Source organism: Symphalangus syndactylus, chromosome 1 (assembly GCF_028878055.3).
Source record: "Symphalangus syndactylus isolate Jambi chromosome 1, NHGRI_mSymSyn1-v2.1_pri, whole genome shotgun sequence".
In the NCBI taxonomy this organism is placed as follows: domain Eukaryota; kingdom Metazoa; phylum Chordata; class Mammalia; order Primates; family Hylobatidae; genus Symphalangus; species Symphalangus syndactylus.
Window position 1 is genome coordinate 94,630,623 of NC_072423.2, and position 116,003 is coordinate 94,746,625.

General features: G+C 53.5%; 10 protein-coding genes across 31 annotated transcripts; 5 read left to right on the plus strand and 5 right to left on the minus strand.

Annotated features, from left to right (window-relative positions):
- Positions 1–4,661: 4,661 nt before the first annotated feature.
- On the plus strand, positions 4,662–23,642 carry SNX32 (sorting nexin 32). 3 transcript variants are annotated; one of them, XM_055259583.2, is made up of 13 exons: positions 4,662–5,144; positions 18,845–18,949; positions 19,290–19,400; positions 19,520–19,641; positions 19,800–19,923; positions 20,120–20,224; positions 20,424–20,529; positions 20,693–20,768; positions 21,005–21,044; positions 21,828–21,914; positions 21,993–22,152; positions 22,236–22,321; positions 22,680–23,090. In XM_055259583.2, the coding sequence occupies exons 1-13, from the start codon at positions 5,109–5,111 to the stop codon at positions 22,731–22,733; spliced, it is 1,212 nt and encodes a 403-aa protein (XP_055115558.1). In that variant the 5' UTR covers positions 4,662–5,108; the 3' UTR covers positions 22,734–23,090. The 3 variants fall into 3 exon arrangements, with proteins under 3 accessions (XP_055115558.1, XP_055115608.1, XP_055115692.1); XM_055259633.2 differs by lacking the exon at positions 22,680–23,090 and adding an exon at positions 23,125–23,642 and having other exon boundaries at positions 4,793–5,144; XM_055259717.2 differs by having other exon boundaries at positions 4,793–5,144; positions 19,314–19,400.
- A 512-nt stretch (positions 23,643–24,154) lies between these two features.
- Positions 24,155–29,707, minus strand: CFL1 (cofilin 1). 5 transcript variants are annotated; one of them, XM_055259896.2, is made up of 4 exons: positions 29,490–29,707; positions 25,294–25,601; positions 25,013–25,089; positions 24,155–24,807 (listed from the first exon to the last, which is right to left on the minus strand). In XM_055259896.2, exons 1-4 carry the CDS (start codon positions 29,514–29,516, stop codon positions 24,695–24,697), a joined length of 525 nt encoding a protein of 174 aa, XP_055115871.1. In that variant the 5' UTR covers positions 29,517–29,707; the 3' UTR covers positions 24,155–24,694. The 5 variants fall into 5 exon arrangements, with proteins under 5 accessions (XP_055115871.1, XP_063499329.1, XP_055116014.1 ...); XM_063643259.1 differs by lacking the exon at positions 29,490–29,707 and adding an exon at positions 29,328–29,447; XM_055260039.2 differs by lacking the exon at positions 29,490–29,707 and adding an exon at positions 28,586–28,649.
- Positions 29,708–29,752: 45 nt separating this feature from the next.
- On the plus strand, positions 29,753–35,769 carry MUS81 (MUS81 structure-specific endonuclease subunit). Of its 6 annotated transcripts, none has more exons than XM_055259151.2 (16): positions 29,753–30,219; positions 30,304–30,433; positions 30,681–30,766; positions 31,275–31,373; positions 31,539–31,607; positions 31,769–31,854; positions 32,392–32,532; positions 32,737–32,829; positions 32,927–33,048; positions 33,131–33,228; positions 33,829–33,945; positions 34,048–34,143; positions 34,345–34,473; positions 34,548–34,651; positions 35,141–35,224; positions 35,316–35,769. In XM_055259151.2, the coding sequence occupies exons 1-16, from the start codon at positions 30,085–30,087 to the stop codon at positions 35,380–35,382; spliced, it is 1,656 nt and encodes a 551-aa protein (XP_055115126.1). In that variant the 5' UTR covers positions 29,753–30,084; the 3' UTR covers positions 35,383–35,769. The 6 variants fall into 6 exon arrangements, 5 of the variants coding, with proteins under 5 accessions (XP_055115126.1, XP_055115043.1, XP_063499165.1 ...); XM_055259068.2 differs by having other exon boundaries at positions 29,790–30,219; positions 33,128–33,228; XM_063643095.1 differs by lacking the exon at positions 34,345–34,473 and having other exon boundaries at positions 29,790–30,219; positions 33,128–33,228; positions 34,491–34,651.
- Positions 35,770–35,776: 7 nt separating this feature from the next.
- On the minus strand, positions 35,777–42,935 carry EFEMP2 (EGF containing fibulin extracellular matrix protein 2). Of its 3 annotated transcripts, XR_008653502.2 has the most exons (12): positions 41,998–42,182; positions 41,560–41,677; positions 41,285–41,333; positions 40,475–40,681; positions 39,857–39,979; positions 39,445–39,561; positions 39,183–39,302; positions 37,836–37,955; positions 37,621–37,747; positions 37,186–37,381; positions 36,125–36,394; positions 35,777–36,027 (listed from the first exon to the last, which is right to left on the minus strand). XR_008653502.2 is itself a non-coding variant. In XM_055259458.2 (11 exons), the coding sequence occupies exons 2-11, from the start codon at positions 41,668–41,670 to the stop codon at positions 36,233–36,235; spliced, it is 1,332 nt and encodes a 443-aa protein (XP_055115433.1). In that variant the 5' UTR covers positions 41,671–41,677; positions 42,796–42,935; the 3' UTR covers positions 35,777–36,232. The 3 variants fall into 3 exon arrangements, 2 of the variants coding, with proteins under 2 accessions (XP_055115433.1, XP_055115340.1); XM_055259458.2 differs by lacking the exon at positions 41,998–42,182 and adding an exon at positions 42,796–42,935 and having other exon boundaries at positions 35,777–36,394; XM_055259365.2 differs by having other exon boundaries at positions 35,777–36,394.
- Positions 42,936–48,575: 5,640 nt separating this feature from the next.
- CTSW (cathepsin W) lies at positions 48,576–53,015 on the plus strand. The gene is made up of 10 exons (XM_055260179.2): positions 48,576–49,209; positions 49,470–49,554; positions 50,677–50,790; positions 51,443–51,597; positions 51,698–51,794; positions 51,877–51,957; positions 52,047–52,172; positions 52,341–52,405; positions 52,488–52,697; positions 52,781–53,015. The coding sequence occupies exons 1-10, from the start codon at positions 49,123–49,125 to the stop codon at positions 52,889–52,891; spliced, it is 1,131 nt and encodes a 376-aa protein (XP_055116154.2). The 5' UTR covers positions 48,576–49,122; the 3' UTR covers positions 52,892–53,015.
- Positions 53,016–53,193: 178 nt separating this feature from the next.
- FIBP (FGF1 intracellular binding protein) lies at positions 53,194–57,714 on the minus strand. Of its 2 annotated transcripts, none has more exons than XM_055260358.2 (10): positions 57,552–57,714; positions 57,152–57,350; positions 56,818–56,944; positions 55,594–55,694; positions 54,802–54,935; positions 54,351–54,459; positions 54,208–54,271; positions 53,843–53,929; positions 53,665–53,762; positions 53,194–53,316 (listed from the first exon to the last, which is right to left on the minus strand). In XM_055260358.2, the coding sequence occupies exons 1-10, from the start codon at positions 57,634–57,636 to the stop codon at positions 53,247–53,249; spliced, it is 1,074 nt and encodes a 357-aa protein (XP_055116333.1). In that variant the 5' UTR covers positions 57,637–57,714; the 3' UTR covers positions 53,194–53,246. The 2 variants fall into 2 exon arrangements, with proteins under 2 accessions (XP_055116333.1, XP_055116259.1); XM_055260284.2 differs by having other exon boundaries at positions 54,781–54,935; positions 57,552–57,693.
- Positions 57,715–59,994: 2,280 nt separating this feature from the next.
- CCDC85B (coiled-coil domain containing 85B) lies at positions 59,995–60,845 on the plus strand. The gene has a single exon (XM_055260928.2). It carries the CDS (start codon positions 59,995–59,997, stop codon positions 60,601–60,603), a length of 609 nt encoding a protein of 202 aa, XP_055116903.1. The 3' UTR covers positions 60,604–60,845.
- Positions 60,846–61,358: 513 nt separating this feature from the next.
- On the minus strand, positions 61,359–69,761 carry FOSL1 (FOS like 1, AP-1 transcription factor subunit). 5 transcript variants are annotated; one of them, XM_055260532.2, is made up of 4 exons: positions 69,457–69,761; positions 66,023–66,220; positions 63,238–63,345; positions 61,359–62,515 (listed from the first exon to the last, which is right to left on the minus strand). In XM_055260532.2, the coding sequence occupies exons 1-4, from the start codon at positions 69,553–69,555 to the stop codon at positions 62,105–62,107; spliced, it is 816 nt and encodes a 271-aa protein (XP_055116507.1). In that variant the 5' UTR covers positions 69,556–69,761; the 3' UTR covers positions 61,359–62,104. The 5 variants fall into 5 exon arrangements, with proteins under 5 accessions (XP_055116507.1, XP_055116771.1, XP_055116663.1 ...); XM_055260796.2 differs by having other exon boundaries at positions 63,238–63,340; positions 69,457–69,737; XM_055260688.2 differs by lacking the exon at positions 66,023–66,220 and having other exon boundaries at positions 69,457–69,737.
- A 17,529-nt stretch (positions 69,762–87,290) lies between these two features.
- C1H11orf68 (chromosome 1 C11orf68 homolog) lies at positions 87,291–89,696 on the minus strand. Of its 4 annotated transcripts, none has more exons than XM_055261133.2 (3): positions 89,372–89,696; positions 88,769–88,834; positions 87,291–88,676 (listed from the first exon to the last, which is right to left on the minus strand). In XM_055261133.2, the coding sequence occupies exons 1-3, from the start codon at positions 89,491–89,493 to the stop codon at positions 87,920–87,922; spliced, it is 945 nt and encodes a 314-aa protein (XP_055117108.1). In that variant the 5' UTR covers positions 89,494–89,696; the 3' UTR covers positions 87,291–87,919. The 4 variants fall into 4 exon arrangements, with proteins under 4 accessions (XP_055117108.1, XP_055117026.1, XP_055117286.1 ...); XM_055261051.2 differs by having other exon boundaries at positions 87,291–88,679; XM_055261311.2 differs by lacking the exon at positions 88,769–88,834.
- A 112-nt stretch (positions 89,697–89,808) lies between these two features.
- DRAP1 (DR1 associated protein 1) lies at positions 89,809–92,009 on the plus strand. The gene is made up of 7 exons (XM_055261433.2): positions 89,809–89,996; positions 90,233–90,305; positions 90,401–90,494; positions 90,795–90,914; positions 91,021–91,114; positions 91,336–91,424; positions 91,783–92,009. Exons 1-7 carry the CDS (start codon positions 89,955–89,957, stop codon positions 91,886–91,888), a joined length of 618 nt encoding a protein of 205 aa, XP_055117408.1. The 5' UTR covers positions 89,809–89,954; the 3' UTR covers positions 91,889–92,009.
- The last annotated feature ends 23,994 nt before the right edge of the window (positions 92,010–116,003 follow it).

Below are 116,003 nucleotides of genomic sequence, written 5' to 3' on the forward strand. Positions count from 1 at the left end.
CTGCCCGGCCACCCATCGTCTGGGAAGTGAGGAGCGCCTCTGCCCGGCCACCCACCGTCTGGGAAGTGAGGAGTGCCTCTGCCCGGCCGCCCCGTCCGGGAAGAAGTGAGGAGCGCCTCTGCCCGGCCGCCCCGTCCGGGAAGAAGTGAGGAGCGCCTCTGCCCGGCCGCCCCGTCCGGGAAGAAGTGAGGAGCGCCTCTGCCCGGCCGCCCCGTCCGGGAAGAAGTGAGGAGCGCCTCTGCCCGGCCGCCCCGTCCGGGAAGAAGTGAGGAGCGCCTCTGCCCGGCCGCCCCGTCCGGGAAGAAGTGAGGAGCGCCTCTGCCCGGCCGCCCCGTCCGGGAAGAGGGGAGGAGCGCCTCTGCCCGGCCGCCCCGTCCGGGAAGAAGTGAGGAGCGCCTCTGCCCGACCACCCATCGTCTGGGAAGTGAGGAGCGCCTCTGCCCGGCCACCTATCGTCTGGGAAGAAGTGAGGAGCGTCTCTGCCTGGCCGCCCCGTCTGGGAAGAAGTGAGGAGCGTCTCTGCCTGGCCGCCCCGTCTGGGAAGTGAGGAGCCCCTCTGCCCGGCCGCCCCGTGTCTGGGTAGAAGTGAGGAGCTCCTCTGCCTGGCCGCTCCGTCTGGGAGGTCTACCACGGAGGCCAGAAGCAATGTGGGGGCTGGACGTGGTGGCTCACGCCTGTGGTCCCGGCACTCTGGGGGGCGAGGCGGGTTGATCACTTTGGGCTAGGAGTTCGAGACCGGTCTGGCCAACTTGGCGAAACATGAAGAATACAACAGACAAACCAACCAACCAACTCAATGACAACAAAACAGGTCTACCCTGGAGTCATACTCTAATTTTTTCTATTTTCCTCCCTTTCTGATCCTTTATCCCACTTTCTTTTTCTTCCTCTTCCTTCTCCCTCTTCTTTGTCAAATAGAGGATTGAGTTATTATCACTGATCCATATAAAGTCCCTCTCTCATTTATTTTAACTCCCACCCCCATTTCTATTCCCCGACTTCCCATGTGCAACCTTCCTAATATGTTTGATACGCATCTTTTTGTTTGTATGTATTTTTAGAAAATGTTTATTGTTTTTGTATGCAAAAAAAATCAATAAAAAAAAATATATAAAAAAAAAAAAAAAAAAAAAAAAAAAAGAAGCATGGCCGGGCACGGTGGCTCACACCTGTAATCCCAGCACTTTGGGAGGCCGAGACGGGTGGATCACCTGAGGTCAGGAGTTCAAAACCAGCCTGACCAACATGGCGAAACCCCATTTCTACTAAAAATACAAAAAATTAGCCGGGTGTGGTGACGCATGCCTGTAATCCCAGCTCATGCAGTGAGCACAGGAGGCTGAGGCAGGAGAATTGCTTGAACCGGGGAGGTGGAGGTTGCAGTGAGCCAGGATCACACCATTACACTCCAGCCTGGGAGACAGAGTGAGACTCCAGACTCCCTCTCAAAAAAAAAAAAAGCGATCAATGAACAAGAGAGTTAAAATGTAAAATTTCAATAGGAAGGATAGAAAGATACAGTTAATAAAGTTGAAAGTGGATCTTATGAAAATAGAGATGAGATTGGTGGTTACTGGAGGCCAGGAAAGGTGGAGGAAATAAAGACATGTTAATGAGTAGAAATGTACAGTTAGATGGAAGAAATGGGACCCAATGTTCTATAGATCAGTAAGGTGACTGTAGTTAACAATAATCTATTGTACATTTCAAAATCGCTAGAAGAGAATGATTCGAATGTTCCTGGCATAAAGAAAAGATAAATATTTAAGATGATAGATATCCCAATTGCCCTGATTTGATCTTTACACATTATATGAATGTATCAAAATAGTACATGTACCCCCAAAATATGTACCTCTATTATACATCAATTGTTTTAAAGTTAATGAAATTGCCCAGAGAGTAGAATAAAAAGAGACGGACACAAGGAGAAAAAAGATAACAGCTATAATTCAGGGTCCAACATCCTCTAGTAAAGCCAGAGAAAATGGGGTGAGGATGCAGGTTGAGTTAGGGAGTGGTAGCAAACAGGTAATTTACATAGAAAAGAAAAACACTAGCTATAGAATTAAAAGAAAAGAACAAAAAGACTTACACATAGCAATACTTGGAAGTTAGAAGATAGTGAGGGAATTAGCCAGGCATGGTGGTACATCTCTGTAATCCCAGCTACTTGGGAGGCTGAGACAGGAGAATCGCTTGAGCCTGGGAGACGGAGGTTGCAGTGAGCCTAGATCGCGCCACTGCACTCCAGCCTGGGCAACAGAGCAAGACTGTCTCAAAAAAAAAAAAAAAAAAAAAAAAGAAAGAAAAGAAGAGAAAAGAAAAGAAAAATAATGAAGGACATACCAACAAACACAATCACCATTACGGCATGTGGCTTCTTATGTTTTTTCTCACTTCTTTCCTATCTCCTCTCCGGCTTTTGTCACTTGGGAGCTCTTCATTCTTCAGGCTCCTCTTTCAGAAATTTTGCCCACTTCAGTCTGCACCTTCTTCCACAACCCTCAAAATCTACCCTTTATCCTGCTGCAATTCTCCATCTCATACACCCCATCACGTGTCAGACTAAATCCTTCTAGCCCATCCTCCATCCTTTTCTCAAACATTTCCCCATGAGCTCCCAGTCACAGCTTTTCTCCCAATATCCAAGTGTCCTCTGTCAACACGTTACCAACTCTTCTCTTTCTCCTCCATATGTTCCCACTTCCCTCTGAATCAGACACTCCTCTTTGCTTCCTTTGATCCTGGCCTCCGCCTTCAGCCCCAGCAGCTCTTCTTCCTCACTTCCACTCTCTTATTTTAGGCTCAGACTCTCTCCTTTCCTTTCTCAACTTTACCCCTTCAGTGTCAATAATGTTCTACCTGGCTCTAATTTCTCTTCTGACTTTCAGTACTTCCCTTGTCTGCCTCTTTCCTTATTTGGTGTCAATCCTTCATCTGCCTCATTCACTGGTACCTTCACCTATAATATCTTTCTTTTCCATAGAAACAGATTCATCAGTGATATCTTTCACTTCACTCAAGACACCCCCCTCAACTCCCACTCCTTTCTCAGTCCCCTGTAGTTCCTCACTCCCTTTGACACTTTCAAAAGGAATTTCCGTCTCATCATCAGTAAATGCCATCACTCTTTGATTGCCAGTAACTTCTACCACTTTTTCAATGTTCTTCTCATTTATGCTCCCCATTCTTGAGCTCTCCAATTTCTCCCCACTGGTCCCCAACTTCTCCTCACTAGATCTCAGCTTCTCCGCACTTGACCCCAGCTTCTCTCCACTCAACCTCAGCTTCTCTCTGCTTGATCTCAGCTTCTCTCCACTGGTTCCCAGTTTCTCTCTGCTTGATCTCAGCTTCTCTCCACTGGTTCCCAGTTTCTCTCTGCTTGATCTCAGCTTCTCTGCACTCAACCTCAGCTTCTTATCACTTGTTCCCAGCTTCTCTCCACTCAACCTCAGCTTCTCTCTACTGGTTCCCAGCTTCTCTCCACTTGATCTCAGCGTCTCTCCACTCAATCTCAGCTTCTCATCACTGGTTCCCAGCTTCTCTCCACTCAACCTCAGCTTCTCTCTGATTGATCCTAGCTTCTCTCCACTCAACCTCAGCTTCTCTCCACTGGTTCCCAGCTTTTCTCCACTTGATCTCAGCATCTCTCCACTCAACCTCAGCTTCTCATCACTGGTTCCCAGCGTCTCTCCACTTGATCTCAGCTTCTCTCCACTAGTTCCCAGCTTCTCTCCACTCCATCTCAGCTTCTCTCTACTTGATCTCAAATTCTCTCCACTTGATCTCAGCTTTCTGCCACTGGACCTCAGCTTCACTCCACTGGACCCCTGCTTCTCTCCCCTGCACACCAGCTTCTCACTAGTAGACCTCCGCTTCTCTACACTTGATCTCATCTTGTCTACACTCGACCTCAACCCCTTCTCATTCTGTCCCAGTTTATATCCACTGGATCTCAAGTCCTCTCCACTGGTCCCTACCTTCTCCCCAGCAGACCTCAACCTCTCTCCAAACCCAGACCCCTTCATAGGCCCGGCTGTCATCCCTGCACTCTTAGATTTAGCCCTTATTTCGTGTTTGACCTCTTGCTTTCCCCAAATCCCCCTTGGGCTGTCTTTCCCCAAATCTGCTGAAGCTTGTGATGCACTTGCTCCACGGTACAGCAGCTTCACATCCATCCTTTCCTGACTCGGGCCTGGCTTGCCTTTCAAGACCGTCTTTTCCACATCTTCCAGTCTCCAGTATCAGACTCCAGCTTCGGTTTTTGAGTGTTTCTAGTCAGGAGCTCCACTCTCTTCCCAAGTACCATGAGCCCGTTCCAAGGTCCCCAGGTTTTCTCTCGCAGCATCGGCACCCCCTTGCAGCCCCGCTCCAGTGACGAACGTTCGCGGACCCCGGCCTCGCTTGGGGCGCCCTGGCCGCGGGACTTGTGGAGCCCCCTAGTCCTCCTAGGCTGCTTACCCCGCCGCTCCCTCCCGTCCAAGGGCAGAAACCTTAACAGACCCCCCTTCTCCACAGACATTGTCCCCTGCCCTCGCCCCTGGTCCACCACCCACATCCGCATCACTGCTTCCCATTCCCCGTCCCCACCCTGCCGCCCTCACCCTCTTCCCCTTCCCCTTCCCCACTGCCTGGTGGGCGCCAGACTGGGCGAGTGCGCACGCGCAGGTCGCACGTGGCTGTTGGAAGGAGGGGCCCGGAACGGCGGCATGGGGTTGTGGCGGGGTCAGTCCGCCGGGGACTGGAGGAAGACGCGGCACGCGGCCTCTGCGACCCTATAAGCTCTGACCCCAGCTCCCACACTGTCGCCTATCACCGGCCTACTCTCCGTGCCGCGTGCCCCTTAAAAGCTGGGGCCTGGGACAGGAACGACAGACATTGCAGCCAATGGCGTCACTCACGGTGCCCTGGTACCCAATCGAAAGGCGCGGCTGAGGGAAACGAGATGGGAACCGCCCCCGACTCCAGGTGACTCCTTGGCCGGGCGGGGGAGAGCGTCCCCGTCAGCTGAGAGCATCCTTACTTGGTCGGTTCCTCGGGCGAGTAAAGGGGACGACCTGCGGGAGCACGCGGGCAGTGGCCAGACGCTGAAGCCCAGGAGAGCGATGGAGACGCATGCGGAGGCTGGGAAGGAGGGCAAGGTAGAAAAAGGATGAAGACCCCCCCTTCAGCCTCTCCTCACTCTATGAAAGCCCGTGATGCCCAATCATGCGGTGGTGTGTGTGTGTCTGTGTGTGTGTGGTCTGCCTCTGTGTGTTTCTGTGTGTGTCTGTGTGTGTATAGTCTGCATGTGTCTGTGTCTCTGTCTGTGTGTGTGTCGATGTGCCTGCATATGTCTGTGTGTGTGTCTGTGTATGTCTGTGTTTGTGTCTGTGTGTGTCTGTGTGTCTCAGTGTGTGTCTGTGTCTTTGTGTGTCTCTGTGTATCTGTGTATGTGTCTGTGTGTCTGCGTGTCTCTGTGTGTGTGTGTATGGCCTATGTGTGTCTGTGTGTGTGCACGTGTGCGTCCGTGTGGGTGTTTGTGCGTGCATGTCTGTGTCTGTCTCTGTGTGTGTCTGTGCATGTCTGTGTGTGTGTGTGTCTGTGTGTGCGTGTCTGTGTATGGTCTGCTTGTGTCTGTGTGTGTCTGTGTGTATGGTCTACATGTGTGCACGTGTGCATCTGTGTGTCTGTGTCTGTGTGTGCATGCATGTGTCTGTGTGTGTCTGCACATGTCTGTGTCTCTGTGTCTGAGCGTGTGTGTGTCTGTCTCTGTGTCTATGGTCTGCGTGCATCTTTATGTCTGTGTGTGTGTGTGTGGGTGGGTGTCTCTGTGTGTGTGTATGGTCTGCGTGTGTCTGTGTCTGTGTGTGTGTCTGTGTATTTCTGCGTCTCTGTGTGTGTTCGCATGTGTCTGTGTGTGTCTGTGTCCGTGTGTCTCTGTGTATCTGTGTGTGTCTCTGTGTATCTGTGTGTGTCTATGTCTGTGTGTCTATGTGTGCGTCTGTGTGTGTCTGTGTGCCTATGTATGATCTGTGTGTGTGTTTCTCTGTGTCTGTGTGTTTGTGTGTGTCTGTGTATCTGTGTTTCTATGTGTGTCTGTGTGTGTGTGTGTCTGTCTCATGTGTCTGCGTGTGTGTGTGTGCCCATGTGTCTCTGTGTGTATGTGTGTGTCTGCGTAAGTGAGAGAAGGGAGACTTGAGCAAGGGAGTGGGGAGCCTCTGTGGCACCTGTGTGTGGACTGATGAGGATGCCAAGGGAGGCAGGGTTTTGCCTTTGTCCTGACAGATAGAAAGGGACCCATCACTGTCACTCTTACCCTCCCCAGGACCAATTCACGCCGGCTTGATGGGGGTAGGTGGGTAGGGGGTGGGAGGTGAGGGCGAGGAGGAGGGCAGGATGTTAGGGACTGAGCAGAGGTTGGCGTCCTCTTCTCCTTTCCCAAGGTGAGAGAATCCTGTTCAGCCCTAATGGCTTCACTTGTGTTCTGAGTTCATATAATCATAAGACCATTTCTTCCTTTTGACTTCCTTCAGCAAAGAGTTGTCGAGCATCCACGTTGTGCCAAGGATGGTTAGTGCATGGAGAGGTGCACCCTTTTGGGAGATGGAGGCATATGCATAGTGGGCCATGGCTGAGGATGAGGATGGAGCAGCTGTGGTCCACCTTTGAGGCCCATCTCCCTCAAGCAGCTACCAAGCAGTGTAGGTCAGAGCAGAGATACTAAGGCATCAGGAAAGAGGCTGGGGACTAGGGGACCTGCTGCACCAGTTAGCCAGACTGCATGTGTTTGGGGTCTGGGGCAAGTGGGAGAGCCTGCCTTGGGAGTGTCAGAGAAGCCAAGAAATGAGGAGCGGGGTTCGAGTGGTTTAGAGGGGCAAGAGGGGCTGAGAGACACAAAGCATGGAACAGAATGGTCTGCTTCAATGTTTATCTATGTTCATCTTCGTGGTTAAAGGAGTTAACATATATAAAATGCTTAGGGCATATATATGAAATGGTTAGAGTGGTGCCTAGCATATTGTAAGGGCCAACATAAGGGTTAGCTATTATATTATTATTATTGTTATATTATTATTGCTGTATGTTCTGAGGATGTGCTGAGCTATTGAACAGATGGATGCATCCCCCAGCCTTTGCAGGAGCCATACTCTCTGAAAGTTCACTACCAATACTTATCCTCTAGGTTAGGTATTGCCTTCTCTAAGATCTTCCTTTAAATATAGAGACATTAAAAGAATATAAGCAAAAATATAATAGAGGAGAAAATGAAATAATATAAAATACTGGCCAGGAGTGGTGGCTCAAGCCTGTAATCACAGCACTCTGGGAGGCCAAAGCAGGCAAATCACTTGAGGTCAGGAATTCAAGACTAGCCTGGCCAACATGGTGAAACCCCATCTCTACTAAAAATACAAAAAATTGGCCAGACATGGTGGTGCGTGCCTGTAATCCCAACTACTTGGGAGACTGAGACAGGAGAATAGTTTGAACCCAGGAGGCAAAGGTTGCAGTGAGTGGAGATCGCACCATTGAACTCTAGCCTGGGCAACAGAGCGAGAATCTGTTTCAGAAATAAATAAATAAACCCAGAGGATTATAAATAATTATACTATAAAGACACATGCACACGTATGTTTGTTGCAGCACTATTTACAATAGCAAAGACTTGGAACCAACCCAAATGCCCATCAATGATAGACTGGATAAAGAAAACATGGCACATATACACCATGGAATATTATGTAGCCATAAAAAAGAATATCATGTCCTTTCCAGGGACATGGATGAAGCTGGAAGCCATAATTCTCAGCAAACTAATACAGGAACAGAAAACCAAACACCACATGTTCTTACTCATAAGTGGGAGTTGAACAATGAGAACACATGGACACAGGGAGGGGAACAACACACACTGCGGCCTGTAGGGGGCTGAGGGGTAAGGGGAGGGACAGCATTAGGACAAATACCTAATGCATGTGGGGCTTAAAACCTAGATGACGGGTTGATAGGTGCAGCAAACCAGCATGGCACATGTGTACCTATGTAACAAACCTGCACATTCTGTACATGTATCCCAGAACTTAAAGTAAAATTTAAAAATTAAAATAAAATAAATAAATAAAAGAAATAATGTAAAATACTATTTAAATAATCCAAAAGAAGAAAGAAAGAATACAGGAATAAAAACAGATGGGACAAAGAGAAAGCAAAAAGCAAGATGACAAGTTGGTAGCCTGCTACATCAGTAATTACAATAATTATGAATGGACTAAATTCTCCAATTTAAAAAAACATTGTCAGATTGTATTTTGGAAGAAAAACAACTAGAGTCTGTTAAAAGAGACATGTTTTAAATATAAGGACACAGAAAGGTTGACATAAATGGGTGGGAGCTGGGCATAGTGATGCACACCTGTGGTCCCAGCTATGTGGGAGGCAGAGGTAGGAGGATTGCTTGAGCTCAGGATTGTTTGAGGTTACAGTGAGCTGTGATTGTGTCACTGCACTCCAACCTGGGACACAGAGTAAGACCTTGTCTTAAAACAAAAACAAACAAAAAAAAAGGGGCCAGGCACAGTGGCTCACAGCTGTAATCCCAGCATTTTGGGAGGTCAAGGCGGGCAGATCACTTGAGGTCAGGAGTTCGAGACCAGCCTGGCCAACAGAGTGGAACCCCATCTCTACTAAAAATACAAAAATTAGCTGGGCATGGTGCCACACACCTGTAATCCGCACTACTCAGGAGGCTGAGGCAGGAGAATGGCTTGAGCCCAGGAGTTGGAGGGTCCAGTGAGCCAAGATCATGCCACTGTACTTCATCCTGGGCAACAAGGCAAGACTCTCTCAAAAAAAAAGAAGAAGAAGAGGAAGTATATTAGAAATAAAGAAGGATGGCTGGGTGCGGTGGCTCACGCCTGTAATATCAGCACTTTGAGAGGCCAAGGTGGGTAGATCACCTGAGGTCAGGAGTTTGAGACCAGCCTGGCCAACGTGGTGAAACCCCATCTCTACTAAAAATACAAAAATTAGCCAGGCGTACTGGCAGGCACCTGTAATCCCAGCTACTCGGGAGGCTGAGGTAGGAGAATCACTTGAACCCGGGAGGTGGAGGTTGCAGTGAGCTGAAATCACACCATTTCACTCCAGCCTGGGTGACGAGAGTGAAACTCTGTCAAAAAAAGAAAGAAAGAAGGAAAGAAAGAAAGAAGGAAGGAAAGAAGGAAGGAAGGAAGGAAGGAAGGAAGGAAGGAAGGAAGGAAGGAAGGAAGGGGAAATAAAGAGGGACATTTTATAATGATGAAAGACTTGATTCCACAGAAAGATAAAACAATCCTAAATTTATATGCACCTAATAATATAGCATAAAAATATGCAAAATAAAAGATGGCAGAACTAAAAGGAATAATAGGCAAACCTACAATTAAATAGTAAGTAATTGTATTTATTTTTTAAGAAATGGGGTCTTTTTATGTTGGCCAAGCTGGTCTCCAACTCCTAAGCTCAAGTGATCCTCCCACCTCAGCCTCCCAAAGTGCTAGAATTATAGGCATGAGTCACCATGCCCATACCAGTTAGAAATTTTAACACAATTATCAACTGTTAGAACAAGCAGACAAAAAAATTAGTAAGGATTTAGAAGATTTAAAGAACATGATTAATCAACTTGATCTAATTGACTTATGTAGAGCTGTATACCCAACAACTGCAGAAAATACATTATTTCAAATGCACATGAAACATTTACCAAAATAAATGATATGTTGAGCTATAATGCAAGTATCAATAAATTTTAAAAGACTGAAATCATATAGATTATATACTCTGACCCAGAATTAATGTGGAATCAAAACAAAAACATAACTAGATTCCAAAATATTGGAAATTAAGCAACATGCCTCTAGATAACTCATAGGCCAAAGAAGAAATTATAATGGAAATTAGAAAATATTTTTAAATTTATGATTATAAAAATATGACATATCAAAACTCATAAGATACACAGTTTTCAGATGCATATTTTAGAAAAGAAGAAAGCTTTGAGTATATGACACTAAAGAAAGTAAGTAATTATTATTATTATTATTTTTGAGAGGGAGTCTCACTTCGTTGCCCAGGCTGGAGGGCAGTGGCATAATCTCAGCTCACTGCAACTTCTGCCTGCCGGGTTTAAGTGATTCTCCTGCCTCAGTCTCCCGAGTAGCTGGGACTACAGCTGTGCGCCACCATGCCCGGCTAATTTTTTTGTATTTTTAGTAGAGACGGTGTTTCACCATGTTGGCCAGGCTGGTCATGAACACCTGACCTCAGGTGATCCACTCGCCTCAGCCTCCCAAAGTGCTGGGATTACAGCATGAGCCACCGCACCTGGCTGGAAAATAAGTAACTAAAAAAAAAATTTTTGTGAACCATGATCACACCACTGCACTCTAGCCTGGGTGACAGAGCGAGACCCTGTCTCCAAAAAAAAAAAAAAAAATTATCAAGCTGAATAAGCAATACATAAAAGGATAATACTTCATGAACAAGGCCTTCTTCCAGGAATGCAAAGTGGTTTAACATTTGCAAATCAATCAATGAAATTCAGCATGTAAACAGATAACAAGAACATCCATATGATTATCTCAATCAAGGGAAAAACGATTGATAAAAATCAACACTCTCATTAAATTAGGCATAGCGGGGAGCTCCATTAAGCTTCATTAAGATACTCTTGATTAAAAAAAGTATCTAAAATCACTTTGGGGTTAAATTTAAATGCAGTCCCTCTGAGATTAGGAACATGTCATCATATCATCACTTCTACATTGTACTGGAGGTCCTGGCAAGTATAAGAAGGCAGTAAAAAGAAATAAAGGTATAAAGGTTGGAAACGAAGAACTAAAACTGTCGTCATTTTAGATTATAGGACTGTATATGTAGGAAATCCAAAAGAACTGGCCAGGAAGGTGGCTCAGGCCTGTAATCTCTGCACTTTCGGAGGCCTAATTTAGGAGATCTCTTGAGCCCAGGAGTTCGAGACCAACCTGGGCAACATAGTGAGACCCTATCTCTACAAAAAAATACAAAAATTAGCCAGGCATGGTGGCAGATGCCTGTAGTCCCAGCTACTCAGGAGGCTGAAGTGGGAGGATCCCTTGAGCCTGGGAGTTCAAGGCTGCCATGAGCCAAGATGGCACTACCACACTCCATCCTGGATGACGGAGCAAGACCCTGTCTCAAAAAAAAAAAAAAAAAAAAAAGAATCTACAAACGATTAAATTAATGAGTTCAGCAAGATATTTTAAAAATTTATTAAAATTAACAAGTAAATTTGTGGGGACACAAGGTAAATTATATAAAAATCTATTACGGTTTTTTTTTTTGTTCTTTTTTTTTTTTTTTTTTTTGAGATGGAGTTTCACTCTTGTCACCCAGGCTGGAGTGCAATGGTGCGATCTCGTTTCACTGCCACCTCTGCCTCCGGGTTCAAGGGATTTTCCTGCCTCAGCCTCCTGAGTAGCTGGGATTACAAGCGCCCCCCACCATGCCTGGCTAATTTTTGTATTTTTAGTAGAGACGGGGTTTTACCATGTTGACCAGGCTGGTCTCAAACTCCTGAGCTCAGGTGATCCACCCGCCTCAGCCTCCCAAAGTGCACGAGCCACCTCGCCTGGACTTTTTTTTTTTTGAGACAGGGTCCTGCACTGTCATCCAGGCTGGAGTGCAGTGGTATGATGGTGTGACCATGGCTCACAGCAGCCTCGACCTTCTGGGCTCAAGCGATCCTCCTGCCTCAGCCTCCCAAGTAGCTGGGACTACATGTGTTTGCCACCACACCTGGCTAATTTTTGTATTTTTTTGTAGACATAGGGTTTCGCCATGTTGCCCTGGTTGGCCTTGAACTCCTTGGCTCAAGTGATTCTCCTGCCTCAGCCTTCCAAAGTGCTGGGTTCACAGGCATGAGCCACCATGCCCAGCCTATTGTGTTTCTATATACAATTAGAAGATGAAACTTTTAAAAATATAATTTAAAAAGCAAAGAAAGGGCGCCTATAATCCCAGCTGCTTAGGAGGCTGAGGCAGGAGAATCGCTTGAACCCAGGAGGCAGAGGTTGCAGTGAGCCGAGACCGCACCATCGCACTCCAGCCTGGGCAACAAGAACAAGAATCTGTCTCAAAAAAATAAATAAATAAAATAAAAATAAAAAGCAAACGAAAAAGAGAATCATCAAATACCTAGGAATAAATCTCACAGAAGACATGCAAGACCTTTACACAGAAAACTACAAAACATTAAAGATGACTTAAATAATTGGAAAGATATTGCATGTTTTTAGATTGGAAGATTAAAAATTATAAATTATAAAATTACGAAGAGATCTAGTCTTCCCAGATCGATCTATATATTTGATATAATCACAATCAAAATCCCAGTACGTTTTTTAGGGGTAGAAATTAACAAGCAGAATATCTGTAGAAATGTAAAGGACCTATAATATCCAAAATTATTTTGAAAAGAAAGAATAAAGTTGGAGGCTTTGCACTATCTGATTTCAAGTCGCACCTGTCAAGTTACAGTAACCAAGACAGTAAGATATTATCGTACGGATAAACATTTAGACCAATGGAACACAGTAGAGAGTCCAAAATTTGTCACTCTTAATAGGTCAATTGATATGTGTACACCAAAGCAATTCAATAGCAAAAGGAAAATCTTTATAACAAACAGTGCTCAAATAGCTGGCCACATGGCACAATGAATCACAACCCATACCTCACACTGCGTATTCAAAATGAATTGAAAATCGCCGGGCGTGGTGGAGCATGCCTGTAATTCCAGCACTTTAGGAAGCCGAGGCTCAGGTGGATCAACTTAGGTCAGGAGTTTGAGACCAGACTGGCCAACATGGTGAAACACCGTCTCTACTAAAAATACAAAAAAATTAGCCGGGCATGGTGGCACGCGCCTGTAATCCCAGCTACTTGGGAGGCTGAGGCAAGAGAATCACGTGAACCCAGGAGGTGGAGGCTGCAGTGAGCCAAGATCGTGCCACTGCACTCCAGCCTGGGTGACAAAGTGAGACTCCATCTCAAAAAAAAAAAAAAAAAAAAAAAAAAAAAGAAACACTTTGGGAGGCCCGAGACCGGCGGATCATGAGGTCAGGAGATCGAGACCATCCTGGCTAACACGGTGAAACCCCGTCTCTACTAAAAATACAAAAAATTAGCTGGGCGTGGTGGCGGGCGCCTGTAGTCCCAGCTACTAGGGAGACTGAGGCAGGAGAATGGCGTGAACCCGGGAGGCAGAGCTTGCAGTGAGCCGAGATCACGCCACTGCACTCCAGCCTGGGCGACAGAGCAAGACTCCGTCTCAAAAAAAAAAAAAAAAAAGAAAGAAAGAAATAAAGAAATTAAAATGAAGAAAATAAATTGAAAATAGATCATAGCCGGGTGGGGTGGCTCACGCCTGTAATCCCAGCACTTTGCGAGGCCAAGGAGGGTGGATCACTTGAGGTCAGGAGTTTGAGACCAGCCTGGCCAAAAGAGTGAAACCCCATCTCTACTAAAAATACAGAAATTAGCCAGGCATTATGGTGGGCGCCTGTAATCGCAGCTACTCAGGAGGCTGAGGCAGAAGAATCACTTGAACCTGGGAAGCGGAGGTTGCAATGAGCCGAGATCATGCCACTGCACACCAGCCTGGGCAACAGAGCAAGACTCTGTCTCAAAAAAAAAAAAAAAAGAAAAAGAAAATGGATTATAGACACAAGTGCAAGAGCTTAAACTGTAACACCTCTAGAAAAATAAATAGAATATCTTCATGACCTTGGGGTAGGCAAAGTTTTCTTCAATAGGACACAAAAACCCTTAACCATAGAAATAAAAGACTGCTATGTTGAGCTTGTAACATTTGAACCATTAAGAATCAAAGGCAAACTACAGACTAGGAAAAGATACTGACAAAACGTATAATCAACAATGGGTTTGTCTCCAGGAACAGAGTTCCTACAAATTACTGAAAAACAGATAATCTGATCTTTCAAAGAGATGGCAGGAAAGAATCAGAGACCTGAATAGGCACTTTACAAAAGAAGATATGCAGATGGCTGATAAATACAGAAAATGCCGCTCAACATCATTCCTCACCAGGTAATACCAGTTACACTCCCCATGCACAATTACCATGCCTCGACTAACAGGGTGAAAGTAAAAAATACTAACAATTCTGAGCTGTCACAGTGGTTTGTGCCCAGACTGATCTATATATTCGATGCAATCACAATCAAAATCCCAGTATGTTTTTCAGGGGTAGAAATTAACAAGCCAAATATGTGTAGAAATGTAAAGGACCTATAATCACCCAAATGATTCTGAAAAAAAAAGAATAAAGGTGGAGGCCTTATACTATCTGATTTCCAGTCTCACCTGTCAGATTACAGTAATCAGTCCAGTGAGATATTATCATAAGGACAAACATAGACCAATGGAACAGAGTAGAGTGTCCAAAGTTTATCATACTTAATAGGTCAATTGAATACGTGTACACAAAAGCAACTCTCAGCTACTCCAGAGGATTGCCTGAGCCCAGTTCAAGGCCAGCCTGGACAATATTAGCGGGACCCCTTTTCTTTTTTTTTTTTTCGAGACGGAGTCTTGCTCTGTCACCCAGCCTGGAGTGCAGTGGCGCAATCTCGGCTCACTGCAAGCTCCGCCTCCCAGGTTCACGCCATTCTCCTGCCTCAGCCTCTCCGAGTAGCTGGGACTACAGGCGCCCGCCACCACGCCCGGCTAATTTTTTGTATTTTTAGTAGAGACAGGGTTTCACCGTGGTCTCAATCTCCTGACTTCGTGATCTGCCCGCCTCGGCCTCCCAAAGTGCTGGGATTACAAGCGTGAGCCACCGCGCCCAGCGACCCCTTTTCTTTAAAAATAAATAAATAAATAAAGAGAGAGAGAGAGAGAGAGAGAGAGAGAGAGATAAAATGACTAACAACTCTGAAGTATTGGCAAGGATGTAGTACAAGTAGAACTTTCATACGCAGTGCTGCTGGGAGTGTGCATTGGTTTTACCTTAGAAAACTGTTTGACAGTATTTACTAAAGTGTTTTAAACATACAATATGTCTTCTCTGTAACTAAGCAATTCTCATGCCCAGCAGAAATGGGGACTTAAGTCAAAGTCCTCAAAAGACAGCTGGGCATGGTGGCTCATACCTGTAATCCTAGCACTTCGGGAGGCCGAAGCGGGTGTATCACTTCAGGTCAGGAGTTCAAAAGCAGCCTGGCCAACATGGTGAAACTCCATCTCTACTAAATTACAAAAATTAGCCAAGCATGGTGGCGGGCACCTGTGACCCCAGCTACTCAGGAGGCTGAGGCAGGAGAATCACTTGAACCTGGGAGGTGGAGGTTGCTGTAAGCTAAGATCACATCACTGCACTCCAGCCTGGGTGACAGAGCGAGACTCTGTCTCAAAAAAAAAAAAAAAAAGTCTTCTAAAGACCTGTGTAAGAATGTTCATGGAAGCCAGACGTGGTGGTGCATACCTGTAATCCCAGCTACTTGGAGGCTGAAGTGGAAGGATGGCTTGAGGCCAGGAGTTCAAACCAGCATGGGCAGCATAACGAGAACACCCCCCTGCTTAAAAAAAAAAAAAAAAAAAAAAGTCCGGGCGCGGTGGCTCACGTCTGTAATTCCAGCACTTTGGGAGGCCAAGGTGGGTGGATCACGAGGTCAGGAGATCGAGACCATCCTGGCTAACACCGTGAAACCCCATCTCTACTAAAAAATACAAAATTAGCTGGGCGTGGTGGTGTATGACTGTAATCCCAGCTACTCGGGAGGCTGAGGCAGGAGAATTGCTTGAACCTGGTAGGCGGACGTTGCGGTGAGCCGAGATCGCGCCACTGCACTCCAGCCTGGGCAACAAGAGCGAAACTCTGTCTCAAAAAAAAAAAAAAAAAAAGAATAGGCCAGAATAATCTATGGTGATAGAAGTCAGAATGGTGGTTAGTTCTGGGGTGGGGGATAATTGATGGGTGTGGGGCAAGAGGGAGTCTTCTGGAGTGTTTAAAAAAATGTTTTTTCCAGGCACAGTGGCTTACGCCTGTAATCCCAGCACTTTGGGAGGCTGAGGCGGGCGGATGACCTGAGGTCAGGAGTTCAAGACCAGCCTGACAAACATGGAGAAACCCCATCTCTACTAAAAATACAAAATTAGCTGGGCATGGTGGCGGGCGCCTGTAATCCCAGCTATCCGGGAGGCTGAGGCAGGAGAATCGCTTGAACCCGGGAGGCAGAGGTTGCAGTGAGCTGAGATTGCACCATTGCACTCCAGCCTGGGCAACAAGGGTGAAACTCCATTTCAAAAAAAAAATTTAGCTTTAGTTTTTTTGTTTTTGTTTTGTTTTTTTTTGTTTTTTTTAGACAGTTTCTCACTCTGTCACCTAGGTTGGAGTGCAGTGGCGAGATCCTGGCTCACTGCAGCCTGCAACTCCCAAGCTCAGTCCTCCCACCTCAGCCCCCGCAAGTAGCTGGAACCACAGGCATGTGCCACCACACCCAGCTAATTTTTAAAGTTTTTTTGTGGAGGTGGGGGTCGAAGGGTGTCTCACCATGTTGCCCAGGCTCGTCTCAAACTCTTGGACTCAAGTAATTCTCCTGCCTCAGCCTCTCTCCCAAAGTGCTGTATTACAGCACTTTTTAAAAAAATTTTTTAAATTAGCTGGGCATGGTGGCACATGCCCGTGGTCCTTGCTACTTGGAAGGCTGAGTCAGGAGGATTGTCTGAGCCCAGGATATGGAGGCTGTGGTGAGCTGTGATGGCACCACCAAACTCCAGCCTGAGTGACAGAGCAAGACCCTGTCTCCAAATAAATAAATAAAATACATATCTATCATGATCTGAGTTGGGTGATGGTTACCCAGCTGTATACATATATACAAATAGTTGGTGCTTTACACTTAAAATTTTTGCACTTTCCTATATATAACTTATACCTTAATTAAAAAAACAAAAAGGGGTCAGGTGCAGTGGCTCACACCTGTAATCCCAGCACCTTGGGAGGCCGGGGCAGGCAGATCACTTGAGCTCACAAGTTCAAGACCAGCCTGGCCAACATGGCAAAACCCCGTCTCTACTAAAAATACAAAAACTAGCTGAGAGTGGTGGCACACGCCTGTAATCCCAGCTACTCAGGAGGCTGAGGCATGAGAATCACTTGAACTCGGGAGGCAGAGTTTGCAGTGAGCTGAGATCACTCCACTGCACTCCAACCTGGGTGACAGAGCAAGACACTATCCAAAAAAAAAAAGCGAGAAACAATGTAGAGATAACCCTGTAAACAGTGGCCAGTGACCTCAGGGTCAATTCCTTCATGCCGGACAGCCAGGAGGAGGGGACAGATGCAGGGATCTCTATCTGGGGAAGAGACATCACTAGACCAGCTGCAGATGGGCCACCATCAAGCAAGGTCTTGCCTGTTTCTGGACCCACATATCACCAAGCCCCATCTCAGGGACCATCTCCAAAGTGTGCCAAAAGCAGAAAGAGGAGAGAGTGAGGAGGCCTCCAGATTGAGAGGGGGGACAGATGCCTGTTGTATACTGGTGAGCAGTGCTGAAAGGTAGAGTGATTCCTAAGCCTCTTCCCTTCCCCCTAATATCACTTGGCACTATGGTGTGGACACAGTAGGTATTCAATAAATGCATGTTGCTTCCGGCCCTTTGGAAGGCTGAGGTGGGAGGATTGCTTGAGCCCAGGAGTTTGAGACCAGCTTGGGCAACATAGCAAGACCCTGTTTCTAAAAAAAAAATAAAAAAAAAAAAGCTTGGCATGGTGGTACATGCCTGTAGTCTCAGCTACCCGGGAGGCTAAGGCAGGAGGATCACTTGAGCCCAGGAGTTGGAGGCTGCAGTGAGCTATGATGGCACCACTGCATTACAGCCTGAGTGACAGAGCGAGACCCTGTCTCAAAAATAAATAAATACATGTTGAATAGCTCAATGCAAGAATGAGCTAGTAGCTTGGTGTCTTGTGGATCTTTTCACTTGAAGAAATACACATGCTTTGCATGTAAGCTGTTGCCTCTTGGCACCAAAAGTAGTAAATGGAATGGTTTTGGCAACCCCCCCAAAAGAGGTGGGAATGTCTCATCCAACTCACTTGAAGCCCTGGTTAAGGGATGCCTGAGGTAGCCAGCTGGGGAAGGGGTGGGCAAGTAACTGAGAAAGTGCATGGGGTTGGGAATTAAGAAACTGGGTTTTGCTGGGCACGGTGGCTCATGCCTGTAATCTCAGCACTTTGGGACGCCAAGGCAGGTGGATCACTTGAGGTCAGGAGTTTGAGACCAGCCTGACCAAACATGGTGAAACGCTGTCTCTACTAAAAATACAAAAGTTAGCCGGGCGTGGTGGCTCATGCCTGTGGTCCCAGCTACCTGGGAGGCTGAGGCAGCAGAATCGCTTGAACCTGGGAGGTGGAGGTTGCAGTGAGCTGAGATCACGCCACTGCACTCCAGCCTGGGCAGTGCAAGACTCCGTCTAAAAAAACAAACAAACAACAACTGGGTTTCAACCTGGCACTGTCGCTTTGCAGTTGCATTACCTTAGACAAGTTACTTCCCCTCTCTGGTTGTCTCAGCTTCAATAGCTGCAAAATGGGAAACTTTCTGCCTGCCTCCAAGGATGGGAGGGTTAAAATATTTTGGCAGTTGGAAAGCTCAGGTCAGTGCCTTATCAGGACCCCTCTCTGGTGACCTGGGGCATTGCTGAAGCAGTGCTGCTGAAGAGGGTTCTGCAGGTGGATCAGAAGGCCTGCAGGGCGAGGAAGGGCAAAGGGGCCATGCTCAGCCAGGCCAGAGACCTCCCCTCCTCCGCAGCCTTCCTGTGCATCGGTGGATCTGCAGGGAGACAGCTCCTTACAGGTGGAGATTTCTGACGCAGTGAGTGAGCGGGACAAGGTGAAATTCACTGTTCAAACCAAGGTGAGGCAGGGCGGGGCACGAGGAAAGGTCCTGGTGGCTGCCCGCAGGAGGCCTCCCCCAGGGGTGGTTAGGAATGTGCCAACACAGCCTGTGGGCACTCTTCTTCCACCTGGCACTTGCCCTCAGCCCCTCCTGGAGAGTGAACCTCTTAGCTCTGCCTAAGGCCCCGAGTCCTAATCATCCCTCTCCACCATTCTAAATGAAATCATGCACACCTGAGCTCTAACTTGGTCCTCCCTGGGATGTGGGATGAGGGGGGCCCAAAAGTGGGTGCCCAGGAGACTTGCCGAGGCAGGGCTTGGGGCAGAGAGAGGACCTCAGTTGGCCTTTCCGCTTCCAGAGCTGCCTCCCTCACTTCACCCAGACCGAGTTCTCAGTGGTGCGGCAGCACGAGGAGTTCATCTGGCTGCATGATGCCTACGTGGAGAACGAGGAGTACGCCGGCCTCATCGTGAGGAGGGGCCGGGCAGGGGCTGGGAGGGACAGGCAGAGCACTTGGGTGAGGACCAAAGGCTGTGACGGCCGTCTCGGCAGTGAGAGGCCTCCCAGCTCCGTCCCTCCTTTGAACAGATCCCCCCAGCCCCTCCGAGGCCAGACTTTGAGGCTTCGAGGGAAAAGCTACAGAAATTGGGCGAGGGGGACAGCTCTGTCACTCGGGAAGAGTTTGCCAAGATGAAGCAGGAGCTGGAAGCGTGAGTGCCCCCTCCTTTCCCTGCCATCCCCAGAGCCCAGATGTCTTCCCCAGCTATCCCGCATGAATGTTTAGTGACCCTGACCTCTGACCCCAGAAAGGGGGCAGGCAGGATCATGGGGGCTGAGGAAGGCCCGTGAGCTGCTGTCACTCTCGCAGGGAGTACCTGGCCATCTTTAAGAAGACAGTTGCGATGCACGAAGTCTTTCTGCAGCGCCTGGCGGCCCACCCCACCCTGCGTCGAGACCACAACTTCTTTGTGTTTTTGGAATATGGACAGGATGTGAGCTGGGCCAAATCCCTGGAGTCACCCCTGGGGCAAGAGTCTACCTTGGGTGGGGAGGCACCCAGGGCTGGCAGGGCTGGAGAAGGGGCCCAAGTGGGCCTAATCCTGTGTCACAGCTCCGTGAGTGGCTTGTGACTCGGGATGGGAGGAGAGAACGCCCACCCCAGCATCATACCCTCCCTGTGTGCCTCAGCTGAGTGTCCGGGGGAAAAACAGGAAGGAGCTCCTCGGAGGGTTTCTGAGGAATATCGTGAAGTCCGCGGATGAAGCCCTCATCACGGGCATGTCAGGGCTCAAGGTAACCCCTGGTGCTCCTCTCTGGATTCAACCCAGCACCTCAAGTCCACGGCACAGATTGAGGCCCAGGCTGGGTGTGGGAAGGAAGCCACTGGTGGGGCCTGGCCTGGGTTGGAAGGAGATTTTGCCAACCCTGGGTGCCTGTGCTGCCAAGCTCCTTGGTGACCCAGTATAAATGGGGTCCTGCCTGGCTCCCTTAGGAGGTGGATGACTTCTTTGAGCATGAGAGGACCTTCCTGTTGGAGTATCACACCCGTATCCGAGATGCCTGCCTGCGGGCCGACCGCGTCATGCGCGCCCACAAGTGTACGCAGGGCCCAAGGGATCCTGGATCCCCCTGCCCCTCTCCCCAGCGGTTCAACTCCTTGGGGGAGAGAAGAGAGCAGGGCATGCCTTGTTGTCTGTGGCCACAAGCACCAGGGCTTGACATGCAGATGTAGGGGCTCTGATGGGGGCTGTTCCCCAACAGGCCTGGCAGACGATTATATCCCTATCTCAGCTGCGCTGAGCAGTCTGGGAACACAGGAAGTCAACCAGCTAAGGACGTGAGGACTCCCCCTACCCCTACCCTCTCCTTATGCCTGTAATACCATGTCTTCCCATGAGGGGTCACTCTGTAGATGTCTACTGTCAACTCTAGGTGGGAGGTGTAGGCTCTCCTGTTGGGGGAGGGTGTTGGGAGGGAAAGGGGAGAAGGAGATTCCCAAGAAGGGGCTGAGACAGAGAGGCTTTGAGCTGTTCCTCAGCCCCCTACCCTAACTCCCTCCCTATTGCTTCCTAGGAGCTTCCTCAAATTGGCAGAGCTCTTTGAACGGCTGAGGGTGAGTACCGCCTTCTGCGCTCAAAGGCTTTACTGGTGAGCTTTGCAAGGAAGATGAGTCCTGGCACAGGGAAGAGCTCCAGGATCATCTTGGGTTCAGTGATAACTTGGGCCCAGTGGCAAGTTGGGCTCACACTCCAGACTAGTTTAACAAGAGGTGGGGTGAAGACAAGGATCCAGCTTTGTGTGTGTTGGGGGGTGCGGGGGCGTGCGCGTGCACGCACATGTGTGGCAGGGGAGGGTTGGGAGGCACAAGGGTGTGCCCAAACCTCTGGCAGGCTGCACCCAGCTGCCAGCACACTGCCTGGGCACACACGTCCCCCACTTTTCCCCAAGAAAGTCACTGGAGTGTTGCCGTCTTCCTAAAATGTCTATTGGACTGCATCTCTTCCCTGCTCAAGGCTCTTCAGAGACCCTGCCCCTTCTGGAAGCTCCTAAAGTCCTGAGCTTCCACTTTCAGCCTCTTGTGCTCCAGCCACTGCCTCCCTTCCCTGCCTTGCCCAAGTGCCTTCCCTGAGCTAAAGGTTCCCTGAACACATAGCCAGGCTTGCACAGCTGCCAAGCCCTTGGCTCCCTCTGTCTGGCTCTTACTCAGTCCCCGAGATCCAGACTAGATCCCACTTCCTCTGTGAAGCCTTCCCTGGCCTGCACCCCTCAACACCAGGCCTGATCTGGAACAGTTACCTAAGGCTTCTGTGCTGGATATTTAGATGAAGAGGTGCCTCCCACCCCTCAGCTGCCCCTCTGACAAGCTCCCTTCCCAGTGCCCACCTTTCTGATGCAGAAGCTGGAGGGCCGGGTGGCTTCCGACGAGGACCTGAAGCTATCAGACATGCTGAGGTATTACATGCGTGACTCACAGGCAGCCAAGGTGAGAGGCAGCCCCAGTGCAGCGCTCAGGCCTGGAGGCCAGGACAGGGCAGCAGTGACCCTGTGCTCATGGTCCTAGGACCTGCTGTACCGGCGGCTGCGGGCACTGGCCGACTACGAGAATGCCAACAAGGCACTGGACAAGGCGCGTACCAGGAATCGGGAGGTGCGGCCCGCCGAGAGCCACCAGCAGCTGTGCTGCCAACGCTTCGAGCGCCTCTCCGACTCTGCCAAGCAAGGTGAGCCCGCAGCCCCCAGCCCCGGCCTGGGGCCACATGCCCTGCCCTGGCCGGGTCCCCATGCCTCTTCCCCTCCTCTCCAGAGCTCATGGACTTCAAGTCCCGCCGGGTCTCCTCTTTTCGAAAGAATCTCATTGAGCTGGCAGAGCTGGAGCTCAAACATGCCAAGGTGAGCCCTCCCACCTCACTGGGCCCTTGTGAGGCCTCCCACCTCCCACCTCCCTCCCTCCCCCTGCCCCAGGCACCAGGGTGTGCGTGCATGTGAGGGTGTGCACGCGTGTATGTGCATATGTGGGTGTGGGTGTGTGCATGCGCATGCGTGTGTGTGGGCATGAGAGAAGCCCCAGCTCAGGCTTGGGGCCATGCTTCCCTGGCTCAGGACCCTTCTCGGTAGGAAGGCCCAATTAACAGCAGCTGTTATTGCAGAGAGCAGGGGTGTGGGGAGCGAGGGAGCATCTATGGTGCAGAAAGAATGGCAGCCTGACTCAGGGAGCAGGGGACTTCAAGGACCTGTTTCTCCTCTGCAGGCCAGCACCCTGATTCTCCGGAACACCCTTGTTGCCCTAAAGGGGGAGCCTTAGAGCAGCCAGAGCTCAGCCAGACCCTGCTCGGGAGTCTCCAGTGACCAGGGTATCCCAGACCCCTCTCCGGCAAGATGTCTCCTTCCCTAGCACAGCGCCACTAGCCACACCCTCACTCTGCCCCACATCCTCTCAGGGAAAGCCCAAGCCCCCTACCACCACCACCACAGTTGCCAGGCCCTGCAAGACAGGGCAGCATGGGCATAATTGGCCACAGTCAGCAGAGCCCCAGGGCCCCTGACACCCCTCCCCAGGAAGCTGAGGAACAGCCTCTACCCTCACCCGTGGCCCTGAAGGAACCATAGCTCACTGGATCCCAGCCTGTTCTCCTTCACAAATAAAAACTCTGGTTTTGTAGCGAGGCCTGTTGTCCTTACTTCCCTTCCCACAGCTCAAAGGTCCACCAGGCACACTTTCTGCTAAGGCAGTATGATCAGATCCTGGAGACACCAAGGGCACCCCTGCAGCATCCTCAGCCCTCTCTCCAATGACAGCAGGCTCCCTGTGGGAAGGCACGACACCCAGAAGTTGGGACCTAGGAACCCCAGAAGTCTTCCAGGTTTGCCCCCATCCCCATAAACCGTAGCACAAAAATGAATCCCAAGTTCTCCACACCTATTTCCTAACCAGAAAAAGGGATCTAGCCCTTCCTCCCAGAACCGCTCACAAGCTCCCAGGAGTTAGGGAGCCAATTGTAACACCAGGAGGCCTTTTCCTCACTTCAGTTGATAAGGGAGATATAGATGCCACATTACTACTCCCAATTCACCTCACCATAGTGCCAGATTTCTTGGATATCTTTGCCTGCTGGGCAGGTGAAAGCCCAAAGTACAGGCTGGAAACAGCCCTTGACAATGCTGGCAAAAGGCTCAGGATACCGGCAACACCCTTTTGGTTAAACACAGGGAGGCGGTGCTCAGGACACCTGGCTGGCCCCACCCTGAATGAACTCCAGCCACATCTAGAGGAGGTCAAAGGCTCAACTTGGCCTGACTCACAGCAGCCACTGAACCTGACCCTCATAAACTTGAGTCAGCCATCCAGGGAAGACAGCAGACCAAACAGAACCTTTAAACTACCTGTGACTTGCCTATCAGCCCACACCTAGGCAGGGACAGAACAGAATATCAGATGGACGTCACTGTCCATCCAGGCAAAGATACAAAGCACCCAGTTCAGGCATAAATCATTTCCGCTGGAAGACCCCTGTAGCCAGCACCCACTCCTTAAACAGCCAGTCCAGTGTTAATCACAGCACCAACAGAATAATGGTGACCATCAGAAAGGCGTCTCAGCCAGTCATTGGAGCCAGATAAGGGTGTGCAGGGGCTGGTTGGGTGTGGGGTACAGAGGAGAGAGCACCATTATCCCAGTGCACCCCCAATCCCAAAGTCTCCTGGGCCCCAACCTTGAAACACACATCCAATTAATGAGCCTTTTTATTATTGTCTTTTTTTTTTAATCGAAGGTCCCTTACTGGTCCTGCTTTCATGAGTAGCAGTGACCATGGGAAAAGGGAGAGGAACCAGCCGGCACAGGGAGGGGTCATCTCCACAACATTCCATTTATACACAGAACTAAACAGACAAGCACAGAGTCACTATTGCGGTTAGAAGTTGGCAGCATGGGAAGGGGGAGGACCAGATGGGGAATGGGGATGTTGTTAAAAAAAAATACAGGCGCTCCCCCACAACCGGGGTGCCTGGGGGGAACTTGGTCTGCTTCAACCCAAGAGGAATCAAAAGATCAAAAGCAGGTTGGGAAGGCCAGAACCGTCAGGGATGGAGGGAGAAGGGAAATCCAGGGGGTGGGAGGTCTGTTTGGCAACTGGGGTGAAGGGATTGCCCTCCCCCTGCTGGGATCCCCCCAGCCCCTCCGGTCTGGCAGGAAGGGGGCATCCTGCAACCCCCGAGGGCAGGTGTGGGGCTGCCAGATGCTCCAGGCAGGGGGCCAGAAGGGGCTCACAAAGGCTTGCCCTCCAGGGAGATGACGGCACTGCCCCCCAGCTTCTCTGCCAGGGTGCAGCGGTCCTTGACCTCCTCGTAGCAGTTTGCTTGCAATTCATGCTTGATCCCTGCAAAGAAGAAAGGGGAGCATCTGTGAGCAGGAAGCACTGGGGTGGGAGTAGTTTCTGTGGCTGGGAAGGAGCCAATCAAAGCAGATGGAAGGAACAAGCAGGCAGTGAAGACAAGGGGGCGGACCCCCTCTGCATGCCATTCACCCTACCCTGCAGCCAAGGCCAGAGCAGAGGAGCACTCAGCACCAATGCTGGCCCTTACCTGTCAGCTTCTTCTTGATGGCGTCCTTGGAGCTGGCATAGATCATTTTGCTCTTAAGGGGCGCAGACTCGGGGGCCCTGGACAGAAACACGCGTCAGGCAACTCGCAGCAACGGCAAAGCCATAGGTGACTTTGAGAAACCCTTGGGCTGGCAGTGAGGAGTCTTTGGTTACAACCCCCTCGCCCTCCAAACCCACACATCTGGGTTGACCAGGAGCCACAGAAATTCACATCATGAGAAAGGGGGCAGGTGACAGGAAGAAGTGCCAGAATGAGCTCACCAGAAGATAAAAACCAGGTCCTCCTTCTTGCTCTCCTTGGTCTCGTAGGTTGCGTCATAGAGGGCGTAGCGGCAGTCCTTATCTGGCAGCATCTTGACAAAGGTGGCGTAGGGGTCGTCGACAGTCTGGCCCACATCGCCCACCAGGATCTCCTTGCCCTCCTCCAGGATGATGTTCTTCTTGTCCTCACTCAGGCAGAAGAGCACCGCCTTCTTGCGCTTCTTCACCTCCTCTGGCGTTGAAGACTTACGCACCTTCATGTCGTTGAACACCTTGATGACACCATCAGAGACAGCCACACCGGAGGCCTAGGAGACATGCCATGTATACCTCATCAAGAAAAGGATTCTAAGGAACTGCCCCTTGTTTTCTCAGAAGATTCCAGTCCACATCCCGAGTGGTCACTAGTGCCCTTCCCAAGGCAAGTCACTAGTTTTCCCACCCAAGCCACTGTCAAAGAACCAGATGGGACACAACCTCAGAATGGCAGCCATGGCCTCTGATCACCTAGTTCAACAACCCCTTCCCTCATTTTACAGGATAGAAATGGAAAACTCGTGAAAAGCAGAGCCCTGACCAAAATGTGAAACCAGAATTAAAAGATCCACTGGCTACTGACTCACTTGCTACTCACAGTACTTGCTCTCAGCCTTTGGATAAAACTGGTGACTTAGAACTTCAGATATGGAGGACCCAAACATCTGAGCCAAGACTCCTCTTCAGAAAGAGCCAAGACCCCACAATGCTAGATGAGACCCCAAGGACACTGAACAGTTACAACAAACCCACCAGACCTGCTTAATACAGTTACTACACAAACGACCCCTGTTCCCTGCTAGGCTCTTTGCCAACCAACACAAGAATCGCAACCCCCAATAAGGACCCTGCCCGACAACTCCCTTCTTCCGGGAATGGTGCTAGGCCCCAAAAGTCGCTGATAAAAATTAACATGCCAAACTCAAGTGCCCAGAGGCCTCAAGGTCTTTAAACTCTTCCTACTCTGCGTCGTGCTTGGGGGTGCCCGAGCCAGGAGAGGGAGGGGCAATCCAAGGTAAATCTGGTCCCCCAAACTCCCCGGAACTGCAGAGGAAGCCGGCCACGTGACTCGGCCTCTTCCGGAGTGGGCGGGGAAAGGAGATCGGCTAGGCCCGGCCCCCTCCCCAATACAGAAACGCGTACCGGAGAGGCAGCAGCATCTCCAGGTCCCTAACCTTGTGGAATCGCCCTAAAACAACAGGTGTTATCAGACCCATCTGCTGCAGGCAGGAGCCTGGGCAAGCTACATAACCTTCGGTTTTCTCAGCCCTCGGGCCGTATACAAGGGGCGGGGTGGTTTCCGGGCGGTGCCCGCCTGGGTCACTTCCCTAAACTCGGCTCCACCCTCAGGCCCATCCGGGAAGGCCTCGCTGGCCCAGGGCTTCGGCATCGGCGGCCGGGCCTGAGCGTGCGCGCACGCGCCGACAGACAGCACCGTTCCAGCCCTTGCCCGATGCACGGGTGAGAACGCAGCTCGTTAGATGCGCTCCCGAACGGGCCGCGGTCTCCGCGATGCCCCCTCCAAGCCTTTCGGTGCAAGGCCCTAATCGCAGGCACCCACGCCCCAACCGGGACCCCGTCTTCCCAGCATCACCCCTCGCCGCGCCAGCACCCGCCGCTCCCGGGCGCAGGCATCCCTGCCACCTGCTCCCGAGACGGACCCGGCTACCAAGGGAGGGTGACGCGCAGACAGGAACAGCCTTGGGTGGGGCGCGCGCGCCGAGACCTCTCGCGCGCTTTTCCCTCGCCGCCCCCGGGCCGGGTTTGGACGCCGCGTGCTCCAGTCGAGAGCGCGCCCCTAAGAAGAAACGCGCGACGCCGGCCGTTCCGCGAGGGGCGCCCCAGCGCGCGCCCCGGACCCCTCCCCCCGCGGCCGGTGTCCGCGCGGGCGCACCAGCAGGTGGGGGAGGGGAGCCCAGGCGGCGCGCGAGCGACGTCCAGAACGGCCCTCCCCGGCGCCCACGGGCGCGCACGCGCATTCCGGCACCGCCTGCCCCTCCGTGCGAGACCCTCATCCCGCCCGGGGCGCTGGGGGAGGGGGTGCGGACGTCGCTTCCCCGTCGCCTCCCGCGCGCAGGCGACCGACCCACAGCCGCCTCCCTCGGGCGCCGTGGCCTGCGGCTCACCATGTTTCCGGAAACGAAAAAGAGAGGGCACCGAGAGCCGCCGAAGACGAGAGCGCCGCAGCCGCTGCCGGGACCCGACTGAACGCGGCCTCTCCCGGCCCCTTCCGTTTAGTAGAAGCCGCACAATGAGGGGTGGGGCGGGCTTCCGGCGCTCCCTCTGCGAGCCGACGGGAAATGGAGTCCGCCGGCTCTGCGCCGCCGCCTCGCTCGCTGGGTAACGGAGTCTTCCCGCCGGCCGGTCCCGAGCTGCAGTGCATGCGGGGAAATGTAGGCCCGGGCTCCGGGCGGCACCGCAGCGCGCAGCGCGAGCCCATTGGTCCAATTTCCCAGGAACCGCTCTGAGCCCGGCGAGGCGGCGCTCAGTAAAGTGACCCGAAAACGATCCCCGACTAAGCGGCTCTTTATCTCGCAGCAAAACGGCTTTCTTAAGACCTGTCTGGTATTATCTGGATCCCTTGGCCTGAAATTTTTGAGTGAGGTTAGGGTTTTGCATTTCTGAATCGAAACAACTATTGATTAGCCTGGAATCCCGACCTAAAGCAAAAAAATCACAAGTATGAAGGCGTCGTCAGTCGGATAAACACTAGTACTCTGCATGTGCAAAGCCACTCTCGTATCCTGAAAAAAGGCCATGTGCAACGTCAGTAAAATAAGAATAGGTGGAAAAGGCACAGGGGAAAGGTACAAGGAAATCTCTGAGAGCTTTGTTCTTGTTTCAAGATGTTTGGCAAAGTCATGAGGCGTTAAAGGGTAAAGACGAGCGTTTGTGCATTCAATTCAAGACTTATTTACGTGCCAATGAGACGAAATAGATATTAAACCAGACTTGAACCCAGCTCTCGAGTTGATAGCCAGGTACATGGTTATTCTAACACCCGAAAAACTGAGACAAGTTCTGTGGTAGTATATGCCTTAAAAAAAAGAAACGAGCGGGGGACTCCGGGATAATTTTGTTGTCCTAGAACAGTGACCACAGCCTCACACTCTGCAGGAAGAGAAGACTGGGTCGCAAACAAGTCAGAGGCAAACCCAGAAAGGGAACTGGGGACCCTGATCCTATAAAGAAATTAAGGGTGTAAACGGGTAAACGGAGAGCGATGCCTGGGAGTGGGGTACCTTGCAGAGCATACCGGGGGTTGTAGTCGGGGACATTCCACAGCACCGCCCCCGCCCGGACTCCCGGCGCTCCAGGTGGAGACAGCAGCTTGACCCCTGCCTCCCGCGAGCGACCCTGCCTGAAGAGGAGGCTAGCGCCCCCTTTTCCGAGCCTTAGGGTTTCCAAGAGCAACGGGGAGAGGGAGGGGGCTTCGCAGTTACCCTGGAGAGGCGCTCCCGCCCGCCCCCAGCTGCGGGATGCCCTAGATGTCCTTATTAGGACAAGAGACTCGAGGGGGCGGGGCCAGCCCGACAGCCGGCTTCAGGCTCCTTATAAGGCCGCGGCGGGCGGGAGGCGGGAGCCGGAGCCCATTGGTCCAATTTAGCCTGGCCGTGGGCTAGGACAGTCCTGAGGGGCGGGCCTGGAGCGCTGGCGCCCACCTCTCCCTTCCTTGCAGGCTGGAGACCTGCGTGTCGCGACTTCCGGCATAGCAGCTAGAGGCCGGTTGCTGCTTCAAACCCTGGCGACCCGCCTGTGTCCAACTCAGCTCTACGTGTCCTTCAGGCTTCTCAGGTTGAAGCCCTTTGTAGGGTTTCCATCTTCAAACTCCCTGAGGGTCTCCCACTTCCGATTAGCCACAAAAATGACGAAGTATTCTCCTCTCTACCTGTGTCTGGGCTTCTTAACCCGCAGCCTGCTCCTCCGCCCCCAAACCCAACCACGTGCCCATCTCAGGCCTCCCCAACTGCCAGGATGCCCATGCAACTCTTACTTACAGTCCTCCTTCCTCTAGGCCTCTGACCCCCGACCTTCCAAGTCCTATTTTGGGCCTTCTCGGCACGTCCCCGACTTCCTCTCCACCACACACTCTTTGCCCTGTCACCCGGGGATGAGGATCACCATTTCCTCCAAGGGTCCTGCAGCTCCTCCTGCCTTACCTTTGTGTCCTCATCCCCGGCACCCATTTCTGGGGGTCCTTCCCACCAATACGTTTGCACCCGTTTGTCTCCTAGCCCCCGCCTCTCCTGGATTCTTTTCAAGACCAGTCTCTATCTCCAGCCTCCTTCAAGCTTGAGGCTGAAGCTGGCAATCTTAAGAGACCTTAGAGCGGCCAAGTTCAGGTTAGTCCGTTAAGAGCCGCCCAGCCAGTCCTCCCCGTCACAGGGGGCGCTGTCCGCCTTCCTCTCGCCTACACAAAGACCCCGCTCTCGAATCTAGGGTGACAGGAAGGAGCCGGTCCAGGCTCCGGGGGCTGGGAATGGGCGCGTCCCAGAGGCTGGCTGGAGTGAGGCCGAGGGGAAAGATCGTTAGAGACAGCGCCCCTGACCAACTACTTAGAGCAGCGCAGGGGTGGGAGGGCGGCCGCAGGCTCTCCTCTCGTTAGTGCCCCGAGTGTTTGGGGCCCCGTGATCTCACCCTCGGCCTCCCTCTTCCCCCGCCCCGCCCCGGGCCGGGTGTTCGAATCCCGACTCCAGAAGTGGTGGCGTCCCAGTCCCGCGGGCGTGGGGCGCCGGTGGACCCGTTCTCGGGCTCATGGCGGCCCCGGTCCGCCTGGGCCGGAAGCGCCCACTGCCTTCCTGTCCCAATCCGCTCTTCGTTCGCTGGCTGACCGAGTGGCGGGACGAGGCGACCCGCAGCGGGCGCCGCACGCGCTTCGTGTTTCAGAAGGTGGGTCCTGGCGTGGCCCGATGGGAAAAGCTGCTGGCCAGGTCAGGCCTGCCCTGACCAGGTACCCTACCCCTGCCCGGCCAGGCGCTGCGTTCCCTCCGACGGTACCCACTGCCGCTGCGCAGCGGGAAGGAAGCTAAGATCCTACAGCACTTCGGAGACGGGCTCTGCCGGATGCTGGACGAGCGCCTGCAGCGGCACCGAACATCGGGCGGTAAGCGCCTCAGAAAGGGGTCGGTGATCCCCTACCTCCTCCAGGTGCAGCCTCCGTACTCAGCTGGGAGCCCTTGGCTTTAAGCTCCCCACTCCTGTCCGAGTTGCCGTTCGGCCTCGGGCTAGTGGCTGGCGCTACGTGAGCCTCCCTCACCGGTCTCACTTAACTATCTGAGCAGGTTGCATCCCAGACCCTCGCAGCTGCCGGATTCGTGGAGTGTGGAGTTAACTCTCTTCTGCTCCCGCAGGTGACCATCCCCTGGGCTCACTATCTGGAGAGAACAGTCCAGCCCCGCAGGGGCGACCTGCGGAAGTCCAGGACTCTTCCATGCCAGTGAGGAAGGGGCAAGGGGAGTGGAAGGCAAAGTGGGAGTGCGGGAGTATGATTTTCTGGCTTGAGGGATTTGGCGAGCCTGAGTTCAAATCTCACCAGTGATGCCTGGCCTTGGGCAAATGACTTACTCTCTTTTCGACTTAGTATTTTAACCTGTGAATAGGAATATCGGTAACAGCCAATAGAATTCCATGATCAAGCTACTTAGGGAGCCCAGCTCAGTTAGTTACGGGGTCACCATTGTTGAGTTTTCCTGTCTAATCACACCTGTCCTGCAGCGCATGGCAGAACTGAGGCCAGACTGGGCAGACACCCCAACCCGCTGGCCCGAAACTGCCTGCTCTCTTATCCCAGATTTGCAGCAGGTCATCCCATCACCTGGCCCATTTTACAGAGAATGAAACTGAGAGACAACTGAGTGACTTACGCAGGGCCACAAAGCCTGCTGGGGACTTATTCAAAGATGACTGACTGGCTTTCACATTCAGAGCTCCTCTGTATTTTTCAGGTTCCCGCCCAGCCCAAAACGGGAGGCTCTGGCAGCTACTGGCCAGCTCAGCACTCAGGAGCCCGAGTGATACTGCTGGTACTCTACCGGGAGCACCTGGTGAGTACTGGGCTACACCGGGAGGCGGAACCATGGCAGTGGGGTGGGAGGTTCCCAGAGGGGCCTGGCCTGGGCAGGGCAGGCAAAGATTATCCCAGCCACCTGAGCGGGATGAGGAGGAACACTGGCACTGAGCCTACCCTGTCTTTTCTACCTTGGTTTCAGAATCCTAATGGCCACCACTTCTTAACCAAGGAGGAGCTGCTGCAGAGGTGTGCTCAGAAGGCCCCCAGGGTGAGCACAGGGATCAGGGAGGACAGGCCCAAGTGGCTCTGGGGCCCACCAAAGACTGCCTTTTCTTGCAATGGGCCCGTGTGTGGCCCGTGGCTGGGGACACAGGGAACGTGGACTTGTGGTACCAGGTGCTCTCTGAGGGTCTCTTTTCTGATCCACAGGTAGCCCCTGGGAGTGCTCGACCCTGGCCAGCCCTCCGCTCCCTCCTCCACAGGAACCTGGTCCTCAGGACACACCAGCCAGCCAGGTGGGGCCAACTGCAGGAGATACAGGAGAGCATGCATGATCTTCTTAGTAGGGCCTGAGACTCACCCAGCAACTCCCAGAGCTGATGCTGTTGAGGTTGGGGGGCGTGGGCCTTTCCTCAGGAGCCCCCACTGTTGGAGTACCTGGAGGGTGTGAAACTGCAGCAGCAGGGGTGGGGAGGGTGCAGTGGTTATTGGAGGAGGAGAAAGCCTTTTCAGAGGAGATAGCATTTGACATGTTTTAGGATTTGGCAGGTAGAGATGCAGGATAAGTATTCCGAGGAGGAGGAAACAGCATTAGTGAAGACAGGAGGAAGGAAATTGTCTGAGACACACTTCTTGCAGACCTGAGAATGGCACTGAGCAGGTCCAAGGAACTGCTCTAAGAGCCAAGAAGACCAGGAGGAGCAGGAGCCACTGGGGTCATTTGTGCAGGGTGCCAAGGGGGTGGTGAGGCCAGCCCAGCTGGGGGCAGGCAGGAGAGCCTGCCAGGAATGAGTGAAGAAGGGAGAGCTGTGTTTATCCCCTCTGTCTCCCAGGTACTCATTGACCCCAGAGGGCCTGGAGCTGGCCCAGAAGTTGGCCGAGTCAGAAGGCCTGAGCTTGCTGAATGTGGGCATCGGGCCCAAGGAGTCTCCTGGGGAGGAGACAGCAGTGCCAGGAGCAGCTTCAGCAGAGCTGTGAGGAGGAGGGTGGAGGAGGGGGGAAAACAGGGAGGAGGGGATGGGAAATGAGGCCAAAACCCCGCCCCAACCCATCACCTGCAGCTGAGCTGTGGCTGCCTCCCTACTGTGGGTGGGTGGTGGGTGTCGGGTGGCGTGGGTGTGGGGCAACTGCTCTGGCACAAGGGGTTCTGGCTTCACATACCGACACCCCCCACTTAGTGCCAGTGAAGCAGGGGTCCAGCAGCCGCCACTGGAGCTGAGGCCTGGAGAGTACAGGGTGCTGTTGTGTGTGGACATTGGCGAGACCCGGGGGTGAGTGAGGTGGGGAGAAACGAAGGAGATGATCGGAGGAGGCTGGGGGGTAGGCACTGCCCTGCCCTGATCTAGGCTTCCCTCCTTGCCACTCCAGGGGCGGGCACAGGCCAGAGCTGCTCCGAGAGCTACAGCGGCTGCACGTGACCCACACGGTGCGCAAGCTGCACGTTGGGGATTTTGTGTGGGTGGCACAGGAGACCAATCCTAGAGACCCAGGTGAAGGGCCGTGGACCCGCTGGTGCCAGGGGCAGGGCCTGGTGGGTAGGGGATCGTAAGCTAACGGCTGGCTTGTCAGCAGCAAGCCCTGGGGAGTTGGTACTGGACCACATTGTGGAGCGCAAGCGGCTGGATGATCTTTGCAGCAGCATCATTGACGGCCGCTTCCGGGAGCAGAAGGTAATTTTGCTGGGTTTGCCAGGCTTCCCTGCCTGCTCTGAAGCCCCCTTTTCAGCCCAGAGCAATCCAGGGGCACTTCTGGCAGCCTCCCTGAGGCAGAGCCCTTTGGAATCCAGCCACACCCACCCTGTGGCTGCTCCAGGATCAGACCCCCACAGGCCCATCCCGGCGCACAGTAGGAAGCCAGGTACCTGCATTCTTGGGCTGAGCTCAGGAGCATATTAAAGACCTCTTGGGTACCCAGCCCCTGCAGTCTTGGACAAACAAGGCTTAAACCTCCAGGAGTGGAAATACAGAGGCTGTACCTTGGTACTTGCTGCTGGGTGGACCCCTAGTCACAGAGGCCATGTACTGTACTGGCCCAGGGGAGGCTTGAAGGATGGGCAGTGTTGAGAGATAGAGGAAGGGCTTTCTAGACAAGAGTGTCAGCATGAGCAAAGCTGCGGAGGCCCCTCTGAGGCAGGTGGAGAGGCTAGGGAGGATGCAGAGGCTAACTGGTGGGAACAGGGTCACAGCACCATTTTGAGTGTGACATCATGGATGCCCAGGCATGTGGTCATCCAGCCAGACCCTCACTGTCCACTCTGTCCACTTCCCTAGTTCCGGCTGAAGCGCTGTGGTCTGGAGCACCGGGTATACCTGGTGGAAGAGCATGGCTCAGTCCACAACCTCAGCCTTCCTGAGAGCACACTGCTGCAGGCTGTCACCAACACTCAGGTGAGCTGGGAGGGCAGGGCCAGGCAGGCAGGGGCCCCTGTGGTCCATGGTTCATGGTCTGGGCCAGGAGCCACCTTCCCTCTCTTGGGTCCTCTTCCCCAGGTCATTGATGGCTTTTTTGTGAAGCGCACAGCAGACATTAAGGAGTCAGCCGCCTACCTGGCCCTCTTGACGCGGGGCCTGCAGAGACTCTACCAGGTGAGCAGAGGCCCCTTTCCCAGTGTCGGGACAGAGCCCACAAGGAATTCACCTTGCCTGGGCCCTGTGCATCCCCAAAAGAAGCAAGGTGGGTGAGATCCCCATTTCTCAGGCTGGCCCCCCAAGGCTGAGGACTGAGCAGGGGCTGGCTGGAGTTGTCCCTTCGAGCTCCAGCCTGGCCTCAGTCCCTTCTTCCCTCAGGGCCACACCCTACGCAGCCGCCCCTGGGGAACCCCTGGGAACCCTGAATCAGGGGCCATGCCCTCTCCAAACCCTCTCTGCTCACTCCTCACCTTCAGTGACTTCAACGCAGGAGCCATCAAGAATAAGGTACTGTCTCTGCCCAGCTTCTCAGACGTGGCCTGGCCCAGACCCCCACTGATCCAGCCCTTCCCCGAACCCAGGCCCAGTCGGTGCGAGAAGTGTTTGCCCGGCAGCTGATGCAGGTGCGCGGAGTGAGTGGGGAGAAGGCAGCAGCCCTGGTGGATCGATACAGCACCCCTGCCAGGTAGGCCCTAAAGGGCCCTTAGGTGTCCTCAGCCCCTGCCCTCCGTGCATGGAATTCACCTTAATCCATGCTTCGTGGAGGGGGCCTGGCCTTCTGTGGGCTCTGCAGACCAGAGATAGACAGATCCCAGGGTGCTCGTGGAGGTCAAGTGGGGAGGAAGCCAGCAGGCCCACACAGTGTCCCAGGCAGTGGAGGCCACAGGAGGGAGGGAGACGTCCCACCTGGTGGAGCAGAGGCTTCCTGGAGAAGGGGGGTGGGCCATTAAGGGGAGTGAGGGTGATGGTTTGGAGCCTTTGCTGGTTTTGCCCCAGAGTTCCCATGGGGAGGGAGGACAGCCAGGCTGGCCTGGGGCCTTGAGTGCCAGACTCAGGAAGTGGGGCAGTGTCCCAACTCTTCTATGCCATGCTGACCCCTCTGCCTGGCCCCTCATGGTGCTGGCCCAGAGTGGGCCACTGTCAGCCTCAGAAACTCAAACCTCTGCCCCCCCAGCCTCCTGGCCGCCTATGATGCCTGTGCCACCCCCAAGGAACAAGAGACACTGCTGAGCACCATCAAGTGTGGGCGTCTACAGAGGTGAGGGCAAGAGACGGAACCTGGAGGGAGTGGCGGGAACTGGGGCTGCCCTAGGCCCAGGGCGTGACCCTCGCTGCCTCTCTTCCTGCAGGAATCTGGGGCCTGCTCTGAGCAGGACCTTATCCCAGCTCTACTGCAGCTACAGCCCCTTGACCTGAGGTTATGCCGTGAAACAGCCCCCAGCCCCCGTCTGTCCCCCAACCCAGGCTAGCCAGCCTTTTAACAACATCTTTTGGGGTACAATTAGAATCTAAGTGTTTGCGGCCATATGTGTCATGTAGAAGATGCCTAGCCCTGGGGATCTTATGAAATATGCAGGAACCAGGGATACCATCTGGTCCAGTGGTTTTTAAACAAAGCTGCTTAGGACCTGGAATTCCCTGGTCAGGGAGATGGAGTCAGTGGGGCATTGCAGCTTTGAATCGATTTTATGTCACCAGTTGGTCCTCATCAAATAAAACTTCCTTAGGAGTGCAAAGGGCTCATTGGGAAAATAAAAATAATAAAAATAAATAAAACTTCCTAAAAGAAAAGCTTGAAAACCACTAACAGTCCAGTTGCCTCGTTTTATAGAAAAACAGGCCCAGGGAGCTACTAGGGCTTATCCAAATGTACAGTTTGAGGCAGAGTTAGGAATGGAACCCAGGGCCTCCTGGCGCTGTCGAGAGTGGAGTTTCTTAGGACCCCACAAGCCAGCCAAGTCCAAATCCCTGGGCCGCCCTCCTCGTTACCTCCTCTCCTCTCGGGGTGACTGAAGCTCATGGTACAAAGCTCCCAGCTCCTGTCAATGGGGCCCCCTGGGCCTGAGCATATAGAGACCCCCATTTAGGTGAACTTGGCCTGCCCCCCCAAGTGCCACCCTGCCCCAGCCTGAGGCTTGCTGCAGTGTGACCCACCCACCTCAGCCACCAGGACTTTCTTTCTCCCTTTATTGCCTTTCTCATTCTGCCCCTCACAACAGGCTCCTCAGCTAGGGTAGCTGCAGGGAGGGTGGCTCCCTCCTGCTCCTCAGAAGGTGTAGGCCCCCACAAAGACGGTGAGCCTCAGTACAGAGCTGGCCCGGTAGCTCATGAGGGAATTCATGGTGACCATCTCCAGGTCCAGCACGTACTCCCGGGGGCCCGTCACTGGCCGGGCGAGGACCAGCATGGCGCTGACGTTGTTGATTTGCTGCAGGGCAGTGGGTGGGGGGACATATATATTGTGTCAGCCTGTGTGCTAGGCCCCTGCCCCCCAGCATCACCTCCCTGCCCCGTGGCCGTGAGGCAGAGGAACAGCCCTGGCCAGGCTGCGACCCCGGGCTCTCATGCAGCTCTTTGACACCCTCGACGTCTCTCCTCCCCCACCCAGGGTCCTGCCCTCAGAAATCTGCTGGGGCTCTTCCCACCCTTTCCAGCTCGTTCTGTCTGACCCAGGCTAACTGATGATTCAAGGCCACATGTGGCTCTTGGGAGTGGTGGGACCTTTGGTGACCCAAAGTGAGCAGACTTCCTTCAGAGCATTCAATTTCAAAATGAAAGAGAAGCGCTGGTACTAGACAAACCCCTTCTCCTGCTGAGACCCATGCATGCCACTGCCAGTCACTGTGAGCAGCTCACTGTGAGCCACCCCGGCCCCCTCCCACCTAACAGATCCACCAGCAAGGAGTGGACTTTCTGACCCCAGGCCTCTGCATACGCCATTTCCTTGGTTTGTGGGTGAAGAAACTGAGATCAGATATGGAAAACCAGTACCGGGACTCAAACTCCCATGTCCGAGTGCTTCGTTAGAATTGCATTTAACCGTCTGCCCTTTGCACCACGGGAGTTTAGAGTACCCCGTCTTCTTACAGAAACCCCCCCTCCCGGGGGCGGGGCTTTGGGGAGGAGTCGGGCATAGCAGCCTGGCCGAGTTCCCCCTTAAGGCGTCCTGGAGTTCAGTTTTAGATTGTGCATGTCAGCTGAGGGTTGCAGAAACCTTACCCTAATGTAAAAGTCCCCCTGCGAGTTTCCAGCACGGATCTGAAAGGCATTGTAGGCACCGGGGTAGACGGAGGTCGCCTGGATCTGGAACACGTCAGCGGGCACACTCCGCTCCGAGGTGATGGTCATGTAGCGGTGCACAATGGATGAAGGCTGCTCTCGACACAGAGGGTTGGAGGCCGGGCAGAGGCAGCGGCTAGAGACCCCGAGGTGGGGGACACGAATGAGCTCCTTGCCCGTCCCCCCAATTTCTCCTGCCCTACAAAGGGAGGGAATCCTAAAAGGACCCTCCCCACCCCTGTGACTGGTTGTCATAAAGGACTGTGATTCCCATCATCCCTCAGGGGCACTCGCTGGTCTGAACAGATGCCAGTCGGCCCCAAAGCCCCCTGGGAGACGTAGTTTCTGTGGGGGCCTGGCATCGAATTGACTCACTTGTCAGAGACCTGGATGTAGGGCTCCACGCAGCGGTTGGTGTCCACGCAGCGGTAGCCCCCATGGAAATTGACACAGGTTTGGGCCTCGGAGCACTGGTGCGCACCGGACTCACACTCGTCAATGTCTGTGCCAGGGGAGAGGGGCTGGAATCGGGGGCGTCAGGCTGCCAGCTCCTGACACCGTCCTGCCCATCCCACCCGGGCAACCTGTACCTTGGCAGAGGCGTGTGGCCAGCAGCTGGTAACCCTGTGGGCAGTGGCAGGAGAAACGGCCTGGCTCGTTGACGCAGCGGTACTGACAGAGGTAGCTGGAGTAGCTACACTCATCAATATCTGAGGAAGCATGGGGTTGGGGACCCCGGGTCAAGGGCATTCCTCACCATTCGGTCCCACAGACGTTTCCCAAGAAGGCCCAGCCCCATGTTAGACTGAATGTAGGAAGACAGGGGGATGAGACAAGCCACAAGCTCAGCCGGGAGATGGAGGGTTCAAAGAAAGCTTGCCCAGGCTGCCCCAGCTCACAGACTTCTCTCTGCCCAGAACTGGAAGAAACACTCAATAAGTTACTGGGAATCTAGACGCTTGGGTGTGAATCCCACCAGCTGATCTAGGGGAATCTTATTTTCCCAATCAGTAAGATGAGTGTGTTAGACTAGATGAGTTTTGTGGGTCTGGCCTGTGCTGTAACGCCCAATTCCTGCAACCCACAGTCAGCCCGAGCACCCAGTGGTCACCTCCAGCTAACTGTGAACTTCACTGGGAGAATATTTCCTTTCTCTTGTTCCCCTCATGCTGCCAGGTGGCAGTGAGTCCTCATCCTGCAGCAAAGCATAACATAGGGGGTACATGCCAGTTTACAGGGTATAAGAAGTCTGGGATCGAGCCCTGGCCCCATCTCATCCTGGCTGTATGAGCTTGGGCAGGCCACTTAACCTCTCTTAGCTGAATAATGAAAGTCACCATTTACCCAGGACTTTGTGATTATTTTTATGTAATCCTCCCAACAAACATGGAGGGAGGTATGAATGTCCTCATTTTGTAGAGGAAGGAGAAAATCATACCTCCTAGGATTCTTGAGAGGAAGGAGGCCAAGTGTGTCAGGGAATACACTACGAGGGCAGGTTCTCATTAAGTGGCAGTTCATTCACTTTAAAGCACTGCAGCTTGAGACTTGCTGGAGCCCATCTATCACACTCTCACCTAATCCTCAAGACAACCCACTTTATAGAAGAAGAAACAGGCTCAGAGAGAAGAGTGACTTGTCCTAGTGCAAAATTCAAATGCAGGTAAATGCAGGTGAGCCTGACACGTGGGACGGGTGGCACCCACATCCTCAGTCTCCCCAGTAGGCTTCAGTAAGGACCTAGCTGCCTCTCTTTGTGCCTCCCCCACTAGCCTGGGAGTGCTCCACAGCCAGCCGGTGTGGAGTACCCAGGCGGCAGCTGAGTGCACAGTGACAGGACGCGGAGGCCTCAAATGGAGAACTGTGTGGCAGGAGGCACGGCATAGCTAGGGCCTGGGGGCCCACGGAGGAGTACGCAGCAGGGATGGAGCTCTCACCACTGCAGGAGAAGCCATCCCGGTGCAGCTCATAGCCCTGGTGGCAGCGACATAGGAAGGTCCCATAGGAGTTGAAGCAGCGCTGCTCGCATGGAGCCCCCATGTCACACTCGTTCACATCTGGGGGTGCCAGGAAACAGGAAGGATGAAAGCGGAGGAGCAGCCCAGAGCCTCCACTCTACCTGGGCTGGTCAAGAAGGGAGCGCTCCCACCTCACACCTCCCTGCCCAGGACCCAGGAGCCTGGCCCGGCCCAGCCTCACCCACACAGGAGCGGTTGTTAGGCCCCAGCTGGAAGCCCGGCTCGCACTGGCAGCGGAAGGAGCCAGGCAGGTTCACGCAGCGGTGCTGGCAGTAGCGGTAGCGGCACTCGTCTATGTCTGGGATAGAGGCAGAAGGAGGGCGGAGGGCAGAGGGCAGAGGGCAGGTGGGCTCGAGCCGCCTGGGACTCAAGGCTTCACCACCCATAATCCTGTGTCTAGGGAGCTGAATTAGGCAGGGTCAGCCAGGACACCTCCTAAACGCACCCCCCTAAAGTCCTCTGTGTCTGATGACAGGAGGGTGAGGTGGCAGGGGCCAGGGGTGAAGCCTGGGTTGAATGGGGGTCAGGTGCTAGGGCAAGTGCCAGACCAGGAGCACAAAGCTGGGACTAGAGAAGCTGCTTCCTGGACTCACCCACACACTCGGGCCCGATCTTGCGGTAACCATCAGGACAGGTGCACTGATAGGAGCCAGGCAAGTTATGGCAGTCCTGGCTGGGGCGACAGTCGTGCAGGGCCTGGGCACACTCGTCCACATCTGCAAGAGACACCACTCAGTCCCTGCCTGGGATCCCGCACACCACCCATGACAGATAGTTCCAACACTTGGATTTGGTTCTCTCAACAGCACACGTAAGAGTTCACCAGCCTGGAGCCAACAGGAAAGGCACCCCTAACCTCTAAAACTGCATGTTGGGGGTTGCATAGGAAATAAGGTCGTGTCCACACACCCCCAGCAACACTGATTCCTGGACTCTCCTTCCTCCAAGGCCTGCGGCTCCCAGGGGACAGACACTGGAAGGCAGAGTTCCTGCAGTGTCTCTGCAGCAACCGAGGGGAGGGGCCGAGAGCTGGCTGGAGCAGTGGCACACAAGCTGGGGCCACCTGTGGCAGGTCCTAAACAACATGAGTGTCTGGATGAGGGTGTGGACGTCACCAGTGGCCCTTTTGAGCCGGGGAGGAACATGAGGTCTGAGTTTAAGACGCCTGGTGAGAGGACTGGAAGCCAGGCACCAGAGCAGTCCCCACTCACCCACACAGCTCTCCTGATCGTCGGGCTCATAGCCTGGTGGGCAGGGGTTGGGGTGTTGAGCGGGAGGCACTGGTGGCGGGGGTCCCTCGCCGTGTAGGTCATTGATGACGGCAGCGGAGCGGGGCAGGCACAAGTAGCCCCCGTAGTGGTTGATGCACTTCATTTCCCCCTTGCAGGCCTCAGGGATGGTCAGACACTCGTTGACATCTGCAGAGAGGGGCCTGCTGGGCACAGCCAGTCTCCTGGGCTGGCCCTGGAGGGAGCGGAGGCAGGAACCCAGCTCGGCCTTCTCTGAGATGTGTGGCCCCAGCAAAGCCTTCCCACTCTGCTCAACAAGCTGTCTGCCTGCTCAGGACCCCTCCCTAGGGTTGGCCAAGGCTGGAGGTGGGGCATCTGTTCCCACTGTTGCCCTCATTCTTGGCCTGCCAGTGGGTCTCCATCCCTCCCCACGGCCCTAGCCCTAGCTCAGCCCAAGAGGAAGGCCTCCTTACCCACCCCTGGGGACACTACCCTCCCAGGTTGTGAAGAGACAAAGAGCTGGGACAGGAGAGTGGTTCAGAGAAGGTGTACAGGATCCAGCTCCTCTGAGGGGTAGGGGCAAGGTTTCCTGGGTTTCTGGGAGAGGGTGAGGCCACCCCTAGCTCAACTGGCCTCCAGAGAGCCAGAGCTGGCCTCCGTATGGCAGAGCTGGGCATAGAACGGGCTGCTGGGCTCCCACGGCAGCTCTTGGAGGTGGGGCTGTCCCTTGGAAAGCAGCTATCAATCCCTTTCCGGGTTCCTGGGGGTGTTTGGTCCCACAGGCACACACACCCCGGCAGTGCTGGCTGTCTGGGTCCCACTCATAGCCATCTGTGCATTCCTGGAAGGGAACCAGAAGTGGCCAGTGGTCACCCTAAGATCTCCTCCAACTGGCCAGGCCAAGACTAGGGCCTGAGCCTGGCCACCCTCCGGCCTGCTCCAAACAATGGCCCCCAGCCCTCCACCAGCCAGGGGAGGAAGACTTCCCCGGCCGCAGCCACCCCGGGGTCCCGGTCTCTTCCTCCCTACCCTTCCCGTCCCAGGCCAGCGGCCCTCACTGTCCCCACCGTGTAGCTGTCGGACTCTTCGGAATCCTGAGGAGAAGCTGACCCCAAGAGCAACAGTAGCAGCGCCCAGAGCAGTAGAGACCCGGGTAGGCAGGAGGCGCAGGGGAGCATCCTGGGGCTGCGAGATGGTGGACACGGGTCAGGGGCCTCTGTCGCGGCACCCCCACTCCCTGTACCGGGAGCCCGAGCCCAGCCCCCGCCACTGCCCGCTCAGGACCGTGCTTCGGCCTCGGGGTCTCCCAGGGCTGGGGGCCGACTCCTCACAGGCCCAGGTCCTAGGCCCGGGTCCCAGGCCCTCCCGCCCTGGCCACCCCGTCCCCGCCCCACACCCCTGCGGTGAAGGCCGAGGAGCGCGGGCCTCTGTGGGCGCTACGCTGCCGCGGACTCGGCCGAGACTCCGGCCCGCGCCCTCCTCCACGGACGGTCACAGCCACTCACTTGGGCCCGCGACGCCCCCGCGGCCCGCGGCTCTGGCGGCTTGGCTGGCTCGGGCAATGCCTGCGGGCAGACGGACGGGCGGACGGCACAGCTCCCTGGACGCGCGGCCCCAGGAAGCGCCCCCCGCCCGCCCGCCCGCCTGCCGCGGCGCGGCCCACCCCAGCGCCTCCGCCCGCCCTTCGGCGGATTCCTGAGCCCGCGCCAGGGGGAGGGACCCCGACCCCCCGCTTCTCCGCCCCCGGCCAGCCACAGGCCCCTACCCGGTCCCCCGCGGCGCCGCCAGGAGCCGCCTCCCGGCGCCTGACCAGGGTCCCCCAGCGCTCGATCCTGGGGCCCTGACCTTGATGCCAGGCCCCCAGACTCACCCGGGGGCCCCTAGACGCTCGTCAAAAATGTCATCCTGCTCACCTAGGTCCTACCTAATCTGCGCCCCCAGAATTTCATCCTGTGCACCCACACCGTAATCCTGGAGCCCCAGATTCTCATTGTGCGCCTCCCGAGATCGTCCTGGGTACCTAGAGCCCACCTAACCCAGTCCTCCAGACCCTCAATCTGCTCCCTGCAAAAATTTATTCTCTGCCCCAGACTGTCATTCTAAAAGATCCTAAAACTTCATCCAGGGTCCCCAGACCCTCGCCCAGGAACGAGAGGTTCCCAGGAGCAGAACTGTCCTTCTCGCTCCCTCCTGCCCTCCACCCCCGGGACCGTCTTCAGCCAGGTGGTCCTTTCACTGCACACGGCCTCCCCCACACCCTCCATCCACAAAGCTACAAGTTTGGGGGTGAGGGCGGCAGTTGCCTTTTGGCACAAAATGAATGGAAGCCCCTGAGAAGGAGGGTAGGGCTGATGTCGGACGTGAGGGATGCCAGAGTCGGGTGCCAACGCGCCTCCTCGACCTCCTCGCACCCGCGCCCCCCGCCTGGTTTCCGCCTCCGCCCCAAGTGGGGGCGTGTCCTTGGGGGCGGAGTATGGGCGGGACTGGCTCCCAGGAAGGGGCGTGGCCTATTTGCCCACGTCTCTGGGCGGGGCCAGGCAGGAAAGCGCTGCGTGTCCGGGGATCCCCCGCCTGGGGCCCGCCCTTCCTTTCCCTTTGCCATCCCTGCTTATCCCCGCAGTCGCCCTCCACGTGACCCCGGGGAAGGAGCCTGCCGAGGAGAGGACGTGCTGGTGGGTCCCGAGGCGAGCGCCTGGGGCTCAGGTGAACTGCGCAGTGCCTGCTCCTCCCCACTCTACCCCCACCATCTCTCCCAGCTGCTGGGGCCAGAAGGTTAAATAATAGCTCTTTAGGGGCCGGGCGCGGTGGCTCACGCCTGTAATCCCAGCACTTTGAGAGGCCGAGGCAGGTGGATCACCTGAGGTCAGGAGTTCGAGACCAGTCTGGACAACATGGTGAAACCCCGTCTATACTAAAAATATAAAAATTAGCCAGGCGTGGTTGCGCGTGCCTGTGTCGCAGCTACTCAGGAGCCTGAGGCAGGAGAATCGCTTGAACTCGGGAGGTGGAGGTTGCAGTGAGCCCAGATCACACTGCTGCACTCCAGCCTGGGTGACAGAGCAAGACTCCATCTTTAAAAATAATAATAATAGGCCCGACGCGGTGGCTCACGCCTGTAACCCCAACACGTTGGGAGGCCGAGGTGGGCAGATCACAAGGTCAGGAGTTCAAGACCAGCCTGGCCAACATGGTGAAACCCCGTCTCTACAAAAACACAAAGAAATTAGCTGGTGTAGTGGCACGTGCCTCTAATCCCAGCTACTTGGGAGGCTGAGGCAGAATAATCTCTTGAACCCGGGAGGCAGAGGTTGCAATGAGCCGAGATCGTGCCATTGCACTCTAGCCTGGGCGACAAAGTGAGACTTCATCTCAAAAATAGTAATAATAATAATACCTCTTTAAAACGAGAAAGACAATAACAAGTGTTGGCAAAGATACGGAGAAACTGGAGCCCTCATGCACTGTTGGTGGAAAATGGCCAGGCAGTTCCTCAAAATGTTATCACATGACCTGACAATTTCACTCCTAGGTATACATACCTAGGATAATTGATAATTGAAAAGATATGTACACACACACAAATCTGTACGCAGCGTTTATAGCTGCACTATATATGAGAGCCAAATGCAGAAACAACACAAAATCCGTCAACTGATGAATAACAAGACGCAGTACATCCACACAGTGGAACATTATTCAGCCATAAAAAGGAATGAAGTACTGATGCATGCCACAATATAGGTGAATTGTTGAAACTACTATGTGAAGTGAAAGAAGCCAGACACAAAAAGTCACATATTCTATTTATTTTTTATTTTTTTTAGATGGAGTTTCGCTCTTGTTGCCCAGGCTGGAGTGCAATGGCATGATCTCAGCTCACCGCAATCTCTGCCTCCCAGGTTCAAGCAATTCTCCTGCCTCAGGCTCCGGAGTAGCTGGGATTACAGGCACCTGCCACCACACCTGGCTAATTTTGTATTTTTAGCAGAGATGGGGTTTCACCATATTGGTCAGGCTGGTCTTGAACTCCTGACCTCAGGTGATCCACCCACCTCGGCCTCCCAAAGTGCTTGGATTACAGGCGTGAGCCACTGCGCCCACGTATTCCATTTATATGAAATAACCAGAATAGGCAAACCCAGAAAAACAGAAAGTAGATTAATGGTTGCCAGATGAAGGTGGGGAATGGGGAGTGTCTGCTAATGGGGTCTGGGTTTTCTTTGGGATAATGAAAATATTCTAAAACTAGATAGTAGTGATGGTCACACAACTATGCAAACATACAAAAACCCACTGAATTGTACACTTCAAAAAAGTGAATTTTCTTTGGGAGGCCAAGGAGGGTGGATCACGAGGTTAGGAGATCAAGACCATCCTGGCTAAGACAGTGAAACCCTATCTCTACTAAAAACATTAGCCTGGCGTGGTGGCGGGCGCCTGTAGTCCCAGCTACTCGGGAGGCTGAGGCTGCAGAACAGCGTGAACCTGGGAGGCGGAGCTTGCAGTGAGCCGAGATCGCACCACTGCACTCCAGCCTGGGCGACAGAGCGAGACTCCGCCTCAAAAAAAAAAAAAATGAATTTTATAGTATGTAATAATACCACAATAGGCCGGGCACGGTGGCTCACGCCTGTAATCCCAGCACTTTAGGAGGCCAAGGTGGGTGGATCACCTAATGTCAGGAATTCCAGACCAGCCTGGCCAACATGACAAAACCCCATCTCTACTAAAAACACAAAAATTAGCCGGCTATGGTGGTGAATGCCTGTAATCCCAGCTACTCAGGAGGCTGAGGCAGGAGAATCACTTGAACTCGAGAGGTGGAGGTTGCAGTAAGCCGAGATCGTGCCACTGCACTCCAGGCTGGGTGACAGAGCAAGACCCTGTCTCAAAAAAAGGAAATATAAAAAAAGGCAGGAAAGAGGTGCTGCTATCACCCCATTTCACAGATAGGCTGAGAGACTTGTCCCAGGTGAAGGATGGGACTTGCACTCATGTCCCGCGGACTTCAAGACTCGCTGGGCTCCTTGCCCCATATTAGAGCATTAAGGACCCGCCCTGCGAACACCCACTCTGTGCCAGCCACAGTGGTGGGTGTTCCACTAAGCATCTTCCACTCAAGCCTCAGCCTAAGAATTGTCATTGCCAATTAGAGATGAAGACATGAGGCCCAGGGGGGATGACTTAGTGCACAGCTGGTGCACAACCTAGACCTGAACCTCCATCTTTGCACTATCCAGCCCGAGTGAGCCTCCCACTTGGAGTTGCCTCCTCAGAATGCCTCCCTCGTCCTCTGCACCCCTAGTGACTTTCCCTGCCTTCGCCTGCTCTGCACTGGGTCCCTTTCAAGGTCCCAGACACCACTGGATCAGTGTCTCCCTCCTACCAAGCAGGGAGCTCCTCTCAGGCAGTGAGGCCCCTGTGCCCATGGCTCAGCCCTTACTGGGTGCCAGCTGGGATCTGCAGTAGGCAGTTGAATGAACAAATGAGTGAGCGGGTGGAGGAAGTTCATTGATTCACTCAACAAACCTTTACTCGGCTGGGTGCGGTGGCTCACGCCTATAATCCCAGCACTTTGGGAGGCCAAGGCAGGTGGATTGCTTGAGGTCAGGAGTTTGAGACCAGCCTGACCAACATGGTGAAACCCTGTTGTATTAAAAATACAAAAAAATTACCCGGGCGTGGTGGTGCACACCTGCAGTCCCAGTTACTTGGGAGGCTGAGGCAGGAGAATCGCAGGAACCTGGGAGGCAGAGGTTGCGGTGAGCCGAGATCGTGACACTGCACTCCAGGCTGGGCGACAGAGTGAGACTCTGTCTCAAAAAAACAGAACAAAACAGTGTTTACTGAGTGGCCACTGTGAAGCAGATGCTGTGGTGCTAGGTACTAGGGACACAGCACTGACCAAAAACAGACAGACCCAAACCTCCTGGCCTTGGGAGCTCTCATTCAGGGGAAGGAAGGAGAGGATCAAAGAGGAAGGCCACTGGGCCACACACCTCCAGTTCCTTTTCCCCGTGGCCTCCCACATCCCCTACCATCACAAGAGGCCCACAGTGGGACTTCCACCTCTGAGGGCTGACATGGAGACTTAACCATCAGTAACACACAGGACAAGACTGGCTGGGGCCCATAACTGGGCTCTAGAACCACAGGGCCAGGCACCACTCTAGGGATGGTCTGTCCATGGCATTTCAATAAAGGCAGCAGCATGCTTTTCAGATAGAGAAGCCCCTTGGTTTATTCTCTGGGCAGGGTGACAAAGTGTGGCCTCACGACTCTGGCAGGAATCCTAATAAAGAAACGCGGTAGGCCGGGCGCAGTGGCTCACACCTGTAATCCCAGCACTTTGGGAGGCCAAGGCAGGCAGATCACGAGGTCAGGAGATCAAGACCATCCTGGCTAACATGGTGAAACCCCGTCTCTTTTTTTTTTTTTTTTTTTTTTTTGAGGCGGAGTCTCGCTCTGTCGCCCAGGCTGGAGTGCAGTAGCGCAATCTTGGCTCACTGCAAGCTCCGCCTCCCGGGTTCACGCCATTCTCCTGCCTCAGCCTCTCCGAGTAGCTGGGACTACAGGCGCCTGCCACCACGCCCGGCTAATTTTTTTGTATTTTTAGTAGAGACGGGGTTTCACCGTGGTCTCGATCTCCTGACCTCGTGATCCGCCCGCCTCGGCCTCCCAAAGTGCTGGGATTACAAGCGTGAGCCACCGCGCCCGGCCGTATAGTCTCTACTAAAAAATACAAAAAATTAACTGGGCGTGGTGGCGGGCGCCTGTAGTCCCAGCTACTCGGGAGGCTGAGGCAGGAGAATGGCATGAACCTGGGAGGCGGAGGTTGCAGTGAGCCGAGATCACACCACTGCACTCCAGCCTGGGTGACAGAGTGAGACTCCGTCTCATAAAAACAAACAAAAAAAGAAATGCGGTAGTGAGCATGTAAGTGAATAAATCCCAGGATTACAGCTGTCCTGTCTCCCACCCCATGGAACCCTAAAAGCCAGTCTTCACATCCTTCTCTGGTCTTGGTCACCAGTTCTCAGCCTGAACTCCTACAGGGGAGGTCCCCAGCCCAAGGACCCACTTAGAACAAAGGCAGCAGTAACGGGTGTTAATGCTGCTGCCCAGCCCTTGACCTCACAAATCAGGCTTTGGCCTCCCTCTGTCTGTGATGCTCACCCTGTTATCCTTCTGGCTCTTCAGCCCCTCATCATCCCTAGGCCGTGGGAGGGATGAGGAATGGGAGGCACTAGCTGCAATTGCTGCTCCCGGACTCTGACTCTGCGCTTTCCTGTTTTGTTTTGTTTTTTGAGATGGAGTTTCACTCTTGTTGCCCAGGCTGGAGTGTAATGGCGCGATCTCGGCTCACTGCAACCTCCACCTCCCAGGTTCAAGTGATTCTTGTGCCTCAGCCTCCCGAGTAACTGGGATTATAGGCGCCCGCCACCATGCCCAGCTACTTTTTTGTATTTTTAGTAGTGACAGGGTTTCACCACGTTGGCCAGGCTGGTCTCAAACTCCTGACCTCAGGTGATCCACCCACCTCGGCCTCCCAAAGTGCTGGGATTACAAGCATGAGCCACTGCGCCTGGCCTCGTTTTGTTTTTTTGACACAGGATCTGCTGGAGTGCAGAGGCATGATCATAGCTCACTGCAGCCTTAATCTTCCAGGCTCAAGCAATCCCGCTGGCCTCAGCCTCCCCAGTAGCTGGGACTACAGGAGAGCACCACCATGCTTGGCTAATTTTTTTTTTTTTTAAGTAGAGATGAAGCCTTGCTCAGTTGCCCAGGTTTGTCTCCAACTCCTGAGCTCAAATGATTCTCCTACTTTGGCCTCCCAAAGTGATGGGATTACAGGCATGAGCCATTATGCCCGGGCTGCTTTCCTGTTTAAAACTCATGATGATCAATTGTTCAGTCAACAAACACCTAGCGAGACTGCCTCATGCCTAGCCCTATCCTGGGCACCGAGGACACAAGCGAACCGAACACTTCTGGTGTGGTTGGAGGCAGACGCCTAATGGGCACAGGTGCAGCTGGGCTGAAGGGGCTGCAAAGCTTCTACCAGAGGTTGGGGAAGCAGGGAAGGCTTCTTGAAAGAGGTCGCCATTGAGCTGACTGAGCTTCATAGGATGAGCAAGAGTGGTTCCCTTGGCCTGGCGCAGTGGCTCACATCTGTTATCGCAGCACTTTGGGAGGCTGAGGCAGGTGGATCACCTGGGGTCAGGAGTTCGAGACCAGCCTGACCAACATGGTGAAACCCTGTCTCTACTGAAAATACAAAAAATTCGCTGGGCATGGTGGTGCATGCCTGTAGTCCCAGCTAGTCAGGAGGCTGAGGCAGGAAAATTGCTCGAACCTGGGAGGCAGAAGTTGCAGTTAGCCGAGATCATGCCACTGAACTCCAACCTGGGTGGAAAAAAAAGAAAGAAAGAAAGAGAAAGGGGTGGGATGGGGAGCAGACAGGCAGAGGACTGAAAGCCTGAAGGCCTGAGCAACTTGTGGGTTCTAGGGGTCCACCCCCAACCCACCAAGCCTGTCTTCCCCTTCGTGGTTTCTCCAGCCCCGCCCTCACACCATGCTCCTCGACCTGCACGGCTTCCTGCCTCCATGCCACTCCAGACTGCACCAGCATGGCACTGACTGCCCACCCCTCCTGCCTCCTGGCTCTGTTGGTGGCAGGCCTAGTCCAAGGCATCAGAGGCTCCTTTAGGGCCCAGGTAAGTGCTCCAAAACCCTTACCTATGCCAGTCCCACACCTGGGGTTACCCCTTCAGAAACAGCTGGCCTGTCATTCTCATTTTTCAGAGGGAATCATTGAGGCTGGAGAGGGGGCTGACATGCCCAAGGGCACATGGGAAGACAGAAAAGGCTAACTGGCTGACCCCTAGCCCAGTCCTTGCACGGCTGGGAGCTAAGGTGGGGCCCCAGCAATGATTCCTCTGCCCACTGCCCCTCTCCACTCTTGGTTCCTTGCCAGGACCTAGGTCCCCAGCCGCTAGAGCTGAAAGAGGCCTTCAAGTTGTTCCAGATCCAGTTCAACCGGAGTTACTTGAGCCCAGAAGGTATCACAGGGCACATACATCTCCAGTCCAAGTCCCCACTTTTTTTTTTTGAGACTGAGTTTCACTCTTGTTGACCAGGCTGAAGTGCAATGGTGTCATCTTGGCTCACTGCAACCTCCACCTCCCGGGTTCAAGCGATACTCCTGCTTCAGCCTCTGAGTAGCTGGGATTACAGGCATGCACCACCACACTTGGCTAACCTTTACAGTTGTAGTAGAGACGGAGTTTTACCATGTTGGCCAGGCTGGTCATGAACTCCTGACCTCAGGTGATCCGCCTGCCTCGGCCTCCCAAAAGGCTGGGATTACAGGTGTAAGCCACGGAGCCCAGCCATCCCGCTTTGTAATTGATGAAGAATTGAAGCTCAGGGTGGGGAACAGGCATGGCCAAGGCCACTCAGCAGGACAGGCCAGGGCTGGGGGTGTGTTCCCTGGTTTCCCAAAGGCATGAGTGGATCCAGGATCATTCTCTGCTATGGATCTGGAGGGCAGTGGCAGGGGGTGGGGTCCTGCCCTAGTCCTATGTGATCCCCCGGGTCCACAGCCACTTCCCTGCGATTCTAGGCAGTGGGCGGGGGGCCAACACCTAGTCATTCGTTTATTCAGCAAATACCCAAGGACATCCATTTTGTCCCCACGTTGGGGACTTCTTCTCTAGCCCATGATCTAACCCCTGCCCCTGCCCTCTCGCTGTGCTGATCTCTCTAGGGGGCTGATCTGTGTGTGCCTTTTAGCCCAGGCTGCCCGTGCCCTGTCATCTCCTCTCCCTGCCATGTTCCAGCTCTCCTCCTGTGGTCAGAGGTGTAAAGGACGTGGCCTGGCAGGAAGCTGGTCTCCAGCCACACATCCTTTCCTTGAGTCACCGCCACCAGACCCCTTGCCTGGCTTCCCACCTAGGGTGGCCAGAGATGGTCCTCTGGCTGCCTCTGGGGAAAACCCAACCCTCGGTGGGCTGGGTAACCACTTCCTGGGCCTGGGTATCTGCAGTGGGGCCTTGTGGGGGCTACAGGAAAGGAGCCAGTGCTCAACTGGGTGGGTGTGGGTGGGAGGGTGCCCAGCCAGCGGCTACTTCCTGCCCCTAAGGGTTTGGGAGTCAGCCTAGGACAACTCCCTCTTGGTCCAGAGCATGCTCGCCGCCTGGACATCTTTGCCCACAACCTGGCCCAGGCTCAGAGGCTGCAGGAAGAGGACTTGAGCACAGCTGAGTTTGGGGTGACTCCATTCAGTGACCTCACAGGTACCATTAACCCTTCTGGCTCGTAGGTGGTGGTTGGGGAAGCGGTCTCCCCAGGGACACTGGCAGCTGGACCCAGCGGACCTTCAATTTTCACTTCCCAGGGAAGGAAATTCATTTCCCTGAGGACCAGGGGCTTGGGTGCTGGTATCAAATCACCCAGTGCAGGGGCAGAATCTCTGCAGTCCTGTGTCCTAGCCCAGCCTAGGGGCCAGTGCAGCAGCTGCAGGGAAGCACCCAGCAGGGAGCCCAGCCTCTCTAGGCTTGGCGCCCTTGCCTTTTTGAGACAGGGTCTTGCTCTGTTGTCCAGGCTGCAGTACAATGGTGCAGTCACAGCTCACTCGGCCTCCACCTCCTAGACTCAAGCAATTCCCCCAACCTCTCAGCCTTCTAAGTAGCTGGGACTACAAGCCCACACAACCACACCCAGCTAATTTTTCTTTTTGTGGAGATGGGGTCTCGGACTTCTGACCTCAAGTGATCCACGCACCTTGGCCTCCCAAAGTGCTGGGATTATAGGCGTGAGCCACCACGCCTGGCCTATCCTTGCCTTTTTGCCCCTCAGGCCATTATGGGACCAACAGCTGGAGTGGGAGAGGCAGAACAGGGAGAAGGGGTCAAAACGGAGACCTCAGTGGTCCTGTCTGCTCCCCAGAGGCGGAGTTTGGCCAGCTCTATGGGTATCGGAGGGCAGCTGGAGGGGTCCCCAGCATGGGCAGAGAAATAAGGTCTGAAGAGCCAGAGGAGTCAGTACCTTTCACCTGTGACTGGCGGAAGGTGGCTGGCGCCATCTCACCCATCAAGGACCAGGTATCTGCCCCTACCCAGCTCGCTCTAATTCAGCTAAGTGGTGGGAGGGAGAGGGGCACGGCCCGAACACCTAGCCCCACCCCACCCTCTCGCCCTCCAGAAAAACTGCAACTGCTGCTGGGCCATGGCAGCGGCAGGCAACATAGAGGCCCTGTGGCGCATCAATTTCCGGGATTTCGTGGACGTCTCCGTGCAGGGTAGGGTTGGGAGAGGGTGCGCGTGTGACAGGGGAGGGAGGCCTAGGGGCCTGGTCACCCACACTGTCCCTTCTTGCACCAGAACTGCTGGACTGTAGCCGCTGTGGGGATGGCTGCCATGGTGGCTTCGTCTGGGACGCGTTCATAACTGTCCTCAACAACAGTGAGTGCACTGCCCCGCCACTCGGGACATCTGCAGGGGGACAGGGTGGGCAGGAGTGGAGCCTCCTCCCTTGTCTTGCTTATCTGCAGGCGGCCTGGCCAGTGAAAAGGACTACCCGTTCCAGGGCAAAGTCAGAGCCCACAGGTGCCACCCCAAGAAGTACCAGAAGGTGGCCTGGATCCAGGACTTTATCATGCTGCAGAACAGCGAGCACAGTGCGGGCAGGGCAGGGACACGGGCGGATGGCAGGGACAGACACCAGGGCAGAGGCAGACACGCTGGGTTACTGGGCTAGAAGACAAGAGGGGGTGGGGGGAGCGAAGGAGCCAGACAGAGACCCACACACCCACATGCCAAGGGTCTGATGATGCTCCCGTCCCCAGGAATTGCCCAGTACCTGGCCACTTATGGCCCCATCACCGTGACCATCAACATGAAGCCCCTTCAGGTGAGATGGGGGAGCTGATGGGGGACGGGCATACAGGGGACTTGGCCCTCACACTCAGCCCCTCGGCCCCCACCCCCTGCAGCTATACCGGAAAGGTGTGATCAAGGCCACATCCACCACCTGTGACCCCCAGCTTGTGGACCACTCTGTCCTGCTGGTGGGTTTTGGCAGCGTCAAGTCAGAGGAGGGGACATGGGCAGAGACAGTCTCATCCCAGTCTCAGCCTCAGCCTCCACACCCCACCCCATACTGGATCCTGAAGAACTCCTGGGGGGCCCAATGGGGAGAGAAGGTGAGTGTGATCTATTGGGGGAAGGGGCAAGGCAGAACAGGCCTCTTCCCACCTTCCTGCCCCTATGTCCCCTAACCTCCTAGGGCTATTTCCGGCTGCACCGAGGGAGCAATACCTGTGGCATCACCAAGTTCCCGCTCACTGCCCGTGTGCAGAAACCGGATATGAAGCCCCGAGTCTCCTGCCCTCCCTGAACCCACCTGGCCCCCTCAGCTCTGTGCTGTTAGGCCAACTGCCTCCTTGCCAGCCCCACCCCCAGGTTTTTGCCCATCCTCCCAATCTCAGTACAGCCTGAATAAACCAAGACAAGACCTCTGGCTTGTGAGCGGACTCTTCTGGTGAATGAGCCGAGCACAGACACCATTCCCTGAGATATGTCCCAGTTCCCAAGGGGCCACTGTACACATCCATCCTTGTACACGGACACCAGGTGCTCAGAGGCAGACACAGGCACATCTGCACGCCCCCCACTTGCTCCCCGGAGCGAGGACCAGTCTCCAAACTCAGAGCAACTTTATTGTCAGTGTGGGCGGAGCGTTGGGAGGGGCCTCAGTCATGATACAGGCGCAGGAGGCAGCCGCGGAGGGTGCCCATGTAGCGGTCCCAGAGGGCCTGGTGTCTGTAAGAACATCAACAGTGACAGCTGAGTTTTCACAACACTCACTGTGGTGGAGGCCCTGCCCTGAGTGCTTTCTACACCTTCATTCATTTCGCCCTTAGAAAATTATTACAATTCTTCTCATGATGAACCCCAGTTTGTATATGAGGAAACTGAGGCATGGAGAGGTTAAGAAACCTGCCCCAAATCACACAGCTTCTAAAAGGGAGAGCCAGAGCTTTGGTCCAGAGACTTTGGTCCCACCCCCAGGGTAGCAGAATGGGGAACCTTGAGTCTGCAGGAGGCGAGGTCCTGGCAGGTGGCAGGCTGGGGCAAGGCCAAGCTGGACAGGAGGACAGGACTGCTCACCGGAAGCCATCGAGGGAGTGGACAGACGCTGAATACTGATTCAGGAAGAACCGCACGTCGCCGAGTGGCCAGTGGTCGGAGCGGCAGGGTTCCACAAACTGCGGGCCCAAGAGAATACTTAGCACTTGTACAGGCCAGGGACAGAGCAGGGTGGGCATCAGAGAGCATGACGGCTCACCTTCTCCACGAGGTCCACGAACAGGTCTCTGACATCTTTATTGTGGGTCAGCTTGGCCGCCACGTTCACCAGCCCCCGGGACAGGTTCTGTGGGGCAGGGATCCTGGGAGTTCTGCTTTCTGCCCCAGAAGTTGGGAGCTGAGCACAGAAGCTGGGGGAGGAGGAGCAGGCGCCTCCCCAGATCCATTCACCTCCCTCCATCAACCAAGTCCCCATTGTTTATGAGCTGCTCCCGTCAGCAGCCACCAGAGGGCGCAGCAGCGCCACCTGCCGGCCAATCCCTGGCAGGGGCAGAGCTGCCCGGTAGGGGTGGCAAACTGGAGGCTGAAGATGCCAAGGGTCAGAGGCTGGATGGGACCACAGACCTTGAAGTTGGCTTCCATCTCAGAGAAGACACCCAGCTTTCCCCGGAGAGCAGTGCACACCAGGCTGCAGAGAGACAGGGTCACATCTATAGCCACCTGGGCCCCTACTGCAGGCCCCGCCCCATGGCCCCCTACAAGGTCACCTCTTGTGCAGGTCCAGAAGGTCCTTGTCAGCCACTAGCACCTTGAGCTCCTTCAAGTCCTGGAGAAATTCCTTGTCTAAGTCCATGTCCATGTCATCCATCTGCGAGTCTGTGAGGCCATGAGGGGGTTGGGGTGGGCGATAAAAACCCCTCCTGTGATAGCCTAAGCCTTTCCTCGCCCACCACCTCATTTCCCCCCTGGGGACAGAAGAGGAAATGGAGTGTCAGAGAGATGAGGTGACATGCCCCGGGCCACGGAGAGGCAATGGGCCCTTTGTCTGCAGACAAGGTGTGTGTGGGGAAAACATTCTATGGGCAGGGGGAGCCTGGGTGGGGGCCGTGAACAGGAGCAGATGCCAGGAACTGGGGGCCTGTGGGAGAAACTACTGGTGGGGAATCAGGTCCTGAGGATGGGAAGGCGTCCAGGCACCTGGGTCAGTGGGGGCCTCACCGACGGCTCCAAGGGTCCAGTTTTGGATCATGAGCTCAGCGCAGAAGGCAAAGTCACCGAAGCTCAGATACTGCAGTTTTTTCTTCCCTGTCTCAAAGCGGTTGTTAGCAAAGAAGACGATGGCTGCATAGTCCCTGCACAGAAGAGAGGAGGGTCCTCTTAGGGCTTGAAATTCCTTCTTAGGAAGCAGCTCCCACCTGCAACCTCAGCTGGGTGTCCGAGTTCTGGCCTCTCTCTGCCTTAAGTCACTGTGTGACGTGTCTCAAGTCACTTCTCTATGCCCCTTGACCATCTGTGCGAAGAGAAGGTTCCAGCCCAAGTTGACTAGTGGATACAGAGGGAGACCATAAGGGTAACAGTTACTATTTTCTGAGCACTTCCTAAGTGCCAGGGCTGTGCCATGGGCTTTACATACGGCACCTCTCAACAGCCCAACTGGAAATCGCTGAACTGTGCTTTGAATCCAGGTCAGTCTGGTCCAAAGTACAGACCAAGCTGGGTGCGGTGGCTCAAGCCTGTAATCCCAGCTACTCGGGAGGCTGAGGCAGGAGAATTGCTTGAACCAGGAGGCAGAGGTTGCAGTGAGCCGAGATTGCACCACTGCATTCCAGCCTGGGCAACGAGAGTGAAACTCTGTCTCATAAAAAAAAAAAAAAAAAAAGTACAGACCAAAAGTGGGATAATCATTCCCCCAGCATACTCAGGAGGTCAGAAGGTTTGGGGTAGGGAAGGTAGACGAGCCTCAGGGCCCAGGAAGTAGTGTGCGGGATGGGGAGGTGGCTAGCTCCTCACCTGGCCAACCGGTCAGAGAGGAGGAAGTGTTGCTGAATATTGTCCACCAGGGAGCCCCGCATTTCCTCTACCACCTTGAAGACCCGCTTAAAGTTGTCAAACTGCAGGGCAGTTAGGGTAGAAGAGAGGACTGGTCAGAGTGTCCACTGTGTCGCTCACCCAATAAACCACTTATTGAACATCTCTCCCTTCCCCATCCACCTATCCAGTCATCAGATGCTGATTCAGCATTTGTTATTCCTTCAACCAACTATCTTGCCTTGGATAAATGTTTACTCAATCTTATTTCTAAATCCAACCCCATTTTAGCACCATGCTCTCCAGATCTTCACAAGTTTGAGTTGGAAGAGACTTTCCTGGCTAAGCCCTAGGAACTAAAAAATAAAAAACAAATGCTAAGCTATAAACAGAAAGCTCACAGAAGATACAAAAGAAAGGCATCAAAGACCCAGAAGGGTTACTTCTTCCTGGCATACCAAAAAGGATTGTGGAGAAAGTGGCATCTCACCTCCTGTCTTGGATTTCAAGGGGTAGATATTGCTAAGAACAGTACCCTCCAGGTAGAAGCAACATGAGTAAAGGAAAGCCTGGGGCTGGAGAAACGTAAGCCTAGAGAGGTCTGCAGGGATGAGATCACAGGACAGTCCATAGGTCAAAGCCAAGGAGTGCAGCTGCTACCCAGGAGGCAGTGGGAGCCAGTGAAAGTTTATCAGGGGTCTGATAAACTTTCAGGTCATTCTGAAAAGTCACTCTGGCCATACAGTACAGGATAGCTTGGAAGGCACAACAGGGAGCCAGGCACGGTGGCTCACGCCTGTAATCTCAGCACTTTGGGAGGCCGAGGCGGATGATCACTTGAGGCCAGGAGTTCAAAACAAACCTGGCCAACATGGTGAAACCCTGTCTCTACTAACAATACAAAAATTAGCCGGGTGTGGGGGCGGGCGTCTGCAATCTCAGCTACTGCAGAGGCTGAGGCACAAGAATCACCTGAACCCAGGAGGCGGAGGTTGCAGTGAGCCGAGGTCGCGCCACTGCACTCCAGCCTGGGCCACAGAGCAAGACTCCAACTCGAAAAAAAAAAAAAAGGAAGGGAAAGGGGAAGGGAGGAGAAGACTAGGTATGAAGCTGCTGCCACAATCAGAGGCTGGAGGTGGGCCAGTGGCCAAAGGGAGGGAGTGAAGTGTAGATGGGATGCTGTGTCTGTGTGGGTGCAGTGCCTACCTGTCTCCGGCAGCTCTTGAGGGTGATGCCTGTTTTGGTGCTGATGTCATCCAGGTCTTTCTTGGTGCCTTTGGACAGCTTCTTGCCCAGCACCTCCCGAACAAAGGCCTCATCAAAGGCATAGTACCTTGTGGAGTCAGAGAACACCATTGACCCTCCATAAAAGACAGGAAAGGGGATCTGGCGGGGCCTGGCAGGGCCTGGGTCTGACCCCTTCTACTCTCAACTTTCTGATGGCTGGGTAAGTCCCATCCCTCCCTGGGCCTGTTTCAGCCGGCAAAATGGGTATACAGTCAGAATGTTTGATGTCTCCACCATCCCACAGAGTGACCACCTCTCGATGAGTAGCGCCTGCCGGGAGGGCGGAATCTGGAAGATGAGCTGGTGCAGTAGCTTGGGCGGCGCGTGCAACAGCCGCTCGAGCATGTGGAAGGTGCGGTAATGGTCCATGGTGTCGCTCTGCAACACCGCTGCCGTGGCGCCCGTCTGCTCCAGGATTCCCGAGCGCACCCGCAGGGCCACCGCGTCGGTCACTGGAAAGTGGAGGCTAGCATCAGGCCCCACCCCGCCGACGCCAGAGGCCCTTAAGGGATTCCACCCCCGACCCCTATAACACCTCTTATTCCCAGGCGCTCGCCCAATTCCCTAAAGGATGCCCAAGTCCTAGCCCCGCCCCCTCTTCCATTCAACACAACCGCTCCACTGACTGGCTTCCCCACACGCCCCTCACGGACCCGAGTAACCATCGAGCCAGAGGCGATACACGTCCTCGTCGATAAGGGTTGTGTTCCCCACGAAGATGTCCAGCTCGCTGGTCATGGCGACGCCCGGGGCCGCAGCGCCCCGAGCAGGAGCAAGCACTGCCCGGGCCTGGCGCGCCGCCTCCGGGCCACTTCCGGGAGTGCCGAGATTCCGCTCCCGGCATCCGGACCCAGCGTATGACCACTTCCGGGACACAGCCAGTCGGGGCGGGGACGGGGCGGGAGCGGCGAGGGAAGAGAGGGGGAGGCCTGCGCGGAGGAGCACCGCTTCTTCCCGCCGGGAGGGGGAGTCTCGGGCTCCTCTGTCCTGTCTGCCCCCCAACCCCGGCCGTCTATAGGAGCACGAAGGGAGTGCCTCCTCTTCGTCTCCTCGGTCCCCGTAACTTCTCCCCTCACTTCCTCCTGGCTTTTCTCCCACCTTCTCTGCCCATTTCGGGACCTCCTGAGTTTGACCTGTATCCTAAACTTAGGGGTTTCACAGGGCTCTATCCTAAATCTCCGCAAAAATGGAGTATGGCCCGACTTCCTCGGGCTCTTGCTGGAGACCCGTTTGTCCATACTGCGCATGGGCACCTCTCCTGGGTTTGGGGCACCTGCTCCCACCTTGGTTTTAACCCCACCCCCAGCCCCCACGAGCTACTGACGTCTCTAATTCTGCCCCTCGGAGCTCTGCCTGGAAGTCCACATCCGCAGGGGCCGCCTATCGGCCAAGTCTGTCCACACTCTTCCCGTAAGCCCCTCAAAAGCTCAACATATTCTAGACAGACCTCTCCCTCTCCCCATTTGTTTCTTTCCTGCGTCCCTATCTCAGTGACAGCCCTAACATCCACTAGTTCTCATACGAGAAACCTGGGCGTTCTTCCAGACTCCTCTCTCCCCACATTCAGTTCGGCTGATTTGCCTCCCGAATATTTCTAGTATCTATTTGTCCTCTCCACCCCCACTGATGCTGCCCCAGCCGTCTTTCTGCTTAGCTCTCCTTGCTCCTTGACACAGTTACTGATCTCCCTGTTTATGTCCCCTCTCCGCAGGGTCCGGCCCACACAGATCAACCCAATTTTTTTAAATACATTTTTTTTTTCCGAGATAGAGTCTCGCTCTGTCGCCCAGGCTGGAGTGCAGTGGCGCGATCTCGGCTCACTGCAACCTCCGCCTCCCGGGTTCAAGCAGTTCTCTGCCTCAACCTCCGGTGTAGCTGAGATTACAGGCTCCTCCCACCACGCCCGGCTAAGTTTTGTATTTTTAGTAGAAACAGGCTTTCACCATCTTGGCCAGTTAAAGGCATATTTTTAAATGTTACTCCCTTGCTTAACATCCTTACAAATGTTACTCCCTTGCTTAACATCCTTAGTGGCCTTTGGAAATGCTCCAACCTGGTACTGGAAGTTCTTAAGAATCTGGCTTTTACCTGCATTTGAAGCCTCGCTCTCTCTTAGCATTTTCTCGACACATCTGCTTTTCAAAAACCATCAAGCTACCCTCATTGTTCCTAAAGCAGCTAGGCTCTTTCGGGCACCAGTGTCTTTCACCATGTTATTCTCTCTCCCTGAAATAGCTCTTTACTTGGCAAAGTCCTGTGGATCTACCAGAGCCTCTTGGATAGCATCTCTTTTGGGAACCCTCTTAAGGACCCTCAGACCATACGCCTCCCGGATTTATTTCTTGCTTAACACAGCGTGTCTTCCCGGACAGACTGCGACCTCCTTGAGGATGGAATCAGTATTTTGGTTAAATTTATTTCTGCATGGGCCTTGCACATAAAAAACGTTTATTGAACAAACGAATCCTGTATGTTCCTCCCCGCCAGACAGGAAACGCTCCCTGGGAGGGAGGGTAGTCTAATTGTGAGCTAGGACGTTTGGACTCAGAGTTCCGAGGAACCAGGAGCGATCCTTAGTGGGGCGAGACTTCCGAATTTGATCAAAGGTGGACTGGAGAGCGGTCCATCTGACTTCTGTGGGGGATGGGCAGGAGTCAGGGGCGGACGCCTGAATTTTGGTTCTCAGAAGAGCCGAGAGGCCTAGGCTCAAGCTTAGGGCGATCCGGTACTTGGAGGTTCGAAGCTCCTAGTTTCGGGTTGAGACCGATGCGGAGGGCAATGACGCGCGAGTTCTTGACATCAAAGATCAGTAACACCCGGAGCAGGTGGGGAAGGGGGGGGCCCCCCCTGAGCTCAGGCCCCGCCCCTTTCCGGGGACGTTTCACGGGATTGGCTGTCCTTTCATAACGTCATGCGGCCCCGCCCCGGCGCGCGCCCCGCCGCGTGCCCAGCCAGGGTAGCTGCTGCAGCCTACGCTGCCTCGGCCACTGCCTGCCGCGCGCGGAGCCGGAGCCCGAGCCTGAGTGGCGCCGGGCCCGACGTGGGGCTCCTGGGCCGTGGCGGCGGGCGGGCGATGCTCCAGCGGCCTGACCAGCCATGGAGGCCGAGGCAGGCGGCCTGGAGGAGCTGACGGACGAGGAGATGGCGGCGCTGGGCAAGGAAGAGCTAGTGCGGCGCCTGCGGCGGGAGGAGGCGGCGCGCCTGGCGGCACTGGTGCAGCGCGGCCGCCTCATGCAGGAGGTGAATCGGCAGCTGCAGGGCCACCTGGGCGAGATCCGCGAGCTCAAGCAGCTCAACCGGCGTCTGCAGGCAGAGAACCGAGAGCTGCGCGACCTCTGCTGCTTCCTGGACTCGGAGCGCCAGCGCGGGCGGCGCGCCGCGCGCCAGTGGCAGCTCTTTGGGACCCAGGCATCCCGGGCCGTGCGCGAGGACCTGGGCGGCTGTTGGCAGAAGCTGGCCGAGCTGGAGGGCCGCCAGGAGGAGCTGCTGCGGGAGAACCTGGCGCTTAAGGAGCTCTGCCTGGCGCTGGGCGAAGAATGGGGCCCCCGCGGCGGCCCCGGCGGCGCAGGGGGCTCAGGAGCCGGGCCAACACCCGAGCTTGCCTTGCCTCCGTGCGGGCCCCGCGACCTAGGCGATGGAAGCTCCAGCACTGGCAGCGTGGGCAGTCCGGATCAGTTGCCCCTGGCCTGTTCCCCCGATGACTGAAGGCACTGCTTCCTCCACGCCGACGCCCGCCCGGATTGCTCCCCGAGCCCCGGGACCGCTGTGGACCTCGGGACTGGACGCCGTCCTGGCTGCGCGGGAGGGGCCGCTGGCATGGACTAAGAAATCCTGACACCAAGAGGGGCCCCTAGCTCTTGCTGGCAGGGCAGCAGGGGGACTGAAGGCTGGAACAGAGGGACTTGCTGGGGGTTGGATTGGGGGTAATAAACCCGGACGGAAGCGGAGCCCACGGCCTGGGCAGCGTCTGTTTGGTACTCGCCGGGGTTGGGGCGAGGGTGGGGTGCTGATACAGGGTACCATTCCCATCCAGAAGGACTGCAGAACTAATGATTCCCCCATTACTTCGAGCCTGGGGTGGGATGCGGGGCAGTGGTATGGTAAACCAGACTTTCCCCATCGGGCGCCGAGACCGGCCGTAATCCAGCCCCTGAAGTGGCTCCAGCTCCCTTCCCGGCTCCTTCCTGTCCAAGACAATGGGGCAGGAAGCAGGTGCTGGGGGCCTAGAACCACTCGGCTGCCTCCTCTGAGGCTGGAAGGGGGCATAACAGCGCCCCCCCCCGTGGCACACGCAGCAGCACTGTGGGCCCCCACGGGGAGAGGAGCGGTAAGCCTCTTCGCTTTTACCCCAGAGGACTGTCTCCCCTCAGTCCTGGAGATGAGGCCGAGCGGATGTAGCCCCACTTGTCAGATAAGACGAAAGTCCAAAAATATCAAAGAATTTGTCCAATGTCATGCAGTGAGTCTGTAGAGCTAAGGCTGGGACCTAAGGCTCCAAATACTCTCCCATTGGCCTCTGGGTCCAGTGAGGCACTCAGGCCACAGCTTCAAGCCTTTTATTCCATTTTGGTAGGTTTGTATAAAAATACTCTCTTTAGGAAAATAAATAGCAGCTGCCCTCGCTGTGGAGGCTTGGATTTCCTGGAGCTGAAGGCTTCTCAAAGCTGAGATCTGCAGACCAGCTCATCACAGAAGCCATGGGCGCCTCCTGAGCTGTGCGATTCAGGAGAGGGCGGCAGAATGGCCTGGTCCAATCACCTGCTGCTGCTGGCAGTGGGGTTGGTGAGTTAGTGTTCTAGGTGGGTAAAGTGGCACCTTCTGTCAGGGGATAGGGGGTTTGGTGGATCACAGGAAGAGGGTGATGGAGAATGTGGCAGTGATCTGGAAGGGGTTAGGGCTCCAGAGGACCTCTAAGGATCTACAAAGTCTCTGGGCTGCCAGGATTCGTCCGGCACAAATGGGAAATATTTTGTCTCTGATTTAGTGCAAATTGTGCTAGAGAGGCCAGCTCTAGAGAAACAGTGGGCAGCTTTGGTGGCCCCAAGCTGGCTCTACTGTGAAGCACAATATGGTCAGTCTCATTAGAGGGATGGAGAAGAAGCTGCGGGAGTTGGATGTGGGATACTGTCCAGGCCAGCTGGACCGGTGGGGAAGGGGAGGAGATGTTGGCTAGGGTGGCATCTGCAGGCAGTAGGGCTCGGGCGCCTCACAAAGCGAGGAGGGTTGGAGAGCCAAGGGGGTCAGAGGATGGGTCTCCGCTGCTGCTGCTACTCTTGCGATGAGCTGAGGCACAGGGCTCAGGAGTGCTGGGGTAGGTGAAGACCAGGCTGGGGGTGAAAGGAGTTAGGGAGGGTGTGGTCATGAGTGTGGGGGTGTGCAGTGCCTCAGGTTCAAGCACAGGCCCTGGGGAAAGGGAGATACAAGGTACAGGGCGGCAGGGGGCTGGTGGGCTGCTGGTGCCGCTGGTACTGCCTGTGTCCGCCTCCTTGGCTCCTTCTGGGATTTTGCAGATGGGTCGGTGGGCTTCCAGCACCAGCTCCAGGCGCTCCTTCTGCTTCTGCAGCTCCTCAATCTCTCGCTGCAGCCCGGATTTCTCATCTTCCAGTTTGTCAGTCTCCTGTAGAAGATCAGGAGAGGAGTCAGGAAGGTGAAGGCTGAATACCCCAGAGCCTCAGACGTTTGGACTCAGGGTTCTGAGGAGCTAGGGTTGGGCGGGGGGAGAGGGGGGTCAGTGGAGAGTCCCCAGCAAGTCTGGACTACAACTCCCGTGAGCCCCTGGGAGAAAATGGGCACAACTCCCATCAGGCCCAGACGTTTTAGGAGACTGCTGGCACCAGGCAGTGGCTCCGGCCTGTAATCCCAGCACTTTGGGAGGCTGAGGTGGGCGGATCACTTGAGACCAGGAGTTTGAGACCAGCCTGGCCAACATGGCGAAACCCCGTGTCTACTAAAAATACAAAAATTAGGTAGGGAGGCAGGCGCCTGTAGCCCCAGGTACTCAGCAGGCTGAGGCATGAGAATTGCTTGAGCCTGGGAGACAGATGTCACAGTGAGCCATGAGCTGAGATCTCGCCACTGCACTCCAGCCTGGGTGACAGAGCGAGACTCTGTCTCAAAAAAAAAAAAAAGGAGATTGCTGGCTGAGCTTCGGCTCTGCTCTGCTGCGAGTGAGACATGCTGCAGCCAATTTCTAATCAATTTTTCCTCATCATTTTCCCAGAAGGACTGCCCCTCGGACAAGGAGCTAGGATGGTGGGAAGGGGGTTACATATACTGGGGCTCTGGGGGCTCTGGGAGACAGGGTCCCTCTGAGCTCGGTGGACCAGGGCTGGTGCTCACCGCCTGCAGGAAGTCGGTCAGTTCCTTCCTCCGGTTCCTGCACTTGGCCGCAGCCAGCTTGTTCCGCTCGCGCCTTACTCGGCGGCGCTCCTCTTCCTCCGGGCTGATCTGGGGGTGAGACCGGCAGTGAGGAGGACCCTGGGCTACTGGCTGCCTGGAACTCGCCCCCCACAGTGGCCCAGTGGTAGGACCCTGGCAGAGGTCATGGCAAGGCCCTCTCAGCCTGTGATTTAGGGATCACTGCACCCAACCAGTTCCCTGCACTGAGACGCTGTCTTCTTGGATTGGTAAAATTTCCTCCTCGCACCTAGCTTTAGTGCACATTCCTCTCCCATAATGCCCTCCCCCCTCCGCAAACCCTAACCCTCCTCATCTCCCAGGACTCAACTAAGATGCTCCTGCCTCCAGGAAGCCCTCTTATTCCCCAGCCAGAAGTGACCGTTCCTTCTCAGCACCCTCTTTGCAGGACCCTCATCCTTCTGGATCTCTGGACAACAAAGTCTCCTCTTCCATGAGTCGTAAGCACTAGGAGGGGCTAATGAGTGCTGCTCATTAAGTTGCAATTTATTGGAAAACTACTATGTGCCAGCCAAGTACTTTACATAGATTCTTGTTTTTCCACTGAGAATATGCAAAGATGTTTTTTTTTTTTTAGACAGAGTCTCACTCTTTCCCAGGCTGGAGTGCATGGGCCCGATCTTGGCTCACTGCAACCTCCTCCTACTAGGTTCAAGTGATTCTCGTGCCTCAGCCTCCCAAGTAGCTGGGGTTACAGGCATGCACCACCACACCTGGCTAATTTTTGTATTTTTAGTGGAGATGAGGTTTCACCATGTTGGCCAGGCTGGTCTTGAACTCTTAACCTCAGGTGATCCACCCTCCTCAGCCTCCCAAAGTGCTGGGATTATAGGCATGAGCCACTGTGCTCGGCCTTTTTTTTCTCTTTTTCTTTTTTTTATGTAGTGACAGGGTCTCACTATGTTGCCCAGGCTGGTCTGGAACTCGTGAGCTCAAGGGATCCTCCTGCACTGGCCTCCTAGAGGGCTTGGATTACCAGGGGGAGTCACCACAGTTGGCCTCTTTTTTTTTAAACATAGATTCTTCTTTTTTTTTTTTTTGAGACGGAGTCTCGCTCTGTTGCCCAGGCTGGAGTGCAGTGGCACAATCTCGGCTCACTGCAAGCTCTGCCTACCGGGTTCACGCCATTCTCCTGCCTCAGCCTCCCGAGTAGCTGGGACTACAGGCGCCTGCCACCATGCCCGGCTAATTTTTTGTATTTTGTAGTAGAGACAGGGTTTCACCATGTTAGCCAGGATGGTCTCGATCTCCTGACCTCATGATCCACCCACCTTGGCCTTCCAAAGTGCTGGGATTACAGGCGTGAGCCACCACACCTGGGCTTAAACTAGATACTTAACCCAACTTTCCATGAAAAACTGAAGCCCAGGGAGGATAACTTGCTTATGGTTCCAGAGCAGGACTTAGAACCCATAGAATGCACTCACTCTATTCCACATTGAGTGACAGGCCAGATGAGAGAGACCATTTCACCAAAAGGATCCAACTGACAGCTCACAGCCCTACCTGGAGAACCCAGGATCAAAGGGTCACCCTCAGGACCAGGCTGAAGGAAGGACGCACAGGAGGGTTTACCCCTGGCCTGCTTCTGTGGCTCTCACCACAGTACCTCCTCACCACAAAGGCCAGACATTCTGTTCTAGGAAACCTGTCCCTGGCTGATCTTTCATCTTTCCCAGGGCCCTAACCTCTCTCCCCATCCTCTATCTGCCGACCAAGCTTTTTAACCTCATCCCCTGTAGTCTCCCACACCAAAATGCCCCAGGGAGAGGAAAGATGAGCCACTCCTTTAAAGACTTGCCATCTCTTACTCACTTATTTTGGTAAGGGCTTTGGGGAGCCAAGAATTATCAGTTCCCTCTACTTTGAGCCTTCTGTTAGCTCCCAGTGAGACAGTGTGGCTCGGTGATTAGTTTTGGGGGTTTCATTTTATTTTGTTTTTTCGGTAGAGACAGGGTCTCTCTACGTTGCCCAGCCTAGTCTTGAACTCCTGGCCTCAAGTGATCCTCTTGCCTAAGTCTCTCAAAGTGCTGGGATTACAGGCATGAGCTACTGCACCTGGCCCTGGTTTGGTGGTTAGGATCTGACTTCAGAGTTGTATAGACCTGGGGCCAAGGCCAGTCCTGTGTCATTACTCACTACTTGTGTGATCTTGGGCAAGTGACTACCCCTCTGTGCCTTCATTTCCTTGGTGGAAGATGGGGAAAACCAGAGTACATTCCCCAGAAAGATTTTGTGAGGATTAAATGAGACAGGGAAACTGAGACTGAGGGAGTAGCTGAAGGGAACCCTCTTGTTCCTGTTCTCTCCCAGACAACATAAGCGCCCCCTCTGTGCATGTCAGCAGGTGGAGACCCCCTCACCATTCCGTGTGCGCACCTTACATGATCTTGCCTCCGCCTCCATCCTTGCTCCTGCCACCCACTCTACCTGGAATGTCCTTTCCTTCCTCTCTGCCTCTGCCAGTCCTACCCATCCTTCTAGGCTAATATGCCACCTTTTCCAGGAAGCTTTCCCTGATCCAGAAGTGACTGTTGTACCCTCTGGGCCTCCCATGGGGCTCCTATCACTTTCAGCCTTGGGCAGTAGTCACCTATAGCCTACCTTACCCCCTCCTAAGCCTGTGCTCTCCTTTCTGGCAGGAGTTTCTCTGCACCCTAGCACTCCTGGGCAGAGTCAGAACCACTGCAATGCCTCTGTGCCTTACCTGTTCACAAGGCCTTCGACGTACCGCTGGAGGCGGCCCCAGGGCCCGGATGACTCCTGGCCGGGGTTGTGGGGGGCTGTACTGAGGGTAGGTCAGAGGCCTGGGGTAACTGCTGGGCCCCAGGAAATGAGGCTGTACCATCCACTGCAGCTCCTGACTGCCACTCATGGTGTTGATGCTTGGCACGAGATGGAACTTCTAAGGAATAAGAAATGGAAGGCCACAGATGAGGTCTGTGTGGATTGAGGGGCTTCCACTGGGCAGAGGCTACACTGCTGTCTACCCTGAATGTACAGGCTAGCTCTGGGAACAGAAAGAACACAGCTTGGCAGTCAGAGACTGACCTGGTGGCAAATCCCTGCTCATAAGCTGTGTGGCTGTGGGCAGGTCACATAACCTCTTTGTGCCCCCATTTCCCCATTAGAGCTAACATTTATAAAGCATAAACTGCCAGGAGCTGTTCTAACCACTTTACAAATACTGACTCATATCGTTGGCACAGTAATATCTTCATTTTCTTTTCTTTCTTTTTCTTTTCCCTTTTTTTTTTTTTTTGTTGAGACAGAGTCTCACTCTGTTGCCCAGGCTGGAATGCAGTGGCACGATCTAGGCTCACTGCAATCTGTGCCTCCCAGGTTTGAATGATTCTCCTGCCCCAGCCTCCTGAGTAGCTGGGATTATAGGCGTGCCCCACCACGCCCGGCTAATTTTTGTATTTTTAGTAAAGACAGGGTTTCACCACGTTTGCCAGGCTGGTCTCCAGCTCCCAACCTCAGGTGATCCACCTGCCTCGGCCTCCCAAAGTGCTGGTATTACAGGCGTGAGCCACCGTGCCCAGCCTAGTATCTTCATTTTCAGACGGGAGAACAGTTGTCCACAGACACAGAGCCAGTGATTAGGAAATGGGATTTGAGCCCAGCAGCTGGGCTCTTACCCACTCCTGCACCCATTTGCATGGAGAGGATAATTACAGCTCCCAGCTCACAGGGAGGCTGTGAGAATCAGGTGAGAGAATGTGTGCAACAGTCTGGTAAGTGGCAGGTGCCCAGAGGGGCTGAGGCAGGAAAGAGTCACTACTCTGGGTTCAGGCCATTCCATTGCTTTTTTGCTTTGTTTTTCTTGAGACGGGGTCTCACTCTGTCACCCAGGCTGGAGTGCAGTGACCTGTGGGCTCAAGCAATCCTCCTACCTCAGCCTCCCAAGTAGCTGGGACTACTGATGTGCACCACCACATTTGGCTAATTTTTTTTTCTTTTTTTTTCTTTTTTTTGAGACAGAGTCTCACTTTGTCGCCCAGGTTGGAGTGCAGTGGCCCGATCTCGGCTCACTGCAACCTCCACCTCGCGGATTCAAGCAATTCTCCTGCCTCAGCCTCCTGAGTAGCTGGGACTACAGGTGCCCACAACTGTGCCCGCCTAATTTTTGTATTTTTAGTAGAGACGGGGTTTCACTATGTTGGCCAGGCTGGTCTTGAACTCCTGACCTCAGGTGATCCACCCGCCTTGGCCTCCCACAGTGCTGGGATTATAGGCATGAGCCACCGCGCATGGCCTGGCTAATTTATTTTTTATTTTTTTGTAGAGACAGGCTCTCACTAGGTTGCCCAAGGTGGTCTCAAATTCCTGAGCTGAAGCAGTCCACCCACCTCAGCCTCCCAAAGTGTTGCGATGACAGGCTTTAGCCACCTGGCATGGCAGGCTGTCCCAATTCTAATCTCAGCTCTCAGCTACTTACTGGCTGTGTGATCATGGGCAAGTTATTTAACCTCTATGTGCCTCAGTTTCCTCATTTTTAATATTGTTACAGGTGAAGATTACAGGATTTCACTGATATTAAGAAGTACCCTTTAATAGCTCTGAAATCATAGTTTAATTGGCAATTAAAAAAAATTTTAGTGGACTAGGCATGGTGGCTCATACTCAGCACTTTGGGAGGCTGAGGTAAAAGGATCACTTGAGCTCAGGAGTTTGAGGTCACACTGGGCAACACAGTGAGACTTCATTTCTACAAAAAAATTAAAAAATTAGTTGAATGTGGTGGTGCATGCCTGTGGCCAGGTCGCTTCCCAGCTAGGATCTCAGTAAGATTGCTTGAGCCCAGGAGGCTGAGGCTGCAGTGAGCTGTGATTGCGCCACTGCTCTATAGTCTGGGCAACAGAGGGAGACCCCGTCTCAGAAAAAAAAAAAGGAAAGAAAATTAGTGACATAAAGTTATAGTGGGTTTTTTTCAATCAATGAGGTCTTCGATTCCGTGAAATATGGTAAATGATGTAGCAAGGGCCCAGCACGACGTCCCTCTTCCCATTCTATCAGCCAGCTATCTGAGGAGTGGGTTGGGATGGGGCTCAGTGTTCTGGGAGAAGTGGGTTCGAGCTCTGCCGCTGGGCCCTGGGTGTGGGCGCCCAATCGTCCGGGAAGCGCCCCACAAGCCCAGGCAAGTCCCGACAGCGGTAGCCCGAGCCCAAGCGCTGCGGGCCTGGCGTCCCAGTGACCCCAGTTCCGGGTCCGAGGCACCGCCGGCGGCATCTCCCACTCCCGGGCCCGGGCCGCTCCGGGCCAGGAAGGGAGGGACGCCCCGGGTGACTCAGCCGCCGTGACTCGGCCGCCGTGACTCGGCGGAACGGACGCCCCTCCTTCCCTCCCCTGTCGACACGTGCTCGCAGCCCCTCGACAGGAAACGGGCACCTGCAGCCTCCCGGGTGCCCCCCGGCGGGCAGCGGGCGCCGTTAGGGGCCGAGAGTGGGGTCGCGAGAGTCGCCCGCAGCCTGATCCTGCGCACGTCCCGGAACCTCGAGGTCTCTATTCGCCGCATTCGGCAAAGGGATCGAGGGCCGGTCTCCGGGGACCTGACAGGTTCCACTGCCCGGACCCCCCCGGGCTCCCCAGGCCGAGAAACGATAGGGACTTGGCGACGGAGAGGCGAAGGACAGACAGACGGACGGACACGCGGAGGGTCGCAGACCGGGCCGGGACTCCCACCCTGGCCCAGCTGCGCTCCCGACGGATCCCGCCTCCCTCCTGTGTGGGGACGCTCACCCCAGCTCAGACTCCAGATCCCAGGAATTCAGCCCGAGGCGGAGAGACCCTCCGAGCCATCGGGGCGGCCACCCCAGGCGCCCACGCCCCTTCTGAAGCAGGGTGGACGCAGAAGTCAGAGGTGGGCAGGAGGAGAGAAAGCGGGCACGGAGACGGAGGGACGGAAGCGGACGGCGAGGGAGAAGGGGGCGGCTGGGAGAAGGGGAGTTCGCGGGTCTCTGCCGCCCGCTGCGCGGTGGGGGCAACTGGCCCCGGACGGCGAGGGGCAGGATCCTCGCCCCGGCCCCCATCCCGGCCCCAACTCCGGTTCCCGGCTACAGTCCCGGAGCGTGCGGGAGTTGACTCCGGCCTCACACGCGCCGTCCTCCCGGGGGACCCCCGGCGTCCGGCCCCTCTCACCTGCTGGGCTGCCTGCGCTGCGGCCGGGGGCTGCGCGGGGCCGCCGTACCCGCCGCCGTTCCCGGAGCTCGGGCCGGGTTCCCCGAAGTCTCGAAACATGCCCGGGGCTGGCGGCTCTGCGGGGTCCACGGCTGCTGGGTTCTGACTCACCCGCGCAGTGCGGAGTCTTTTCTTTTTATGAATGAAAAGTTCTCGGGCTGAACCACTGCGACCGCGGGGGGTGGGGGCGTTGCAGCGGCGCGGTCACCTCCAGGCTCCACCCCCGAGACGCGCCGCCTTGGCCCGTCGGTCCCGAACTTGGCGACGCCTCCCCAAGTCCGGCGGCAGCCTTTTCACCGGGATGGGCCCGGCTCGGCGTTCCCCGGCAGCTGTGGGCCCGCCCTCCTGACGTAGCTGCCCATACATGGTGTAACTTCCTCGCCGCGCCCAGGTGGAGCCCCGGGTTCCCCTGCGGACTGACGCACCTGCCAGAGCCCGCGCCCCGCCCCAGCCCTCTCGAGGCCTGGGCTAGCCTCCGTTTCTGCTCCCACAAAATAGCACGAAAGAATCACATCTCTAGGAGCCACGCCAACTGCCACCCAAAGCTTCGTGGAGTGAGGTCTTTCCTCTGGCCTTGTTTTAAGGCTTCGAGTATATGAAAAGTGAATAAACGACAAACCAGGGTTACAAAAATGGTGGCATATTTTATTTTATTTTATTTTATTTTATATTTTTGAGACAGGGTCTCTGTCACCCAAGCTGGAGTGCAGTGGCTCGATCTCGGCGCACTGCAGGCTCAACTTCCTGAGCTAAAGGGATTCTCCTGCCTCAGCGCCCCCTCCAAGTAAGTGGGACTACAGGCGCGCGTCACCATGCCCAGGTAATTTTTGTGTTTTTTGTAGAGATTGGGTCTCGCCGTATTGCCCAGGCTAGGTGGCATATTTTAAATGTTTCCGATAAGGTAATGCTTTGAACTAACCACATACAAAATGCAATATAATTGTATTACTCAGGATAATTTCAGGAGCTATAACGAGTTTTAATTCAGGGCCACTACAGGTGTCCTGAGATCTGATAAACGCCGTCTTCTTTACGGTCAGTGCCTTTCGGAGGCTGTGTGGCCGCCAGACTTGTTTGGAGAGTATGTCAAAGGTGAGTGAATGTGAGGCAGGTATCATCCTCACCCCTGTTTTACAGATGGGGAAACTGAGGCTGGAAGATGCTGAAATGAATTGCTCAAGGTCGCTAAGTGAGTAGCTGGCACAGGTTGCCAAGTCACAGCCGTAGGCACTCTAAGCCCAGGCTCAGCCAAGATTTTTCAAAGCCCTTACACTTTCACAGACACCTTGTCGCACATCCAGAATGTTAGTGCTGGGCACCATCCCAAAGCTTCTCTCTGATTACTTCCATCTATAGATGAGGAAACTGAGGCCCAGATGGAGTAGTGAGCTGTCAGTTGTCACACGACTACAGAAAGAGGGCTGGGGCCAGGTGTGGTGGCTCATGCCTGTAATCCTAGCATTTTGGGAGGCCAAGGCAGAAAGAACCATTTGAGACCCCATCTCTACAAAAAATTATAAAATTTTCCGGACATGGTGGTACGCCTGCCTTGTGGTCCCAGCTATTCTGGAGGCTGAGGAGGGAGGATGGCTTGAGCCAGGGAGGTCGAGGCTGGGGTGAGCTGTGACTATGCCACTGCACCCCAGCCTGGGGGACAGAGCAAGACTCAAAGTAAATAGATCAAGAGGGCTGGGCTCTCCTGCTTCCCCATCGGTCCTTCCATTTCATCAGCTCTAGCTTTGCCCTCTGGGCTACTTTCCTTGAGAACACAGGCCAGCAGTCTTTGGGTGCACTCAGGACTTAGAGCCAGGAAGTCCAGATTGCCCCTGGGGTTCCAGTCCCAGAGCTACAGTTTTCTGTCTGTGTGACACTGGGCAGTTCACCTTCCCTCAATTGGGCCTCCCTGCTGATCTCATGGAGCTGTTGTGGGATCAAATGAGATCACAGATGTGAAAGTGCTTTGTAAGCTGTAAAGTATTATGCACTCAGAAAGTGGTTACCAGCCTGGTGCCTCTCCTTTGCCTTTGAGCGACCCAGTGCTTGTCACCCTCTTGTCATCATCATCTGTGTGTGTGTGTGTGTGTGTGTGTGTGAGAGAGAGAGAGAGAGAGAGAGAGAGAGGAGAGTGTTTTTGATGCAGTGTGATCCGTGGACAGAACACCCATGCTGGGATCAGACAGCTGTGGGGTCTGGGTTTGAATGTGGTTATGCTGCTCACCAGTTGTGTGACCTAGATGAGGCACACAATCTCTCAGAGCCTCTTTCTTTATCTGTGAAATGGAGACATAATGATAACTATCTCAAGGGTTGTTGGAGGACACAAGTAATGTCACATGCTTAGCACAGCACATAGTAAGCATTTGACACATAGGCTGGGTGCTGTGGCTCACGCCTGTAATCCCAGCACTTTGGGAGGCTGAGGCTGGTGGATCACGAGGTCAAGATCTCGAGACCAGCCTGACTAACATGGAGAAACCCCCTCTCTACTAAAAATCCAAAAATTAGCTAGGCGTGGTGGCCCACGCCTGTGGTCCCAGCTGTTTGGGAGGCTGAGGCAGGAGAATTGCTTGAACCCGGGAGGCGGAGGTTGCAGTGAGCCAAGATTGCGCCACTGCACTCCAGCCTGGGTGACAGAGCGAGACTCCGTCAAAAAAAAAAAAAAAAAAAAAACCCAGGGGTGAGAGCCTTTGGGACTGATCACACGTGCACATGTGCACACACACTGATACCTCAACTTCTTGGCAGAGCCCAAGCTGGACAGGTCAAGTGTGACACAGGTAACCAGGGGAGGGGTGACACAGGTCAGCCTTGACTGCGTTCACTTGCCTGCTCCAGAAACATCACCCTGCACCTGACCCCACCGCCCCCAAGCAGTGGATGCTGGGGCCACTGGGGCAGCTGAGGGAGCAGGGGTTCAGGTCTGGATGTGTGTGTGTGTTTGTGTGTGTGTGTGATTGTGTGCGTGTGTGATTACATGACTTTGAAAGTCTCTTCCTGCTCTAACCGTCGCTGGAGCCACAAGGAGGTCCTTTCAGAGGGAGCACATTCCAACCTCCTCAGTCACTAACCCCCGCCTTGTGGCCGTAGAAGCGTTCCTGGCCTCTGACCTCACCAGCTTCCACCCAGGGCGGCCAGGAGAGAACCCCAGGGGGCCACAGCCATCGCTGGAAGTTTGAGGGCAGGGAGGCCTGAGAGACCCTGCCACTGTGCCTTGGTGGCTCTGTAAGACTGGCTCAGTCCCTTCCCCTCTCTGAGCCCCAGAGAATCCCTGCCTTTTGGGGCTGCAGTGAAGGAGAGGAGGCTTGGCACCCTGTGTGTTCTCAGTGTGGCCAGGGCATTGAAGGTGATATTTATGTTTCTTAGTTTCTATTCACTCTTTAATTGAAGTTTATGTTGTTTTTGTTTGCTTGTTTGTTTGGTTTGAGATAGGGTCTCACTCTGATGCCGAGGCTGGAGTGCAGTGGCAGGATCGCAGCTCACTGCAGCCTCAAACTTCTGGGCTCAAGCGATCCTCCCTCCTCAGCCTCCCGAGTAGCTGGGGCTACAGGCGCATGCCACCACGCCCACCTAATTTTTTTTGGCTCAAGCAATCTGCCTGCCTCGGTCTCACAAAGTGCTAGGATTACAGGCATGAGCCACCGCGCCTGGCCTTTGAAGTTCACGTTTTTACTTGAGATTAAATTCATGTAACAAACAATTAACTACTTTAAAGTGTACAGTTCAGTGCCATTTATTACATTCACAATGTAGTACAGCCACCACCTTTCTTTAGTTTCAAAACTTCATCACTCCAGAAAACACCCCACACCTATGAAGTAATTACTCCCTATTTCCCCCTTCCCTCATCCCCTGGTATCCACTAATTTGATTCCCATTCTGGGCATTTCAAGTAAATGGACTCATTCATATATTATGTGGTCTTTTGCCTGACTTCTTTACTTAGCATAACATTTTCTTTCTTTTCTTTCTTCTTCTTCTTTTTTTAGATGGATTCTTGCTCCGTCGCCCATACTGGAGTGCAATAGCCCAAACTTGGCTCACCGTAGCCTCTGCCTCCTGCACTCCTCAAGTGATCCTCCTGCCTCAGCCTCTTGAGTAGCTGGGATCACAGGCATCTGCCACCACACCTGGCTAATTTGTGTATTTTTAGTAGAGACAGGGTTTCACCAGGTTGGCCAGGCTGGTCTCAAACTCCTGACCTCAAGTGATCTGCCTGCCTCAGCCTCCCAAACTGCTGGGATTCCAGGTGTGAGCCACTGCACTGGGCCAACATAACATTTTCAAGGCTCATTCATGTTATAGTATGTATCAGTACTTTGCTCATTTATATGGCTGGGTATATATAACCATTTATTTATTTATTTATTTATTTATTTATTTGTTTATTTATTTATTTATTTTTGAGACAGAGTCTTGCTCTGTCGCCAAGGCTGGAGTGCAGTGGCACCATCTCAGCTCACTGCAAGCTCTGTCTCCCGGGTTTTCGCCATTCTCCTGTCTCAGCCTCCCAAGTAGCTGGGACTACAGGCGCCCGCAACCACGCCCGGATAATTTTTTGTATTTTTAGTAGAGACGGCATTTCACCATGTTAGCCAGGATGGTCTCGATCTCCTGATATCGTGATCTGCCCGTCTTGGCCTCCCAAGTGCTGGGATTACAGGCATGAGCCACCGTGCCCGGCCTATATATATAACCATTTATTTATTCATAAGTTGATGGACATGGGATATTTCCACTATTTGACTATTATGAATAATGCAGTTATGGACATTTCTGTACAAGTTATTGTGTGGATATATGTTTTCATTTCTCTTGAATATATACCTAAGAGCAGAATTACCAGGTTACATGGTAATCTGAGGAACTGCCAGACTGTTTTACAAAGTGACTATACCATTCTACATTTCCACCAGCAATGCACGAGGGATCTAATTTCTCCAAACCTTTGCCAACCCTTGTTATTTTCCTTTTTTTGTGTGTTAACGACATCCTAGAGGGTATGCAGCGGTATCTCATTGAGTTTTGATTTGATTTGCATGTCCTTAATGACCAATGAACCTCTTTTCCTGTGTTTTTGATTTCATCTGTATGTTTTTTTTATTTTAGATGGAGTCTCGCTCTCTGTCGCCCAGACTGGAGTGCAGTAGTGCAATCTCCACTCACTGCAAGCTACACCTCTGGGGTTCACGCCATTCTCGTGCCTCAGCCTCCCGAGTAGCTGGGACTACAGGCGCCTGCCACCACGCCCGGCTAATTTTTTGTACTTTTTTTTTTTTTTTTTTTTTGAGACGGAGTCTTTCTCTGTCCCCCAGGCTGGAGTGCACTGGCACGATCTCGGCTCACTGCAAGCTCCACCTCTCGGGTTCACGCCATTCTCCTGCCTCAGCCTCCTGAGTAGCTGGGATTACAGGTGCCCGCCACCACGCCCAGCTAATTTTTTTTGTATTTTTAGTAGAGACGGGGTTTCACCGTGTTAGCCAGGATGGTCTCGATCTCCTGACCTCGTGATCCGCCCGCCTCGGCCTCCCAAAGTGCTGGGATTACAGGCTTGAGCCACCGCGCCCGGCCAATTTTTTGTACTTTTAGTAGAGACGGGATTTCACTGTGTTAGCCAGGATGGTCTCGATCTCCTGACCTCGTGATCCGCCTGCCTTGGCCTCCCAAAGTGCTGGGATTACAGGCATGAGCCACCGCACCCGGCGTTTTTTGGGCAGATATCTATTCAAACCTTTACTTTTTTTTTTTTTTTTTTTTTGTAGAAATGAGGTTTTAATATATTGCCCAGGCTGGTCTCAAATTCCTGGCTTCATCCCTCTTCATGCTGAAATGACAGGCGTGAGCCACTGCTCCCAACCGTTGCCCAGGCTGGAGTGCAGTGGTGCGATCTTGGCTCATTGCAGCCTCTACCTCCTGGGTTCAATTGACTCTCCTGCCTCAGTTTCCCGAGTAGCTGGGATTACAGGCATGTGCCACCATGCCCGGGTAATTTTTGTATTTTTAGTAGAGACAGAGTTTCACCATGTTCGCCAGGCTGGTCTCTAACCCCTGACCTCAAGTGATCCACCCGCCTCAGCCTCCCAAAGTGCTGAGATTACAGGCGCCCGCCACCACCCCTGGCCCACTGCCAATTCTTAATTTTTTTTTTTTTTTGAGACGGAGTTTTGCTCTTGTCACCCAGGCTAGAGTACAATGGCGCAATCTCAGCTCACCGCGACCTCCACCTCCCTGGTTCGAGTGATTCTCCTGCCTCAGCCTCCTGAGTAGCTGTGATTACAGTCATGTGCCACTACACCTGGCTAATTTTGTATTTTAGTAGAGACAAGGTTTTTCCATGTTGGTCAGGCTGGTCTCGAACTCTCAACCTCAGGTGACCCACCCGCCTCAGCCTCCCAAAGTGCTGGGTTTACAGGCGTGAGCCACTGCGCCTGGCCAATTTTTTTTTTTTTTTGAGACGGAGTCTTGCTGTGTCGCCCAGGCTGGAGTGCAGTGGCACAATCTCGGCTCACTGCAAGCTCCGCCTCCCGGGTTCACGCTATTCTCCTGCTTCAGCCTCCCGAGTAGCTGGGACTACAGGCGCCCACCACCACACCTGGCTAATTTTTTGTATTTTTAGTAGAGACGGGGTTTCACCATGTTAGCCAGGATGGTCTCAATCTCCTGACCTCGTGATCCGCCCGCCTCGGAAATGCTGGGATTGCAGGCATGAGCCATCGCGCCCAGCCATTTTTTTTTTTTTTTTTTATGTTGAGTTGTTCTTTTTATATTCTGGATACTAAACCTTTATCAGTTATATGATTTGCAAACATTTTCTTTTATTCTGTAGGTTGTCTTTTCACATTCTTGAAAATGTTCTCTTTTTTTTTTTTGGAGACGGAAAAATGTTCTTTGATGCACAAAATGATGCATTACTATTTTTTATTGAAGTCCAATGTATCTTTTTGTTGTTGTTGCTCATGCTTTTGGTGTCTAATGTAAAAATCCGTTGCCAAATTCGAGGTCATGAAGATTTACTCCTGTGATTTCTTCTAAGAGTTTATAGTTTTAGCTCTTAGATTTAAATTGTTTATTAAATTGAAGTCAAGCACACATACAGTAAAGTGCACACATCAGTGTGTTCAGCTTAATGACTTTAAAATAATTCATTATTTATTATTATTATTATTATTTTGAGACGGAGTCTCGCTCTGTTGCCCAGGCTAGAGTGCAGTGGCACGATCTCAGCTCACTGCAACCTCTGCCTCCTGGGTTCAATAAATACTCTTGTCTCAGCCTCCTGAGTAGCTGGGACTACAGGCACGCACCACCACGCCTGGCTAATTTTTGCATTTTTAGTAGAGACGGGGTTTCACCTTATTGGTCAAGCTGGTCTCGAATTCCCGACCTCAGGTGATCCACCCGCCTCGGCCTCCCAAAGTGCTGGGATTACAGGCGTGAGCCTCCGCACCCTGCCTTATTTATTATTATTTTTAAGACAAGGTTTCACTGTATCTCCCAGGCTGGAGCACAGTGGTGCAATCATAGCTCACTGCAACCTTGAACTCCTGGGCTCAAGCTATCCCCCCACCTCAGCCTCCCAAGTAGCTGGGACTACAGGTCTGCCACCATGCCAATTATTTATTTATTTATTAGTAGAGAGGAAGCTGTTGCCCAAGCTAATCTCGAACTCCTGAGCTTGAGTGATCCTCCCGCCTTGGTCTCTCAGAGTATTGGGATTACAAGTATGAGCCACCAAGCCCAGCCTCCATGACTTCTGTATGTATATAAACCCATGTAACTACCACTCTTATCATGATGACGTTTTTAGCAACTCGGAAGGCTCCCGTGAGTCACACTCCCCACCCATAGGTAGCTACTATTCTGACTTCTGTCATCATAGATTAGTTTTGCCTGTTCTTCAACTTCATATACATTTGATCATATGGCATGTTCTCTTTTGGGTCTGGCTTCTTTTAGTCAACATGTCTGTGGGATTCATCTGTGTTATTGAGTGACCTGGTAGCTTGGTCTTTTCTGTTGCTGCGTCCCATTGCACAAATATTCCACAATCGGTCTCTCCATTCTCCATTCCCCTGCTGATGACTTGGGGGGCCTTCCAGTTTTGGACTATTATGAATAAGGCTGCCATGAATATCCTGGATACATCCTTTTGGGAGCCAGTTGTATTCATTTCTCTTGGCTATGTGCCCAGGTTGGGAGGAATTATTGAGTCATATGGTTGGTGTACATTCAGCTTGAATTGATCCTCTCCATCAGTGCTCCAACATGGATATACCATTTTACATCCCACCCATGTTGTTCAATGGGTAACAGTTCCAGTTGCTCCACATCTGGAGATGACTTTTTTTTTTTTTTTGAAACAGGGTCTTGCTCAGTCACCCAGGCTGGAGGGCAGTGGTGTGATCTCAGCTTACTACAACCTCTGCCCCCCAGGCTCAAGCGATTCTCCTGCCTCAGCCTCCCAAGTAGCTGGGCCTATAGGCACCTGCCACCATGGCCGTCTAATTTTTGTATTTTGTAGACAGGGTTTCACCATGTTGGGCAGGCTGGTCTCAAACTCCTGACCTCAGGTCATCGGCCCACCCTGGCCTCCCAAAGTGCTGGGATTACAGGCATGAGCCATGACACCTGACCTGGAGATGACATCTTAATTCACTTCTACAAACATTTATTTTCCTTGGTCCTGGCCCCATCCTCTCTCCCCTGAATGCTGTCCACAGCTTCCAGCTCAGCACTTCCCACCCTGCAGCCTCAGGGATTGTTTTAATCATGAAAAATTTTAAGAGTCTGAGCATTTCACCCTCAGACTTGGACCTACCCCAGCTGGAATTGCTACCCAGGAAGGCCTGAAGACTGAGAAGGGATGGGCTAAGGGTGCTTGGCTTACCCTGTGCTCTTTTAGGTTATGTGCTGCCTGGGAGGCTTGAGGGGCTAAGAGGATAACACTAGTGGCTCTTGCTCATTGAACTCTGATGAACCAGACGCCATTCCAAGTAACATGTTTAATCCTCACAGCAACCCTGTGAGAGAGATGGTATAACACACCCATTTTACAGATCAGGAAATGGAAGCACAGAGAAATTAAGCAACTTGCTAAAAGCCACACAGTGAGGAAGGAAAGTGTGCAGAATCCAGACCCTCGCAAATCTGGCGGAGCTTGGCCAAATGCACAGGCTTTTCCTTCATAGGTACCTGCTCACTCTCAGCCCCAGGCTGCCAGACCGAGCCCCTCACCTTTGCACAGATGGCTCCCTCTGCCCAAGGGACCTCCCTTGTCCCCTCACCTGGCTGACTCTTATGCTGCAGCTTTCAGTTTCCCCACCATTTCCTCAGCAAGGTCTTCTGTGAGCCCCAACCCAGGTGAAATCCCTTAATCCCTTATGCAATGAGCAATACAGTCCCCTCGTGCAATGAAGGACGTTACCTTTTATTCTCTCTGCTTGGAATAATGTTTGAAGGTATTGCATTTTGGAGATGGATATGCATGTATCTACATGTATGTCTATATCTGCATCTACCAAGTTGATGGCCATAAAAAGGGGATGTGGAAATTATTTTATTTTATCATATTTTATTTATTTATTATTTGAGATGAAGTCTTGCTCTGTAGCCCAGGCTAGAGAGCAGTGGTGCGATTTTGACTTACTACAACCTCTTCCTCCTGGGTTCAAGCAGTTCTTCTGCTTCAGCCTCCTGAGTAGCTGGGACTACAGGCACCTGCCACCATGCCCGGCTATTTTTTTGTATTTTAGTAGAGACAGGGTTTCACCATGTTGCCCATGGTGGTCTTGAACTCCTGAGCTCAGGCAATCAGCCCACCTTGGCCTCCCAAACTGCTAGGATTATAGGAGTGAGCCACCACACCTGGCCTGGAGAAGAAATTATTTTAAAACGTCGTTTTTATTTTTTATGTTGCTTTACACTAAAAACATTTAATTGCATTTCTTTTTCGACTACGTAATACATTAAGATATTTTAAAATTCAAAAGTTACGAAAGGGGTAGAGTGAGACGCCTCCCTACCACTGTAACCAGTTTCTTGTGTATTTTTTTACCCAGATCTACATCCCGTATCGTTTCTTGCTTTTTGGTTTTCTTATTATCTTGGAAGATCTTTCACTGAGTATATGTAGATCTGCCTCACTGAAAAGAAAAATCTAGCTGAGGACTGTGGGACACGCTTATAATCCTAGCACTTTGAGAGGCTAAGGCAGGAGGATCATTTAAGTCCACGAGTTGGAAGCTGCAGTGAGCTGTGATCAGGCCACTGCACTCCAGCCTGGGCAACAGAGTGAGAGCCTGTCTCATGAAAACAGAAACAAAAGCTACCTCGTCGAGGTTTATCTTACATTCAGTAGAATGCACGCTTTGTTAACGTGCTGGTTATGTGTATGCATCTGTGTAGCCACGTTCCAATCCAGATACAGAACATTTCCATCCCCCTAGAAAGTTCTCCCCTGCCTCTTTGCAGTCGATTCCCCCACCCCAGGAAATCACTTAACTCATTTCTGTTGTCATCGATTAGTTTTGTCTCTTGCAGAATTCCTCATCAATGGAATCGTTCACCACGTGATCTTTTGTGCCTGGCTTCTGTCCCCCACTGCACGGATGTACCACAGTTTCTTTATCCATTCTTCTGAATTAACTGAACTAAAAGTTGAATGGAGCCAGATGTCGGGGAGGTAGGGATGATTAAAGACTTAGTCCCAGGCGTGTGGTGGCGGGTGCCTGTAGTTCCAGCTACTTGGGAGGCTGAGGCAGGAGAATGGCGTGAACACGGGAAGTGGAGCTTGCAGTGAGCCGAGATTGCGCCACTGCACTCCAGCTTGGGCGACAGAGCAAAACTCTGTTTCAAAAAAAAAAAAAAGACTTGGTCCCAGGCCAGGGGTGGTGTCTCATGCCTGTAATCCCAGCACTTTGGGAGGCCAAAGGGGGCAGATCACCGGAGGTCAGGAGTTCAAGACCAGCCTGGTCAACATGGTGAAACCCTGTCTCTACTAAAAATACAAACATTAGCTGGGTGTGGTGGCGCACTCCTGTAATCCCAGCTACTTGAGATGCTGAGGCAGGAGAATCACTTGAACCTGGGAGGCAGAGGTCGCAGTGAGCTGAGATTGCGCCATTGCACTCCAGCCTGGCCGATAGAGTGAGACTCCGACTCCAGAAAAAAAAACAAAAAACAAAAAACCCCCAGCAACTTCGTCCTCCTGGCTGCAAGGCACTTTCAACCCAGAGAGGTGGTCAGACACTCAGACTAGTCCTGGTGCTAAGGAGACAGTGCTGGGGGGAGGAGCCAGAGAGTGCCAGGGCCATTACTGGAGCCCCAAAAGGAAGAGTTATTTCCAACTGTGGTGGGAGTGGGTAGGAGAAGACTTCCTGGCAGAGGAGGATTTGGGAAAAATATTCATAAAAAGTGGGGCTCGCTTTCCCTCACCAGCCACCCCTCCAGCTCAGGACTGTGGGGTGAACATCAAAGACACAACTCCAGCCTGGCTGGGTCTCTAGTAGTTCAAGTGACTTCATTATGTGACTTCGGGTCAGTCTCTTTCCCTCTGGGAGCCTCAGTTTCCCCTTCCTGCAGATGAGTGGTTTACGTACTGTGGACCCTGAAACTAGAGGTTTCCCTGGAGATGGCTGGGATGGGGTTTTGGGCCCCTCATTCTTGCTTCAGTAAGCGCCACTCAGCAGGCAGGAGGGGCTCTGGCAGTGGACGACTTGGGTTTGAATTTCAGTTCAGCCACTTCCTGGCTAGGCAAGCTGGGCCATTCCCTAACTTCTCAATGCCTCAGTTTCCTCACTTGTAAAGAGGATGCTGGCCGGGCGCAGTGGCTCACGCCTGTAATTCCAGCACTTTGGGAGGCCGAGGCGGGCGGATCACCTGAGGTTGGGAGTTCGAGACCAGCCTGACTAACATGGAGAAACCCTGTGTTACTAAAAATACACTTAGCCGGGCGTGGTGGTTCATGCCTGTAATCCCAGCTACTCGAGAGGCTGAGGCAGGAGAATTGCTTGAACCTGGGAGGCGGAGGTTGTGGTGAGCCAAGATCATGCCATTGCACTCCAGCCTGGGCAACAAGAGTGAAACTCCATCTCAAAAAAAAAAGAAGATGCTAATAATCGGACCTGCTTTTCACGGTTGTTGGGGAGTGACTGAGCCATGGCATGGACAGTGCTGAGCATGGCACCAGTACAGTAAAGGATGGATAAATGTTAGTGAGAATTTTCTTGCTGTTTTATTTTGTGCTTTATGGGCAATTTCCTCTGAAGGGAGATGTCAGGGGCTCTGCTGTCAGTGCCCAGGATGGATTTGCCTGCTCAGCCTGACCCCTTAAGTTTCTTGGAGTGGCTCCTACTTCCTGCAGACCCAGGCTCAGACAGTTGGAGCCTGTCACCCAGTTCTCAGGCTCCCCCTAACTCCTCAGACCTGGGCCATACTCTGACCCAGTACCCCATGGGTGCCAGCACCTGCTCTGGGCTTGTGGGATGAAACTCCCGTCCTGTATGAAAGGTTGGCAGGCCTGGGCTGGGCCAATAAACTGCCCCACCCATCCTGGGAGGACCTCCGGGCACTGGTGTAAACTGAGTCATGGGGGGGTGAGGGGGTGAGTCACACAGCTTGGGAGTGGGAGCCAAATGGGACAGAGCTCGCCTGTGTGGGGTCCCTGGCCCCATCTCAAACAGCCACAGCTCAGCCCACCTCCGACACCCATCAGGCCCCTGGCCCACGGCAGAGGTGAGCCGGGCCAGACCAGGTTCCCAGAGGGCAGGAGCCTGGAGGCTGGACTCCCAGCACGCACGCATGTGCCTGTGTGTGAGTTTGTGTCATGTGTTGTGAGGGGCGGGTGGCAGACCGGAAAGGGAGGCTCTGACTCGGGAGGAAAGGATGGATTGGGGTTTGGAAAAGAGTCAAAGCCCTAGAGAGATTTTGGCGGGAATGCTTCGCTGCCCTCTCCTGGCCTCTGAGGGTTGGGCTGATTTTCCTGCCTGAACCAGCCTTCTCCCTTTAGGGGAGGGAAGAAGAGGAACTGGGGCCTGGTGGGTGACCTCCCTGTCCTCTAGGGTCTACAGAGGGCAGAGTCGGTCGGAGGAGGGAAGATCCCCAGAAGCCAATTTGGGCTTCACCCCAGAAAGGTCTTTACCCTCGGGGCCAGAGCTGCTCAGGGACCAGGGACAGAGCTCCCTGTGACACGAGTGTGTACAAGGACTCTTGGGAGTTGTGGAGGCCCCCAGAGCATTTCTAGCCTTGACCTTGGCCAAGTTGCCAAGTTTTTTAACCTCTTTCTGCCTCAGTTCCCTCATGAGTAAAAGGAGGAGGTCTGTGAGGACCATAATGAGTTAATGCATCTGAACTGCTTATGGTGTGCCTGGCGCAGAGTAGGTCTGTATACAGGTTTGCTTTTTTTCTTTTTCTAGACAGGTTTGCCAGGCTGGAGTGCAGTAGCTAGATCATGGCTCACTGAAGCCTTGACCTTCCAGGCTCAAGCGACCCTCCTCCCTAATAGCCTCTTGAGTGCTGGGAGTATAGGAATGTGCCACCATGCCTGACTTTTTTTTTTTTTTTGGTAGAGATGGGGGGTCTCATTGTGTTGCCCAGGCTGGTCTTGAACTCCTGGGCTCAAGCAATCCTTCCGCCTCGGCCTCCCAAATTGCTGTTATTATAAACATGAGCCACCATGCCCAGCTCATGTTTACTTTTACTATTTGAGCCTGTTTTCTCATCTATAAAATGGGTGAGAAAGGACCCCTGAGGTGGCCCTTGTCCAGCTTTCTCTCTGGTCCCAGTCTCTAGTTTGATTCCCTGGGAAGTTGCCCCCTAAGCCCTGCCACCCTGCCTGACTCTATCTCCCTGGGATTTTTTCCCAGTAAGCAAAGGAAGATGGGGTTGGTGGGCTTCTCAGCTGGGTGTCCTCAGGTTTACCCCTAGGTGCCTGGGGGATGTGTGTCAGAGGAGTGGGGAGTTTCCCTCCTCAGATGAATCAGCTGTGTGACCCGATCCTCATCCCTGCCAGAGCCCCTCCCAGCCGGCAAGAGTGGGGCGCAGCTGACCCACTGGGAAAATCCCCCAAATCCTGCCAAAGCTCTTGTTGAAGTGTTCTCTCGACTCAGCTGTTTTAGTCCTCTTTGAGTCTGCCCAAGTTCCAACAGGGGTCAAGTCGGGCAGATTCTCTCCTTCCCTGGACAGACTCTCTAGAGCCTCCTCCCTGGGGTCTGGGGTTTGCAGTATGTGGGAGTGGGAGTAAAAGGAGTTGGGGCTTTTTCCTGGCCTCAGACACCCTTCCCCTGGTTTTATAAAAGGAGCAGAGCACAGGACTTGTCCAAGTTTGCCCAGCACCCCCTGGGCCAAAGGCACTTCCCTGCTCCAAAGTAGGAACAGGCCAGCCAAACAGGGCAGAACTCACTGCCAGACTGAGGGGGTGGGTTTTGGGGGGCCATTGACCTGGCAGGGGGCCAGTTCCCACTGTAGACCTGGAGACCCTTCCTGCCCAGTAGGCTTGGTCATTGCACTCTCTAGGCCTCAGTTTCTTCATCAGTAAAAAAGGGACTTTCGGCCAGGCGTGATGGCTCATGCCTCTAATCCCAGCACTTTGGGAGGCAAAGGTGGGCGGATCACCTGAGGTCAGGCATTCGAGACCAGCCTGGCCAACATGGCAATCCAGGAGGCGGAGGTTGCAGTGAACCGAGATCATGCCACTGTACTCCATCCTGGGTGACAGAGTGAAACTCCATCTAAAAAAAAAAAAGACTCTCAGTTTTGGCCCAGCTTCTCTCCCAAGTGGTTCTGAGGACCCAACCTCCTATGTGCTTTAGAAACCAGATCCTGAGTCCTTGCAGGGTCTCATCTATCCTTGCAGCCCCCACCCCAACAGCACTTCGATAAAGCGGGGGTTTAACAGTGCATAAGGTGCCCCGGAGTTGGATGAACTGGGTTTGAATCTTGGACTTGCTCCATAACCTTGAGCCAATTATTGAACTTGTCTGGGTCTCAGTTTCCTCTTCTGCAAAATGGCAATAATAATAGAGCCAGGTGAAACGTAGATGAAATCATGTAGGTAAACGCTTAGCACTGTGCCTGGCTCTTGTCACGAATAGAATGAGGAAACTGAGGCCCAGAGAGAGAGTGGCTTTCATTCACTCACTCATTTATTCAAGAATGTTTGGCTGAGTACAGGGGCTCATATTTGTAATTCCAGCACTTTGGGAGGCCGAGGTGGTAGGATCGCTTGAGCCCAGGAGTTCAAAGCTGCAGTGAGCCATGATCATGCCACCGCATTCCAGCCTGGGCAGCAGAGCAAGACCCTATCTCAAAAAAGAGGCCGGCCGTGGTGGTTCACGCCTGTAATCCCAGCACTTTGGGAGGCTGAGGTGGGCGGATCACGAGATCAGGAGATCGAGACCATCCTGGCTAACACGGTGAAACCCCGTCTCTACTAAAAATCCAAAAAATTAGCCAGGCGTGGCGGCGGGCGCCTTGTAGTCCCAGCTACTCAGGAGGCTGAGGCAGGAGAATGGCGTGAACCCGGAAGGCAGAGCTTGCAGTGAGCCGAGATTGCGCCACTGCACTCCAGCTTGGGCAATAGAGCAAGACTCCGTCTCAAACAAAACAAAACAAAACAAAACAAAAAAAGAATGTTAATTTGGCATCTGCACTAGGTTGGGCCCTATGCCGGATGCTAGAGGATAAAGCATTGCCACTGTCTGAAGGGATCTTACATACAGATGAGAGCAGCAGGCGGGCGGGAGCTGTGGGAGCCTATGGGACATGCCTGCAACAGTTGGGGTGAGGAAGGATCCGGAAGCATCCTGAAGAATTACACCTGAGCCAGTGGGTCTGCAACGTGGCGCCAGCCAGGGAAGTGGGCGAGGGTAAGCTAAGCAGAGGCTACGGCACCAGCAAAGGCGTGAAAGTGAGAAAGGCCACCATGTGTACAAGAAAGTCACACACAGCTCAACGTTCTTGGACAAGGAGTGCAAAGCAGGGAATGGAGATGGGATGAGGCAGAAGGATCCAGCAGGGGCTGGAGTCGCCAATTACCTCATTCATTCATGTAATTACTTATGGAGTCGTTGTTCCGGCCAAGCACTGTGGTAGGCTCTGGGAACAAGGCTGAGATCTAGCCACTGTTCCTGCCTTCACAGAGCACAGTATGGGCATGGGGCTTAGGGGACAGCAGGAGACAGACATCAATCAAGCCATTACACAAGTCACCACACACTCCGGCCATCAGGGCTGTTTAAGGCAGGTGCTCAAGCAGAAGGAACAGTCCAAGGCCCAGGGCTGTGCACCAGGGGGTGAAGGAAGTAACAGATGGCTCCAGCAGGGTGAGCATGGGCAGAAAGGGGTGCCCGAGGGAAGCGGGGGCAGTCTGTGGGCACCAGGTCAGGTGTGGGGAGCCATGGAAGGGCTTTTGGCAGGACATGGCCACTCTGCAGGAGGGATCTATTGACCTGGCTGTGGAGAACGGAGAGGCGACAAGAGGAGGGTGGAAGTGGCTTGGGAGACGGTGAGTTGTGGGCTGGGGCAAGGCACAAGGATGGAGAGGGGCTGTGTGTGACACACTCAGCTATGGAAGAAGCCAGTGCTGTTGACCCACTTGGGCATCTCTGCGGGACCCATGAGGTACCTTGGCCCACTTTGGTGGAGTGCAAGGCCCTGGCAGCCCGAGGGAGGCAGAGCACCAGGCTCCAACTCGGAGACCACCCAGCTCTGGGGACTTCCCAAGGCTGGGCAGAGGGGGACTCAGCCCTGGGGAAGCTCAGGGTGGGGAGGAAGCTGAAGAGAGCACTGAGCCAGCATCTCATGACTCAGCCACTTCCACCCAGTCAGCCCGGTGGCATCTCCGCTCCCCTGCTCTAAATTCCGATTCGGTGAGACTGCTGGAGGCTGAGTCAGTCCCGGCACGGCACGAGAGCTGTGTCCCAAGAGGCTCCCTGCCAGACACACTGGCCCCCAATCAAGGCCAGGGCCAGGCACAGGGCTGGAGAGGTGGAGGGGTGCAGGAGCCAGGCTCCAAGGCTACAGCAAGTCCCAGCAGAGTGGGGCGGCCTAGTGAGATCACGTAAGTGAACATGCTTTGTGAGTTACGAAAAGCTCACTGTTTTCCTCGGTGGGCTCAGGGACCTCATTGCCTGAGGAGGGGACTGGGATGCAAGTCTTAGCTCTGCCCACCTCATCGCATGACACTGAGAAAACTCCTTTCCCCTCTTGGCTTCAACTTCCTTGACCGCAGAATGGGGCCAACATCTCCTAAAGAGTTTGTGAGAATTAAATTTAATGCATATGAAAGTGCTTTGCAAACTGTCCAGTGGGCCCTACGATGGTCAGGGTGGTAGAAGAGGAGAGTATGAATGGCAGGGCTTCCAGAGAGACTACCTAGGGTTGCGCAGGTTGTTCACTGCACAAGGATGTCCAGCCTAGGGTGCCGAAATCCAGCCCATCCCATCCTCTGCTCCCCAAACCGCGTACCCCGGCCTAGGACTGCTTGGACTTGGTACCTTTCTCTAATACGCACAAATGCACCCTGAGGGCTAGCAGTGGCCCCTTAGACGTTCCTGGAGGGGTCAACCCTTGGAATTATGGGAAATCTCTGAGAAACTGATTTGGGATGGAGGGGAAGTGGGGCTGGTTTTGCAGAGGTTCTTAGAGACAGGGCCTAACCTCAGCAGTGAGGCACAACTCATTGCTAGGGGCAGCTATGGGGGCCTGGCCGGGTCAAGGGGGTAGTCTCTCCTGGCCCTGCCTCTCCCTAGCAACGAAAGCAGGTAACCACCAAGACAGTATTTTAAAAAACACTCAAGACACAGACCCAAGCCGGGTTTTATTGAAATGCCAGGAGCGGGCACATGTCAAAGTAGCCAAGGAAGGGGGGACGGTGGTACAGGCTGTGTGAGTTGGCAGGGATGGGCAGGCCTCATGTCCATGGTCCTGGCATCCCCACTGCCAGGGGACAAGTAGGCACAACTACCCTCCCCTCAAAATGGCATGCTCAGGCCAGTGGGGCCCCTACCCCTGGACCATGAAGGCGCCAAAAGGGGCTGGAAGCACTAAGTTTTCTCCCTCCTGAGGGGGAAGGAAAGAAGGGGAGATGCAGGAGGAAGGGGAGGTATAGCCGGGGATGAGCGTTCCAAGGAAGTCTCTCCTCCTAGGTGTCTGCACCCAACTCATGGTCCTGGACAGTGGAGAGGAGCAGCATTACAAAAGGAAGCTGAAGGCTCATCCCTCAGGGAACCGGAGCCCCCCAGCCTGTGGGGCTTGTGTCAGCCCTGAACAGAGGGCAGAAGTTCAAGGGGACTGAAGATGCAGGTAGTTCCCAAGTGACCTAGGAGTCCCCAGAGCTGGGGGGTGTGGCCTTCATGGGACAAGGAGGAAGACAGGAGGATCCATCCCCAGCATGGAGTGGGGAGAGGGCAGTCTCCCCAATTTGGCCCCTCTAGGTCAGTTCCACGTTGTTGGCACGGTCAAGCACTCGGGAGCCACGGGCACTGCCCCCAAGCTGGAAACGGCTCTCATAGAGAGTGGGGCAGAGGTGCCAGCGATTGGCCCGGTAGATGCCCAGGTAGGTGTAGACATCAGGCTTGTAGGTGAGCAGACACTTAATGCCCGCTGCACGGATGGCTGAATCTGCCTCCAGTACACCCAAGCGGTCCGTGAAGTCGTCCGTGTAAACACAGATGACCTGGCGCCCACCCTCCTTGGCCCGTGGGCTCACCTTGGCCACCTGAAGCCGGCCTTCAACCACGGCCCGGGCAATGCCAGCCCAGGCGTGGTCCAGCTTGAAGCCCGGTGCCAGATGCATAAGCCACTTGCCCGAGAGCACGTGGTGGGTGATGGCGAGCTGGCGCAGGGTACCCGGGGTGATGGGCCGCCCACTGGTCTGCAGAGCTTCCCAGGCTGCCTGCAGGCCCTGCACGTCCCCGGAGTTGGGGCTGTAGCCCTGCCCATACACTGCAATCCAGCCCACAGGCTCTGAGTTGGGTGAACCGGGGTCCCCATAGCGGGTAACTTGGGATGGTGGGTACTTGGCCAGCCAGGCATCCAGCTCAGTGGCAGGCGCTGTGCGGGCATCAAACACTAGCCAGGGGTCCATGTCAGCTGCCATGGCCTCTGCAGCCAGGTGCTCAGCGGTGAAGCCATCCTCACGGCCACCTGGAGAGTCCTCCTCTTCCAGCTCCTCACCTGGTTCCATCCTGCTGTGAGGGAACGGAGTCAGGGCGGGGTCTGAGACAGTAACTACAGGTGCCAGGCACTGGATTAAACTGTGGCCTTGGGTAAGACTTACTGTCGATGCGCCTCAGTTGCCTCATCTTTACAATGTGATAACAACTGCTCCTGTCCCGTAGATCCGCTGTGAAAATTAGATGCCTGAGGAGTGAGCGCTCCAGAAGGGTTGCTGCAGTTATTACTATTCTCCTTGACTTACAGAAAAGGAAACTGAGGCTCAGAGAGAAAGGACTTGCCCAAGGTCACACCTATAGTGCGTGGCAGGGGCGAAGGGTGAATCCAGGCGTGGGAGCAACCGGCCCCAGCTACACCTCCCGGCCCTGCCAAGGCCCCCTTTTCCTGGCAGGTATCCGGTGCGCTGGCATTTAATAGAGGAAGGCAAAGATGCGCACGTTCGCGCAGCTCCCGAGGCCGGCTCTGTAGGGCCAGGCCTCCCGGGCAGGCGTTATCGGGACGACTTAAAGACGAGGACACTGAGGTCCAAAGAGGTTACAGGCCGTTCCGAGGCCAATGGGGCGGTTCCCGGACTCGAACCTGGGCTTGTTAGAGCCTGCAGGAGAGCCAGGCTCCGGCCGTGCCGCGCCCGCCGCCATTAACGCCCACGGCCCGAGCTGTGCTCCCGCCCCAGCCCTGCCCTGCCCCTCCCGCCGCCCGCAGTCACCTCCGGCCTTCGCTGCGTTCGACGCCGGCCCAGCCCCGGGCCCGGCTCCGCTCCTGCCGGGGCTCCGCGCCACCGCCGCCGCGCCCCACCCCGGCCACGGCTGCCGCCGCCGCCGCCGCCATCTTAGCGCCGGGCCACCTCAACAACAACTTTATAGACAAGCGCAGCCACAGGGCGGAGCCGCGGGCCTCAGCGGCCGCGCTGTGAGGCGGGGCCGGCAGGGGAAGGGGCGGGGCCGACGGGGAGGTGCTGACTCGGGGGCGGGGCCATCGCGGGAACCCCGGGAGGGGCGGGCCGCGGGGGGCGGGGCCAACGTTCGCTCTTCTGGCCTTGGAGGCGGGCGGGAGCGGCGGTCCAGACTAGGGAGGGACGCGCACCGCCCAGGAGGCTCCAAGGGGAGGGCACTAGGGCCCTGCGAGCGGCGTCTTAACCGGCGGCGCTAGGACTCCGCGGGAAACGGCGGGGGCGGAGCAGGCGGCACCAGGACCCAGGGGAACCGCGGCGGGCGGGCGGCGAGCAGGCCCGGGAGCCGGGAGGCTGCGGGCGGCGGCGCTGGACCCGACGCAGCGAGAGAGGCCCCGAGATGCCGAGCAAGAAGAAGAAGTACAACGCGCGGTTCCCGCCGGTGAGCACGTGGCAGAGCCCGGCAGGAGTGGGCCCGGCTCCCGGGTGGCTTGGGCCCAGTTCCCGCTGGGGAGGCGGGCGCGCCGCGGTGTTCGGGGGCCTGGACGCCCCGCCCCCTCCGTGCCCTCCCCGCGTCCGCGTCCCCCGCCCCCTTTCTCCGGGGATGCCCCTTCCTCCCCCAGCACCCCCTTAGGGGACGGAGGCGACGGGGTCTGAACTCTGCTCCCCCACCCGCAGGCGCGGATCAAGAAGATCATGCAGACGGACGAAGAGATTGGGAAGGTGGCGGCGGCGGTGCCTGTCATCATCTGTATCCTGCCGGGGGCGGACCGGGTCGAGGGGCGTGGGGGAGGGAGGCAGCGGGTCGCCCTCTCCCGCCCCGGAGTTCTCCTTGACGCCCCTCAGCCCGGGCGCTCGAGCTCTTCCTAGAGTCGCTGTTGAAGAAGGCCTGCCAGGTGACCCAGTCGCGGAACGCTAAGACCATGACCACATCCCACCTGTGAGCAGCGAGGAGACGGGAGGGGCCGGCCGGGCTGGCGCGGGGAGTTCACACACTGAGGGAGGCAGAGTCTGGATGGCGAGGGAGGTGGGCGGCAGCCGGGACACCAGTAAGGCCACAGACTGGCAGAGGAGGGGCTGGGCTTCCAGGCAGAGGGAGCCACCTGAGTAAAGGAGGGCAGGCCCGGGAGCGGAGATCGGCCCGGGCTCCAGTCTGACATCTGGGGCCCCTTGCTGCCACCCACTGAGGGTTTGGGTGTCTGGCCCCTCTTGAGTGCCAGTCCCTTCTCACCTCTTCCAGGAAGCAGTGCATCGAGCTGGAGCAGCAGTTTGACTTCTTGAAGGACCTGGTGGCATCTGTTCCCGACATGCAGGGGGACGGGGAGGACAACCACATGGATGGGGACAAGGGCGCCCGCAGGTGGGGCTAGGGCCTGGCATACAGTGGGGAAAGCCAAGACCACAGGGCTTGGGGGTGGCCAAGGAGTAGGGAGACCTCCGGGCAGATGGACTGTACCTTCCCAAAGGGGCCGGAAGCCAGGCAGCGGCGGCCGGAAGAACGGTGGGATGGGAACGAAAAGCAAGGACAAGAAGCTGTCCGGGACAGACTCGGAGCAGGAGGTGAGTGAGGCCCCAGCCCTTCGCCCTGCCCTTGGAGATGGGACAGGCAGCCTCACCCCAGGCTGAACTGGCAGGAAGGCAGCTCTCATCCTTTTCTGCAACCTCTTTGCTCACTGGTTTATTTGTAAATTGTGGCTATGAGGGTCTACTGCTGTCGCTGTCACTCCCAGTGATGGGCTCATGTCTTTTCTTGTCAACTCTGACCTCTGCGGTGCTCACAGGATGAATCTGAGGACACAGATACTGATGGGGAAGAGGAGACATCACAACCCCCACCCCAGGCCAGCCACCCCCCTGCCCACTTTCAGAGGTGAGCAGCCCAGAGGCATGGGAGGGTGCTGGCAGACTCCCCAGAGCCAGCTTACCCCTCCTGTTCTCCCTGGCCCCTTGGTCTTGTTGATTGTGGCAGATTTAGGGGGGTGGGAGGAGAATAACTGAGGAGGGCTTGAAGGCAGGAGACTGTTCTCCCAAAAGATCCTGCTCCACCCTGCCAGGGCCCGTGGGCGGGGCCTGGGCCTGCTCTGTGTGAGCTGCCCTGGGCCTTGGCCCCATGGATCTGGAGGGTAGTGGTGGGAGGGTCAGATGGGGGAGGGAGGGTCTTGGCAGCTGCCCCTGTAGAGGGCACGGTGGGGCTCAGGCCTGACTCTCTCCTGCCTTCTGCCCTGCAGCCCCCCAACACCCTTCCTGCCCTTCGCCTCTACTCTGCCTTTGCCCCCAGCGCCCCCGGGCCCCTCAGCACCTGACGAAGAGGACGAAGAAGATTACGACTCCTAGCGCCTTCCGCCCCCCAGGCCATAGCCCCTTTTAGTTGATTTTAGTTGCTCTGGGGGGAGGAGAGAAGATAGAGCTGTTCTTAAATTTATTAAAAAAAATAATAAAAGGGAATCTCAGTGTCTGTTCCAGGCTCTGCGCAGGACGTCATGGTTGCCATCCCATCCACCCACCTGCCTTCCCCACATGACACTGGGAGCTGGGCCCGGGCGTGGTGGCTCACACCTGTAATCCCAACACTGGGAGGCTGAGGCAGGCAGATCACCTGAGGTCAAGAGTCTGGCCAACATGGTGAAACACCGTCTCTACTAAAAATACAAAAATTAGCTGGGCGTGGTGGTGCATGCCTGTAATCCCAGCTACTAGGGAGGCTGAGGCAGGAGAATCGCTTGAACCTGGGAGGTGGAGGCTGCAGTGAGCTGAGATCATGCCACTGCACTCTAACCTGGGGGACAGAGTGAGACTCCATCTCAAAAAAAAAAGAAAATAAACTGGGAGCTGGGGCTGCGTCAGTGGCAGATGAGGTGGCAGTGAGGGGAGAGAGGGGTCATCTGGGGAGGCTGGAGGCCGTGGTTCTGCTGAGTGCACCAAGGCTGCCGACAGAAGGGAGGTGGGAGAGCTCGCAAGTGCTGGGCATGCGGGGGACACTTGCCCTGTGGTGCTGCTGACCCCCGGTGGGCTGGTGACCCCCGGCGGGCTGCTGCCCTGCTCTGAGCAGCCCCTTGTCTCTCTGATGGAGACTGTTCTGCCCCACTGTGGGCTGCTGTGAAGGGATAAGTGGGACAGGGAACAGGAACAGGTCTTGGAAACTGTAGAGTCCCGTGTCCAGTGTAGTGAAGGGCAGGTGGAAAGGAGCAGACATAGCGAGATTGTGGAGGGCCTTGAAGGTGGTTTTTGAGCAGGGCAGTGACACAGCCTGTTCATCCAGATAACCCTTCAGAGCAGACCCAGGAGCTGTGTTGCCTGTAAAGCAGAGGTACTCGGTGAGGCTGGGGAGGATGCAGGTGGCCCACGTGGGGCCTCCTGGGGCCCACAAGGCATTCAGTTTTAAAGGTCTGCTGGCATGGTGGTGTATGCCTATGGTCCCAGCTGCTTGGGAGGCTGGGACAGGAGTTCGAGGCAGCAGTGAGGCATGATTGCACCACTGCACTCCAGCCTGGGCAACAGAGCAAGACCCCATCTCAAAAAAAAATGTATACATATAGTCTGTTTCTTAGCAAGCTCACTGGCTTTCTCGTGGGCACTGGTGGCAGCAGGGAACTGACTCAGAAGTCTGGGTGAGGGTGATGGCAGCTGGAGCAGGATGAGGTAGGGGCACAGTGAGCAGTGGGCAGACTTGGGTCTGTGCTGGCCTCAGCCTTGAGCATAGAGATGGCTGACTGGACATGGAGGTTGAGAGGGATTGTTAAGGGCGACCCCCAGGTTTCTTTCTGCAGCAGCTTTGGTGGGCAGGGGCTCCTTCCCTGCTGGAGACTCAGGAAGAACAGGTTCAGCCTGAAGGTCACAGTCTGGCTCTGATGATTTGGGGGTGCCTATGAGGCTGCTGAGGGAAGGTGCCGAGTGGATGCGTGAACCCAGGGGGACAAAGACGCTTGTAAGCCCCAAAAGCAGGTGACCTTGCCGAGCATGGGGTGCTGGGGCAGACCACCAAAGGAGATGAGAGGGCCCAGAACCCAGGCCACCCAGGATCCATGGTGGTGCCCATCCAGGTACATCTGGAAGCAGGGAGAGGTCAAGTGTCAGATGCCGTGGACAGGAGGTGGCGCCTGCAAGGTGTCCCTCAGCTTTCCTGGAGCCTCTACCAGTGCTGCTTGGGCCTTGGTGGTGGTTGTAGGGGGTGAGGGGGCTGGAGATGAGAGACCCTGAGGCGTATGGAAGCAGCACTTAGGGATGCCAACCAGAGACTGCTCAGAGTGAGGGGCACAGGGGTGGGGGTGGTTTGTTTACATATATATTTACATTATATATTGTATATACATACATTTCTCACACTATATGGATGTATAGGGGTGGTTTTTAGCGAGAATGTAAGCCTTTAGAGAGAGAGGGGCTGCAGGGATAGGATGGGAAAGAATTGATGGGGTGAGGTGGGGGAACCTCAGGCCAACCTCAACCTGCCAAGGGACAGGGCAGTAAGTGGGTTTTTGGGGGAGGACTGAAGTAACTTTTTTTTTTTTTTTTTTTTTTGAGATGGAGTTGCTCTTTGGCCCAGGCTAGAGTACAGTGGCGTGATCTTGGCTCACTGCAACCTCCACCTCCTGGGTTCAAGCGATTCTCCTGCCTCAGCCTCCTGAGTAGCTGGGATTACGGGCGCCCGCCACCATGCCAAGCTAAGTTTTGTATTTTTAGTAGAGACTTGGTTTTGCTACATTGGTCAGGCTGGTCTCGAACTCCTGACCTCAAGTGATCCGCCTGACCTGGCCTCCCAAAGTGTTGGGATTACAGGCATGAGCCACTGCGCCCAACCAGAGGTAACAATTTTTTTGTATTTTAAATTTTTTGTTTTGTTTTGTTTTGGAGCCAGGGCCTCTCTTTGCCACTGTAAAGCAGTGGCACGATCATGGCTCACTGCAGCCTGCAGCCTTCTGGGCTCAAGGGATCCTCCCACCTCATCTTCTGGAGTAGTTGGGACTATAGGCGCGCGTGTGTGTGTGTGCGCGCGCGCGCGCGTATAGGCGTGTGGGTGTGTGTGTGTGTAGAGATGAGGTCTCACTATGTTGCTCTGGCTGGTCTCGAACTCCTGGGCTGAAGTGATCCTCCCACCTTGGCCTCCCAACATGCTGGGCTTACAGAGGTGAGCCATCACACCCGGCTGATCTTAAGTTTTTATCTGATGGTGTCTGACTTCTCTGTGAAGCAGGGGGCGGGTCTCCTAACCTGAGTGAGGGGCCCAAAGAAGGAGAAGATGGGTTAAAACACCCAAGGCTGATGGGAGGGTCAAGGATTTGAGGCATGGAGAGGGGACAGCCCTGGGGAGCTGGAAACGGGCGTCTGCGGGCCCTGCCTGCCTCTGGGTGCCCCGCTTTGGTAGCAGTGCTTTTGGTTTCTTTTCAGGAACCATCTCTCCTCTGCTGGAACCTGTGCTTTGTGCAGCTGAGCCCCCTCCCTGGGGCTGAGGGGTGGGAGTGGCACACCAGGCTAGCCCATCACAGAGCCACCCACACTCCACCACTGGTTGGTGCAAGGGTGGGGTCCCGAGCCCTGGGACTTCAAGTGGGACCATCGGGAAAGGGTTTTAACAAGATCGCTGGCAAGATGACAGTGGCCATACTGGGGCAGCAGAGCTGGCGGAATGCATGTGGGCCGGGCGCTGTTGGAAGCCACTTATTACCCCAAGGGCCCATCCTGCCTGAGAACAAAGCCAGCACTGGGAGCAGAGCCAAGAGGTCCAGAGACAAGAGCTTCCTGATGCCATCTGGGCACCTGGGGCTGAGCTGGCTCGAGGCCTGTGGACCTTGGACTTCTTAAGTCGCAAGAGCCAATAAACATTCCCCTCCTGTAAGCCAGTTGGGTTTCTGTCACTTGTCACTGAAAGAGCTGTGGTTGGCATAGTCTGTGGACAGGAGGTGGATCTCACTGGCCCAGGGGCAGCTTTCTCTCAAAACAGGTTGGGGGTGGACCCAGGGAAGGTAGACACTTGGGGTCACCAGAGCAGAGGTTGTGCCAAGTGCATGTGAGCAGAGATTGGCAAAAGCACAAGGTTGTGCCAAGTGCCTCTGCCCACCTCCCACTGGCTAGGAGTTTCTGCTGACCTCACAGGCCATGCCCAGCCTTTGCCAAGTGTTAGGATGCAGCCTCCTGAGACAGAGGGCAGGGGCCCAGGGGAGATGGTGTTCCTGGCTGGGCCATGTGGCCTCTGGGTGCCTCCTGGGAGTGGTGAAAGATGGCCTCTGCCCAGTGGGTGCCACTGGACACCGGGAAGGGGCAGCCTGTCAGTGCCCTGTCTGCAGAGCTCTGCTGGGGAACCAATTATTTTCTGTCTTTTTTCTTTTTTTTTTTCTTTTTTTTTTGAGACGGAGTCTCGCTCTGTCGCCCAGGCTGGAGTGCAGTGGCGCGATCTCGGCTCACTGCAAGCTCCGCCTCCTGGGTTCACGCCATTCTCCTGCCTCAGCCTCTCCGAGTAGCTGGGACTACAGGCGCCCGCCACCATGCCCAGCTAATTTTTTTGTATTTTTAGTAGAGACGGGGTTTCACCGTGGTATCGATCTCCTGACCTCGTGATCCGCCCGCCTCGGCCTCCCAAAGTGCTGGGATTACAAGCGTGAGCCACCGCGCCTGGCCTATTTTCTGTCTTTTTTTCTAGCAGTGGGAAGCCTTTAGCCTAGTCTGTCTGAATGTCTTGGTCTGATCTCAGCTGCGCCCGGGGTATAGGTGTGACCAGTATGTGGAACAGGGAGCAGCTTCTGAGGCCAGCATGGCAGCCAATGACAGTGACACTCCCTGCCAGGTAGAGAGCCACTCTCTATAGCCCACCACAGGGTTCTATCAGCAGATGTTTCCTGAGCACCCAACATCATTACTCAGCAGGGAAATGAGATAACAGTCACCCACCCATTAAGAGTCTGACATCCCCAGCTGGGTGCGATGGCTCATGCCTGTAATCCTAGCAGTTTGGGAGGCGGAGGCAGGTGGATCACCTGAGGCCAGGAGTTGGAGACTAGTCTGGCGAACATAGTGAAACCCCATCTTTACTAAAAATACAAAAAATTAGCTGGGCGTGGTGGTGGCTGCCTATAATCCCAGCTACTCGGGAGGCTGAGGCAGGAGAATCACTTGAACCCAGGAGGCGGAGGCTGCAGTGAGCTGAGATTGCACCATCGCACTCCAGCCTGGGCAACAGGAGCAAAACTCCATCTCAAAAAATGAAAGAGTCTGACATCCCCAAGTACTGGAGAGGAAGAGGCTACACAGCACTCATACATGGCTGGTGGAAATGTCAGTAGGTACAACCACTTCGGAAAACCGTTCAGCAGTTTCTTATTAACACACACACTTCCCCTATGACCCAGCAATTCCACTCCTAGGTAGCTACCAAGAGAGATGGCGGCATAGGGCCACTGGAAGACATGTACAAGACTGTAGCCCTGAACTGGGAACAGCTCAAATACCCATCAGCAAGAGCATGAATACGTAAATGGTGCAATGTTGTATGATAGAACAGCAGTAAAAGGAACCACTGTCAATGCAACACTGTGGGTAGATCTTGTAGACCTTACGTGGAGCAAAAGAAGCCAAACAGAAAAGTACATGGGCCAGGTGCAGTGGCTCACACTTGTAGTCCCAGCACTTTGGGAAGCCAAGGTGGGCAGATCACTTGAGCTCAGGAGTTCAAGACCAGCTTAGGTAACATAGTGAGACCCTGTCTCTACAGAAAAATACATTAGCTGGGCATAGTGGGGCCCGCCTATAATCCCAGCTACTTAGGAGGCTGAGGTGGGAGGATGGCTTTAACCCAGGAGGTAGAGGCTGCAGTGAGCTGAGGTTGCTCACTGCACTCCAGCCTAGGCGACAGAGTGAGACCCTGCCTCAAAAATTAATTAGTAAAAATGACAAAGAGTACACACTGATGCAATTCATTTAAGCCAAGCTCAGGAACAGGAAAAGCTAATCAACAGTGATGGAAGTCAGTACATCCATAAGGGGTGGGGATTGGCTGGGGGTCGGGTACAGGGAGCCTTCTGGAAGTGTTCTTCAACTTGACCTGGGTTACGTATAAAACGATTAAGCCGTACACTTAAGATTGGTGCACTTCTTTGATATCTTCATAAAAGTTTTACTTAATCTTTATCTATCTATTGAGACCCTATTGCATGCCAGACACTGTTGTAGGTAGTGGCGATTAAGTGAACAAAATGTTCTTGGAGTTTATTTCTGAAGCGGTGAGACAGACAATAAAGATGAATCATGCCAGGCATGGTGGCTCACGCCTGTAATCCCAGCACTTTGGGAGGGCGAGGCTGGTGGATCACCTGAAGTCAAGAGTTTGAGACCAGTCTGGCCAACATGGTGAAACCTCGTCTGTACTAAAAATACAAAAAATTAGCCAGGTGTGGTGGCAGACGCCTGTAACCCCAGCTACACGGGAGACTGAGGCAGGAGAATCGCTTGAACCCGGGAGGCAGAGGTTGCAGTGAGCCAAGATTGTGCCGTTGGGCTCCAGCCTGGGCAACAAAAGCGAAACTTTGTCTCAAAAAAAAAAAAAAAAAAAAAGATGAATCGCATGTCAGATGGTGATCCATGATGTGGGGAAAATAAATAAAGCAAAACAGGCAATCCAGGGTGAGAAGGGAGGCCTGCATTCTTTTTTTTTTTTTTTTTTTTTAAGAGACGTAGTCTCGCTCTGTCTCCCAGGCTGGAGTGCAGTGGCATGATCTCAGCTCACTGCAATCTCTGCCTCCTGGGTTCAAGTGATTCTCCTGCCTCAGCCTCCCGAGTAGCTGGGATTACAGGTGCCCGCCACCACGCCTGGCTAATTTTTTGTATTTTTAGCAGAGACAAGGTTTCACCATGTTGGCCAGGCTGTTCTCAAACTCCTGACTTTGTGATTTGCCTGCCTCAGCCTCCTAAAGTGCTGGAATTACAGGTGTGAGCCACAACGCCCGGCTTTGGGGGGCCAGCATTCTTAACTGAGTTCGGGGAAGACTCTGGTGACAGTGAGCATGGAGTGGGCGGGCTCACAGCCCTCCGTGGGGAGAGGGCTCCAGGCAGAGGAAACAGCAAGGGCAAAGGCTGGGAGGATTGGATTTAATCTGTCAGTTTCCCCGTGGTCTCCTCTGCTCCCACTGCGTCAGCCACCACCCAGGGCCTGACTCAGGAGCCACCAGCTCTGGACTCAGCCTGCCTTAGCTGAGAGGTGTCCTTGTGGCACTGGCAGCCCCTTGGGTCTGAGAAGCTTGGTGCAAAGGGAGAAGGAAGAAGCATGGGGCACCTACCACACCCCTGCCCTGGGTGCTGCTGGACCTGGGGCCCCAGAGGCCGGGGAAGGAGGCAGAAGGGGAAGGAGAGTTGAATGACTGAGTGAACCTGCTCAACCTCTCCCAGCCTCATCCCTGGCCTGGTCAGGGAGCTGACGTGCTGTGGGATCTGTTGATTTCCCCTTTCCCTCTCTGGGCTTTGCCCTCCACAGCCATGAAATAGGTCTGCGGATGCCTCCCCTGTAGTTGATGGGAGGCAGAAGGCATTGCAGCAGTGCGTTGCTCTGTGCTTGTCAGGTCTGAGGCCACTGTCAGTTTCCCTGCACCCTGAGCCCTCCTCTAGGAGAGATGTCCTTATACCCTCACCTTATGGATGAGGACACTGAGGCTCTAGAAGTGACGTAGTGGCCCAGAGGTAGGCAGGGGTTTGATCTAGGCGTGTGTGTCGTCCAGGATGTGGAGAGGTGGAGTTAACAGCTTAACCCCCAATACACACCTGAGGGCCATCCCTTTCTCTGGCGCAGGGACACTTGGCTCCAGGACATAGACACGACCAAATTCCTACTCAGCTAGGCTATGGGTCCTGAGGCAGGGGACTGGCACCCATGATCTGGACAATCTACCAGTGGCCTGGTCCCTCCCCTCTTTGGTGCAGGGCCTTTGATGAGAGTGGGTCTGGACTTTCTCGGGGGGCTTCTTGTAGCCGGAGAGTGACAGGGCTGTGTGACTGCCACCTCCCATCATCAGAGTGAACTATTTCTATTCTGAAATCCCATTTTTCCTATTGTGTGTTCAAATGTCGTTTTAAAAAGTGGAATAAGGACTAAGATTTTTGCCAGTAATCAGAGAGCTGCAAAGAAAAACAGGATCCCACATGATGCCCATCAGATAAAACTGAAAACCAGATAAAACCTGTTGCTAGTGAGGATGTCAGTGAATGGAATTCTGGCATTTGGTAGGCGTGTAAGTGGGGATGTTTGAAAGGGCATTTTGGCAGTTGTGTGTCCCCTCGCAGGTCCACTCCTGGGTTAAACCTCTCACAAGCAGAGAGATGTGTCCTAGGCATGGTTTGAAGTGGCAGAAAAATCAGTGTCCATCAATGGGGAACTGCCTGGGCAGAAAGCAACAGGGATAGAGCTTAAATGCAGAGTGCTGAGTGAAAAATAGTCAAATAGAGAACAAGAAACAAAAAACACCGACATACACGAGAATCCTTTATACAGCATTTCTGACACTTACTCTGTTACCTTGGACAAGTGACTTTAAGCTGTCTCTACCTCTGTTTTTTTTTTTTTTTTTTTTTTTTGAGACAGTCTCTCTCTCTCTCTCTCTCTCTCTGTTGCCCAGGCTGGAGTGCAGTGGAGCAGTCTTGGCTCACTGCAACCTCCACCTCCCAGGTTCAAGCGATTCTCCTGCCTCAACCTCCTGAGTAGCTGGGACTACAGGTGCATGCCGCCATGCCCGGCTAATTTTTGTGGTTTTAGTAGAGACAGGGTTTAGCCATGTTGGCCAGACTGGTCTCGAATTCCTGACCTCAAGTGATCCGCCAGCCTCGGCCTCCCAAAGTGCTGGGGTTATAGGCGTGAGCCACGGCGCCTGGCCTGTTTTCTTTAATAAATAAATAAAAGAAAGGCAAGGGAATGGCACCCCTCCACCAGGGGTCTGGTCCCTCCCCTTTTTGGTACAGGGCCTTTGATGAGAGTGGGTCTGGACTTATACAGAGGCGTGTGCGTGGAACAGGGTATGGAGAGGTGAAGTTAACAACCTATCCCACCACACCTGAGGCCATTCCTTCCAGGTTGCAGGGATGCTCGGCTCCAGGACATGGATGAGACCGTATAGATACAAATATATATGTATATGTCTCTATATACACAAATATATATATATTTATATGTATATGTGTGTGCCTATATATATGTGTGTGTGTGTATATGTATATATATATATATATATATATATATATTTTTTTTTTTTTTGAGAGATGGGATCTCACTTTGTTGCCCAGGCTGGTCTCAAACTCCTGACCTCAAGTGATCCACCCTCCTCAGCTTCCTAAAGTGCTGGGATTACAGGCATGAGCCACCCCACCTGGCCTCTACCTCTGTTTTCTTTTTTTGAGACGGAGTTTCTCTCTTGTCACCTAGGCTGGAGTGCAGTGGTGCTATCTCGGCTCACCACAACCTCCGCCTCTCGGGTTCAAGCGATTCTCCTGCTTCAGCCTCCCGAGTAGCTGGGATTACAGGCATACGCCACCACACTTGGCTAATTTTGTATTGTTTTTAGTAGAGACAGGGTTTCTTCGTGTTGGTCAGGCTGGTTTCAAACTCCCAACTTCAGGTGATCCTCCTGCCTCGGTTTCCCAAAGTGCTGGGATTACAGGCGTGAGCCACCTCGCCCAGCCTATCTCTGTTTTCTAATCTGTAAAATGGGGATCATAGCACCTCCTTCAGGGACATGTGATGGTTTCATGAGATATGATACGTAAGTTGCTCAGCACAGTGCCTGGCATACAGTAAGCACCCAATAAATGGTGCCTGCTGTTACGGACATTTATGGAAATAAGATCCTGGAAAGCAGATTGGAAGGGCATGTACTAAACAGACAAGGGGGCGTCGTGGCTCAGGGCAGCAGGAGTAGGACTGGGATGCAGGGAAGGGGAGAGTCCATTGAAAAGGGAAGCTTTAGGCTGGGCGTGGTGGCTCACGCCTGTAATCCCAGCACTTTGGGTAGCCGAGGTGGGCGGATCACCTGAGGTCAGGAGTTCCAGACCAGCCTGACCATCATGGAGACACCCCGTCTCTACTAAAAATACAAAATTAGCCGGACATGGTGGCGCATGCCTGTAATCCCAGCTACTCGGGAGGCTGAGGCAGAATTGCTTGAACCTGGGAGGCAGAGGTTGCGGTGAGCCAAGATCGTGCCATTGGACTCCAACCTGGGCAACAGGAACGAAACTCCATCTCAAGCAAACAAAAAAAAAAAAAGAAAAGAAAAGAAAAGGGAAGCTTTTCAGGGCCGTATGGCTGCATGGAGTTCCCCAAACTAAGGCGCATGTCTGCTTGATTCTATGCACCCTGTGTTCAAAAAACAGAAAAGATATTGTCAGAATGGGCCCAACCTCAGAGGACAGCGTCACACAGGGCAGGGTACCCTGCAGGATTCATGGGATCATACATTGTCTTCATTCAGTCACTCAATAAACATTTGCTGAGCACCTACTCTGTGCTGGGCCCTGCACTGGGCTTGGGGAAGCTGAACTCAGAGAAAACACACAGAGCCTCTGCTCCTGAGCTCAGTGCAGTTGGGGGAAGGGGCAGCAGACTGATGGTAAACAAATAGGTACATACACGCCTCTCCAGGGGTAGTGGGGAGAGGGGACCCCGAGGAGGCCAAGGTGTTGAAGCAGCAGCAAGCAAGTGGGTGGGCAGGGCCCTGGTTCCTCTGGAGGCGGAGGGCGGCTGCCCTGTTTTTAGCCACAGATGCTCTTCCATTCCAGTCTGGTGCCCAGGGTCGGTTTCACTTTCCCCTTACCCGTTTTCTTAGAGTTTCGTTTCTGTTTTGTGGGTTCCCTGCCCCCCTTCCGCCTTTGTCTAGAGTTGCAGATTAGCCTAGTGGTTCTCAACCCTGGCTACATCTTAGAACCCTGGGGAGCTTTTTTCTTTTTTTCTTTTTCTTTTTGAGACAGGGTCTCATTCTGTCTCCCAGACTGGAGTGAAGTGGCACGATCTCGGCTCACTGAAACCTCTGCCTCCCGGGTTCAAGTGATTCTTCTTTCTGCCTCAGTCTCCCCAGTAGCTGGAATTACAGGCACTCGCCACCACACCCAGCTTTTTTTTTTTTTTTTTGTATATTTAGTAGAGGCAAGGTTTCACCATGTTGACCAGGCTGGTCTCAAACTCCTCCTGACCTTAAGTGATCCACCCACCTTGGCCTCCCAAAGTGCTGGGATCACAGGCCTGAGCCACCATGCCCGGCCGACCCTGGGGAGCTTTAAAATACCTATATCTGGGCCTGTCTTCAGTTAGATCAGAAGCCCTGAAGATGAGCCTTCCCAAACTCTGGTCTCATCTTCTTAACTGGGTGAGAACAATGGTTGCCCTCCCAGTGCAGCGGTAGGAAAATCACCTATGCAATGTCAGGGCCCCTCCCTTTTATCTTCCGTTTCTCAGGGATCACAGCCCTGAGCTGCCCTTTGTCTAATACCTGAAAACACTTGTTTCCTGTGCTTTGTCCAGTTTCTTAGCTGTTTGTAGAAAAAGGGCAATTTCAGTTCACCTTACTTCCTCAAGGCCAGAACCCAGAGTCCCTCCTCATCCTTTGAACTCCCCAAGTCCTTCACCTGTCCCCTCTCCAAGTTTCTTCCCGTGCTCTGGCTGGGATCGTAACTGTGTGTGCAGGTTTTGCCTCCACTTCTGGAAGGTGCCCCTCTTGGGGGCACAGGGCCTGTTGGATTCACGTCTGTGTCTCCAGGATGTCTCACAGGGCCTGGCATGTGGTAGGTACATGGTGGGCATGTTTTTGTGCATGGGTCTGCCCTGCCCTTCTTCCTTCAGGCTACCCCAAATCATATCCATATCCCTAGAGAACTGACGCCCACCCCACTCCAACCAGGTGGCACCTCCAGGACCGCTGGTCAAGATACCCTCCCCCACGGCCATTGGTCAGGGGTGGCCGTGAGACTCAAGACAGCACGTGTGGCCGGGCGCAATGGCTCACGCCTGTAATCCCAGCACTTTGGAATGCTGAGGCAGGCAGATCACCTGGGGTCAGGAGTTCAAGACCAGCCTGGCCAACATGGCAAAACCCCGTCTCTACAAAAAATACAAAAATTAGCTGCATGTGGTGGGGGGTGCCTGTAATCCCAGCTACTCAGGAGGCTGAGGCAGCAGAATTGCTAGAACCTGGGCAGTGGAGGTTGCAGTGAGCCGAGATCGCACCACTGCACTCCAGCCTGGGCGATAGAGTAAGACTCCGTTTTTTAAATAAATTACCCAGTTCCAGGTGTTCCATTATAAGCAACAGAGAATGGGTGAAGACTTTTCTTTTTATCTTTATTAATGTATTTAGGCCAATTGTATGCCAGAGAGACCTGACTACTACAAGACATCATTGTATACTTGCTGAATAAATGAAATACCATTGATTAATTTGCAAACCACATTCCCAGTGCACCTGAGGTGGCTTCCAACAAGAACGAGGAAGGTAAAATTTAAAAAACAGAAATGGAGATTCAAGAATGTGGAGGGGTGCAGTGGTATACACCCGAGCTACCAGTGGTGCACTCCCAGCTACTCTGGAGGCCTGAGGACGGAGAATCACTTGAGCCCAGGAATGTGAGTCCAGACTGGGCAATATAGCAAGATCTTATCTCTAAAAACAAAAAATTTTAGGCCGGGTGTGGTGGCTCATGCCTGTAATCCCAGCATTTTGGGAGGCTGAGGCGGGCGGATCATGAGGTCAAGAGATCAAGACCATCCTGACCAACATGGTGAAACCCTGTCTCTACTAAAAATACAAAAATTAGCTGGGTGTGGTGGTGCACGCCTGTAGTCCCAGGTACTCGGGAGGCTGAGGCAGGAGAATCTCTTGAACTCGGGAGATGGAGGTTGCAGTGAGCCAAGATTGCGCCACTGCACTCCAGCCTGGTGACAGAGTGAGACTCCGTCTAAAAAACAAAACAAAACAAAACAAAACAAACAAAAAAATTTAGGCCACTTGGAACGGCTCACACTGTAATCCCAGCACCCAGCACTTTGGGAGGCCAAGGCAGGAGGATCACTTGAGGCCAAGAGTTTGATACCAGCCTAGGCAACATAGTGAGACCCTGTATCTAAAAAAATTATTAAAAAATTTTTAAAATAAAATAATAAAATATAATTAAAAGAAAAAATAAAGATCAGAAACAATAGCATAAATATATAAATATGCAACCCATAAAGGCCTGTAAAAGTGCTTTATTAATTCAATATCAAATTTAGTTCTGAGCTTTCTGGCAGCCAAAGCAAAAAGCTTTTTTTTTTTTTTTCCGGAGAAAACCTCTTCAGTGGAAAGAAATTTTTTCCTAGACTTTAGCTGCAAAAGAACAGTTTCAGATGGGGCCCACAGTGTGATGTGGTGAAGGCCAATCTCAGCCACATTCGCACAGCCAAGGCCTGTAATGAGCCTCCCACAATGAGTCCTTGGAGAATGGGTCCAGGCGATTCAGTTGTTCTCACTTGGGCTCGCCTTGACCTCTCAGTGGCTCTTGTCATAGTTGGTCGCTTTCCTCCTCTTTGAAATACGTTCTTCACTTGGATGGGGGCCCTCACTCTCTTGGCAATCTTCTTCCCCACCGTGGGCTCTGGTCTTGTCCCCATGGCCACATCTCCCTGACCTCTCTTGACCTCTGAATGGTGGCGGGCCCAGACTCAGACCTCTCCCCTGCCCTCCCCTCCCCTGCCCTCCCTTCCCCTCCCCTCCCTCTTCCTGGATGACAGGCCACTGTTTCCACCCCAAGCCCTCCAGTCTAATTTCTACTCACAGCCAGAGGGAGTGCAGCCATTATATTTTATGCCATTTCCTCATCGTCCTGTGATCACCTAAAGTTACTAAACAAGTCTCTATTAAAGTGCCCAGTTTTGTGTAGTAGCCAAATCTCAGAACTTGATTTAGAATGAAGTATTCTTGGGCTGGGCGTGGTGGTACGCACCTGTAGTCCCAGCTGCTTGTGAGGCTAAGGCTGCAGGGATCGCTTGAGTTTGAGGCTGCAGGGACCCAAGATGGCATCACTGCACTCAAACCTGGGCAATAGAGCGAGAGCTTGTCTCAAAAACAACAACAACAACAACAAAAAAGCGTTTTCCACTTCTGGCCATTGCAGCCCCCACTGATAAGGAGTGGGGGAAGTCGGGTCTGCGCCTCTCCCTGGCCCCACTCCCAGGCTTGAGAAGACGCTGCCTTTGGAGAACAGGGAGGGAGGGCAGCGGGTGCAGAGAGTGCACCCTGGATTGACACTGGTGTAAGATGGCATCTCACTCCTTGGGTGGCAGCTGTCTAAAGCTGGCTCCTGCCCTCTGAGGGGTTTTATGGGCTCCCTTATGTACTACCCCCTTGACTGAAACTCCTGGGAAAGGGGCAGCCCCTCTCTGTTGACTGGCTCTGGTTTTCTTTCAAGTGGCATGCACTACCCCACTCTGTTGTATACCCTGTGCCAGAGAAAACAAGCCTGTGCGGCCAGACCCCTTTTTCCATTCCTGCTGTCCGGTGCCCACTGCAGTTCACCTCCTGTCTGGAGGTCTTTCCTACCAATGACCCACGGCGGTGCCATGAGTACAGGGAGCCCACCTAGAGCTCTCTCAGGGGCTTCCTTGAAGCACTTCTCACCAGATTTGGGGTTAGAAGGCAGCTCCCCAGCTCCACCCTCTGCAGACTCACTGCCATAGCAGCTCTTTGCAAATCAAATCACTGCAAACTGCCCCTTTCAAATCCACCCTCGATCCCTTTATACTCTTGCGGTGGATGAGGGGGCTTCGAGAGTGGCAACATGGGTTTCTGCTTTCTTTCAAATTTTGCAATTTGGCCAGGAGCAAGCACTTCACTTTGGCATTTCATATCTATTCCATTCTGGAGCCTCAGTGAAATATTCTTCCATGCTGTTCATCCTTAGGACAAACCCAGAATCCTTTCCCTGGCTCCCAGGCCCCACGTGATCTGACTCTTGAGCCCCCCCATAGAGGTTTATTTATTCATTTTTTTGAGGCGGAGTCTCACTGTCGCCCAGGCTGCTGTACAATGACGCGATCTCGGCTTGCTGCAACCTCCGCCTTCCGGGTTCAAGCGATTCTTGAGCCTCAGCCTTCCGAATAGCTGGGACTACAGGTGTGTGCCACCATACTCGGCTAATTTTTTTGTATTTTTTTAGTAGAGATGGCCATGTTGGCCAGGCTGATCTCAAACTCCTGACCTCAAGCGATCTGCCCAACTCGGCTTCCCAAAGTGCTAGGATTACAGGTGTGAGCCACCGTGCCCAGCCCCCCATGGAGGTTTAAAATATCAAAATACCAACCTGGGCACAGTGGCTCACACCTGTAGTCCCAGCTACTCAATAGGATCGTTCTAGCCCAGGAATTTGAGTCCAGTCTGAGCAACATAGCAAAACCCCATTTCCAAATAACATAAAATATCAAAATACCAAAAAACATTACAAATAATTGTATGTTGGTAAATATAGAAACTTAAGCAAAGTAAATACCTTTCTGGGAGAATGTGAAATGTCAAAATTGGCACAAAAATATCAAAACTTCAGTAGACCCATAACCAGGAAAGAAAATTGAGTAGCTCATGCCTGTAACCTCAGCACTTTGTTGTGTTTTGTTTTTGAGACGGAGTCTCACTCTTGTTGCCCAGGCTGGAGTGTGGTGGTGCAATCTCGGCTCACTGCAACCTCGGCCTCCCATTTTCAAGCGATTCTCCTGCCTCAGCCTTCTGAGTAGCTGGGATTAAAGGCGCCAGCCACTATGCCCAGCTAATTTTTTTGTATTTTTAGTAGAGACGGAGTTTCACCATGTTGGCCAGGCTGGTCTCGAACTCCTGACCTCAGGTGATCTGCCTGGCTCAGCCTTCCAAAGTGCTGGGATTACAGGTGTGAGCCACTGCGCCCGTCTTAACCTCAGCACTTTGGGAGGCTAAGGCAGAAGGATCATCTGAGGCGAGGAATATAAAATCAGCCTGGGAAACATAGCGAGACCCTGTCTCTTGGGAAAAAAAAAAAACACAACAACACTACAATAGGCTGGGCACAGTGGCTCATGCCTATAATCTCAGTACTTTGGGAGGCTAAGGCAGGCAGATCACCTGAGGTTGGGAGCTCGAGACCAGCCTAACCAACATGGTGAAACTCCATCTCTACTAAAAATACAAAAATTACCCGGATTTGGTGGCACATACCTGTAATCCCAGCTACTTGGGAGGCTGAGGCACGAGAATCACTTGAACCCGGGAGGTGGAGGTTGCAGTGAGCTAAGATCACACCACTGCACTCCAGCCTGGGCGACAGAGCAAGACTCCATCTCAAAAAAAAAAACAAAAAACAAAAAAAAACTAAAAGAAAAAGAAACTTGTAATCTAAGACTCCAGTGTGAAAGAACCCAACAGGAATGTTTTTATAGAGCAGTTCTACCAGCCTTTGGAGGAACAGATGGTCCTTATCTCATACCAGTTGTTACAGAAGACAGAAAGAGAGAAGGCCACCCAATTTCTTGCATGACCCCCCACAAGCCAGATAAGGACAGTATCAGAAAAGTCTGTACACAGAGCATTTCATTATGGACACAGATGTTAAGCGTAAACTAATAGAATAGAATATAGGAAAATACCCCACCTAGGGATAGGAAAAGGACTTCTTAAGACTCCCAAAATATCTATTCAAAAACATTTATGAGTCTAACTCCATCAAAATTAAAGATTTTTTTTTACCAGCCTTAAAAAAAATTAAGGATTTCTGGCCAGGCAAGGTGGCTCACATCTGTAATCCCAGCACTTTGGGAGGCCGAGGTGGGTAAATCACTTGAGGTCAGGAGTTTGAGGCCAGCCTGGCCAACATGGTGAAACCCCGTCTCTACAAAAATTAGCCAGTCGTGGTGGCACATACCTGTAATCCCAGCTACTCGGGAGGCTGAGGCAGGATAACTGTTTTGAACCTGGGAGGCGGAGGTTGCAGTGAGCCGAGATCGCACCACTGCCCTCCAGTCTGGATGACAGAGTGAGAATCCGTCTTGAAAAAAAAAAAATTACCAGACCTCATTTTATAACCACGGGGTTAGTCAAAATTCGTAAGGTGAATAATGTCAACGTTTGGTGAGAATGTGGGCAGACAGAAATCCTTGGTCCTCTGTAGGCACATAAACTGACACAGCCCTTCTCTCAAGCAATCTGAAATTAGGTGTATGTTTATGCCAAGACCTTACACTCTCAGTCTTGGATAAGTAGGCCAGAGAGATTCTCATGCAGGTGTACAAAGAGGTGTGTGCAGGGGTGTTGACCAGGGTGTTCTTTGTGAGAACAGGACTTGGGAGCCAGTTTGGCATCCATTGTCAGAAGGATAAATTAAGTAAAGCGTACAAAGGGAAACTACAGAACACTATGCAACAGTCAGGATCTATAAGGCTTTTAAAACACAGTGCGGGCCAGGCACAGTGGCTCACGCCTTTAATCCCAGCACTTTGGGAGGCCGAGACGGGCGGATCACCTGAGGTCAGCAGTTCAAGACCAGCCTGGCCAACATGGTGAAACCTGGTCTCTACTAAAAAAAAAAAAAAATTAGCTGGGTGTGGTGACGCAAGCCTGTAATCCCAGCTACTTGGGAGGCTGAGGCAGGAGAATTGCTTGAGCCCGGGAGGTGGAGGTTGCAGCGAGCCAAGATTGCACCACTGCACTCCAGCCTGGGCAACAGAGCGAGACTCTGTCTCAAAAAAAAAAATCAAAAAACAAAAAACAAAAACAAAAACCACAGTGTTAGCAGGGGAGGATGGCATGTGCCCATAATCCCAGATACTCGGGACGCTGAGGCGGGAGGATCTCTTGACTCCAGGAGTTTGAGGCCAGCCTGGGCAATATGAGACCTTGTCTCTAAAAACAAAACAGATGGGGCATGGTGATTCATGCCTATAATTCCACCTTTTTTTTTTTAAGACGGAGTCTCACTCTGTCGCCCAGGCTGAAGTGCAGTGGCGTGATCTCGGCTCACTGCAAGCTCCACCTCCCGGGTTCACGCCATTCTCCTGCCTCAGCCTCCCGAATAGCTGGGACTACAGGCACCCGCCACCATGCCCGGCTAATTTTTTGTATTTTTAGTAGAGATGGGGTTTCACCGTGTTAGCCAAGATGGTCTCAATCTCCTGACCTCATGATCCTCCCGCTTTGGCCTCCCAAGGTGCTGGGATTACAGGCATGAGCCACCGCGCCCAGCGTAATTCCAGCTTTTATTTATTTATTTATTTTTGAGATGGAGTCTTGTTCTGTCACCCAGGCTGGAGTGCAGTAGTGTGATCTCAGCTTGCTGCAACCTCTGCCTGGGTTCAAGCGATTCTCCTGCCTCAGCCTCCTGACTAGCTGGGACTACAGGTGTGTGCCACCACGCCCGGCTAACTTTTGTATTTTTAGTAGAGACAGGATTTCACCATAATGGCCAGGCTTGTCTTGAACTCCTGACCTCAAGTAATCCACCTGCCTTGGCCTCCCAAAGTGCTGGGATTACATGCATGAGCCACCTTGCCCAGCCTAAGTCCAGCATTTTGAGTAGGCTTAAGCGGGAGGAGACCTTGAGGCCAGGAGTTCAAGATTAGCCTAGGCAGCATAGTGAGACCTCTGCCTCTCCAAAAATAATTTTTTTTAAAGTAGCTAGGCATAGTGGCACATGCCTGTAGTCCAAGCTACTCAGGACGTTGTGGTTGTGGTAGGAGGATCACCTGAGCCCAGGAGTTCGAGGCTGCAGTGAGCTATAATCACACCACTGCACCCCAGCCTGGGCGACAGAGTGAGGCCCTATCTCTAGAAAATAAAATAAATTTTAAAAACCCTAAAACACAGTTTTGAAAGAAACGAGTAAGGAACAAAAGTGAGGCCGGGCGCGGTGGCTCACGCTTGTAATCCCAGCACTTTGGGAGGCCGAGGCGGGCGGATCACGAGGTCAGGAGATCGAGACCACGGTGAAACCCCGTCTCTACTAAAAATACAAAAAAATTAGCCGGGCGTGGTGGCGGGCGCCTGTAGTCCCAGCTACTTGGAGAGGCTGAGGCAGGAGAATAGTGTGAACCCGGGAGGCGGAGCTTGCAGTGAGCCCAGATTGCGCCACTGCACTTCAGCCTGGGCGACAGAGCAAGACTCCGTCTCAAAAAAAAAAAAAAAAAAAAAAAAAGGAACAAAAGTGAGATCAATACTGTTTATGCAAATTAAATACCTACAATACCACTTATTTATTTTTGTACTTAGTTTTATATTTTATGTTTTTCTTGAGACAGGGTTTCACTCTGTCACCCAGGCTGGAGTACAGTGGTGTGATCATAGTTCATTGCAGCCTCAACCTCCTGGGGGCAGGTGGTCCTCCCGCCTCAGCCTCCCGAGTAGCTGGGACTACAGGGACACATCGCCATGCCCAGCTAATTTCTTTGTATTTTTTTGTGGAGCTGGGGTTTCACCATGTTTCTCAGGCTGGTCTCCAACTCCTGAACTCCAGTGATACACCTGCCTTGACCTCCCAAAGTTCTGGGATTACAGGCGTGAGCCACTGCACCCGGACCACAATACCACTTACATAAACAAAAAATACGTACACACAAAAATGATAAAAGCTTTACAATGATCCATTAACATCTTTCTTCCTTCCTTCCTTCCTTCCTGTCCGTCTTTCTTTCTCTTCTTTCTTTCTTTTTCTTTCTTTCTTTCTTTCTGTCTCTCTCTCTCTCTTTCTTTCTTTTTTTTTTTTGGAGTCTTGCTCTGTTGCCCAGGCTGGAATGCCGTGGCACGTTCTCAGCTGACTGCAACCTCTGCCTCCCAGGTTCAAGCAAGTCTCCTGCCTCAGCCTCCTGAGTAGCTGGGATTACAGGCACGCGCCACCACGCCTGGCTAATTTTTGTATTTTTGGTAGACATGGGATTTCACCATGTTTGCCAGGCTGGTTTCAAACTCCTGACCTCAGGTGATCCACCTGTCTCAGCCACCCAAAGTGCTGGGATTACAGGCATGAGTCACCACGCCCAGCCCATTCACATTTAAATAGGATGGAGTGGGGATCAAAGATGAAGAAGAAAATACAAAGGCAAAACAAGAGTGGCCTTGCACCCATTGATGCTTCCTGTATGCTGTGAAACAAGGAATACAATAAACTCAGCTCTCTGCTCCCCAGGACTAAATGAAGAAGAGAAATGTGCAAAGGACATGGACAGGAATTCACAGAGGAAGCACAAATGGTCTATGGAGATAGGAAAATACTTGAACCTCACAAATAATGAAGGTGTGGAGACAAAAGTGACCCCATCTTAGACGCGAATCCGCCATGCTGACTTCTGAATAGCCGCAGTCCTGTGAATACCTCCTGATTCCTACTCTATTTACTGCCCTTAGGGTAAGACTGTGTCCACCTTGATGTTATCACACCAATTATAGGCCATGGTGTATGCAGATTCTCGCCTGTTCTGGAGGGCTGCCTTTAATTGTCTTGCACAGAACACTCATACCCTTTCCCATGGTACATAAGCCTTGGGTCTGGGGTGACAGGCATGGAGATCTGTTTGTCTTGTGGCCGCCCAAGACCAAGCTTGTCTGTAAAGTCCCCCAAATAAATCACCCTGTACCAGCAAACTGGATTTGTCTGCCTTGTTCTTCGGTTTCTCGGCTCCTTCAGCATTCGGGAGCTGCCTTGCATATCTGGCCCTTTCATGAAAGAGAAGAGAATGCAAGTTATTGCAACAATGCAATAAGGCCGGGCGTGGTGGCTCACGCTTGTAATCCCAGCACTTTGGGAGGCCGAGGCGGGCGGATGACGAGGTCAGGAGATCGAGACCACGGTGAAACCCCATCTCTACTAAAAATACAAAAAAAAAAAAATTAGCCGGGCATGGTGGCGGGCGCCTGTAGTCCCAGCTACTCGGAGAGGCTGAGGCAGGAGAATGGCGTGAACTTGGGAGGCGGAGCGTGCAGTGAGCCGAGATTGCGCCACTGCACTCCAGCCTGGGCGACAGAGCGACACTCCCTCTCAAAAAAAAAAAACAAAACAAAACAAAAAACAAACAAACAAAAAACAATGCAGTAATAGCTTTTCATCTATCAGATTAGCAAAGTGAAAAGTATAATTGCTGGTGAGGGTATAAATACTGTTGATGGAAATCCATATTGATTGAGCATTTAGGAGGAATAATTAGGCACTATCAAAATCTAAATGGCTCAGAGCTAGCTAGTTTGCTTATAGAACATTATCTTGCAGAAATCTCAAGACACATTTCCAGGGATGTCCGCAGCTGCAATGTCTGGAGTAAGGAGGCAAGTGGAAGCAGTCCCCGTGTTTGACAAAAGGACACAGGTGATGTACATTCGGTGGGTCAGACAGCCAAACAGTGATGATGGTAAAGACTGGGTGGCTCTGTATGTCCTGACATGGAAAGAACATAACATTATAGTATGCAAAACCAGGATGATCTCATTTTTGTTGAAAAATATGTATATGTAGGTTTGTATACACACACACACACACGTCTATCTCTAAAATCACAAGATATTCAAATGGTACACTGGCTCAGGTCTTGGTTTTGCATCGGAGGCCAAGGACAAAGCAATAGTCCCAGAGCTCTGCGTTGCTAATCAGGTGCCAGGACCCCTTGCAGGGAGGACAGGACACTCATGACCTCAAGTGATCCACCCACCTCAGCCTCCCAAAGTGCTGGGATTACAGGCGTGAGCCACTGCGCCCGGCCCAGACTAGACATTTCAATTTCTGAGGCTGTTCTTAGTGATCAGAGGACTTTTCACTACCCGAGGTGACTTGAGAAGTCACAGTGCCTGCTCACGTTTTATCCAGGCCTGGGAATGGCTTGGCCCAAGCGGGAGTGGGTGGGTGGAAAAGGATGCAGCGGTCTCTGTCCGAATACTGCACCCCCCGTTGCTCAGGGTGTCAGTTCCACATTTGTTTGTGCTCACAGGGGAAAAACACGGGCCAAATACACACCCAATAGTTAACAGCCAGTTCTACTGCACAGATTTAATTTTTTTTTTAGACAGAGTTTTGCTCTTGTTGCCTAGGCTGGAGTGCAGTGGTGCGATCTCGGCTCACTGCAACTTCCGCCTCCCTGATTCAAGCGATTCTCCTGCCTCAGCCTCCCAAAGTAGCTGGGATTACAGGCTCCCGCCACCACGCCCTGGTAATTTTTTTGTATTTTTAGTTGAGACGGGGTTTCATCATGTTGACCAGGCTGGTCTCGAACTCCTGACCTCAGGTGATCCACCCGCCTCAGCCTCCCAAAGTGCTGGGATTACAGGTGTGAGCCACTGCACCTGGTCATATTTAAATTTTTGACAGTGTGCATATATTACTTCTATTATCTGAAGAACCAATAAAGATATGTTTTCTATCTGTATATGTATTTATTATTTTGTTTTATTTTATTTTTTTGAGACAGTCTCATTCTGTTGCCCAGGCTGGAGTGCAGTGGTGTGATCTCGGCTCACTGCAGCCTCCACCTCCTGGGTTCAAGCAATTCTCCCATCTCAGCCTCCCGGGTAGCTGGGACTACAGTCATGCACCTCCATGCCTGGCTAATTTTTTGTATTTTAAGTAGAGACAGGGTTTATCCATGTTGCTTAGGCTGGTCTCAAACTCCTGTGCTCAAGCCACCCTCCTGCCTCAGACTCTCAAAGTGCTAGGATTACAGGCATGAGCCACTACTCCAGGCTCCCATTGCAGGTTTTAAGCATAAGTCTTTAAAAAATGGCCCAGGCTGCTGGGTTGGGAATTGACCATGAAGAAGCAGAAAGTCTATATAGGAGACGACTGATATTGGGAATGCTCCAAATGGCTGGTGGTAAGCGTTCAGGTTCTGAATGTACTTTGAAATCAGGAACAACTGTTGGATAGGACATAGCATTTCAGAGAGAGAAAAGCCTAGGTCTTTGGCTCGAGAAACTGGAAGGATAGCATAATCACTAGGCCAAGATGGAGAGTGCTGTGGGGAGGGCCAAGGAGTCAGTTTCAGATTTGTTAAATGTGAGATGCCCGTTAGACACCTAGGTGGAGCAGTGGACTGGGTCATTCGAGTTTGGGAGGCAGGACTCACCTTCTAAGCTTGAGTGAGATGTCTGGACTACAGATAAAAGTGGGGTTCATTGGCTGATAGGCTAATGAGCCTGTCATGCCTATAATCCCAGCACTTTGGGAGTCTGAAGCAGGAAGATTTCTTGAGCCCAGGGGTTCGAGACCAGCCTGTGCAACATGGCTAAACGTCGTCTCTACAAAAAATACAAAAAAGTTAGCTGGGCATGGTGGTGCACACCTTTAGTTCCAGCTACTCGGGAGGCTGAGGTGGGAGGGTCACTTGAGCCCAGGAGGTCGAGGCTGCAGTGAGCCATGATCATGCCACTGCACTCCAGTCTAGGTGACAGAGTGAGACCTTGTCTCAAAAAAAAACAAAAAACAAAACCCAAAACCCAAAAACACAAAACCATGAGCCTGGTGAGTCCAGTAAAAGAGTAGCTGCGGCTGGGCGTGGTGTGGCTCATGCCTGTAATCCCAGCACTTTGTGTGTCCGGAATTGGTGGGTTCTTGGTCTCACTGACTTCAAGAATGAAGCCGCCGACCCTCGCGGTGAGTGTTACAGCTCTTAAGGTGGGGCGTCTGGAGTTGTTCGTTCCTTCTGATGTTCGGATGTGTTCGGCGTTTCTTCCTTCTGGTGAGTTCATGGTCTCGCTGGCTCAAGAGTGAAGCTGCAGACCTTCACAGTGAGTGTTACAGCTCTTAAGGTGGTGCGTCTGGAGTTGTTCGTTCCTCCTGGTGGGCTCGTGGTCTCGCTGGCTTCAGAAGTAAAGCTGCAGACCTTTGCAGTGAGTGTTACAACTCATAAAAGCAGTGTGGACCCAAACAGTGAGCAATAGCAAGATTTATTGCAAAGAGTGAAAGAATAAAACTTCCACAGTGTGGAAGGGGACCGGAGCTGGCTGCCACTGCTAGTTTGGGTAGCCTGCTTTTATTCTCTTATCTGGCCCCACCCACCTCCTGCTGATTGGTAGAGCCCAGTGGTCTGTTTTGACAGGGCGCTGATTGGTGCGTTTACAATCCCTGAGCTAGACATAAATGTTCTCCACGTCCCCATCAGATCAGTTAGATACAGAGTGTCCACACAAAGGTTCTCCAAGGCCCCACCAGAGCAGCTAGATACAGAGTGTCGATTGGTGCATTCACAAACCTAGAGCTAGACACAGGGTGCTGATTGGTGTGCTTACAAACCTTGAGCTAGATACAGAGTGCCGATTGGTGTATTTGCAATCCTTGAGCTAGACATAAAGGTTCTCCAAAGCCCCACCAGAGCAGCTAGATACAGAGTGTCGATTGGTGCATTCACAGACCCTGAGCTAGACACAGGGTGCTGATTGGTGTATTTACAATCCCTGAGCTAGACATAAAGGTTTTCCACATCTCCACCAGACTCAGGAGCACAGCTGGCTTCACCCAGTGGATCCTG

Bases quoted from the DNA above. Each gene is read 5' to 3' on its own strand.
- CCDC85B (XM_055260928.2), top strand. From the start codon at position 59,995: ATGGAGGCCGAGGCAGGCGGCCTGGAGGAGCTGACGGACGAGGAGATG.
- FOSL1 (XM_055260532.2), bottom strand. From the start codon at position 69,555: ATGTTTCGAGACTTCGGGGAACCCGGCCCGAGCTCCGGGAACGGCGGC. The intron at 66,221-69,456 runs GTGAGAGGGGCC...CTTATTCCTTAG, and splicing joins CAGCGCAGGCAGCCCAGCAG to AAGTTCCATCTCGTGCCAAG. The intron at 63,346-66,022 runs GTAAGGCACAGA...TCTCACCCCCAG, and splicing joins GTCGAAGGCCTTGTGAACAG to ATCAGCCCGGAGGAAGAGGA.
- MUS81 (XM_055259068.2), top strand. From the start codon at position 30,085: ATGGCGGCCCCGGTCCGCCTGGGCCGGAAGCGCCCACTGCCTTCCTGT. The intron at 33,229-33,828 runs GTAATTTTGCTG...CCACTTCCCTAG, and splicing joins GCCGCTTCCGGGAGCAGAAG to TTCCGGCTGAAGCGCTGTGG. The intron at 35,225-35,315 runs GTGAGGGCAAGA...CTCTTCCTGCAG, and splicing joins AAGTGTGGGCGTCTACAGAG to GAATCTGGGGCCTGCTCTGA.
- SNX32 (XM_055259583.2), top strand. From the start codon at position 5,109: ATGGAGACGCATGCGGAGGCTGGGAAGGAGGGCAAG. The intron at 19,924-20,119 runs GTGAGCTGGGCC...TGTGTGCCTCAG, and splicing joins TTTTGGAATATGGACAGGAT to CTGAGTGTCCGGGGGAAAAA. The intron at 22,322-22,679 runs GTGAGCCCTCCC...TCTCCTCTGCAG, and splicing joins TGGAGCTCAAACATGCCAAG to GCCAGCACCCTGATTCTCCG.
- CFL1 (XM_055259822.2), bottom strand. From the start codon at position 27,308: ATGCGCGTGCGCGCCCGTGGGCGCCGGGGAGGGCCGTTCTGGACGTCG. The intron at 25,602-26,990 runs GTCCGTCTCGGG...CATGTCTCCTAG, and splicing joins CACCCTCCCTTGGTAGCCGG to GCCTCCGGTGTGGCTGTCTC. The intron at 24,808-25,012 runs GTAAGGGCCAGC...TCTTCTTTGCAG, and splicing joins CATCAAGAAGAAGCTGACAG to GGATCAAGCATGAATTGCAA.
- C1H11orf68 (XM_055261051.2), bottom strand. From the start codon at position 89,493: ATGGCGGCGGCGGCGGCGGCAGCCGTGGCCGGGGTGGGGCGCGGCGGC. The intron at 88,835-89,371 runs GTGACTGCGGGC...TAATTTTCACAG, and splicing joins GAACGCAGCGAAGGCCGGAG to CGGATCTACGGGACAGGAGC. The intron at 88,680-88,768 runs GTAAGTCTTACC...GTTCCCTCACAG, and splicing joins GCAACTGAGGCGCATCGACA to CAGGATGGAACCAGGTGAGG.
- DRAP1 (XM_055261433.2), top strand. From the start codon at position 89,955: ATGCCGAGCAAGAAGAAGAAGTACAACGCGCGGTTCCCGCCG. The intron at 90,306-90,400 runs GTATCCTGCCGG...GACGCCCCTCAG, and splicing joins GGCGGTGCCTGTCATCATCT to CCCGGGCGCTCGAGCTCTTC. The intron at 91,115-91,335 runs GTGAGTGAGGCC...CGGTGCTCACAG, and splicing joins GGACAGACTCGGAGCAGGAG to GATGAATCTGAGGACACAGA.
- CTSW (XM_055260179.2), top strand. From the start codon at position 49,123: ATGGCACTGACTGCCCACCCCTCCTGCCTCCTGGCTCTGTTGGTGGCA. The intron at 52,406-52,487 runs GTGAGATGGGGG...CACCCCCTGCAG, and splicing joins TCAACATGAAGCCCCTTCAG to CTATACCGGAAAGGTGTGAT. The intron at 52,698-52,780 runs GTGAGTGTGATC...CTAACCTCCTAG, and splicing joins GGGCCCAATGGGGAGAGAAG to GGCTATTTCCGGCTGCACCG.
- EFEMP2 (XM_055259458.2), bottom strand. From the start codon at position 41,670: ATGCTCCCCTGCGCCTCCTGCCTACCCGGGTCTCTACTGCTCTGGGCG. The intron at 39,303-39,444 runs GTGAGGCTGGGC...TGGCACCCCCAG, and splicing joins TAACAACCGCTCCTGTGTGG to ATGTGAACGAGTGTGACATG. The intron at 37,382-37,620 runs GTGAGTCAATTC...CGGGGTCTCTAG, and splicing joins TACATCCAGGTCTCTGACAA to CCGCTGCCTCTGCCCGGCCT.
- FIBP (XM_055260284.2), bottom strand. From the start codon at position 57,636: ATGACCAGCGAGCTGGACATCTTCGTGGGGAACACAACCCTTATCGAC. The intron at 53,930-54,207 runs GTCTGTGGTCCC...CCTGCCCCACAG, and splicing joins AGATGGAAGCCAACTTCAAG to AACCTGTCCCGGGGGCTGGT. The intron at 53,763-53,842 runs GTGAGCCGTCAT...TTGGGCCCGCAG, and splicing joins TCGTGGACCTCGTGGAGAAG to TTTGTGGAACCCTGCCGCTC.